This window comes from Enoplosus armatus, chromosome 13 (assembly GCF_043641665.1).
Source record: "Enoplosus armatus isolate fEnoArm2 chromosome 13, fEnoArm2.hap1, whole genome shotgun sequence".
Classification (NCBI taxonomy): Eukaryota; Metazoa; Chordata; class Actinopteri; order Centrarchiformes; family Enoplosidae; genus Enoplosus; species Enoplosus armatus.
Window position 1 is genome coordinate 4,114,832 of NC_092192.1, and position 144,179 is coordinate 4,259,010.

The 144,179-nt window shown below is 39.8% G+C and overlaps 6 protein-coding genes and 1 long non-coding RNA gene across 7 annotated transcripts in view; 4 read left to right on the forward strand and 3 right to left on the reverse strand.

Annotated features, from left to right (window-relative positions):
- Positions 1-519: 519 nt before the first annotated feature.
- rabep1 (rabaptin, RAB GTPase binding effector protein 1) lies at positions 520-25,241 on the reverse strand. The gene is made up of 19 exons (XM_070917707.1): positions 25,196-25,241; positions 22,330-22,458; positions 21,805-22,008; positions 20,659-20,819; positions 19,869-19,988; positions 17,756-17,891; positions 17,272-17,450; positions 16,137-16,247; positions 14,323-14,784; positions 13,377-13,481; positions 13,165-13,281; positions 10,267-10,365; positions 9,323-9,463; positions 7,281-7,470; positions 7,062-7,073; positions 5,445-5,500; positions 4,324-4,422; positions 3,658-3,774; positions 520-1,296 (listed from the first exon to the last, which is right to left on the reverse strand). Exons 1-19 carry the CDS (start codon positions 25,239-25,241, stop codon positions 1,195-1,197), a joined length of 2,586 nt encoding a protein of 861 aa, XP_070773808.1. The 3' UTR covers positions 520-1,194.
- Positions 25,242-27,056: 1,815 nt separating this feature from the next.
- On the forward strand, positions 27,057-31,387 carry LOC139294814 (uncharacterized). Its single transcript, XR_011598413.1, has 3 exons — positions 27,057-27,122; positions 30,538-30,586; positions 31,330-31,387. It is a non-coding gene; the product is annotated as an uncharacterized lncRNA (long non-coding RNA).
- Positions 31,388-39,708: 8,321 nt separating this feature from the next.
- Positions 39,709-66,449, forward strand: vps37d (VPS37D subunit of ESCRT-I). Its single transcript, XM_070917919.1, has 4 exons — positions 39,709-39,890; positions 46,778-46,949; positions 60,104-60,186; positions 65,273-66,449. Exons 1-4 carry the CDS (start codon positions 39,768-39,770, stop codon positions 65,810-65,812), a joined length of 918 nt encoding a protein of 305 aa, XP_070774020.1. The 5' UTR covers positions 39,709-39,767; the 3' UTR covers positions 65,813-66,449.
- A 13,068-nt stretch (positions 66,450-79,517) lies between these two features.
- On the reverse strand, positions 79,518-82,502 carry LOC139295118 (ATP-sensitive inward rectifier potassium channel 1-like). The gene is made up of 2 exons (XM_070917217.1): positions 82,350-82,502; positions 79,518-80,670 (listed from the first exon to the last, which is right to left on the reverse strand). Exons 1-2 carry the CDS (start codon positions 82,364-82,366, stop codon positions 79,518-79,520), a joined length of 1,170 nt encoding a protein of 389 aa, XP_070773318.1. The 5' UTR covers positions 82,367-82,502.
- A 4,385-nt stretch (positions 82,503-86,887) lies between these two features.
- Positions 86,888-94,471, reverse strand: foxred1 (FAD-dependent oxidoreductase domain containing 1). Its single transcript, XM_070917215.1, has 11 exons — positions 94,315-94,471; positions 93,678-93,898; positions 92,900-93,010; positions 91,608-91,726; positions 91,404-91,498; positions 90,584-90,685; positions 90,141-90,217; positions 88,992-89,143; positions 87,720-87,849; positions 87,519-87,623; positions 86,888-87,218 (listed from the first exon to the last, which is right to left on the reverse strand). The coding sequence occupies exons 1-11, from the start codon at positions 94,469-94,471 to the stop codon at positions 86,964-86,966; spliced, it is 1,524 nt and encodes a 507-aa protein (XP_070773316.1). The 3' UTR covers positions 86,888-86,963.
- Positions 94,472-98,678: 4,207 nt separating this feature from the next.
- On the forward strand, positions 98,679-126,278 carry LOC139295416 (F-BAR and double SH3 domains protein 2-like). Its single transcript, XM_070917610.1, is given in 20 exon segments — positions 98,679-98,701; positions 102,094-102,191; positions 107,751-107,796; positions 112,546-112,622; positions 114,176-114,320; positions 115,701-115,834; positions 116,030-116,084; positions 116,174-116,302; positions 116,394-116,516; positions 118,657-118,752; positions 121,286-121,402; positions 123,208-123,306; positions 123,859-124,059; positions 124,134-124,271; positions 124,768-124,851; positions 124,997-125,180; positions 125,264-125,487; positions 125,697-125,907; positions 126,019-126,083; positions 126,179-126,278. Coding segments are annotated over 20 exon segments (2,331 nt in total). The 5' UTR covers positions 98,679-98,680; the 3' UTR covers positions 126,263-126,278.
- A 4,837-nt stretch (positions 126,279-131,115) lies between these two features.
- Positions 131,116-144,179, forward strand: part of rsf1b.1 (remodeling and spacing factor 1b, tandem duplicate 1) — a 13,749-nt gene continuing 685 nt past the window's right edge. Inside the window, exons 1-16 of the mRNA XM_070917210.1 lie at positions 131,116-131,269; positions 134,442-134,533; positions 135,528-135,620; positions 136,084-136,289; positions 136,445-136,557; positions 136,678-136,805; positions 136,878-139,334; positions 139,726-140,007; positions 140,220-140,324; positions 140,414-140,493; positions 141,227-141,281; positions 141,371-141,483; positions 141,754-141,821; positions 142,313-142,526; positions 142,650-142,873; positions 143,046-143,225. Coding sequence (XP_070773311.1) covers positions 131,116-131,269; positions 134,442-134,533; positions 135,528-135,620; positions 136,084-136,289; positions 136,445-136,557; positions 136,678-136,805; positions 136,878-139,334; positions 139,726-140,007; positions 140,220-140,324; positions 140,414-140,493; positions 141,227-141,281; positions 141,371-141,483; positions 141,754-141,821; positions 142,313-142,526; positions 142,650-142,873; positions 143,046-143,225 — 4,564 coding nt within the window. The remainder of the gene's footprint in view (positions 131,270-134,441; positions 134,534-135,527; positions 135,621-136,083; positions 136,290-136,444; positions 136,558-136,677; positions 136,806-136,877; positions 139,335-139,725; positions 140,008-140,219; positions 140,325-140,413; positions 140,494-141,226; positions 141,282-141,370; positions 141,484-141,753; positions 141,822-142,312; positions 142,527-142,649; positions 142,874-143,045; positions 143,226-144,179) is intronic.

Genomic DNA, 144,179 nt, shown 5'->3' on the forward strand with positions numbered 1-144,179 from the left:
TTCACTGCTCGTAGAAACGCCACAGGTATGAAAAGTCAGCTGTCCTTTAGTTGGGATTTTAACCACTGAATTTCCCAGTCAAAAGGGGTCTTAGGGAGGAGCAGGGGGACTTGTTCGTTAGGAAGTGTCTAAATAAGACGCCCCCCTTACAGCTACTGCTGCACAGGAGAGAGACACCTTGTGCCAGCGCTGTGATAGTGTGCTTTTCCATTATAATTTAAAAGCCGCCCACTGTAATTTAAGAGCTTTAGAATTACATTAAGAAAGTCCAACCAAAGTCAATTCAAAAAAGCAATCAATAAAAGGAGCAAAGTGAGTATTAAAATCCATTTTCCACTTAAGGTGTCCTCTGTTCTCCTCACCTAAACATTTCTTTACCTGACGTGAACTCTGTTAACTAGTGTTTCAAAGGTTGACAATCAAGAAACAAGAATGAAAAATAAAACTTTGAACATGACTGAATGTTTCTTCACTGCAGCTTTAAAAAGAAAAAAAAAAAAGCTTCTGTCGGACGTTAAGAACAAGAACAAAGCAAGATACAGTAGACGATGTTTAAGAAATGGAGGGTATTGCTCAAATTGTGTTATGTTCCTTTTTTTGTATCCCAGTTAAGTTATGTGCAAGTATTTTCCATGAATTTCCTTCATCGTGCCTTTGTCATAGGTTGCACAGGGTGGAAATGACCAGGACGAGGTGGAAAATGTCACTGAAAAAAAAAAAAAAACGGAAAAAACCCGACACAAGCGAGTGGAACAAGGAAGCGATTATCAGCCGCTTTGAGAACAGAAGGAGAAAAGTTATGCATCCATTTGTTTTCTATTTACCTGGAAAGAGAAGTTGCAGATGAAAAGTGCTTTAGAAGACGACAAACCTTTTTGGTTGAGCTAATACAGACGGTCATATCTACAGTAGAAACAAGACACAGACAGACTTCCACTCCCTCCGTCCAGAGTCACACTTTTAGTTATTTACATTTCTTTTTTTAGTAGTGTTCTTCTTCTTCTTCATTATTCTATCCATGTTCCACGACTCTTAATGTACACAAAAGGCTCCTCGTGCCTTGTCTGTCCTTGTCCCTCCAAACTCTTCCTCTGTGGTTATGGGGGAGAAGGAAGGGTCAGATCAATAATGTTATTGGGCCAGTGATAAGAGAAAGAGGGGAATGAAACTGAAGGCAGTTTTCATTCAGTGGCATCATGTGTCTGGAAGCTGGTTGATGTCAGTCAAGTTGGTGTCATTGAGGATGACTTTGATTCGATCCAAGGAGTCTGCCTGTCGTATTCGCTCCAACTGTACCTGCAGACATGGACGAACAATTATTGATTAGTTTAAACAGCTTAATTCATTTTACATTTAAATAAATCGCATTTCTGTTTCTCCAACTTTTACAGTTCCAGTTTGATTTACTCTCTACAGTTTTATTACTGTACAGCCTCCTTAATTCTAGGTCGCTTTTTTATTATCATGTGCTCACAGCAGTGAGTGTCCTGAAGATTTATTTTTCCCTGGGTTTTGCCTCTCAGGCTACTGTTCTAGTGCAGCCTGAGAGGCGGGGGGCATTTAATCTTCATTTTTATTTACAGTTACGGTGGCCCTGAAAGGTCAACGCACTGCAACAACACATGCAAATAGACAAAACACAAGCAAATTAAGATAACATCTTCACCAAACTGACAACACAAGCGCAGCATTTAGAAAACACGCTGCTAAGTGAGAAAACACAACCAAGTACAGAAATACTGGGGGGGGGGTTTATTCCACGCATTTTTCTTCCTTGTCAAAACATGGCGCCTACATTACCCACAATGCAACCCAACCGCTGATAGTTCAGTCGGAGATTCAGGTCTGATAAGCTCATTTTTTTTCTAACTCCACACCCACAGATTGTTTTCATTTTCACGCTTTCAGTGTTGTAGTCTTCAGATCTAACTGACGCTGAGCCAAGTGATATTTATAGGCGATTTATCTGACTTGACACATGCAGTAGTACTCCCTGAGACACGTAAACAGACTTTGATTTGTTTAAAAATCTGTCAGGTTCCTCCTTAAATACTGGACAGAATGTGCACACAGCTACCTTTCTGCTGTATTTTTCTTCACCACGAAGAGTTTGAGATATATTAAATACAATAGCACGAGTTAATACTGTTGCCATAGTCACAAAAGAAACATATCCAAAGTCCACATGCTGTAACAAATTAACTGTGTGGATGTGGTGTGAGGAGACCTTCAGGGAACAACGTTCAGCCTGGACTCTCTGTGTCAAGAATAATCCTGCTTCCTGAAAGTTAAGTGTTTATTCCAGTTCAGTAACACTTCTTGACCTTCCGATGGTGCAGCTATTTGGACGTGCTGCTGTAACAACGTCAGCGAAGTCAAACAACAGCTTCTTTTTTCTCTAGTTGGCGACAGACCAGAGGAAATGAGCTGTCAGACGATATGTCATCTGCAGAGGGCACGAATATCATTTAACTTTACACAAAGTCTCATCGAGTTACTCTCATATTTGATGAAATATATCTTTAAAAAGGCCAAAAAGCTTCAAGTAAGGTCAAGTAAAAAGGTTTTTATTGGTCTAATTTTCAAATCAATGGAAATTAAACAAAATACATAATCCACAGCTATTTTGATAATCTATTAATCGTTTTAGACGTGTTTTAACATTCTCTGGTTCAAGGTACTCCAATGTGAGTATTTGCTGCTTTTCACTGTTTTATACCATCGAAAACTGAATGTATTTGATTTTTAAACTGTTGGTCAAACAAAATAAGACATCTGAAGACCATTTTTCACATTTGTTTGACATTTTATACACTAAACAATCTCTGTGATCGGAGAGATTAATCGGAGATCAATCAATAGTGAAAATAATCATTAGTTGCAGCTCTACAATGATACATGACAACATGGCTAGACTGAAAAATGTTTACACGTGTGCGTTTAACACTACTAAACTACATTTCACACTTAAATGTATCTTGACTGTTACTTTGCTTTAGTGGGAAAAATGGTCAAATATAAATCATTGACCCTGTTGTTTTACTCTAAAAGCTTTTATTCAGTATTGACTGAATATTAAAGTTATAACCAGGATAATCTTCTACAGATACACATTAAAGGATGAGGCCAGCAGTATTCTATATATATTCTTACTGTCAACAAATCACATGAAAAGACCAAAACCAACAATGAAGCCTATTTGCCTATATATCTTTAAAAAACAGGTAATGAATATATAGTTTCATTTTAAAAAAAGGCTCAGTCATTTAGTAAAACAGCTGTAGGTTTCATCAAACAAACAGGAGTAAATAGTGCATTTGTTGGGGACTATTTTCGGCTGTGGATTAATCCACATTTGGTGCTCCAGTGAGTTTTTCTGGCAGCAGGATGGTGTGTGTGGGACACAATAAACTAGTGTGTGTGTTCACGGTAATGAAGGAACACGTCACCCAGTGATGAACAGTGTGGCTCATTGATGTGTTTTTAATGGCACACGGGAACAAGATACATCAGGCAACAAAGACACAACTCGTTAGTTGGATCAATTCATTTTTTTTTTGTCTTTTTATGGGATTTGTTGACATTAAGAAAATGATCCTTTAACAATTTTGTCTTTTTAAATGTAACACTGTCCATACATGGTGAACTCCTGCTTACCTGAAGGGTCTGAGAAAGTTTGACAAAGTCCTTCTGAACCTGCTCGCTGACATCCAGCTCTGTTTGCAGCCGCTGAGCTTTGTCTCTCTCATCAAAGGCCTGACTCTCTAGTGCAATCTGTAGTGAACAAACACAGGATTCAATCAGAAAGGCTAAATGGAGCCAATAAATTGCAATAAGAAACCTTCAACGTTACAGAAGAAATGAAATAAATATTTAACACATGAAACACATTTAGTGAATAATTCAAAATGGTGTCGACTTCATTACTGGCTGAATGAACACTTCACAGCCGCTAACAAATGACTCTGGAATTTAAAATATTTAAATACAGATTCTCATCATGCTCAACTTCCTCTAACATACTACCTCTTTTATCTTTTATGAAAGGAAATATTTTATAATGCACTGCTTACAATATTCATTGAAGCATTCTTTATAAATTCTTGTTGTCATAGTTAATAAAGTGCAGTGGAGGATCTGCTGAAACATGAGCTGCTTGGTGGATTTGATGTTTATATTCCGTTAAATCCTCACTAGAAAAGAGTTCCGTCCTAAGATATATAACAGTATCTGTTACACTCTGATATTATTGGTCACATTAATCAGAGAAAGATTTTGAGTTTAGTTTGGGAGGTCTACAGCTAAATGTGTCTGGAGATGGACCTTTGCAGTGGTGAGCTCTTTGAGCTGCTGCTCCAGGCTGATCCTCAGGCCCTGGATGCTCTCCAGTGTCTCAGTCTTCTCTGCTAGACTGCTCTGCAACTACATAAACAACAGGGTTAATATATATCAGTAGTACACAAAGGCAGGTAATACATTCCACCAAATAGGGATTAACTAATCTGCAGGATCCGGAGAGATTAAGATACTTTTTAAAGTCTTTATGTGCAGGATTCGAAATAATGTCTGACTCTGCCGCCCCCCAGTGGTCGTACAAAAAAACACTGGCAGATTCTTAATATTAAGAGAGCATTAGTCGACTTGGGGGTAGCCAAACAAGCTGACAACAGAACATGTGACAATTTGTAAAATTGTTATGTTAAACGTGTTAGCTAACAGTTGCTTTAGCTGCTAACTGCTCCACTATGTTCACCAGCTAGTGGCTAATTTTGTTTAGCTGCTTTTTACTATATAGTGCACTAAATTAACTGTCCACCATTTTATTTAAGTGTCTGAATTCTGAATCTGAAAGTGTGAAATTTAAGATCTATCGCAAACATTTTTGTAATGCCACGACAAAATTAGCGTCGACAGCATGTAAACCTGTCTGCGAACAATCCCGCAATGAGTCACGTTTTAGAGGTGAAAATTACAGTTGTGATACTGTCAGCAATGACATAAAACAATGATTGACAAGTGTCTGAAATGTCAATTTACTACTTACTGTACAGTAAACTACTGAGTGTCTGTTACACAGGAAGTAGTGAATGAGTGAACGAGGGATTGATGTTTGATGTTGGGCGGATAGCAGGTAGCGTACAACAACCCTGATGAGAGCGCGGAGACCGAACCAAAACAGTGAAACGGTGGGCCATAAAACCAAAACAATAGGCTAAAAGAAGCTAAACTGCTTAGCAGAGCAGAGTCGGGCGATTCATCACTACGAGCAACTCCTTACACACTACATGTAATAATTTGGCCCATTGTTGATATAAAAATATTTAAAAATCACAAAAAATCTGAATTGGAAGCCAATAACTTGATCTCTTTGCCTTTTGACAAAATGAGAGGCATGTACATTAGAGAAAGTGTCCTCACTGAGGTGTAATACACAGAGTACGTACCTGTTCCTTCTCCGCTTTTATTCGCTCCAGCTCCGTCTTCAGGCTGGAGAAAGACGCTGTGGGAAGGAGATATCATTAGAGGATCATACTGTACATCTGAACCTCAAAGACCAGATACGCTCTCTGAAAGTATTACGTGGTTTCTAGAAAATAATTTGTCAACTCATGAATAATACAACAAAGCTGCACCTTTATCTAAAAGACCATCTGTGTGTGTTTGGCTCGTGTGAAACAGACAGGAAGAGATCTACACAACAAACCATAAAAGCTAATAGGCTGACTGAGCCAGCGTTGGACTAAAACACAAACACTAACAAACATGAAACACTCCCACATTTAATGGATATATTGATTTTTTGGGCGCTCGGCTCATTGGTTACTTGGTCACAGAGAAGAGAACTGATACCAAAGTCCTCTCTGAGTCTCCAGTAGATCTGTCAGGTGTGAATTAAATGTTTTAAGATCCAAAATGAAGATTAAATTTATAATAATCCACCCGTGGGACGTTTTTCATTGTTTGTAAATTAAAAACAAGCAAGAAAACATAAGTTCTGCAAAAGTTCCAATTTACTCTCAAAAAGAACTGTCTATTTTTTTTTTTGCATTAAACTAGAGCTGAAATAATTAGTCAATTAATAAATGAGTTGATCGACAAGATTCATTGCTAACAATTTTGATAAGAAATATATGTTACATAAAAATTGCAAATATTCTGCGGTCCCTGCTTCTAAAAGGTGAAAAGGTTCTGATTTCCCATATTTTACATTACCCTTAATTTAAATAATAATACTATTGAATATCTTTCAGTTTTGGACAAAGTTTCGAAGTTAAATTTATTATTTCTGAAGATCTCTTTAACACCACATAGAATGCAAATTAATACCTGTTTCGTGATCATACCAGCTTAAGTATGAAAGTATGACAGGAAAGCAGCAGTATATAACAATAATTCTTGATATTAAAATCAAATGAATGCCACCTGAACCCAGATCAGTGGCATAAAATTAATGGATGGATTAACCAATTAAAAATGACTAATTAAGTTAAGTTAGTTTGAGGCCTTCTTCAGAATACTTTTAACATCTGCAGAAACCTTGGACCTCGTCACCTCTCAGAACTTGTGATTTTTAATTTCTTTTTTTGACATTTCATGAGCTAAACGACTCATTGATTAAAATACCTGAATCAGCTTAATCGAAGTGTTAGCTGCAGCACTAGTTTAAACGTCATGTTAATGTAACACCATACAGAACCATTAACCAAAAACAGAGAGGACTTGGACACAGGCTCCTTCGAGATGACCAGAAAGCTAAAGCTCCAAACAAGTGCGCATAGTCCTTTCAGTAACAACACATTTATAAGGTTTAAGGCTGTGACTGCACACATAGTGTTTTACTAAGCTGCCCAACAGTCTTACTTATCGACTTATCGAATATCTGTGGGACAGGACAACATTCAGTATTTATTAAAGCACATTTTAGCCGTTCCAAGAAAAAGTGTGAGGGAAAGCGGGATGTTGTAGGCTTCACTATAGTTATTAGTCTGACAGCTACGCCATTAACACACACACACACACACAAGCAGTTAGAGTGAGCTCGTTCAAAGTGTTGGTCGTACCTTCCAAGATGTCTGAATGACAGTGATCAATTGAGAAGAAACAGAAGCAGAAACAGAAGAGAATGTAAAAAAAAAAAAAAAATGTCCAGAAAATGAAAAACATGTATGCTGGAAACATCCCCACAGAAGTTTAGAGTTTGTTTGCTGAAGTTTGGCTAAAAATGATCAGTTAGTTATCTACCGTACAGCTGATCAATGGCTAGTTTGATTGAGTCTCACCTATCTCCTCCTTACAGCCCTCGATCTCCAGCTGCAGAGTGTCCTCCAGGTTTTCCTTCAGACACTGCTCCGCCTGGATCTGCTCCTTCAGGAACAGAATCTCAGCCTTCAGCTTCTCCTCCATGTGATCGGCAGACGTCCGTAACGCCACCAGGTCCTCGCGCAGCAGCAACACCAGGCCATGTAGCTCCTGAAGAAGAACGAAACCACATTACAGGCACCAATATGTAGCACAACTTGGTGAAGATAAAGCACAAAGCAAAAGGACATTAATATAAGAGGAGACTTTCTTCCTTCAAATGTCTGGTGAGAATGAAGCAGGATATTGTGACATTGTATACTGATGATATACACCTCTATACCTCTAGGGTGAAAACATTCAAACTAAAATAAAGATCTATTACACTATAGTAAAGTATTCAACATCGCACCATAGAATATATCTGCATTTGTGCTGTATCTTATTGTCTATATTTAATCCAGTCAGTTGACATTAAATGGTAACATCAATATGTTGCTCATCAGGAGCAAACTTGTCTTAATTATAAACAGTTGAGACCAATGAGGATTAGAAACTGTTGTGTTTTGGCCTCTTATAAACCTTCAAACTCGTGGATCTGTTACTCAAACCGGCCGTCTCTTCAAAAACAACCCCTTGCGCTGTTTTCGGTTTAAACACCCACTTACACATCACGAAATCAAAATGGGTTGCACCACACTAAAACTTAGTGGTAACCTAATAACTGTCAGGTGTAACTGTTGTGTAGTTAATTGTAAACTGGGGACATTTTAAATTACATTTCACAAAAAACACATTAAATTACAAAATGTTATACCAATTCACACTTCACACTAAACGACCAAACAAGGGTGGTTAAGTTGTGCAATCAGATGTTGAATACTAATAATTCTAAATCACAAATGTCTCCATGTTTGCATGAATAAATTTATCACTTGGCCCCTTAAACCGTTTATATAGGTTATATTGCAGCTATAGTGACTTCCTGTTTACACTGTTGCCTGTTTTTACTAGCTAAGACGTTCCTTAAGTTTTAACCCTATTTAGTGAATCACTAGTTTGAAACAAATTAGTTGTAACTAATAAAACTGAAATGACTTTACACCCAAATGTAGTAATGGATAATAAGAATATCTGGTGCAACCCAATCCAGACCTTATTCAAATTCTAGTGGACATCTTTCTATACTAAGAAAAATTTAAATAGAAATAGAGAGATACTGTATCGGCTCTCCCTCGTATTTACATGGTTTTGTTATCTTGATGCAGTAAATACAGATTTATATGTTATGTGAGCAGCTTGTTTAACCACCAACCAGTTGAAAATGTCAGTGGATCGTTGGTGCTACTCCACCTCCACTAAAGCACAAGCCCACTCTGCAAGATAGAGAATAATTCAGCGAGAGGCTAAGAGTAACAGTGTGGGAAGAGATGAGTTGTGTGTTTGATGGAGGAGAACACACAGTTGTAAAAAAAGATTGAAGTATTCTCACCTTGTCAGAAAGCTCAAAATGAGCAGTGATGCCATTAATCACTGAAAATGAGCTTGTGGAGTCACAAAGGCGGCGCCACCACCGAAGCAATTAGCTTCTGACCGCTACACTGCAGGGATAATCTTTCTATAATTTGGTGTCAGTTCCTCCACTCTCTGTGTGGCATGCATGGGGACACCACTGCTCATGCTGTGACAGTTTTTAAATTGAGTGCAGACTCAGCAGGCTGTTTTGTGACCAATGAAGCGACGTCCCAGAAGCATCTCCTCATCTGAGCCCCAATTACACGAATGCAATTTGAGCGTGGAAGTCCATTCTTGACCTCTGGGATCAGTATGTGTGACTAAATAACCTCAACTCTAGACCTCTTAATGCTCCCTTTCAACATTGCTTGACAGCTTTCAGGTGTCCCATTCACTGAAGAAGACCATGAGATGCTGTAATAGTTACAAGTTACTTTGTATTTTTAAAACGAGCCCTGCGACTGACGCTGATGTTGAGTTTGAAAGATGTGATCTGGGCCTCACGTACTTGCACAGTATTGGGCATCTGGAAGTCCTCTTGCTGCTGTAGTTCTACGTGCAGCCTGTGTTTTCCCTGCAGGCTCTCGTTGTCTCTCTGCAGTCGGCTCAGTTCATCTGCCACCTGCTCCCTCGACTTCACCAGCACCGCCTGAAACAAACAGACAAAATAAATCACTCCATCTCATCGTGTGTCGGCTAGTCTGTCATATGGAAGCAGCACCACTTCAACACATGGTAAGGAGTGACTCACTGGCCAGCGTCTAACTTTTCGAGCCACGCTCCGTCTGATTCTCCCTGCAGAGCTATCATTTTTTCAACATTACGACTGAATTAATGACAGTATTAAGTCCCATATTTCTTTAGATCAAAGCCGCAGGCAGCAAAAGGAATGTCTCATTGCTCTGGCAGACAAGTTTGTTTGCAAAGACTTTAAAGACGTGTGTGCTATGACACAGCTTGCAGCTGCACATTCATTATTGAGAATGTTTCTGTGTCACGTACTTCTTCCTGGGTTTTTTTCCCCCTCACAATTTGGACGACAATCTGCTACAATCTGCTACAACAAGTAAGCACACTTACATAACTTAGTAATGCATATGGCAGTTTTTGCAGTTTCTGAACATTTCTGTTGTGGTGGACGAGCAACGTTTGCACATATTTATCTTCATTTTTAAGAGTGAGAAATCCTGTAGCCAAGAGCTCCATCGACTCAGCAAATATTTGTGGTAGAGATGTTACGTAACAGTTCCATTTTACTTATAGAAAAATGTCTAAAACTGACTATGAATTTACTTAGGCGATTAATGGATTAGTGGACTGAGACAGTGGACTTGTCGCTAAAGCCTGATGTCAAAACAAAAAACTGACATGCTTATTTGAAGGGCTATTTGAAGTCTTGCAGCAGCATTAGAAGGAACTAGAGATCCAAACACAGAAGAATATGCTGCTCACCATCTGTTCCTGTGTGTTCCTCTTAGCGTCACTGAAGGCCTGTTGTAGTGTGCTGAGCAGCGTTTCTGACTCCTGGACTCTTTGCAGGAGGGCGGACACCTACAACACAGAGACAACATCGCTAAGCCTTCAAAAGGTCTTTAAACATACAATACAATATACATGCTGAATATATATGCATAAAATAAAATAAAAATGTAGAGTTCATGCTTGTGCGTACACACTCATGTTACACCATACACCGTCATGTTCACAAAATGCTGCTTCAGCTTTTTTTGTGAAGAGACGTTAAGTCATTTAGTTTGTTTGGATGTTAGAAGAGGTTAAACAACAATCTCCTTATATTCGTTTTGTTGGAGTACATAAAAGTACAACCGACCAGCTGATTACCATCAAGTAGATATCATTACTACAGCTTAGGATCTACTCTGTAGCACTAATCAGCAGTTGCGGGGACAGCTGACCATCCTGGTTTCAAACGGCTTCAGACATTATACTGGACCACAGTGTTTGTACCAGTTGTGACCAGTGCCACAACTGTGACATCTGTCTAAAATGAAACTGGAGTTTGTGAACTGACAAAAGGAGTTCTCACACTTTTAAAAAGTCTGTGGTCAATGTGACAGGGCCTCTAATGCGTTGCCATTACTGTTATCAAATCATATATACACTTTCTTGAAGTGTTTCATTTTTAAATGATTATTAATGTACAACTGTGTTTTACTATATTGTCATTCATTATCTGTTTATACACCATCCTCCACCTATGGGTTCTCACAGGAGGAGTTATGGCTGTTGACAAATAAACACTTGTTTACAGCTACATTATAGTGTGTTATAATCTGTACATTATCTATAGATGCACTATTTATAGATGCTAAACAGGCGGGTTAATGAAAAGACTTGACATTTCTGCCTTGTCCATAAGCTGTCACACTGTGTAGGTTTTAGAAAACACCTTCCCACACTTGACTCTATTTTCACGATCAAAAGGTGTGAAAAGTGCATTCAAGCGAGCAGAGAGTATGGCCAGTTTTGAGAGATTTGCTTAGCTGAAGGCCTGTGGTGCAGACACTCCAGGTGTTAAAACGGCTGAAACCTGGAGGGACACTGGAGAAACGATCTGAGTCAACGCTCCTTGAATTTGTGAAGAGGGCTGTGTTCAAGCTCTTCAAGATAAATTCACAGTCCTGAACATATTAACAGTCCAGCAGCCACCATTTTCCCATGAATAATGCATGATGATCTACACAATAACCACACATGTCGTTATAAAACACTACAGTAGTACAACAAACAACGTGAAAGCAAAAACAATTTAACTGGTCTAGTGTTTGCAAATTTCTATTAATGACATTCTGCAAAAAACAAATTATCACGGTTACATTCAATTGTTGCTTGTGGTCACAGCAGTGTGAACTTTTTTATTCTGCTGTACCACATCCTGCTCATCATCGCACCCACAGGTCTCCTGAATAAAAACATGTGATGCTTCTAGTTTTGTCAGAACTTTTGGAAAGAGGATGAGTCATGCAGTTGTTGCCCTGGTAACCTGCTGTTGTTGGATAAGGAGAGAGGACTGATGAGTATGGCGGTATACAGGAGTCTATGACGTCGCATTAGGGCTTATTATTGTAGGTATATATAAAAAAACATTACAGAGGCGGGGGGGGGGGGGGGGGTATTCAGAGACGATGTCATCGTCCATCGCGATGCTTCAACTGTGGACATCGTCATATACCAATTCGGTCCAAACCAGTGCAGATGAGGAAACCTCACTGTCCTGGTTTGCTGGTGCAAAGACGCACCTGCATATAAGATAGTGCCTATTTTCTAGCACACTTGGAAACAGGAAGTCAACACCTTCACTGCTTTTAAAAACATTATAGATGTTCTCTCCCTTCCACCGACTCACTGCACTAGATCTCGGCACATCGCCTGCAAAAACGTATTCAGACGTAACAGACATGATGAACAACAGCCAAGCAGGAACCAGGTTTCATTACCAAGAAACTTTGTGTTTAACTAACACGCTAAACGTGAGGGACTGTAACAACATTAATACTTGATTATTTCTTTGATCACATACAGAAAATATGAGTGAGTTCTGTTTCTCAGAGGTTTTCAAACAGAACGGACCCCCTGGGGAGGTGTGGGAGAGTTGAGGGGGCGTGAGGGGAGACAAATAAGGTAAAGATACTGCATAAGGTGAAAAGGGAACAGCGGGAAGTTAATTTTTAATGTTTGGCCTGCTGATTTTGCCCACTTAGATTTAGTGTGACTTAAACTTTACATTATCTCCACTGTCTATCACAAATAAATGTCCATAAATCCGCTTGGACATAATAGAAAAAAAAAAAAAAGACACTTCTCATTACTCAGAAACTGCCTGAGAATCGTCACGTTTTTAAGATTTCTTTAGTATCATGGGCACAATGCAAATGGGAACTGCTAATAGCTAATTCAGCTTTTAATGGTGCCAATTTGACAAAATGTAAACAAATATAGGTTAAAAACATGGGGCTCAAGCTGTAGCCCACAGCCTAACTCAATGAATCTATGGAGACAACATTATACTTACTGTTTACATCCCCCAAAGCATTATGGGAACTTAAAACAGTCCCACAAAGTTCATGGGACATTTCACACACTGAGACAAGAATAAACACATACTGTAGAAATCAGTTCAAACAACAAACCAAACGGTCTCATTTTCCTCTAGCCATTATTCTATCAAATTTATAATTACTTTATAATGAAGTAACAAGACAGAAATGCCTTCATGAAAAGAGAGCAGGCTTTAAACCTTTCACTGTCAAATCAAGCCCTAAACCAAATATCTGAAGGCAACAGAGTCAACATAATCAATACACGTTAATAACTTTACTGAGTCCAAACCTTAGCAGCGGTTTCTTCGTTGCCTAATTTGACCGAATCTTCCAAATTCTGTTTCTCCGTCATCGTCCTCTCCAGCTGATCATTGGCCTGACGTAGCATCACCTGCAGCTTCTTCACCTAGAAGACAGCGTGACGGAGAATCCCTCCGATGAACATTGTTGACAAACATTCTTTTAGTAAAAAGGTGATAAAGTCACAGCGAAGACACAAACCTGATCTCGTGTCTCAGCCTCTTGTCCTTGGATGGCCTGCAGCTGCTTCTCGTAGTTGGAGCACATATCACAACGCCGGCCAAGCTTCCTGCCTGCATTTTTCACCTGATGACACAACAACAACAACAACAACAACACCATGAAACACTTAATAAAAACGATTTGATAACGTAATGCCTAACGCCTAATATAATGGAATATTTGAGTTTACAACACTTCTAAAAGAACTAAAAGAGCAGTTTTCTAACTGAAAACAACCTATGAAAAAGATTAACCATGAATGAAATGCAATGTCCGTAAATTGGAGCTTAAATCGTCGTTATTGCGGTTATCTTTTTAATCTAATTGTCATGCTAGAACAGCAGTTCACAGTTCAGTTGCGTGGCAAAATATGTTTTAGTTTCGGCGAATGAAGCGTACAAAATCTTAAATGTAGCACGTTGAGTGCAGAAGACCGTCCTAACTTTATGCTCCTGATCCTCAAACTACCGAAATAACACGCAGGAATGGCTGCATGTGATGGATGTTTCTTCCCGGCTACTGCACACAGCAATAACCTCAGATAAACCCTTTAAAGTGGCCGTACACTTCCATAGAGGATATGCTGAAAAACAGGATCCAATGATTCTGTATGGTTGGAATTTTTTTCTTCCACCTCAAAGATAGTCTTCTTTGTTGGTCTTAACAGACTGTAACAAATATGGAAAACAATAAATGACATTCAATGGTTAATTATCAGCAGTTCTGTTATAAAAATCAACCTTCGCTTCATCAAATCCTGGGAGTCTCAGGAAGAGCGTGATATATTCCTGAGAATAATTTAAAAATCAGCCATCAACTCTACCTGGTATTGTAAATTTAATGTCCTGTCATAACCACTAAATTGTTGGGACTATATTTAACTACAACACTGTGTTCAAAGTATTAAAACTTCTCTGTGAAGCACCTCTTGCTGCAGCAGGTTCCACTCGCTGTCGCTGACCAGCCTGTAGCCTGCAGGCGGTAAGTATGCGGTGTCGGGGGCGTGAGAGATGCTGGACAGCAGCGACGCCGTCTCCTCCTGCTCAGGTGTCATGGCTTTAATGGCCTTCTCCTGGTCTTTAGTCAGCAGGAAATGACTCGCTGTCAGCTTGATGGAGCTGATGGATGAAGTTTCACCAAAACTACTGTCTGTCACCCCGCAGTCGGCCCCCACCAAGGGCCCAAAGTCCGACTCGTCCAGGTGGCTGGCCGACTTGGCCTTGTGGTTGTGGCCGCCGAGGCCCTGCTGGACAGACAGCGAGGAGCCGAGGCTGTCTGTTGACTGAACTCTCCGCAGGTTGTCCTTGTAAGGGTCCATGGGGCCCCCGGCCACCACATCTGTATCTAAGGAGTGCATGGAGCCGTGGGCGCTGTGGTTTGCATGGGGCTAAAAGAAAAAGAGCAAATAAGTGTCCTGAGAAATTTGTAAATAAGGTGTCAGAAAAGTGGGATATTTTTCAGGCTGGGCATCTTGTATGTTCTGTTAACTAATACTACATGTTTTAATGGTACGTTGTGGAGTTTTGACCAGTAGGAGCAGTTGTTTCATGAGTGGATACGCATTTTGTTTGTCTCATGAACACGTACAAGGACGCCAATGTGCCAAGAAACACAGCAATACGGCAACAAAAGCAGGAAAGAAGAAGACGACGGCATGCAATCAACCATGGATGTCACAATACACGTTTTAAAATAAAATCGGCTTTGAAAATGTTATGATGAAGGAAATACAATCAACACACTTGCTAGACCTCCAGGATTCATATACCAAATAAAATAATGTCGGGGGCGACAAATTTATTTCTTCTTCTTTCCTGCTTTTGAGAAATTTGTAAATAAGGTGTCAGAAAAGTGGGATATTTTTCAGGCTGGGCATCTTGTATGTTCTGTTAACTAATACTACATGTTTTAATGGTACGTTGTGGAGTTTTGACCAGTAGGAGCAGTTGTTTCATGAGTGGATACGCATTTTGTTTGTCTCATGAACACGTACAAGGACGCCAATGTGCCAAGAAACACAGCAATACGGCAACAAAAGCAGGAAAGAAGAAGACGACGGCATGCAATCAACCATGGATGTCACAATACACGTTTTAAAATAAAATCGGCTTTGAAAATGTTATGATGAAGGAAATACAATCAACACACTTGCTAGACCTCCAGGATTCATATACCAAATAAAATAATGTCGGGGGCGACAAATTTATTTGGCTTAATCCATACATTGCCTATCTGAATGCAACTCAAAGCCACATAATGATGACATCTTTTACATGTAATAGTGATAATGTGTGAGGCCTTTCTGAGAAGTCCTGGTAAACATAGATTTTACAGATAACGAGATGATGATGAGATAGAATAATTTGTCGAAGATTTGTCAAATTAGACATTTTCTTCAAAAACTTGGAACCCAGCTTCAATTCCCATTGAGCTGTATATAATTCAACGGCAGCAAAAAACATATTTGTATGAAATCCCAGCTACAGTAAACTTTATAAGAATACAAAATAGCATAAGGATTAAATCTTTAAGTTAAAAGTCTCAAACATGTATATTTCAAATCATTTCAAGTTTGTAACACCACGCTGTTACAACTAGAAAAGCAACACACAGGACAAAAGTGACGGTGCCATGTTGCCTGAAGATCACGTTACTCAAAGGGAAAATAATATGACGTAAGACGATAATAGTCTGCTCTGTTCTCTCTGAGGGACGTATCGCATGACAGGATGCTCGTACCTCCTCAACGCTCAGCCCGAGGAACAAATCCTCCAAAGGCTCGGTGTTGTCTCCCGCATCCTCCTCGTGCAGCTCCTTCACTTGGCTCAGCCTCTCTTTCTCATCCTCCTCCTTGGAAGGACAGAAAAAAACAAAACGTTTTAATCATAATTTGTCACATAATTGTTCCATCTACTAAATTTACACCAAGTGGAGAAAAGGGTATAATCTAATTAATACCTTTACAAAGATAACAATGTTCAGTTTTGATGGCTGAGATATTAATTTAAATATATGTTTATTACTGAGGTTGTAGTTTGCAGAGCAGTCCGACTGGACTGCATTATATTGAGCTGTTTCAAATCATTTGCCCATCACATTTAGAAACATAATTCTGCATATTACTCCTTAAATATAAGCTTGTAATTTAAGATTCATTGGAAATACATAACATATTTTACTTGATCTGCAGCTCCAAATAAAGTGAATACAGAATAAGATCCTGCATCAGTCCACATCATCACCCACCCAAACTGTCCTTCAAGTCAGAGGTCATGGGGCCCGGGACCCCCACTAACATGGAATCTTATCCCGCCCCGCTAAAAATATATATATTTTCCACTCCAGGAAATATCAATCAAACTGGTGCTGGTTTATTCATTTTAAGAATGGCGTTTATCCGTTTTTGCAAATTAACTCTTCATATATTTTACATATTTTAACTGTAAATTTCAATTTTATATTTATGACTTTTACACTCCATGTTTTCTTTTCTTTTCCCTTGTTTATTTTGACCGTTATGCACCACAGCACCAAGGAAAATGTGAAAACCTACTTGGCAATAAACCCGCTTCTGATTCTCAACAAAATCCTCTTCCTCAGCATCCGTTTCTGCTCATCCATCCTTCCACCTCACTTCTGGGTGAACTTTCCTTGCTTCCAATCACACAGCAGCTCTTCATATTCATTTTATTATTGCTAAGAAGATTACATGTCTCAGTTGGAAAGACGGAACTAAATTATCTGACTCAATCTGCTGACTGAAAAAACACATTTCCATGAACTGTAAAAGTCTCCGTTTTTATAGTTTCTCCAGTGAAGATCTCTAATCACTCCAGTGTGTTAATAACAGCTCTGTGTGTCTGTGTGTGTGCACCTGGTCTTTCTTCTTCATCTCCTCCACCTGGCGGAGCTGTTCTGACGACAGCACGCTCTCTATCCTCTGCATGTCCCTCATGAGGAGGCGCTGGGACTCCAGGAACTGGTCGTTGGCTCTCTGCCATGTGTGTTTCAGCTGGTTGTGCTGCTGACGCTCCAACTCCAGCTTGTGACACACTGAGACACCAAACAGGGGAGGGGACGGAGAGAGGACAGGTGGAGGTTATGTGCCAGAAACAGTAACACAACACTGCATGTGAATGTGTCTACAGTTTATAAAGGGACCAACTTTCTCACACACACACACACACACACACACACAGTAAGTCTTATTTCACTGTGACTTATCTTTAATCTTTGTGATCTTTGTCACAATCTTTATCACAGCATGTGTCTACAGTATATGGAGCCGGTGTAGACAGCAGCATTAGTTAAAAGGGGAAGTGTTTCTGTCCTGAGTCACGTCTGTAATAACTAAGTACCATCGTGGAGCTCTTTCCGTAGTTTCTCCGCATCTTCCTGCAGGACAGACTTCTGAGTGTTCAACACGGCCACATACATCTCCAGGTCGGTACGACACGACTTCTCAGCCTCCAGAACGTGATTGAGCTCCTTGACCTGTAGAAGAAAATGAAAGACATGCAACTCTGGTTTATTTCCTTTCAAGCTTAAGTTTTCTTTTAGAAACTTCTGTATCAGGAGTGAACTGTTCCTCTGGGGTGAACAGAGGGACCAGAAGCAGTAATATTTGGTATATTGGTAGTAAGCACAACGTTGACATGTTTTCACCTCATAAAGTTGCAGTCTCCTAATTACACACAGAGCAGACACGGAGCAACATTAGCATCTATTTGGAGTCATGTTTTTGGTCACCTGGCAAATGTAAGTCCAATATTCACTCTCCTTTAAGCTCCATTTTTGGTCTCCACCAACTCTTGTGGGAAATATCTGGCTAGCTGCTAAATGCTCCACTTTCTTCACCTGCTAGTCGCTAACTGTGTCTGTCTGTTGTTAAGTGCTGTGTCAGGTAGCGTCAAATGTTTTTATCAGAGCTTTGTATCCGAAAAAAAAGCTTGATGAGAGATCTGAGACTGAGCCAAAACAGTTAAGTTCCGGGACATAAAACCAAAACAATGAGCTGAAATAAGCTGAAGTGAGAACTGGGAGTCTGGTGATAATTCACAAGTGAGCCCTTTCACATTACGCACAGTCATATGATCTAATGTTAAAACAAAAATATTGATTAATGCAGCTTTAAACTATCAGAGTGGATAGTAAAGTAAAACGATACTGCACCAAATCTGTCTTTTGAGTATCAAACAGTCCCCCCTGCAGGCTTGAGAGGTGGCTGTTAAGAATCTGTCTGTGATGACCTTTAATTCAGCTCAGTTATAATAACCCTAACCCAGTGGTGACATTAAAGTATCAAAACATCCATAAAATCTACTCCTCTGTCCATCTATAAGCTCATAGAATAGTAACAGTAATATGGCTAAATGCACTTCATTGTAAGTGACAAAGTCAAACCACAACCAACGCTATCTATGAAAATTGCAACTGGTAAGAGACACTTTTCATGCCTACAACTGGTGAGTGCTTATGACACCAAAACACATTTCACGTTCAGTATAACTTGAATAATTTTGTATTGAAATAACATGCAGACCTTTCATGAGAACACTATATGATAGTGATAGTGCTGCATTGTAATACTCCATAAAACTCCTACAAGCGATACAAAGATCTTTGTACTCAAAGACTTTCACAGGGTTTCTGCACGTTCACCGAGTTACATTTTAAAATACTTTTAAAGACCCCACTGAATTAAATCTAACGCCTGTTTCAAAATGATAACAGCCAAAGCATGAAAGGCATAAAAGAATACAAGTACATGAATTTATTTGACATTTATCACATTTTTGTCAGTACCTCTGAGTCATATATACAATAAATGTCCAATAATATAATTAATGAAATTATCGTATACCTTTTAATTATAAAAAATATATTATTAATTAAAAGTATGTATGTAAACTTTACACAAGGTCAGATCAATGCCAACATAAAGTCAATAAAAGCCTTAATGATTCAGTCATATTTTATAACTAAAACTTAAATACTGTACATGTTCAATATACTAATAACCTAATACATGTACAACGCCACTAAAGACTTTTAAAACCAATAATAACTACCTATAGCAGGCCAGAAGAAGTATTTAAGACTTAATTAATTAATTAATTAATTTCAGACTTCGAATAACTTCTTTTTGAGGATAAATATTTTAATGTTTCTGAAGAAGACTTTTTAAGACGTGCAGATTCCCTGTTTTCAGATCAAATGAAGCATAAAGGAAAAATAATGACTAACAGTGCCTCTTGGTTATACATGAGCTTGTGTATCTTTTGTAAAGGGTACTTTAAGCTCTGAATGTATAAGCAGTAGAAAGGCTTTCCACTTCTAATATAATGAAACATTTGCAAATTCAATTTACTTAGAGAGGGCAGCTGCCCTGCCGGGTCTATATCATGCCTGGTCAACATCATCTTAGCCGCTCATTTTCCCGGCTGCGTCATTGATTTAGTGCCGACTAACCTTAGAGGCCTCCAGCTCCTTCACCCGGTCCTCGGCCGTAGTCAGCTTGGCTTTCAGGGCTGCGATCTCCTGCTCCATGGGCATCACCACTGAACGCAGCTTCTCTGCATCCTCCTGGGCCTTTAAAAAGGGTTTTACACTGACCCATTAAAAATGTATACATGTGTACAGCTACACGTTCTTTTATATGCTATGTCTTTTTACAGCTACAAAAACATGATAAAACATTTACTCTGCAAACACAGAAACAACAAAACAAACAGAAAACAAAGAGAGTTATACTTTAAGTAAAAGTATTATTCAGTCTTTACATGAGAATAATCAGACTGATTCAAAGAGACTAAACTTAAACAGTAACACCCGGCTAAAAAGCAGTGTTTCACTTCCCCCTCTGTTTGAAATGACTGCACCCATCATCACTGATGATGAGTACGGCTGAGAAGTGTGCTTTGTTGCACCTTTAAACACACAACAGTGATGTCACAGTGTCCTGGAGTACACCTATACATCACTGCAGCAAGGTGAGAAGTCAAACCACTGCAGGTCAGTAAAAACAAGATTTTCAAGGGGTGTTAAGTTACTCCTTAAAGACACAGTAAAATAAATTATAATGTGTAATGCTGTGTCCCTGTCTATTAAAAACTCCTTTCTCTTCCTGTAAAACATTTCAAATGTTTTCATGAGTCATCCAGAACAATACATAAATGTAACTCTTCAGTTTCACATCAAAAAGCTCCAGCAGACAAAAGTAAAACTAAATTCCCACATTAGGACAGAAAATGAAGCCTACTTTTTTCATCTCGTCCTCCAGGTTCTCCTCCTCTTGGCCCTCGGTGAGGCGGCGTCTCAGCTCTCCCAGTTCCCTCTCCACTGCCTCCCGGTACTGGTTCCACTGGGCTCGCTCCTGCTCCAGACGCTGGTGGAACTGGACCTCATACTCGCACACTGTTTCTGCGGGATGAGAAAGAGGAAACAAAGGACAAAGATATAACAAATTCATTCAGTCAAGTATCAAATCTGTTTTGTTTTTTGTTAATGAAAAAATGAGGCACTCTCTGTGGTGTGAAATTCTCCTTTTCACTCTTGGGCGCCGTTTTTGTAAATTAATCTGCCCACAAACAACAGGAGAACAGACCTATAAAAGCTCATGATCACGTTGTATTCATCGGCTTGAAACAAGCACTTTACAACAAGTTTGTACAGTTACAAGAATTTGATGAATCCGACTTGAAACTTATACAAGCAAACCTCACAGAAGGAGTTTAGGATAAGAGTAAAAACGTTGGCTTCGTCTTGACACTCTTTTAATACGAGCACTGCTGTTCTGCCTGTTTTTGATGGTTCCTCTAATATTTCATAGCTGTGTCACTGCCACTTTCTTCCTACGCTCAGCCACTTATCTGCTCTCTCCGTGCCATGTCCAATAAAACGTCCGAGTTATCACAAACCTCTCTCTCCTTCTCCCTCCCCCTGTCTCAGTCTCTGCTTTCCTCACTCACCCAAATACAAACCAGCTCCCCCTGTCCACTTGGATTTAGCAGTGCTATGATAAACATGCATGTTAAACAGAGAAACACAACACTGCATATAAACACTTTCTTTTTCACACAAGTACAAATAGTATTCGCCAACTATCGATGGCAGTCAGTCAGTTCACACTTTTCATTGAAGACCAAATCCGCCTCGACTGGCTCTCCGTCTGACAGACTGTGGACCACTTCATTAACAACAGTATCACAGCCAGTGAGAGCACATCAAAATCTGGGTGTAATGAATGTAATTTACAAAAGGAAGTAGATTTTACAGTTCATTTTGAACCGTCTGATTTTGTCCACAACACAGTCACAATATTTGTTGTATTTAATGACATGTTCTTTGTTAATTGATTGATTATGATTAGGAATAGAGGGTTTTCACAAAGAGAAGCTCTGTTTACCTTTCATGATTGCCTGCAGCGAGGCCACCTCCTCCTGCCATTGGCTGCGGACCTGGTCGATGGCTTCCTGCTTGGTGTTTTCCGACACGGTGGCCACCGCTTTGATGGTCTCCATCTCGGACTGGGCCTGAGACAGCTGGGCGTGGACGGAGCTCAGCTCAACCTGGGCGCCCTCCAGCGTCACGGCCTGCCTCTTCAGCTCCTCTGGGGAGGGACAAAATGGATCAATGGTGATATGAATGATGGTAGGGGCAGGAAAGCATGCAAGAACAGAAAGGAGGGGATCCAGGAGAGGGGGGAGAGGAATGCATGGGAGCCAAAAACATGATGAGCGACAGATAAAGGAAGCTGCCTGATGCTAGTGCATCGTGTTATTGCATAGGTTTAGATGTGCATTCAGATAAGGACTTCCTCCCTCACTAAGACCTCATTACCTATCTGAGCTCTCCTGTTAATTATTTATTGAGCAAAGGAAGCTACAGTATGCACAATCTCAGTGAGCTTGCAACATTACGGGATACTTACCTTCCTTGGACAGGTACAGCTCTTTGAACTTGGCTCGCTTCTGGTTGAACTCGGCCTCCAGCTGCTGCTTGAGTTTGATGAACTCGGCCCTCTCCTGCTCCAGAGCGGCCACTCGCTGCTGGAGCACCTCTGGATGATGGAGAAAAAAGTAAAGAACACACAGGACAGTAATTAATTAACTGTTGATTACATATAGTTAAAAACAGAAGCTTCAAATTAAAAGACAATAGCCTGAAAATTGAACATTCATTCACTGTATACGCAATGTATTACCCAAAAAATCAAACAGGTTGGAAATAATAATAAACAAACAGTAAAATAAAATTCAGTGGAAGATAATGGAATGGAATTGGAAAAGCAGAGCACACATTTTAAGATCTAAGCTTGGGCTTACTATTCTGATATTTATAGACCAAACAATTAATGAAGAAAATAATCACCAGATTAATCGATAATGGAAATCATCTTTATTTGCAGCCCTTATGACGATATATCAATACTCTATTTCGGAATCTCATATCATAATATCAATACTGAGACATGAGGTTAGATATCGGTTTTATTTTTCATAATATTGTCATACAGATTAAATGTCGTACTTTGCTGTACTTAAAGGCTACTTTTAAGTAAAGTTATTTTCATGTCATTATCTGAACTTGATAATACACCACTGCTTCCCAAAAGTTTCCGCTTTTGACCCCTTAAAAGACAAAAGCAACTATTAGAGTTAAGTTTGCAGAAAACATAATTTTGTGGTGCAGACTGCTTTCCTCTGCTGTTAATCATCTCACAACCCCTGAGATCTAACTTGAACAGCATCAGACTGTAGTAGCCAAGTTAAATAAACTGCTAGGCCAACATGTCCTCTATTACTGATGGTTTTGTCACCTTGATCTCCCGTCAAACATAAAATACATACTTCTGTGACAAATCTTGACTTTCAGGACCAGTCAAGTGTACGGAAGGCCAGCTAGCAGTCACACAATATCAATTGTAATTATCAATGCATATCGGGTGACTTATTAGTCTTCCCAAAGAAATACTTCACTCTGCATAAAGCATGACTATTTATTCTATGGCAAACTTTTGTTTTTCTTCTATTAATCCAAAGCCTTAACGCCACAGTTTTCCTACATCCGGTGCTGCTTACATCTTATTTATTGCCATTCTTATTCAAAACCAGCAGACGAAGGAGAGAAGATGATATCCTCAAATGCAGAGAGACAAATGGAAACATTTACTAGCACAAGCAGCAGAGCGGTTCAGCACAACTACACCAAGATCATGTGACAGCTCAATAATCTCTAAAGCAGAAATTCCATCACCACATGCTTAACATATATTCACATGGGCTTCTTGGAGGCTTCTGGCATTCAGTATGTTAAGCCCTTACTTTAACTCAAAACGCAGGCATGCTTTACTTATGTGGTTTTAAAGTAATGGCTACCAAAACAAACTGTTGTTGACTTGTCACACTGTCTGTCTTGGTATGAAAAACTAATTCATTCAGTTTAGGAATCCACAAACATACAAGTCATCCACACACAGTCCAACCCATAGAAATCCTCATAGAAACTTGACAGTTATCTAAACAACAACAGTCATACATTTACATGTAGAGTTTAACTAAATCAATTTAGATATAGGGTTTAATAAAAATCAGCAGCTGTCTTAAAAGCAGCTCTTGCTTCCTCCTATAGAGCGTTGATAAACCATCTTCATAAGCTGTATTACACTGTGCCAAAACCATTACAACACACTGCATTTCCAAATATTTATTGAAAAAAAAATCTATAAAATTCTTCATTTCAGTTGTCTTTCTGTATTTAAGTACGAGGTGTCGAGATAAGGGATTGCAGAACATGTAGGGGGGTCAGGTGATTTAGGTTTATCAAGGTTTACGTGGATATATACGTAACATTGATACTATATTGGATGGAGCTCACTCAAATGATCAAATACAGGAATTGTACATGGCATGAATGTTTTGCAACCCAACACTAACAAACAGAGTGCGCTTTCTAATATTTGTAGCCGTCCTGAAAAAGCCACCAGTAAACCACAGACCTAACTTTAGTCCTAATGATGCATATGGAAAGATCTTAACTGCTGTAGCGTTGAACGTATGGCTGGATATTAGACTGCTAAGTGAAATAATAATCCTTATATATACTACAATTGTGCTTACTGCCACCAAAACTCCCATAGCTGCTTATATCAACTATATTTATGGGTACAAATTGTAGCAGTGGCTGATGACTAACCATAAAATGTTATTTGCTAACATCCTACAAGACTAAATGTGCACTCACTTAAAACTACAGCATAGATTCCTTGCAGGACCACAGGATGGTCCTCAGACCCCTGTTTGAGGACCTCCTGCAGGATCAACCTCCTGTATTATGGTCCAGCCCTCGAGTGTCCAGGCCATACACAGCAGATTGTGTTGCACTGATAAGATCCATATGATCCATGTTAAAGACTAACGAGGCTGGGCCAGGCCAGTGCCGACCTTTTGATCAAATTTGTCAGACTAGCTAACGCTGCTAACTAACTAAGCTAGGCTGTAGTACGAGTAGTAAAGAGAAAGCAACGTTAGCTTGGTTACATTAGAGCGCAATAACACATGGCTCCTATTCAGCAATATAAAGCTTTAGTAACTTCCCCCAAATTAGTTCAGGTCGATATACGTAAATGCACCAACTGCGTAGTGTTAAATGTCCAATATAAGCCAGTGACAGCCAGTGACACGTCGCCCTGATGATGCTAACTAGCTAATGTTGTCAAGGATGCAGAGGCCGCTGGCTTCGCTGCTCCCAGCCCTCAACACTCCCACCACAAAACTCCACAAACAGAAGAAATTTACCGTCATGTTGGGACGACAGAGGGGGTCCCGAGGCCTGCTCGGCCATGGTTTCCTGAGGGGGGCTTGAGGTAATTACCAGGGAAGTGGGATAAGCGCTAGGAGTGTCCAAGAAAACAGGCTAACATCACAACTAAGTGTTAAGCTAGCGAGGGTAAAGAGTGCGCTTTCCGGTTAAACTTTCAAAATAAAATCCATATCGTCACCACACGGTGACGCCTGTTTTAGCATAGACCAACGTGTGCCAATTTTAAAACAAACCGCATAACAAAGAACGAAATGTTAATGACCTTTTAGAGTCACTGCTAACTGCTGTATTGCCACGTCCTAATAATATTTCACAATTTACAATTTTGTGCTAATATTTTGAGGGCAAACTGCCTATTTCCTGTAACACTTGTACTAAATTTGGCTACCTTGGATGATTCCGGGGTCACCTTTCAAAATAAGAGCAATTTACACTGAATAGCTTTTTAGAGAAACAGAGAGTATCGAGTTCCACATTCAAATTTAGGCTCTCTATTTTTGACACAGAAACAAATTAATAGAACTAATTAATTGATAGAACTAACTAAAGAGGCAGCTGAACAAGAAAACTCCTTTTTTATCTCACCCCTAAAGACTATTATGGTGGTAGAACCACTAACATAATGTAAGAGGAACTGAAAATATAGAGACTCAACATGAATGTAATGTTCTGTTCCGGCTTTGACATGAACTGTCACAAGACATTGACATCATTGGTTATACAGTCGTTACTATTGGTTTTGACATTTGATGAGTCTCATCTCCCACGAAAGCATCATAGATTAAAAGAACACTGCAAGTCACACTGATGTATACATGTGGTATGCTTATTTAACTGTCCCACACACTCACACACTCACACACATACATGCTGTAGTCATTGGAGCATGGCAGAGAGTAGGGAGGGGATAGTGCAGTCTCAGCCCTCAAGTTTCTTTGGTTAACTAAGAAAATTAGAAACTGCCATGCAAATACAATACATGATGGCTCTTCTCATACCGCGCCATCCGCTTTTATCATCTGTTTACTGAGACCTCCACCCTACTTTAACCCAGCCGTGAAGCTATCAGCTGTTTTCTGAAAGAGGTAAAGTACATTCTGAGTATTTGGAAAGAAGAAGTTGATGTATGATAAAAACAGCATTTTGGAATCATATAGATCCAGGTCTAATTTGCTTATCATACTGTTATTCAAGATAAAATAGAAATTAGAACACTTTTATGTGCTAAAGAAAATCACAATATCCAGCTAGACTTAATTCTGAATCAGCAGTATTTTCGTTTTGCTGTCTTTTTGTTGGAAGTTGGCAGGAAGCTGTTGCAAAGAGAGGATATGGGGCAAACAGATAAACAGAAAGAAGAGCATTTATATCATTCTGTTCATATAGATAAGGGTACATAAGTATGTCTTTCTAGCTGTCATAAACAATTATTTTGAAAACTGTCTTCCCCTTTCAAGTACAGGCACAGGTACCTTAGCTGAGAGCAAAAGTTATCACATTTTTGTGATTGTCGCCGGCGCAGGAGGTGAACTTCTTCACAAAAAACAGTCCATTGAGATTGTCAAGAGGCTTGTTTGATTCTCAGAATGCTAACATGAATATAAAAATAACCTCAGGACTTAGTCAAGGCACAGAAAGGGGAAGTGGTGAATAGTCTTCTTTCCGATCCACAGTGCTGTATACTGAAAAGCAGCAGCTCAGATGTTTTCTGGTTGTGAAGTGTGAGTTTCTGACTTTAATGTGAGTTTTTTCCTCCTCTTTAATCTTCTGTGGTGTCAAGCAGATTTCCAATGGATTTGTTGCGCAAATTAATCTGGTTATGGGTGATAGTTGGGATGATTTTTGTGGGTTTGGTGATCAGCCTCATCTTCCTTCTCATCAATAAGTGCATTTCCAGAGGAGGTAAGTTGAATCCCTGCTCAACGCATTTATCAGAAGTTACTGAAACTGGCATCATTTGCATGTCGAAACAAAAAATGTTTACTTCTCTTTCCTGTTCTTTCGCACACTCCTTCTTTTCTGCTTATTATAATAGAAATGCTACTAATAAAACCCAATGATCTTAAAAGCCAAGTGTCAAAACGTCATGTAGTTATTGCTTAATACATACAGAGTTTGAGTGAGTGTGTGACAATTTATTCTCCTTTTTAGCTACTTGTACAGCCTGCGATTAGCACCTCACGAGACAGAATTATTCACAAATAATCCAAGCAGTGTGGGTATTTCTTTGAAACAGCATTTAGACCACCATATAGGGAAATACAATGTACAGAATATGTTAAAAAGTAAGAAACCCTGGTCTCACTCAGATCAGAAATGTTATGTGAATGAAGCCTGAACCAAACAGAAAGTATCTACAGCAGATTCAAGAATTTTTATACGTCACGTGTAGACAACAGGCTATCAAGTGAGATATAAAGTGAACACAAGATTGCACCAAAACAACAAAACCAATGTGCAATAAAGATAATAATAGACAATACTTTTTACAGGACACATCTTCCCCAACAAAAAAGAGGCTATGAGCTAAATTTGACTAAAACGATTTTAACTTAAATTTACTGACCTGACAAATGCTCTTAAATCCTGAAAATAGTGAGAAGTAGAACAGAAGAAGAAGTGTGCATTTGACCAAATGAGTCTTCTTGTGGGAAAATTACAGAAATGGGTTGATAAAATAAATGTTAAGGGATGCCTGGTGGCCGAAATCTCATCTAATAAATAATGGTTCAAAGGATTAGTTCACACATATTATCACATAAAATCATTTTCTCCTTTACTGCAGATAGAGTTTGGGGTTTATGCGCTGTAGTTTTCAGATATCCACAGTATAAAGATGTGCTGCCACCACCAATACAATAAGGGTTAACACTAAGCAGTAAAAACTGACTAATGCTGTTTCTGTGTACTCTGTAAGTGTGTCATTTGTTGCATATCTGTCTGTCCTGAAGGGGAATCCCTCCTGAGGTTTCTTCCTTTTGCTCAAACAGAGGGTCATGATATCGTTATGCTGTACAGATTATAAAGCAGGGTCACAGGATATGACCCCATTACTCTGAAAAATCCACAGACTTTGCCCTGAATTGATTTTATTGGAGCCATGTCTGTGGTAAAACAATGAAAACTCTGTCGTACGTGGTGTTAAGTCACACATCTTCAAAATTAAGCTACAACTTGACTTTGACTTTAATTTGCGACCTGACTTGAATTTGAGACTTTCTTGTAACTTGTACAAATGACTCCTCTGAAACTTTCTGTGATCAGCACGTACACAGTTTGTAGCGCACATACACTTCTTCATTATACTTATATTATAGAAGAACTACCACTGTTGATTCTTAGTCTTTTGTACCAGCATTATGAATAGATATTAACAGCAGTATAATACTGTTACCAACTAATAATATTAGTATCTATTATTGTTGCCGTTACTACAAATGATAATAACACTTAGAAATGGTGTGTCGGTTATTAGCGTTCATCACATTAGTTACAGCCAGTGGTATAATGTAACATTTACTCAAGTAAGAAATTTGAAGTACTTGTACTAGTATTTCCATTTTATGCCACTTTATACTTCAACTCCACTACAATTTGGTGGCAAATATTGTATTTTTTTTACTCCACCACATTGATTTGATAGCTTTAGTTACTTTGCAGATTTTGATTATTAATATAACATATAAATCAACTAATAAATTATTGTGTATTATTACAGATGAAACTACACAGCATGATGTAGAGTAATTAAAATCAGCTCCGACTTTACCAGCTGCAACATTAAAGTGATTTAAATATTAATGCGTCACTAATTATATTCTAATAGCATAATACACATTATTCTGAAATGGGCCATTCTGCATAATGAGTACTTTTACCTTTGATACTTTAAGTATATTTTGATGCTAATACTTTTGTACTTTTACTCAAGTAAGAGTTTGAATGCAGGACTTTTACTTGTAACAGAGTATTTTTACACCGTGGTACTTTTCCACTGGAAACAGCTACCTATTTTCCAGTATAATCATTATATGCAGGTGGACAGTGGTATCTGTCAGTAAAACATGGGTGACAAGTATTCAGATGCTTTACTTAAGTAAAGGTTGCAATACTGTAATACTAAAATACTAACCCCCTAACCCTAACCCTAACCCTATTATAAATCAAGGCCCTTCACTGAAAATCTCACTAGTAAAAAGTAAAAGTTCTAATAATGTAGAAAAATGCTCCCTGTGAGTGTTAGATTATTATATATTATGTCATATGATCAGCATTACTGATTCATAGTATTTTACTGTTGAAGTTGGTCGAAGTGGATCTTATTTTATTCTTTTTGGATTGTTTAATCTACAACAGTACACCATATTTTTTAAACTGATGTAAAATCTTAATCTGTAAAGTAACTAACTGTATGATATTTCCATCAGTAGAGTAGAGGTATAAAGTGGCATGAAATGGAAATACTTGAGTTAATGTACTACAGGTCAGTAGAACAGTGGTGGAATACCATCAGCCAATCTAATGTGCTTGTGTGTTCACGAGGAATTTCATGCAAAAGTTACATTTACAGTAACATGAAGCGAGCAGTTGACCTTAGTTTCATTTTCAATATCAAGAACTACCTGTTTTTAGGTAACTGAGAAAGTGATATACTGTATTACCACAAATAAAAAGCCAGAACAGGAAGGGAAACGAAACCATAACTGACTGTGAAAGAATTACTTGGAGGAATTCATCGCAAAGCAGAAGAAAAAAAAACTATTATAATTGTATGAATTACTATTATTAGGTGGACCCTCTGGATTTGATTAGCTTAGATGAAAATTTAATGATCCCTGTGGGGAAACTGGGCTGCAGCAGCAGAGAGAGGGGGCTCAGTGATGGTTTAGGGTAAACATAGAGCAAATAAAGGGAGCAAAATATAACACAGCTGATCATCGTGAGTGGAGATTAAAGAAGAGTGTACATATGAAAACATAAATACTGTATGTATATAAATTTAGATACAAATACGATTTAAAGTAACAGCCAATGTGCAAATGTGAGTGTTATTATTGTTAGGTTTTCTCACAAATATGTCCTACTTAACACTAAAAGTAAATAAAGAACCTTATTATATCGCCTTAAAAAAATTCTGTTGTATTTATTTACACAATCCTGCATCATACTCCTGCTGAGCTGTTAATAAACTAAATAATGGCCCTCTGGTCTTTCATAACGCTCAAAGATTTGACACCAAGTTTTGTAAATTTTATTAAAGAGTTTTCTTTTTCTCGTAGCTTAAACTGAACTATATGTTGATGTTTTTTTTCCACAGGCAAACACAGAATCTCAGAGCTTCACAAACGATCTGACTTCAATATCACGTAATATATATATATATGAATATTTACTGTACTGGATATTTCACACATTTGATATTGAATGCATTGATTTTCTCAGAATTGTTAAAAGTTACATGTTAGTGTACTCTATAAAAGTACAAATTGTTCCACTTTTAAGGAAAAATACTTGTTCACATTCTCACCAAGAGTTAGGTGAGAAGATTGATATCAAACTTATTTGTCTTGTAAATATGAAGCTGCAGCCATGGGACGGTTAGCTTAGCTTAGCATAAAGACTGGAAACGGGGAAACAGCTGGCTCTGTCCAAAGGCAAAGAATAAATAAATAAATCCTTCTACCAGCACCTCTAAAAGATATTAACATGTTATATATTTTGTTTATTTAACCCATCCAGAGCTGAAGTGTAAAAACATCAAGTTGCAGTTATACAGTGCAGTTTAGGACAGTTTAAACAAACAAGATATAGCGTCTTAATTAGTGAGCTTTAAAGTTGCTGGTAGGTAGATTTTGTTACCTTTGGACAGAGCCAAGCTAGCTGCTTCCCCCTGTTTTTAGTCTTTGTGCTAAGCTATGCTAAGCTAACTGGCTGCTGGCTGTAGCTTCATATTCAATGGACAAATATGCGAGTGGTATCGACTTCTCATTTAACTCTCGGCAAGAAAGCGAATAAGCTTATTTCCCAAAATGTGGATCGGTTCCTTTAGATCAGATTTTTCACACTGAACTTGACGACAAAACATTAATTTCTCTTCTCAACTTCTCAGGAGCAACAAATACCAGGAGAGAAACCTTAAAGCCAATAATCCACCTTTACCCCCTCGGACACAGTTTCTCACAGCAGGCAAGACTCTCTGAATTGACTATATGAAGTAATACTACCCATCAAAATCCCCCTTCCTCTTTTAAACCACACATCCTGAACTGAATACTAAACCTCATCCCAAAAATCTAAAGGGCAAGGTTTTTATTTGTGGCGTCGCATGAGCACACGTAACCACGGATGACAGTAATCAGTCAACTGAAAGGGAAGTGAAAAATCACACTGTAACTTTTTTTGGGGTGACTTTGTTTTTGCAAAGCCCCAGAAACTGGACTCAGATCCAAGAGAGAACCACATATTCTAATTCAATCAGAGGTTTCAGAACCAAAGTTCATCCAAGCATCACACTGAATGACAAGTGTAGATGATGTTCACAGAAAAGTGCCAGTAGTTTTACAAATCAGACCAAAATAAAGGATTTGTTTGGCACAGTGACGTGTCCGTGTAAAGCAAGCAACTGTAACTGTGCCACAAACTTTGGAGGGATACACAGTGGCTTTTAAAGGAGGAGTGCCCTGCTTTACAGTGAAAGCCTATTGGCTACAGATGTTGTTATTCACTTATAGGCTAAATCCCCACCAAGAAAAGATCAAGCTTTTTGGGGGTTTAAACTGGCTACAGTATAAGTCTGATGCTATAAGTCCAACTACTGTGTAAATATAGCTTTATCTTGAGTCTTTTACAATAACATTTGACACTAAAATTAACATTTTAACGTTAGTGAGGTGTGAACAACATAAAGAAGGGTCCAACTCAACTCAGGTAACGTGCAATAAAGATTAGCTTGTTGCTTGACGTAATATTGTGTTTGCCACCAAAGTTTTGCTACCGTTATTTTCTCTGAAGCAGAAAGGAAAAGAAAGGAAAAGACAACAGGAAAAGTAATCGTTTATGTCATATTTTCAGCCATGCAAGTGGCTTACTATTACTTGGCTGCCCAGTTGCCAGGCAACCAGTGGAGACTCCAGGAAGTCACTGTGGCTGGCCAAGAAAAAGTATGGCACATAACCCCCCTTAAAACGGTAAAATGTTGTTGTTGGTTTTTGTACAGTTTCAACAAACAAGATATGTGTTTATCACTTCAGAGGACGTCACATTGACTAAAACTCATTTCCTGGAGACTTACCCTAACGCTAACCACTACTTGCCTAAAACTAACCCTAACCTTAACCTAAGCCTAACCTTACCCTAACCTTAAAGCAAGTCTTCATCCTAAAATGTAATGGTTTACGTTATGGGGACTTTAATTTGAAAACCATACCACAGGTTGTGGATGGTGATGAGAGACTTCCAAGAAATTCTTGAAAAGTGAAAAATGAATTACACATTTATTAGTACACTGATTATGTTGGTGTAACTATTAAAATGACAATCACTATATAGTACTTATTAATAGTATGTAGTATGGAATTGAGACACACAGTTGTAAAGATGTCTAATGTCTGCAGACACCAGAAAAAAGTGTCCCCTAAAGGACTATCGTCTAGTCCAGGGTAAATAGCTAACATGTTTTTAAGAGTCTGATAAGAAATAGTTGAAGCCATATAAAAAGTATTTATGTATATTTTTATGGAATCAAATAAAATGTTCGAACATTGGGAATCAGTTCACGTGAATGGCTTCTTGTGGTCAACCAGTTATATTAGATCAACTCATACAATAAAATAATCAAACTGCCATCACACTGTCAATTATTGCCTCAGTCTATCACCAAACCACTACACTGGTATACTGTAACTCTAACATGAGATAATGAACTCTGACTGAACATGAAATTTGTTGTTTCAGAGACCCAAAGCTACGAGAACCTGGCTGAGGAACAGAACTACGAGCAGAGCGTGCCGGACTACGAGCAGGACACGGCCGACTACGAGCAGAGTATACCAGACTATGTGCAGGGCCTGGACGAGCAGCCTGATTATGTGAAGATGGACAAGGATCCAGATCCAGCAGAAGACAACACCTCCACAGAGGACTACGATGACATCGGAGGTGAAGGCGAAAACCAGGATGAAGAGGACTACGATGACGTGGGATAAGACCACGAGAGAGCAGGAAGGAGATTATTCTGAAAGACACTTTTGACTTTCTTATCTGGATCCTGCTGAGCAGAGATATCGGAAAGACTCACCTTACCTTACCACAGATTTATTTTTGACAGTATCTTTTAATATTATTCATGAAAAACAAGGTAACAGATGAAGTTGTGATCTGCAGGCGCAGAAAGCTTTGATCCTACACATATAACATTTAGCTAATTTATTCAAACTTCAAACTTGTTTTATAGTTATAGTTAGTATTATTTTACAGTAAGTGGTTGTACAGGACAGTTATTTGACACATGTACATAGTTTTAGTATTTGTTCGTTATTGACAACATGTGGTCTGTTAAAATCAAATTATGCTTTATGTTTTAGATTTAAAACTTTTTTTTAAATCTAGATATTTAAAAAGATTTTCTTAAAAATCCCATTTTAAGGAATAGCTTGATATTTTGCAAAATACGCTTGTTTGCTTTTGTGCCGAGAGTTAGATGAGATACCACAACTCAGTTGTGTTAAATATGAAGCCGATGAGCCGGGGGGGGGGGGGGGGGGTTAGCTTAGCTTAGCATAAAGACTGAAATCAGGGGGGAACAGCTCGTCTGGCTTCGTCCAACATGTTATATCTCAATGGGAATGTTAAAATTTGAAATTAGTTTTTCTTATTTTTAAAATTATTTTCAATTGTGTTTTTCTTATATATAACAAATCACATGAAAAGTTGAAAACCAGCAATAAATTGATCCTAATAACAATTATTGTCTGTGTATCCAAAGCCTGATATATCATAGAGCTCCACTGATGTTAAAAACACACAATGAGACACACTGTTATGCTGACTGTCATGTTCCTTCTTTACAATTAACATTAGTGCTGAGTCACATGCTGACAGAAATGCTCAGAGCACCAAATGTGTGTGAATCCGCAGCTGGAAATAGTCCCCAACAAATGCACTCTTTACTCCTATTTGAGTAACGTTTGCTAAAAGCTACAGTGCCCAGCTGTTTCAGGAGATTATTTAGCCTTATTTAGAAAGTAAAGTATTTTTTATAGCTATAAGAAATTACATTTCCAGTCAGAACACAGACGGGGAAGTCAGAAAGTACTGAATGAAGCGTTCTTGGTGATGTTTTCATGGGATTTGTAAGCACTAACAAAAATATAGCACATCACTAAGGCAAGTGATATTCTATGTTTATGTATTCTTTAAGCATACAGTGTTGCCATATTTGTTATTACAAACATGTGAGTGAGCATATAGGTTGCATTTGCATAGAACAAGCCTTTCTTTTGCATAATGAATGCCCCCTGAGAACTGGAGATGGAGTCCCCAGGCTGCCTCCCATGGTCCACTTTGGCTTTAAACCTGATGTCATTGAGCCTTACTTACATTTGGAGAATGGGCCATCTCCTCCTGTGGATTTGCTCCGTATGATTGAATCTGTGCCTCTTGCACAAGTACATCAGTTTCCTCCTGAGTGAAGCTTTTGTGGCAGATATCCTGTCTGTTCTTTCCAGCGCCATGACACTTGAAAGAGAAGGAATGGTTTTACTTTATCGGGTTATGATGACTTAGCTTTGCTTCATTCACTTAAAACTCTGTCTGACTTCACACATCATAAAACTCTGTCCATGGTTTTACATAAGTTTTTCTATTTCTTGTGAAATTGGGACATTTTAAATTCTCTCCTGGACATGATCCAATTCAAAAAGAGGCTCACTGTAGACCCTTTTCACAGCAGACATTTTGGCATGCCAAAGCAGGAAAAGCACAGGTGTAACAACATTAAAAATGACTGCATTAAATTTAGGTGAGCTCGTTCAAGGGATCCTTGTATTGTGCCTGCTGGCTCACTGAGTTGATGGGGCCGAGCCATCATTGTTTCACCTGTGCTTTTCCTGATACGACAAGTCAAAACATCTGCTGTAAGAAAAGGTCTATTGTTTTCTTGTAATCTTTCAAAGCTAGAACACTAATATGTCAGTGCTTTTTTAATATCCTCTTTATTTCATAATGAATAATATATGTTTTCTTCTTGGGAATAATTTGCTCCACATGATCTTTTTTGCTTTCTGGCTTTTTCTTCAGCCTCTTGTTCCCTTAGGTTTGTAAAAATGTCTCAGATTATTTTCATTTTCTTGGCAGTTCTCAAGTCCCTTTAAGCCTTGTGAGTTTGCTTATCAAAATTGTTTGTGTATTAAAGATATTAAAGCTGTTAAATTATGCAAAGGGGTTTTGCTATCTTGGGTTATTGCACATATCATAAGGGAAAAAACTGCCCCATCAAACTTGGCCTTGGACTGTACTTGAGATGAAGAATCTCAGAGCATGAAACTGGTCTTAATGCAACACAAAAAGTATCTGTGAGGTCGAGCTTGAGCTTGAGACTTGCCAAGAGAGAAGCGGTGCGATTGCAACAATCTTTCTCTTCATGTCTGACTATAACCAACACAATCCACAAAAAAGAACAAGCGCCTTGTCCATTCAAACCAGAGTTTATCATCTTACCACTGTTTGGCAACAACTACAACAACAGTCTGGGTTTCCTGCTGCCAACCGAACTGTAAGAAACCAAACCGGAGTTCATTTCCTGACTGCTAAAAAGTCAGAAGTGTTGTCAGAGGCATTTACAGTCAATGTGGGGACATCTAATAACAAAACAACAGTGGCGGAAGAAGTACTCAGATCCTAGTAAAATCAAAAAAAGTAAAAGTACTAATTTTGCAGTTTCTAACAAGCCATCAACAAAAGGTTCAGTCAACTGCAATTATAAATGTTAATCAATCACCAATGAAGGGTTCTTATAGTAAAGCATCAATCCTGCAGTTGTAAATGATAATAAGTTGTTTATGAATGGGTTTTCCTTTTCCAGAGGGTAATTGGAAGTGGAGTCCATTGGAGGGTCTTCCTGATGAATTAAAGAGCTAAAAAAAAGTAAGTGTGATACTGGAGGAGGATTCTTCCAAAACCTGGCAACCCAAAAGTCAATAAAGGATTCGTAAATGGTCTATTGATGAATTATTAATGAATGCCTATAAACCCCTTAATAAAGGATGACTTATCAGAAAGTGGCATGCAAAAATGTAATATTAATTTCTTTGACTTTTCTCTGACATTTTTGCTTTTTCTGTAAAAAATATTTGATAGTTTTACCTCTTTGGGCCTCAAACATTATTCAAATAAAACATCAGAGAAGTTTGGAGGGTAAATGTTTCTTTGGTGGAACTACTGACAACTCAAAGACATCTGAAATGTGAGTAGAGTAGAGACTACAATATTTGCATCTGAAATGTAGTGGAGAAGAAGAGGAAATGAGGTGGCATAAAATGGATATAGTGAAGTATAAGTACCTCAAAATTATACTAGATTGGCTTACAGACTAAATTAGATATAGCATTTGGGGCCCTGAGCAGAATCTGATCCCTCATGTTCAAAAATGGTTGGAGTAACTTTAATCTCCATCATCCATTCATTTCCATTTTCACAGTGGATGTCTTGGAGGCCTCCTGGTGGCAACAGGGCCCTTAGCAGCCTCTCAGTCAGTTTATACCCTATGTTTAACTGCCTCAGGCCGGCCATGCTGAGTCCAAATATTGAATTACAGATGGGGCAAAAATTCCCCAAAATCATTTGGACACCGTTAAAAAACGCCCTAAGCCAATAGTTTGGTGACCTACATACATCTAATAATCCCCCATACTGACCACATAATAATATCTTGTCAGTCATCACTGCTTCGTTTGGTCCTGAGACATTTAATGGATATAAGTGGGTTTGGATGTTGGGAGTCTGCCACAGTTTAGGGTTTAGTGAATTGATTACACAGGGGCTCTCCAAAGAGATGACCAAGGCCAAAGAAAAATGCACAAAAAGTTGGTGAAAGTTTGGACACAAAACAGCCGAAACACATAAAGGTCATTGAAGCAAAATGGTGATAAAATGTGACCACAGTTACAGATAATTTTCACCTCTTAGCCTATTATCCACAAAACTGCTTGGTGGTTTTAAGTGTTTATTAGTGTATAGTATTTGGCAACAATAACAACTTCTCATATGACAACATATTTTATATTATTACAGCTGTGTTATACGATATTGTCATTCATTGCATTATATTTCTCTGTGATTATACCTTACATGATTACATGTAACAAATAAACTCAACTGACTTGATTGATTATCTGTTTACAGCAGCTTCCACTTATGGGTGCCCACAGGAGGAGGACAAATATATTAATAAACACTAATATCTGCATACAACCACATTATAGTGTGTTATAAAACATTTATTCATCTTCTGTATACTGTTAATAAATGCTAACTGTGTAGCGACCAATAAATGTCTCTCAGCCCCTAAAATTATAGTGGTCTGTAATTTGTCATGAGGGCTTTTATGTTGAAAAATCTAAAACGGAAATAAAACTAGAGGTAAAGGTGGTAGCTTGAAACAGACAGAAAGTCACTTTTGGGAGAAAGAAACTCTTAAAAACATGTCCTTTGGCAGTATTAGATAATGTTAATACATATAAAGAGACATTACTGTTAGAGAAAAGAAACTAAAAATGAATATTGATACATAAAACATTTATTTTGTGTGGAGTGCTGTAGGGTTAAAACTCATTATTTACCATCATGGCACATTTGACATGAAGTAATGAGTCATTGAGGGCAATTTGTGCCACAGCTGGGTAAAAATATAAATAATTCAATGCCTCACAGAGCCTCTATTAACATTATTACAGCAACAAATAAAATGTGTGAGTCTTCAATCACCACCAAAACATAATGTTAGAGGTATACAACGCAATACACAAGCAAGAAATACAAACAAAATACTTAAAACAAAGCAAAGAATATTAAAACACGAAATATGATACAAAGGAGCAAGATTTGTGGCTCAGTCGTTTTATTAATTTAAATAAACGGAAATAAATTCAGATGTGCAGAGTCCCCGAAAACCCTCAGGTTCACTGTGTGGCAACTGGTTTGTGGTAATTTGTTTGTGAATATGCACCACTATAGCACAACATCAGCTGACATCTTGTCAGGCGTTCAGACCGAAAACAGTCCTGCATTAAAGGGGCTGGTTGATAATCAAAATTAATCAACTAATTGTTTCAGCTTTTATATCAGCAACCCTGGGGTCAAGTTTGAATTCTGTACACCAGTGGTGGAAGTATTGAAGTAAAAGTATAAATACCACAGTGTATAAATACTCTGCATTAAATTTTTCACTTAAGTAAAAGTATTAGCATCAAAACATACTTAAAGTACCAAAATAAAATGTACTCATTATGCAGAATGCCTCATTTCAGAATAATGTGTATTATAATATTGGACTATAATTATTGATGCATTAGTGTGCATGACTTTAATGTTGCAGACGGTAATGGTTGGGCTGATTTTAATTACTTTATATACTGCTAGCTTCTGAATTTCACCTCTTATCTTACCCTATAATAATGCATCATACTTTATTTGTTGTTTGTATATTTTGTATTGTTAATCTGCAAAGTATGGTAACTAAAGTTATAAAATAATATGTAATAATACTGCCCGCTGGACTCCATTGAGGAGGTGGGGGAGAGGAGGATGTTAGCTAAGCTGACATCCATCATGGACAACACCTCTCACCCCCTGCACGAGACTGTGGGGGCCCTGAGCAGCTCCTTCAGCAGCAGACTGCTACACCCACGGTGTAAGAAGGAGCGCTACCGCAGGTCGTTCATTCCTACGGCTATAAGACTGTTTAACTGCACATAAATCTGCACAATCTGTACATACTTTATATTTTCCGTGTATATATTTATTTTTGTCCCCCATATTTTTTATATCTGTATTTATTATTTGTATATTGTTTTTCTTTTTAAAAAAATACTTCTAATTCACTTCTAGACAGTGCTTGTCTGCTGTGTGTTTCTGTACCTTTCTGTCTTTGCTGCTGTGCCTTGTAAATTTCCCCGCTGTGGGATTAATAAAGTCTAAGTCTAAGTCTAATATGATTTAGTGGAGTAAAAAGTACAACATTTGCTTCTGAACTGTCGTGGAGTATAAGTAAAAAGTAGTTGTAGACAATAGAAATACTCAAGTGAAGTATAAATACCTCAAAGTTGAGTAAGTATTACTTTCCTCCACTGAGTCAAATACCCTTCAGAGCGTTGTGGGGGAGTGTGTTTTATTTTGAAGGTGGTAACAGGAAGTGTAACGGTTGACGGTTGGTGTGTGTGTGTTGACGCTGCATGCGGGCTGATCGCATCGCATTCCAATGTGCGCGAGATGTAACCGCTGTGCGGACTTCATGTTTCCAAACCGTCTTCAGCCGCAATTTGAAGGAATAAAATGTCCAACTTGAAGGAGTCCAACACTTGTCCTGACGGCTACAGGGCTTTAAGCACAAGTGAGCTGAGGGAGCTTTTACAAAACGACGACAAAATGGATCAAATCCTTCGACTCAATGAGAAGGTAGGTATCCTCTGTTCCCCAAAGAACCAAAGTGCCGTAAGGAATTTGCGCTGTATTAACGCTTTGTTAAATCTTTTCTTTTGTCTTTAACGACGTGGTTCCGTCTTTTTTCCGGCTCTACATTTTTTTCGTCGCTGAAAATGAGCGTTTAGGTGTTTTTGGTCATCACATTTGATGTGCAGTGTGTAACGCAAATCCGCTTTACATGGCTCATCGATTGTCTGCGTGGCGAGAGGTCGGATTTCCAATTCGTTTACCGAAACCCCGGTCTCCTAATATTTGCGGTGAATTATTAGTTACTGAAGCGAAGATAAAACACAAGGGGGTTTATTTCTGCGGTCTGTACAAGTGATTCTTTTATTCTTCAAGCGTTCTTATCGTGGAGGAAGCATCACATCGAGGTGTTGAAGACCCCATACGCGCCGTTATGAGTCCTTTTGTCGAACTCCCTTTTAAAAATGTGGCAATGTAGTGTTTCTTTCTCCATCAGTGGACCTGCACACGAGTAGAAGATGACTTGTGAAAATATTAGAGTTCTTACGCCATACTTTTGAATTCGGCATTACTTCAGTATATATAGCAATACTTATTTGAATACAATTTCAACTTTAACAACTGGTCGCCTTCAGTCCTCGTCCCTTTTAAGATACGTTGGCGAGCAGAGTTAATTCTAGATAAAAGTATACTTTTACTGCAGTATGTTGTGTCTTGTTGTACTCGATGAATGCCGATTTTAGCAGTGGTCTCTTGACAATCAGAAAACATCTTATATTGTGTTATTTTATGAGTGTAGCTTTGCGTATAAACACGGCAAATTAAATTTGCAATATTTTTAAAGGAATTCCACGTGCTTTACTCTCCATGTCAGAGAGGCACGTTTCGGGGCTACATGATGACCTTCCTGACTTAAAGCGAAACTACATCACTCTCTCTGTCACTCTCTCACACACACACACACACAAGGTGTACCAGTGGTTCCCAAACTTTTTCATGGGCCCCATTTTTGATTAGGTTTGCCTTGGGGGGTGCTCAAACAGAAAAGACTCTCTCAGTCAGGTCAGGATTCAGTAGACTATAGAATTCCATGGCTTTCACAGCTATGGGTGGAGTGATAACAACAGTGTGTGCAGTGAAACACAACCGGGGTGGGGAAGTCATCCTCATACTTGTTTTCACAGTGATTGTGTTAACACCCAAGGAGTTAAATTAATAAGAAATTAAACTATTAATATTGCTGGACTCCACTTTGAGATGCATTGCTGTCCTCAACTGCACTATTTTTGCGCAGAAACAAGGAAAGATGTTATATATTTGCCTGGTTCTTGGTGAAGGATGTGGCATTTTAAACCAGGCTCTGTGAATGAATTGGGATGATGGAGCCAGAGAGGTCATACAATTCTCCCCCGGGAGCAGAGCAGAGTGACTCAGAGCCACGATCCAGAGAGCTTGGGATGTCTTTTAGCAGCTATTCATCCAGGCTCCTATTTATCTGTCATTAACTAATAATACTTGTGTTTGCAGAGGACATTTATCCAATAAGACGCCTGGCTCCCAGTGATGTAGTCTACTTTAATCTAGATAGAATATATCAAAACATATATATTACTATATATGCTATATATTATCATGGCTGGCTGGTTTCAAAACCCATCTCTCATCTCCATATGAGCTCTGGGAGCAGAGTGCTCCATTAATCTCATGTTAATGATGAATGTTATGTAAACCACTGAGTTTAATCATTCATAATGAATTTTCACAGCCTGATTGGTGGAGTGTTCTTCACATTCTCATTAATAACTGGCTACACAACAAGCTACATGTCAGGTCATGATATGTCTAGTCCAATGATCTGAAACATCAAGTAACATCAGGTGTTGTCATCAGTGCTACAGGAGCTTCTTCCTAGAGTGACCCTTAACAGTCATGCAGATCAATATCTTCCCGAGAGGGGAAACTAGTTTCAAGGAACAAATATATAATAAAAGAAAAGAAAGGAGCATTGGACGTCGGCAGCCTCAAATGCACTGCAGCTACAGCACAGCAGAGGTCATTCTGAGAACCACAACAACAAACTGAGGTAAAACAAAGTCATATCAAAAGGATCATAAAACTGAGGGCTGAGTCTCAAACCTCAAAATGGTTTTAGTACACACCCAAATGTGTCTGCAATACTGAGTATTGAATAACCCCAAACGTTTGTCAGATTTATAGTTTTGTTTACTTATTCTTTGATCAAATAGTTCCAGATTGAAGCAAACATTTTGTATTTTAAGACTATTTTATGTATTCAATGTTCTTGTACAGCTGCTTGCGTTTAGACAACATTTAAAGAAGTAGTTCCACATTTTGGAAAATACGCTTATTCACTTTCTGGCGGAAAGTTGGATCTCATTTGTTCATTCTTTACAAAAGTTGAAAGGAAAAACGACAATTGAAATATGTAGACCACAAATACACAGCTGGAGGTTTGTATAGAAAATAACAGTTTATATCGCAATGGCTCAATTAGTCATGAAAATTGCAATAACACATTTTTCTCAAATCGTTCAGCCCTAGCACTATCAGCGAAATTCATATATTCATTTTATGAAAAAAATCCTTAATACCCATTAGCATTACAAATTAACGATGGTGGAATTTTCCTTTAAACCTCCAGCATTAGCATTTATCTGGAGCCATGTTTCTGGCCATCTGGTTATTCACTCTACTTTTAGCTCTGTTTTGGTTTCCACCAACTCTTGACTCTTTAGCTGCTAAATGCTGTCAGCTAGTTGCTAACTTTTAGTGTCTACCGTTTAATGGTGAGCAGGTAGTGTACAGTGAGTTTATCAGAGCTTTTTCACTGAAAAGAGCTGCCTGCTGAGGTCGGAAATTAAGCTATGCGAGACTGTAAAGTTGCAGGCTGGAAAACCAAAATAACGAGGTGAAACATGCTACAAAGCTCTGTAGGGGAGCTGAGGGGAACTGTGGATTCATCACTACAAGCAACACCTTTCACATTACAGTCCTTTGAGCCAATGTTTTTACAAACATATTGATCATAGCTGCTTTAAACTCATCCTAAGTGGTGCAGACAGACAGAGAGTTATCAAGCTGGCCTTCCAATAGAGAATAGCCCTTCATTTCTCTCAGTTGAATACAGGCCTGGTGTTACATGAAGAATTCTCTTTCATGGAAAAGACTTTTGCACCCCGTCCATTTCATTGCAGAGTGTTAAATTGGTGGCTCTGGACTGCAGACGCCTAATTAAGCTTGAGCCTCATTTAAGATGAAAGAGAAACACCTATTTACTGCATTTCATGCGGTCAGATGTGCTTGAACCACAGAAAAAAACAGTGCTGCTCCTCGTTTTCTCTCCGACTCTTAAGTGCTCCCCAAGTGTCATTTGTCAGGGACGGTAAACACTGTCAGCCCTGCTTTACAGACCATGCATCAAAATACAAAAAAACTCTCCCTCCCCAAAGACTGCAGCAGTTGTTGTTTGATAAACGAGGCGGACTAGCCAAAGCAGGAAATGGATTGTTCGTTTTGCCTCCTGTTAAAGGAAAAATGGGGCAGATGATTGGGCTGTTAGTCTGAAACGGACTGCTATCTTTATTCTCGCAGGATTTTTTTTTAGAATGAACAGCAGATCTGTAGTATCTCTTTCTGCACTCAGACAGACCTTCTTTTGACTACAGGGCACATTCTGCAAATTCCTCTGAACTTGGGACTCATACATCCTTTTGATGACCCGTAAAATGTGAGACAGATGCGCCGTCCAACACTGGACTGAATGAAATGGCCCTCAGGCTCTAAGTGACTGACTGTTGAAAGAAAGCAATTGAGCAAGAAAAGTATCCGGCTGGGCAGAATCACAGGAATGCTGAAACTGATGATATAGTCAAAGAGGATTCAGATTTTTTGCAGCGTGACACTCACAGAGTGGTATTGTGTCGGTGTTTGAGACACCGACTGTTTCTTAACAGCAGTGCTGTGACAGTATTGTTTGGCAAGACGTAAAGGGCGTGGCATTCATTTTAATAATTTATGGTTTTCTTATGGTCTAGTGACAGTGATTACCCGACCCCCTTTTCTCAATCCCCCAAAAGCATGACGACTACATTCAACAGCATGTTGAAGCCATAAAAGATCCAGAATTTTGAACTTTGACCCATAAATGACTTTTACTTATTTAGGCTCAAGTTTCCACTAGCATTTCAGCATCGCCTGAAATAAAGAGCGCCACCAAAGTCAGAAGAAGTAGTTATGAAATCTCTATGAAATAATATTAGGCTTATTAAGCGTCCGGGAAAATCAGCAGTGGGGCTACATCACGCAGAAAATACCAGCATTTCAATGGTGGAAGAAGTACTCAGATCCTTTTATTTAAGAAAAAGTACAACAATGTTAACATACTCCATTGCAAGGAAAAAGTAATTGGATCATTTTACCTCTTTGGGCATTGAACATTATTTAAATGAAACCATGTGAGAGGTTTAGAGGGGAAAGTCTCTTTGGTGGAACTGATAACAAGACATCTTAAAACAAGACAGGGGGCCCCCACGAGACAGTTTTTTTGGAAGGGCTCACAAACCAAAAGGGTTGGAAACCACTGGTTTAATCTTTAAAATGTATTGCATTTAATGAGCTTATCATATGTTTTCTGAAAAGCAACCAATAACCCCAGCACATTGCAATGTCGGGAAAAAGGCTTTCTGAGTTTTTACTAGTTGGGAGAAGTAGAGACAAACAGGAGCTGATGTGGGACTATATGGTAATTAAAAGCTCTGTTTTAAACCCAACACTTGCTGTGACTCATCTTTCTGATTTAATTACCATGAAAAGGAAAGTCATTCGACTGGTCTGTGCACATGTTTCTCTGTGTAATAATAGTAGTAGTAGTAGTAGTAGTAGTAGTAGTACTATTCTCCCTGTCAGGATCCTGCAAGACTAATGATTTAATTTTTCCAGGAACTTGATTGTTTTGTAGGCAGGCTGTTGAGGGTGTAATAGGTACTAGTAGGTGTCAAATCATTGAGTTTAATTAGGCATACATAGCGTGATTATTACAACCAATAATCCACCCCAAAGACTCAAGGATTGGTTGCCTTGGTGTCAGAATGTCTGGCTTTCAGAACTCACTTTGAAGAAGCATCATTCTCAAGCTGAAAAACGCAAATGCTCAAAGGGTTTTATTCCAAAAATGCTTTGATTTTGAAAAAAATGATATGTGTAAGACATAAATAATTCTGCTTTCAAAAATGACCTACTTTAAAATCATAAAATGACATGCAGCAGTTGATATGGGAGATGGGGTGTCAGTTGTTCCTGATTTATATCATATTTGAAAGTGAAATGACTGTGTTTGTGTCAGTAACAGGCTACTATAATAATATAAAGGAGACATGTGGGTTGGGGAGCTAGTGCCAGAGACTTGTGCAGTTGTCTCAGTTTCTATTTCCCTTGCCAGCCTATTGTCTGTTTGGGGTCTGCTGAAGTCAAAGCATGGATGGTGATGGTTGTTTGGGAAGCCGGCCTGTGACTGGAAGAACACCCATCAATCAAGTTTATTTGTCACATGTAATCATATAAGGTTGTGAGATAAGTTTTAGACAGTGACTTCATTTAGGATCCTTATGGCCTGAGGGTAGAAGCTCTTCCTGAGCCTCTCAGTGCTGGCTTGCTGTATCTGGTACCTTCTTTCCGACCGCAGCAGGGAGAAGGCCATTATCTGGGTGGTTGGGATCCTTAATGATTCTCCTAGCCTTATTCTTGCAGCGCCTGGTGGAAATATCCGTTAGGTAGGGTAGAGCACCGCCTATTTTACGTTCAGCTGAATGAACCACTCTTTGCAGGACCTTGCGGTCATGTACGGTGCTGTTTCTGTATCAGACAGTGATGTTCCCCATCTGGACACTCTCGAAGATGCAGGAATAGAAATTCCTCCGTTTTGAGGGGATACCCGGAATTTCCTCAAATGTCTGAGGTGAAACAGTCTCTGCCTTGCTGCTCTCTCCACTGAGTCAGTATGCAGCACCCAGGTCAGTCCACTATCAGCTCCTAAGTCTTGCTGACGTTCAGGAGTAGGTTGTTGTCCTGACACCAGCGGATCAGATCTCCTTCAGGTAGGCCTTGTCATTGTTATCAGCTGTGTTGTCAGCATGTCACCAGTGTGATTCCCAGGACTGGCTTAGGTGGGATGCGGGTTGCTGTTGAGGTGCCCCTGAGCAGGACACTTCACCTTCAGGTGATTCAGGCTCCTGTGCGGCCTCCATTTGCCGGCAGCAGAAGATAAAGTCTCTAGAACAGTGATCATATCAGGCAGCTCCCAGTGGCTTTCATTTACGCAGAAAACGTTCTCAGCACAGCCGTTCCCTCCCAACTCTGAGGTCATTCAGGGTGTACAAACTCATGCAGCTGTAGTGGGTCTTACTCTGCAGTGTATTGTATAGGAAACACGAACCACTGGGACTTTCTTTCAGACATTTATTGCAAGGCACCAACATAACTTTCCTACAATTGTAGAGAAACAAAGAATCCACAGAGTCTCTCTTGTTTAAATGCTCTCTGTTACTCTATATAGTATCATATATAGCAAAAATACGGAAAGTAAACAGAGCGAAGAAAATGCCCCCATCCTGGGGAAAAGTCCAGAACAAAAAGAGGAAGTAGAACTAACGCAAGTACACATACAGTTCTTAGAATATAAACCGATACTATATTTGTTAGCTTTTGAAGGAAAGGTATGAATTATATTAACACTTGAGAAAGTGTAAGAAAGTTAATGTATACCCTTCAAAATAAAAGTCTGCTTAATCCAACAACATACACACAATAAACAGCTGTATCATGATGCATGCATGATAGACTAATGAGACATTTGTTGACTTTGTGTTTCTGTTCAGTTTCAGGATCTTCAAGTGGACAGGGAGATGCTGCTGACCTCCAATCGGAGCTTGGCCGAGGAGAGCCTCGCCCGACGACCCCGCCTTTGTAACGGCAAACTCCAACTGGCGGAGAAATACCGGGAACTGTCCAACCTGGCAACCATATGCTGGGAAAAACAGAGTCAGCTTGGTGAGTTTACCCCGGCACTGAAGAGACAAAGAGAAGCGGGGTGGGGGCTGTTTCTGGTTTCATATAGGATGCCAGTAGACGATCGTTGTCGAGACATAAGTCAAGAGGAGTTGGTGGTTGCGATGACAAGGTCACTGGTTCAGATTCCAGGACTGGACGGGTAAATATGGCTTGCTAAGTGAAGGTGAAGCATTGCTGCAGCTTCCCAATAGGACAGCTTTCTATATGACCTTAAACAGCTGACTATTGTTGTAATCCTCATTTACTCAAATGGCCACAGAGCTTTCAAAGGGTTTCATGTAGACTTCAGTGAAAACAAACCAGAAAGAAAGAAATCGCAGAAAGAAAAGGTTGCGTCCTAACCACTTAAGGTTAAAACTAATTATACGTGATGTCCCACAGTGGCTCCTCTGTGTCTCACCTTGTAATTGCAGCAAGACATACAGCCTTTACTGCACGCTTCGAGACATAGAAAGCAAAATTGAACTTGAATCATTTTTGACTCACTGTGACACACTCGCTGGTTCAGAGAATGAGGGAAGTTTCACATGAGAGTACAGAAAAGCCTCAGAGTGTCAGTGAGACGAGCCTTCAACCACTCAGCGAAAGCCTCACCATGCCTGGAGTTTGGTCATGGGAACGAAGCGGAGCATATCAAATGCCAGCAGGAAGCTTGCAGCAGTTGTCAAGGAATTTGCGGGGTGAAAGGGGCCTTGTCTTTGTTTAGGCAAGTCATGCTTTTGACGGGGCAGCTATAGGGCAGCACCAGAGGATGTCTTTCTAAGCCTCAGCCCTAAATTTTAAGCCTCATGGGCAAGCTTTAGAAATTCCTCAGAGTGTAAGAGCTATGCCAAGAGCAGGTGATAAAATAAATCCTGCTGCATTAATTTCCAGAGGTAATGTCAACTGCTGCTTATTTATAACTCTGAGTGTAAGCCTTAATGGAGACGGCCCAGTGCTTAGTTTACCCTAATGAAATGGCATTGCCAGATTTGTGCAACAGCCTCAGCTGCCGAACAGTGATGGAAGTTGGTAAGAATGTTAAACTTCCTGTCAATGTGTGCGCATTACACAGATGCTATCCCACCTCCCCAGCAAAGCAGGATGGGTGGGGGTCCGTCCTTCCTCTGAAAAACATCTGATTCTCATTTGCTGCAGCAAGGGAGGGGAGGAAAAAAAAAAAGATGAATGAGGAGGGTTTTCTTGAGGCGAGTAATTGTAACAGAGACAAACGGTGGAGTGGATTGAGGCAGACAGCTGTATTGTTTAATACATCCTGCTGTTAGGTGGATGGGGATCCATGACCAGAGAAAGCTGGCAGAGTGTGTTGTGTTTGTGGTCTCCAGGTGGAGTTGAAACCTTGAGTTATTGTCAACATCTACTCCAGACAGTTTCTCACAGCTATTATTGGCATCCATTTCCCTCTGCTTCTTTCTGCCACTAGCATAGGTGCTAATCACCAGCCCTGACTTTTAAAATTTAAAGATAAAAGATAATCCCCTTCACACACATGCCCACATAGGTGACTGTGTTCTTTTAAAGCAACACTGTCTCTTAGAAATTACATCCATATACTACTAATTTGTTTTGCCAAATACATTTAGAAGGAAATGAAATTGCTGCCAGGATTATTTTCAGTGACATTATTTTCAGTGTCTGTGAGTCTCAGGTGTGGTTATATGGTGAGGTTTAGGCAACAAAAGCACTTTGGTTTTAATGGAAAGATTGTGTTTTTGGTTAAATGTTAATAAAGTTAATGAAGTTTTAAAGTTAACACGTCTTGTGCTTCAAGTCACTGTTGAATATTTCAATATCAAACCAAAACCATAATATTTCCCTTACCTTAACAAAAGGCTTTAAGTGCCTTCCTAAATGTAAGTAAAAGACTAAACACCCCCTGAAAGTCTTGTTTTTGTGACCTCCAGTGGTTTAATTTCTCACCTTGCTTCAGTGATGTACAGGTGTACTCCTGTACCCAATGACATCACAGTTGGGTGTGTTTACTGGCGCAACAAAGCACACACATCAGTGTTGCTAAAGGAAAGTTCATTCTGAGACAGTAAGTGATAAAAAGCAGTATTGGGTATGTATTTATTTTGACTTGAGGCCTATTTAACGGGTCAAATGCTGACAGCATCAGATGACTGAGATATTTTCGGCACAGCCACAGCGCTATTTAAAACATCAACATACAGTGTCAAATATGGTGTCACTTTCTATGAATCAAAGAGCAAGAGCTTCTTTCTAGATTTTGCACTCCCATGTTATCTATGTTAAAACAGTTAACAGTACCAGTGTTTCAAGTGACAGCAGCTTCAGTTGACCAGAAGGCACTGCAACCACAAAAATAACTAGTTGTTTTGAGTTAGAGAGATGTCAACAGACATGGGCACACGTCAGTGTTCACATAACAAGTGGCTAGTTTGCTATTTATATGCCCGTGTGGCCACTTCTGATTCCTCAGTGGGTGTTGAAAAGCATTCTGGGACACTTCAGTGAAATCACTACTGAAGCAGAGGTAGGCGAGATGAGGCAGGCTGAGCTAAACTGACCATTTGCTAAACCCCTCTCCTGATCAGCAGTTGACCAATCATAGCGTAGCATCCGAAACTAGGCACGACAGGAATGCCCAACTTTGGATTCCCTGCATGTTTAAGTGGTGTGTTTGGGGCTGTTGTAAGAGCGACACGCCATATATAAAAAGTTTTGTGTTCATGTTTTTTTACCCTCAAACAAAAAACAAAAACACAAGCATGTTCATCTGCTCCAACGTAAGCAGCAAACATTAGCATGTCTGGCATTACGTTAGCTTAATTGGCTAGTTAGCTACTGTCATTTCAGCCGGCAAAGTAGACGGTTGCAGGCTGGAAATAAGAAGCTGCTTTTGTCTACGTCTGTCTGAAATCAAGGACCCATTGTTTGTAAAATACTAAGAATTTTGATTGTAAATCTGCTGCTGTTTTCAATGTAAACTGCAGGAAGTCAGGCTAATACATTAGCACAAAATAGCTCTTGGAAAGTGTTTAACATCGCGGGTGGATGATATTTTTAACGAATTCAATATCAGGTTGAATTCCAAAGAGATATTAATACTTTTACCGTAACTTTAACAACTTTGATTGTCAGCTTTGTAAGCAGAGCAGCCTCATGTTTGTCTCCTGGCATCAGTTTAGTCAAACCATTGTAGGTAGACTGGCAAATCATTTGATGCCATTGAATGCTTTCAGCTGTTTAACTGCTGCAGCAATCGGCTAGACTGTGCCTTTCTGTCTGTTACAAATCTTCTTTTATCTCCTGTAATCCATGTGCCAATCCATGTTTTACATTAATAGAGCATGAAAGTGCAGAAATGATGTTCTTGTGAAAAAAAATTATAGAAATATAATATCAAATTGAAACTTAACTCACTTACCGCACAGTAAATTCTCCACACGCCCACTAGTTGAGAACAAGTAGAGGTCAGCCTGCTGCAGGACTGTACTTGCTATGTCTCAGACTTGTATTTGTGATGTTGGGTGTGGTCATCAAAATGGGATTATGGGCTTGTTTGTTGCCATCATACCAGATCTAAGTGAATGTGAACTGTGAGACAAAGCTTTTGTATTCACTTCCTCTGGGATCCCAGCTGGCTGTTTGTAGGCGGGGAAACAAAGTACAAATGGTGTCGAGTAACCTTTTATGCTTTTTGTTTGGGACTTTCCTTATTCAGATTTGAATTTGCGTTATACTCTCTGACTGAAAGTCAACAAATAACTTGTGGGTTTTAAGGATGTTTCTCCGTGTGTGATACCAACTTTGCATTGTAGATGTGAGGTGTTTTACTGTCTGTGAGTTAACTCAGTGTCTGATAAATATTTTAGGGATTCAGGGTGAAAGAAGTGGCGTCAGACTATACACAAAGATGCAGAGGGTGTTACTCACAGTTGCTAGCAGTTAGGTAAACGTGTCAGACAAAGCACAGGGGCAAAGTTCCTGTATACCACCTCAAAAACCCGGGGGTTTGGTTTCCGGTGGAGGCACTTGCGACTTACCTCCCAACATAATTGGCTGTGTTTGTGAGGGGTAAGCCAACGAGGGCTCTCCCTTATTGGGATTTTTATGACCAATATTGAGATTGAGGTTTCAATTGTGATTATTTTCTGCATCTTTATCTTGTTTCTACATTATTGGAATCAGCTAAAATAATGCAATTGCTTGTTGTTGAAGTTCTCCCTGGGTTTTTCCAGAGAAAAAAAGATCAATTTAGCTCACATTTCTTAAGATATCACATTAGTAGTATATTTAACATTACTCATTCAAAAGGGCCATTATATTTATTAGTCAGTTACAACAGCTTCATAGTGTCTAACTTCTGGTAATAATAATAAACTGCTCGTAAGTCACGTCTGTCAGTTTTTTTTTTATATCTGAGGGGGATGAATCCAGGAGGATCCAGATTCACAGCTTTTAATGATGTGATCAGCTTAAAATGATGATATGATGTGTGTAAAAGATTAACAGGGGACTCTGTCTGCCAGCTGTCTTGTCATTTACATGACAGTCAACAAGCTACCTGCTGGCTAACCTGTCTGAAGTTGCCAGGAGGCGATCTCCTATCTTGTTTATTAAAAAAAATACTTTTAACTCTGTTGGTTTATAAATGACACAGCCCATTGTGTCAAACAAATCAAACATCAAAATATACTGACAGGTGTTTCCTCTTTGACAAAACCATCTTTGGCCAAGTGTAAACAGTTCAGACACCGGCACACAGAGAGCATATCAACCAGACAACAGCCAAGAGTTTCTTTGTTGTTGTTGTTTTTTTTTTGTTGCCACCTCTCATAATTATGAGATTATGAGTAAATATGCCAGCCACAGTTGTCTTTATTGTGAGATGTAAGAGGCCGCTGGTAAATATTGACAAGTTGACAGTGTGTTTTCAGACTTTGATTCAAGCCATGTGATATGCGGCAGGACAGAATACACCCAAGTTATGTCTACAGACTCGGGTTTGGTTACAGAATGAGACAATTATAACCGGTGAAATTGCCGGCTTAAATTGTCACTGGCTACAGTTTGCTAAGACCCTATTAATCATGTAAATGTTATTAAAATCCTGGCTCTTGCAATTTGAACATTTCACTGTGTCAGATCACAATTTCAATATAACAACAATGAATCATTCAGCCGTAGCTGCTGCACTGGAGCTATTCCTACTGGCTGTCAGGGCACCTGCACAGTGGGGCTTTGATTAGAGGGATAGCACGAAACTCCCACCCAGCCCCCCCCCCCAGCCAGCAATAGGGTTAGCAGTGACATGGATGAAAGTGCATAGGGCATTCCCAATGGGAAGAAAACAGGGAAAAGTCCTTGAAATAGATTTAATATAGAGCTGTCAGAGGACAGAAACATTGGTTCTGGCATTAGACAGCTGTTTTAAAGCCAGCATTAATCCCATGAGCTGCATTGACCATGACTGAACAGGCCGAGAAAAGATCATCAACCCACAGAAACTCAAGCAACAGAAGGAAAAACAATGTCATGGTGCTGATCACACTATTTGATTGACAGGACACACCACAGTGGTGAGCGCTTAAAAGGAACAGATGGTGGAAAAAAATGGACAGGCTGATATTGTCTATCATTTTGATTACAAGTGATATTTCTCTCAGTAGAGCGTGGCAACAGTCAGTTGAGTTATCTGAGTAACCTTAAAAATAGCAACGTGTTACTCTGTTTGAAGCGCGACACAAGAAGCTGTGAAACTGTTATCACACTTGTGTTGGATGTGACAGAAAGCCTCTCAGGTTGCCACGCTTTGACGCTGTGTTAGACAGGACAAACATGAGGCTGTAATTCTCTGCTGATTCGCTGGCTAATTTTCAAGCCTCGGATACATTCATGCCCTGCAAGGCCCCATCTGTAATACCATGACCTATTTGTGTATAATCAGCAGCAGAGCGCTTGCCCGGCATGTAAACTGCACTTCTTCACTTGATTTCCCCGAACCATTCAGCACAGTAGGGTTAGTAGCTTTTGGAGGGGAAAGAATTGTAGTCTTTATAATCAACCAATGGCATCTCCATGTTTGTGTTGTTTCCAGCTGGCGCTCCATCAGTCACTTGCATTGATATCCAGCAGCCTTTGACCAGAGACGATGTAACCAGCAGGTCAGGCATGAAACATGGAAATCTGTTGTGCTTAAAGGCAAGAATGAACACTGAAAGAAAAGCCAGGCCCCACTGATATTTTCCTGACATTTCTGTGTAAATCAGTCCACTTCCTGATGTGCATTTTACCAGACCATTTTATACAGACTTGCAAGTCATGATAAATGAGCAGCATTTAAAGCTTCACTTCCTTATGATTGATTTGCACGCTGTACGAAATATGTCATTGGACTAAATGCACGACAATAATGAAATAATGCCTAAAATGTAAAGTAACTATTTTAGTTAGGCACCCCAAACAGTGGTTGCATTTGAATCAGCATCAGAAAGTAAAGTTTAAATCCCTGCAGCCGTCTGAATATGTTGTTAAATCTGCAGCCTCTGACTTGGGAAGTGCCGCATCATAACGCACGGCTGTTGACTGTGTTTACCTTAAATAAATCACGTGGAAATGACACTAAGGTGCTACAAAATAGCCATACACACCTCTTCACAGAGGTCTGTTATAACACCGGAGCTTGTTAATCCTGTGCGTCACAGCCTCTTTTCCAACCAGCAAAAGTGGCTTCTTCATGTTTTATTCTTGAAATGCATTACGGTGCAGAAATGCTGTCGTATCATATCAGTTACGTAATGGCGTTATGACGCAACCATTTGCGACATGAAATACATTAGAATTATTTCCATCGTCATCGTACTAATTAGCTGTTTAAAAACCCACACCATCTCCCTCTGGCTGCAGATTTGTGGTGCTGTGGGTTCACATCTTGACTTCACTCTGCACCATCCAGACAACAACATGATGAATTGTACAAATGTGGATCACAGCGCACACTTTCAGTCTCTCCTCGGAGGCATTCATAGTGTTGCCCTCTGTTATACACATGAAAAGTGACAGAAGTAGTTAAAGAATGAAAAAGAGAGAGAGAGAGACAAGTTCAAACACCTGCCAATCTCTACGTGAAGTGGGAGAGACTGTTGGATTGCCTGCTTCAGACAGTTAAAATAAATAGGTTCACTGAGGCCTTAAGTCTACCTCAGCATCCTATCATGAAACTGACCTTTACCTTTGATAGTATTTATCAGAAGCAGTATCAACAATACTGTGTCATGGTTGCATTTTCTTACAGAATGCTTTCGGGACTAGATCTCAAGTGATAAGAAGTAGCAGAGGCTCTATCTGTAGTCTGAGACAGGTGAATTTCTCCTGCACTCTACCTCAATGTTTACTGGAGGGCCTGGTAGCCTCAGCATGGTCCACTAACATGTTGACATCAGCTGTTTGCTGAGAGGTTGCTTCTCAGCCCACGCGGTGACAGTAACTGTCACATCGATCAGTGTTTCCCTCTGTACGAGTCCTCCAAGAAGACGATGTAGGTTTTGACTCAGATCACTGCAGAGGATTTTAATGCTGACTCTAAACCTGACCGGACTGGACATCTTGACAGTCCGGGGTTGAGGGGCATTGGTGCCTGATGGTCGATCCGATTATTTTGTTGTGGAAACAGGCTCTTCAACTTTTAATGACTCATGGCCTGTCGCAGTCCAACAACGTGATTTTTGAAACATGTTTGAGTTGGTTGGTCCAGTCTGGAGACGGGTCTGTGACACAGTCCTGGACTGAAATATGAGGTCATTGCTCACAACAGCCAACGGAGGTTTAGCTCAAAGTGGAAAAGAAAGAATGAATCAGAAATTCAACTCCAGCAACTCCAATGTATAAAGATATTTTACATTAGAAGAAATCTTTAACTCCTTTTTTTCACCATGGTAAGTTAATAATTTTATTCAAAGGAATACATTTCTATTAAAACTGTTTAATTCCAACATATATGGATCAATCCACATACATAAATACTAGCGCTGCTGATGATTCTTTTCATTATCCATTAATCCTTCATCTATGTTGTAAATAAATATTTGATTTAAAACTGAGAAATAGCAAATCTTCACATTTGCTGTGGAACCAGAGAATATTTGGTATTTTTGCTCTATAAGTGACCAAAGTAATTAATCTAGGCCTGCAACCAATGATTATTTTCATTATCGATTATTCTGACAATTATTTTTTAGATTCATTGATAAATCTTTTAGATATAAAATGTATAAAATAATAATAGTGAAAAGTTCCAAACACAAGCAGGAGTCCAAGAGTCCGACCAACAGTCCAACAGCAAAAGACATTCAGTTACAGAAGATTAAGAAATTAAATAATAAATATTCACATTTGAGAAGCTGCAACCAGTGGGTTTTTAGCACTTTTGCTTAAATAAATGATCTGCATTATGCAATTACAATGTGAGATAGTTTGTCTTTTTATTAAGTATGTTATCTACCAAATTATAGTCTTGGTTTTATTTGTCCAGGTTCCGAGATATTTGTCTCCAGCACAATGGAGATTAATTGGATTTCGTTTGTGATGCTCACAGCACTTAAAATTTAGATTGAAAAATTCAACAGCAACATCTCTTTCCAGGAACAGTGTCGTCATTATAATCGCTGATAATCCTCAGAACACACTGTCAGCTGATTTTATAGGGACTTCTTCTTCCGTACAAAGTACTTCCAATGCAAACTGTGTACAGGCAGAAATCTCAGAGGTAGATAATCTGAAAACCTGGACAAATAAAACCAAAAGTGGGAGAATATGTTTCTGTCCATAATTCGAACTTTGTGAACTGACCCTTTAACAGCCGGACCAAAGAGAGGCGATGTCCGTTGGTCCATCTGTCTGTTCATCCATCTGTTCCCAGAGAATAGTTTTGGTAACCCCCTGAAATATCTAATATCTAGTGCTTCCATCAAGTCAGAAGTTTCCCCTGACGAGCACTCTGGTCCTTGGCAAGGTATCTCAATTTTTGCATGAAATTTGCTGTGGATATCATCGTCCGCAGTGGAAACATCTGTCAGTATGTTGTTTGTTCCATCCAAGAGTTTTCTTTTGTGGCATGTAATAACCACTGAGGCTTCAAGGGGCCACTGGAGGAGCTTAACACTTTAAGCCTTGTTGAACAATACAATTTGGTAGTATGTGCTCTCTCAACTTCACATTTAGGGCTGCAACTAACAGATATTTTCTTGATCAATCAATTATTATTTTGGTCCCTAAAATGTCAATACATTGTGAAAAATGCCAGTTACAATATCACAGAGCCCAAGGAGACGCCATCAGACTGCTCGTTTTGTCCAAAACCCAAATAATTAAAACAGAAAAGCAGCAAATAATCATCTTGGAGAAGCAAGAAGTATGTACTTGTTTGCATTTTTATTTAAAAAATGAGCAATTAATTGATAGATGTCTGTGATAACAGCATTGTTCTTGCCAAGTTAATTGCTAAAAAGAAGTCCAATGGGGCAACACAAGCAGTTTACAGATAAACGTATTTAGGAGAGAAAACGAAGACGAACAGTAAAAGCATTACCTACATTGTCCATTTTAAACATCCATCACAGTTTACAGACTGACTCTCTGCTTCAACTTTTACCTTCCGGACTCATGCCTTGTTTATGTCATATGGGAATTACTGTAATTAGCAGTTTCCAACTTGTGCGCACATTCACGTCAACATCCAAGTCATAATTAGGAGTGGGAAACAATTTTCTGAAAGTTTTGATATATTCAGCTTGGTGCTTTATACTACAGAAGTGCCTAAAAAAGCAAGCAAACATAGATGCATCCAGTGAGCCAAAATAATTTAACCCACATTTACAGTGCTGCTATATCATCAATGTACAGTATTTTGTAACTGTCATACAACCAGCTAATGTCAGATGATGTGAACATCTGCAAAGTTGCAAACATAATCGCTTCGCTTAAAGCATTTAAGCACGGCCAGATTCTTAGCCAGTTAGGACTTTTAGTGGAAACTTAGTCTGCAGCCCTCACAGTGCTTGAGCAGTGTTTCCTGTCTGTGGCAGCAGCAGTGTGACTGCCTCGGCTCCTCATCATCTCATGCCTGCTCTCAGGCAAAACGTGTTACTCCATCACCGTTCACTTGTAAGTGCAGCCCTACGCTGTGCTGGCCTCCAGGTCCACCCCCCACCCCTCCATCACTCTCCACCTCCTCAAATGTAGGTCACATACAGCTGCTGCAGGAGCATTTGTTTGCCTGGCTGTCACCTCTCATTACACCCCATCACCCAACATCTGCAGTGTGGGGTCACGAACAAGGCCATTCCTTAATGCATGCTTGCTTTTTACTACAACAGAGTCAACAATGGCTAGAACGCTAAAATGTAACATGGAGCGATAGATTATTAATGCCGCAGTGACGGCGTTATGGAAAGCAGAACATACTGTGCAGCATCAAAGAAGAGGTTTGCTGAATGTTTTCTGCTCAGAGACCTTCCTCTTTTTAAAGGGAATTTATCACCTGTGAAGATCTGGGCGAGTTGTTTGACTGCCAAACTGCACTACCGTACATCAGTGACGAGCAGGGAACATTTAAAGAGAACATCTTGACTGGTAATGTGCACATTGTCTAGATGGGGGGTAGAGATTTCCCTTGGGGGCTCAGAGTTATTAGAGTCATTACTGTGACCTTTCTTTGCCCCTCAGTCTCCACTGAACCCAGTCTGACTTGTGGGGGTTAGCGTGGCTGTCACAGCATCTCTTGGAGGGACAAGACACACTTTGCAGTCAGTCGGGTCAAGCCTGTTCATAATGTCGACGGGCCGCGATCCCCAGGAGGTGAACACATGCTGTGTTTGTGTGAGACGACTGCACTTATACATATTTATCAGGCAGGCTGTGCCCATTTCTGCCTGGATTTGTTGGTCATCACTTACACATGGCATTAGTGTCACTTCCTGTTTCTAAACAAGTGTAATTTTGTTTTAGTCAAATCTCAAGCTGGGCTACAAATTGAGCCTTGTATTTTTTTAGCCTTTATTTGTTTCAATTTTATCAGTTACTGTGATGATTCTCAGGCAAAAGCATCTTTTTTCTATGATTTTTCTATGAACGTTTAACCGTGATGGACAACAAGATAATGATATCCTCAGGAAGTAAAAATCCCACTGAATCTTAAATATGTGTATCATGTCTGTATGTTCAGATTTGATCTAGTTGTGACTCTGTGTGTGATTTTTGGGGCAAATTGCGGCAACTGGGCGCTGAGGGCCTTTAAGTACCATAACTGCCTGCCTAAATGAGCTGTTTGTCACAACCTCTGCTGCAGCTCATAGACTGTTTACCGTGTTGATAAGCTGCCAAATCAGCACGCCAAACTACAATAACTAACTTCCTGTTGCTGTTAGAGCACCGATACCTTTCACCTCACACAGTATCTTGCCTCAGGTCTCCTCGACGCTCCCTCGCAATCTGTAAGCCTCTGCTTTATTAGCAGTAGAGAGATGACAGGAAATGAGGGGAGAGAGAGAGATTGAGAACAACATGAACAAATGTTGCAGCTCATGTTTGGCACTTTAACCCCTGAGCCGCCAGGGCTCCCCATTCTTAGATCTTTTAAGATTTCCATTATCAACAAGAGGTTGTTCTAATTTAAGTGAAGTCATGTCCTTAGGACATATTATTAAATAAGAAACACGTGTTGATGTATTTCAAAGCTCTGAGGATTTTCTTAAAAGGTCCTTTTTTTTATATATAATTTGGGTCACATTTTTATAGTCCTATTGGTAATAACAACATTGTACTGGCCATTGTAACTGCAGGGATCTGGCAACGTAGACATCGCTAAAAAGTCCAAAGAGGCAAGAAACACAAGTAGTCAAATGATCAGACAGGTTTTAAATAAACTCCCAGGTTAGACAAACTAATATGGAACAGAAATTCAAAGGTGAAGAGTGAAAGTTGTTACTCCAACTGTCGGTGGCAAGCATCCATCCAAGTTTACAGACAGATTGTCTGGTTCAACTTTAACCTTCTGTATTTGACCTATGTGCTTTTAACCGATATTTCAGGTGTGCTCACCTTAATTTTTACCTTCATATAATGTGGTATATATAAACTAAACTGACTAAACTGTTGTTTATAACCTGTCTGATCATTTGACTGCTTGTGTTTCTTGCCCTGTTGGACTTAGTCGTAGTGATCTCCCCAGATCTCAGAAATTACACTGGTGGGTACAGTGTTGTTATTATTGGATACACTAATAAGACCCAAGTGTAAACAAACCAGAATTATTTTTGAAAGAAGAATTGGGAGGAAAGCTCGGAGCCATGAAATGCACAACTGATAAAAATGACAAAGATGAGACACAAGTTGGAATAAACTGGTATAATCCTTTCAAGAAAAATTGGGAGCATTCAGTATCCATCAGTGTCTCCTGACAGTTTGCTGACTTAATGCATCACAATGACAAAACAATATCTTTTAAGGCATCATGTCACTGCTTTCTCGTTCTTGATGTAATGTTGATATGATCAGGTTTGAATGTTCGGTGGCAGATTATATTTGATGCAGTTTTATGAACCGGTGCCTCCATCTTTTTTGTCAAGGCTCCCTGCATTTTTCATCTTATTGACACAGACATCAATCATTCAAACGTGGTGTGTGTGTGTGTGTGTGTGTGTGTGTGTGTGTGTGTGTGTGTGTGTGTGTGTGCGCGCACATGAGCACTGAGGTACGTGTCAGAGAGCTTGGAAGAAATGATTCAAACATTTATCCAAAATAATTTGTTTGTTGAGGTTTTATAGATTTATTGGCTGCATACAGGAGAAATCATGAAATCTAAATGATGTATCTGAGAAAGTAAAATGAGACTTCAGTTTCGTGGTCAAACCAAACTAAGACCAGCTTCCCGAAATAGCTCAAAGTTGAATATTTACAGCCCCCGTTTTCCCTTTTTTCTAGCCAACTACTGTCCACTCCATCACCACCATCTCCTCGTCAGCACATACCCTGAAGGCTCTTTGTGATTTGGAAAATAATTTTCTATGCTGCGGCTTCTTGGTTACTGGATTTTTTCTTCCAACTCCAATGAAGTCATACCTCATCTTCCTCCCTTCGCATGCATCAATGATGTTTCTTTGTCGTTGCAGAGGCTCATGTCCAGAAGCACAGTCTGCAGACGACGCAGAACCTCCTGCAGGAAGAGGTGGCACGTGCTGAGGAGCATTCAGAGGTAAATGGAGCCCGTCCTCTTGTTCTTGCAGTGAATCAAACAGTCTTTCATCACTTTGGCAACACAGTTGCAGATGATTCTTGAAAAGCCTGCAGACTCTCTGACAGCCCACCCACTTCTGTGCAATCTGATCTCTACAGACATGAGGCATGTACAGTACATACAGTGAGCGGGCCACCAATATCTGAGAGCAACTAAACCCACTTGCTCCATGGCAGCCTCTGCAGAAACCCCTCCACATGCTATACATGTGTTCTGCCAATCCTGCATTCAGATTTTACAGTTTTAAGGATTTTGGAGCAGAGACATTTTCTCCCAGCTACCTAGCTACCATTCTCTGCATCTTGCTGCTAAATGTTAATTTTCCCAGTGATTCCTCGGGGATGAAGCAGCATTCGTTCAGCAAATGTCCCAGTGCCACTAAAAATTGAAGAAGGGGATTAGATGTTTTTGTCTGAATGAGAGTCAGTTTTTCGGATTTATATAGAAAATTGGGGGAAGAGACTGTAGAGGTTTGACCTCTGCCTCTATTACAGTAGACAAGAGGTACATTGTGTTTTGAAAAATTACATTTGCTCACGATAATCCCCAAACCTCACAGTCAACAGTTTTTTACTTTTGGTAGGAAATAGCACCCAATCAAAATGATTAAAAACAATTTAGTCGTGATATAAGCAGGATAAAAAATGACTATCCCAGTATAAAATAAATTACCTTGTGACCTTGATGCATTCAGAGTTGTCTGATAGACTAAGCTGTGAAAGGATGATCTTCATTGTAGCTTTACTTCAATACAGACAGCTCGGCGCAAAAGCTGCTCATATCCTCATGTTTACCTCCATGACCTCACTGACTCTCCCCTGTAGGCTTGTATTGTATAACTCCCATCACAAAACTACACTGTTTCTCTAACATGCATGTACTGACATGACAAGTGTGTGCACACGACACAGGCAGCACACACAGCTGTACTTAGAAACCTATTTCTCATGATTCTGTGGAATTCATGGTGAATAGAAGTTAGTGAACTGTATTCTGTGTGTGCTGTAGAGACTTTTAGATAACAACATCTCATAATACTGTCTTCCTCAAATAATCTAAATAGATATTGTATTTTTGACTTTTTGTTTATCTCGCCTGCTCAGTCAGCTCATGGTGGATTATAGGTGGATTTTTCACAAGCTGTGTTTGTTAACAGGATATCATTGTTCTCCTGAGATTAAACTGCAAAGCACATCTGTATGCTTTAACAAAAAAAATGTGCAGATTGCTTAAAAACATTCAGTATCTCAAAGGGCTGAATCATGTGGCATCTGTTCATTAACCAGTTGTTTATCTGTCTACGAGGACAGAGAAATCCATTACATACAGCCAGTGAAAACATTTTGCATAAAGCAGTAATGTCACCGTTATATCTCAAGCTGACAGAGGCTTTGAACCACAACACACACAAACTTTCTACCTGATGTCCCATCCTTGTCTAAAAGCATGACACATGTTTTTTGTTGCACCTCGGCTTGTTGAACGAGCTAACAAACATCCACCAGAGAAACCTGCACTGTTGCTGTCAGTTTGAAGGTTAGATGGCTAACCAGCTTGTCAGCTGCAGTATATTTATTTTCCACACTTCGTCCCGTATGTGCACTCGTTGTAAATCCCTTGTGCTCGTACACACCCGTTGAATCCAGTGCGGTAATGGCGGACTCCACCACTGACAATGTAAACCATCATATAAAGAGGTGACTAATGAGTGGAAATACATTTAAAGGTTATAACAGAATAAATGCCAGCCATAAATGTTTGTGGTTCCAGTTAGACTTCAAAGATCAAATCATATGTTAGCTGATGTATATTCTGTCAGTGTTTGGCATATTCCTGGTCTACACTGTGTCAATGTAAAACATAAAAGTAGACTTGCACTTGGAATAAATCAGTGTCTGTTGTCTTTGGACAGTCTGCATCATTTATCTTTGTCCTCATGGTTTGTATTACACACAAAAAGCTTCAGCTGCAGGCTTACAAGCATTAATAACTTTCACTCCCTGTTTAAATCCTGCGTATTCTTTTGGCCTCAATCAGGACAGCGAGGGAGTCTTATTCACAGATGAAACCCACACTGCTGCTCCAGGCTCGGATTGATCCGCTCAAAACACCTCCCCCACCTCACATGGTTCCAATCAATACCTCCATGTCTCAGTCATTAGAGCAGCTGCCCACTGATTGATTAAGCAGCACCCAGCGAACAGCCTCGCTGAATTAATGCTGAGAAAACACCTCAGCATATTTGTTTATGAGACATCATCAGTACATGTTTGGTACACGTCTGTTATTTTATACCTTTTTTAAAACCGATAAATTAACTCATAAAAATAACAGACTTTCCAATTATTGCGTGTTGAAGATTGACACATTCATTAATTCGTGTTGCCACATTTTTTAATCTTATGATGAAAGAATCCTTAAAATTGCACTTGTCTGCGTGTAGGTGTGTGCTACATAACTGCGTTTTTAGTAGAGCTGAATCAACTCAAACACATCTCTCCAAGGTCTCTTGTTCTCGGACTATCTCCTCTGATCTCAGTCCTTTGAGATTAAGCCCTCAGAGGGTCACTGCTCCAGTGAAAAACCAGCCTTTAATTTCGTGGTGGTTCCACAACAACAAATGCTGCCGTTTCCAAAACATCTTCTTTCAGATTTCTGATGTATTCAGAGCGCTGTGACCATGAAAATGTGTTTTTCTTTGGCCTCGGTGTCAGACAGAGATCCCTGCCTTTGAAGACTTCTTTTTCTGTTGCCTAAAGTCAAACAAGCTTCCTTATTAGACAGATTCTTTGTCAGGTACCAACACGAAAACAGATATCTGATCAAGGAAACAAAACTGAACTTTGTTGTTGTCCTCAGTGTATAAATCACTCACCAGAGGGTTGCTGTGGTTTAAATGACCCTTCAGCCTCTAAACTGAGTTGGTTTTACTTTATGAGCTGAACTGAGGGCACACCTAACAGACTGGTTTGGGTTCACAGCTTCAGTTTCTCAGTGGCCTGCTCATTATGTGTAAAAGCTGTTGGACTGATATTGTCTGCACTGCTGCCAAAGTGATGTTTTCCCTTGTCATGGTCCTTGTCATGCGCACACACACATTTATAAAAACTATATATATGGCTTAATGATTAATGATTCTCCAGCAGAAATCTTGCTAAAAGGAAACCAGGTTTTTTATTTCTATTATGTGTCAAAGATCAAGTTACTGTGAATAAAGAGGAAGGTGAAATATAAACAAATAATAATGGGTCGTTAATAAGGAAACATTTTATTGACATAAACTGATGAAAACCTCCCTGCCGTAACCAAAAGAATTTGTGATGCAGAAAGGTCAATATATTCAGGTCATTACACAGAAAAGCAGAAAATCCTCTCATTTGAGAAGCTGGAACCTTCAAATGTTTGCCGTAAATGTCTTAAATGATAAATCGATTACTGAAATTGTATAGTTTAATTTTTTTTCGTAATTTACTAAAACAGCTGGTCACTGTAGTTTTTTCAAAAGATATTAAAACAGTAGTATTGCATTTGTTGGGGACTTTGTAGCTGCGGAGGGTGTACAGTATGTGGCATTGACTCAAAATAAACTACATGTAATGAAGGAAACGTGTCTGGTCAGTGGAGCTCTATGACACAGAGGAATAAGATATATCAGGCTTTGGATACACAGACAAACTTGTTATTAGAATCAAGTCATTGTTGTTTCATTTCATTTGTTGACAATAACAAAAACACAGAAAACCACCAGACCTATCCTTAAAGAAAAGTAAGTCTTGAAGGCTAAATCAGAGACTAAGTGTTAGTTCTCACAGTCGTTTGTCACTGGTCAACATGTCATGTGATTGGTGGAGTTTCTGCTTTATTACATCTCCCACCGTGTCCGGACGCCATTAAATAACATCAGGTCGCGGTGAATGTACCGCCAATATACAACAGCTGTTACCTGCAAAGCTCATTTAATTTGATCTGCAGTGTACAAACAATAATCTGCGTTGAAGTGTAATGTTCATACTTTACAATGCAGCACAAAAAATCTGTTTTTAGTTGAAATAAAGCAGTTTAATGGTGCAAAGATGCTAAATAAACTAGCATCTTTAAACAGTATAAACAGTCCAAGAAGTAGCTTAGGATGATTTTGCACTTTGTATTCTCTTTTTTGTTTTGTTTTGACAGTCAGACGAGTGTACAGTGTTTCCTCAGTATAAATGTGTCGTGATTTTAGTAGTAGGCTCAGAAATAGATCGATCAGAAATACAATGACGCAGAGCTGAGTGTAGCGATCTTTCCTTTCATCCCACCCCACTGATCTCACAGCGATTACTTTCCCTGTCCAAAGTCTTTGTCATGCTCATGTTTTCTTGTAAAAACCCTGTTAGAAACCTTTTTATGTGTCTACACGACCATGAAATCCGGTTCCACCAGCTGAAGTGTAGCTGTGTTAACCGTCTTTCTCTAATCCCTTACCCCGATTATGGAAACCTCATTTACATGACGTCCAAGAAATCAGGTTTCTGCAGACAGCCAACAGTATCCCGGTTACCTAAGTGCATGTAAATACACATGAAACACTGTTTTGGCTACAGCCGTCCCCCTCTTTCCCTGTGTAGACACGCAGAATGTAATTAACTGACCAAAATGTGAATAATCTCTTGCTTTTTTTTGTCCCAGGGCTGCAAAACTAACCCAGAATGTGGTTAATGCAGTGATTACTTCACAAAAATAACTTCTGTTCTCGATGTTCAGCTCAACCAGACGAGGCTTCTCACATCCTGGGAACACATACAGAGACAGATCACACGGCTTTCAAGCTTTGCCAAATGTAACAGTTGCAGCACATGGACCATTGTTAGCTGTGTAAAATGTACTTATAGTGAAATATTGTAGCTGACAAACTATGCCAAAGTTCATGGGTAAACATCCCCGAGCTGATTAAATCCTCTTTATACTTAGAGGAGTTTGTTTGATCGACTCCCCGCGGTTGGACCTCCCTTTGTGTGTTGTCCTGTCTGCTGATGCCGGTTTATTTGTCTGCTCTGCTTCACAGGAGCTGCTGGAGAAGTTCATGGAGGGGAACGTAAGCCTGGATGAGTTCCTGGACTCCTTCCAAAGTTCCAGGAAGACGTATCATATCCGCCGGGCTCAAGCGGAGAAGATGCAGGAGGTCGCCCAGTCCAAGCGGCAGCTGGGCAAAACCAAGAGAGCGGAGGAGGGCAAAGTCCCGGAGGTGAAGAAGGACTCGGAGCAGCCTCAGGAGCCTCAGAGGCCCAACGGCTTCGTAGCACAGGGACCTCTTAGAGTGTTCCAGGTACGCTACGGCCTCACACCAGCCATCCTCCTCCCTCATTACCCCGTTTCTCCCCCTGCCTCAGCTCCGTGCTATCCAAGTAGTACCCCACCACCTGAAACCCAACCGGGACAGACCCACATCCTCAGCCCCAGTACCCCGCTTCCAGGACACGGCCAGCCGGTCGGCCTCAGGGTCATCGGACAGTTACCTGGTGGCTGGCCGGCTAACGGGCGGCCGGTGAGAGTGCAGCAGCTTTACAGGCCGAACCCTCAACAGCCTGAACCGCCGTACCGATAAGCTCGAGGAGGAGGAGGGGGAGGATGAAAAGCCGGTTTGAGAGGTCTCCGAGACATGGAACCAAACAGTGGCTGTCAAAATCATGTAAGCAAAGACTGATCCAGAGACAGGCAGCACTGCAGACGTCCGTTTCTGTTCTCCATCCATGACACACAAATGTAACCAGAGCAGAGATAGTGAGGCAGCAGATGACAGAGACAGGGAGGACCAGGGATGGGCTCCGATAGTCGGGTTTGTTAAGCTCCAACACTAACGAATCTCTTATCAAACCTTTCATCTCTCCTCGTTCTTTTTCGTTAGTAACGACCAAAACGAATCCGGCAGCTGATTTATCTGTCGGGCTTTCACGCCGCCGTTACTGCAGCGGCAGAGTGGAACTGAACACATTTACGGCAACAGTGGAAGCAGAGATGTTTCACGGGTTTATCACGGTCAGCAGACACGGTTTCTTGCAATTTAATCAAATGCATCATTTAACAAAAATCTGAAACACATGATACTGTAAAAGTGGAATTTCGATACGTAGCTAGCAGGAGATATGCAGGGTGGTTAGCGGCCCACTGCCGGCCCTGTGTAGCCAAGGTGCTCGTTTCTTTAGCGGCTTGTGCTCGGTCCTTTGTCGGCATGCTGCTCAGAATGTGATTGAAACAAGAGGATTTATTATTATTATTATTATTAATAATAATAATAATAATAATAATAAGATTTAGGAAAGTAAAATTGATTTCCAATGTCTCAGCTGTAGCTAATAAACGTTCAGTCTGTAACGGCTAAAAGTTTTTTACATTTCATATATTATGCTGCTCAAATTAGGCTGCCTTTAAAAACTGTAGTGTTTTTGCCTTCTCAGCCAACAAAAATAATAAGAGATTCAAGAGGATTCAGATTCGATAAGTGGAGTCAACTCTTCATTTGAATGTGATAACATGCTATCGAACCCCATCCCTAGGGAGGACATGAACGTTTTTATTGTTGTTTTTAATTTTATTATGTTTTTTTATACTTTACACGGACGGATGTGAAGCACAGGGTTGTGAAGCACACATCTTCAACACCGGGGGAAAAAAGATGTCATTGTTCATTCATACAACTTAGGACAGAGAGAGGCTGTGTGAGATGCCAAGAGTCATCGAGGTGAATGATGGCATCAATAAAGTGGTGTTTAATATAAACTCTCATTGTTTTTCATCCATCAAATAAGACATTCATACTTGGAAACATCCCCAAGTTCATGAATGCTGATATTAGATCACTTCAGAGCAAAGAGTAAACAAGCGATCTGAAGAGCAGAGCAGGTGGTATTTATTATTAATTCCCAGACAATAACCTGTCAATATCAATATGACTTGCGGTGTCATGTGTGTTGGCATCACAGGCGATTACCCGAAGCCGTCTGCCTTCTTGTGCGATTTCATGAACAGCGTTGGAGCTCACCAGATTTATTTATTCATGTAAATCCTATTTTAAATGGCTGACTTCAAAGCTTCTTGTTTACCGTGCTAAATGAAGAGCTGCTTCTCCTTTCAAGGCAGCCACTGTTTTTATTTCTTCCCACCCCCCCCGAACCGAGATGCCGAGTGAGGGGAATTTAATCTCTATGAGAAAGCCAGCGCTCTGCAAGCCCACAGTTGAATATAAGGAGGTTTAGGAGGTTTCCTTCTCATTTCGCTCTCCTTTCTCTCATTGTCCATCCCTGAGCATTTTACAGGGAAACGCTTTGGATTGTAGTTTTTGATGGTTCTGCTCTTGAACAAACATTTTGCTCATTAATAACTCATAAGTGCATGCTTATTACAGCTTGACAAAGTACATGAAAATGCCTTTTGCAAGCCAGTGCCCAGTTGCATAAAACATCTTAAGAAAATATTCTGACATTTGAGATTTACATTGTATAGAAAGATTTCTGCTTTAACTTGTCATTTGCTTAAGAAATATTCTTTAAAAAGTGAGATTTGTAAATGCATTTCAAGGCTCTGAGGATTTCTTTCAATCGTGGTTCTGTTTTGTTTTTTTTGTTTGTTTTTACAATTTGTGTCACTTTTATGGACTTTGGCCTTCGTTTCTGTCTAATATCCCTCCACAAACGAACTGCTGAGATCTGTGAACGTGGCTGTGTCGCTAAAAAGAAGTGGAAGAGATGCAAAGTATCTGAGTAAAAATAATACAGATTGTTGTTGAAGCACCAACTGCTAATAAACAGTATTATAAATACAGATATTCAAAGAAATATATAGACGTGTCACGCATTACCTGGAAACTTAAGATACCAACAAATACGGTACTGTCTGATACAGAAATGTAGCTTTTGTATGACAGTATGATGAATTAATGAGCTTCTATACATGTTTATTTAATTTTATTATTTTTATTTTTCAATTCTTTGCATTTTTTCTGTGGTTTCTTTGTTTGTATCTGTTTTGCTTTTTGTGTTTCTATTTATTATGGGGGGGGGACTGAAAACCAATGAATATATTCCACAACAAAAAAGACGTGAGACGGGACAAAGAAACAAACCTCCAGATGAATCAAACTTACTTGGAGGAGAAAATGACGGCGAACAGTAAAATTGGTGTCTTTTTACTGTCGGCTTGTTTCTGTTCATCTGAATGCTCGTGTTTCTTTCCCTGTTGAACTTCTTTTTAGCGACGTTGCCACATTCACAGATCTTCCTTCGATGAGTACAACGTTGTTATTATCGTTAACTTCATGATGGCTAAAAAACTCAGTAGATCCTTCTAAGTCTGTTTTCTGCTGCACAAAATCCTTAATAATGAAACTTGTTTTTATTAGTGAATGAAATTGAAATGTCTCTCCAGACTGGATGATACTTTTTGGATACTTTTGCAATATTTTTCCTTTTTCTTCTCTTTAGTCCAGTTTAGTAGATTAGATGTTTTTATTTCTATTTTTTTGTTTCATTGTTTTGACCACAGGTTTTTGTTTACAGTCTCTTACTAAATAAAGGAAGGATACTTCGCCTTTTTAATTTGCACACAACAGCAGAAAAGAGTTTGACTTGTAATCAAGATTTGAGAAATCTGTGAATATTTTAATTTTATTATTTGAGATGTTTCTTGCAACTCCCTTAAAGGAACAATTCAACATTGTGGGAAATTCACTTATTTGCTTTCTTGCCGAGAGTTAGATGAGAAGATTGATATCACTCTCGGGTCTGTACGGTAAATTTGAAGCTACACCCAGGAGATAGTTAGCTTAGCTTAGCATAAAGACTGGAAACGGGGAAACAGCTAGCTTGGCTCTGTCCAAAGGAAAGCTCACCACTTAACATATTATATCTTGTCAACCTCTCAGTGACGACAAGACTCCAGAAAGTTACCACACATTGTCATTTTTACACGGATTAAACAAACGAGATATAACACGGTAAGTAGCGACTTTTCGAGGCGCTGATCGGGGGATTTTGTTACCTTTGGCTAGCTGTTTCCCCGTTTCCGGTCTATGCCAAGATAAACTAACCGGCTCCAACTTAATATTTACCGTACAGCCATGAGAGTGATCTTCTCATCATATCTCAGCAAGAAAGCGAACAAGTGTATTTCCCAAAATGTCGAAGTGTTCCTTCAACCACAACACTGAGTTTAAGGGAAATTAACAACTCAAGAAACGTCTTAAGGACACAAACGTTTGATGTAACTGGGCACCGGCTCCAACCAAACATGCAGTTCTGTGTCCACTCAGGGTCTTAGAGGAAAAACATACAGTGCTGCTTCTTAAGCTGTAGCACAGATGGACCCAGGGGGACGGTGAATCCACACCCATGGATCTCATGTTGCCCTCCCCCTTTTACAGGTGCATGCCAGAGAGACCTGAACCATAACCACAATGACGCCAAATCACCTCCGACATTCCTCTGTTGCGGTGAGATTTGACGGACTGAAGGTTGAATAGTTATTGCTCGAGTCCTGAGAGTGACGTTTTTGTGACAGTGCTGTCTGTTGTGGCCAAAACAACCAAGAATCCACCCTCAAGAAAATTCATTTTATTCAGGCCAGATGATTCATGTAAGATTGGATGCTTATGTGTTTGAAATATTCTCAAAATGTAAAGTGCTTGTTTGTGCGACTGTGTTTTTGTTTGTTCGGTCTATTATGTTGTGTGTCTCTTTTCTGAGGATGTATCCCAGCAGCCTTCTTTTCAAGGGGGGGGACTCTTGAAATAGATAAATGAACGTTGCTTTAGAATTTAAATGTAAATAAAGTGCGGCCACTCGCGGAGCCAAACATCCTCAAACATTTCAGATGATATGCATCACAGCATCTCAGATGAAGGAGCCGTGGCTGCAGGCGTTCGTACCAGATGATTATGAGCCGATGTCAAAGTCGATCAGCGCTGCGCTGAGTGAGGATGAGCTAATAATATCCATGTCAACTGGTTTGCGTCCCTCCGTCTGTACGGAGCTACATCAGCTCATGTGTTTAGCAGCTGCAGTACAGTATGATGCACGAGGCTGTCAAAACCCCTCGGAATAAAAACACAGAAATGTCAACCTGTGATAAGTTCTGATATTTGACCTGATTAGACAGGGAGGAGAAAAAAAAAACATCCAGCCAAGCACTAAATAACAACATGCTTTAACATGCCCCGACCTTTGAATGCATCGCTGACTGTAAGAAGTGGCTGGTATTCACTGTTTAACAGCCTTTTCAAACTGAAACCAAACTGCAGGCACCTCGTATATAAACTGTTTATGGATTTACAGCAAAAAAAAAAAAAAAAAGGACAAACAAAACGGTTGAATTCCTCACAAGAATTGATTTGCATGAGAAAGAGCCTGTCAGCTCCCACAATAAGTCACGGTTTGTGATTCAAACGCTTGTTATGCATACAGTAACTATCATTAATTCATGTTAAAGCGCAAAAGCAAAAACACAAAAGACCTCTGAGTCTTTGGGAAAATGTATCAGGATGTCTAGGAACAGAAAATGTCTTATTATGTCTTGCTGTGTACAGTTTGTATTTTTAAGTGTGCAGAAAAGCTGATGATCGTGGACACATTTTGTCACTTGAGTCTGTTCTAGTATCATAAAATCTCCAGAGGAGGCTTTGTGCTGCAAAACACATGCCCATAATATGCTGTGACGGCTACTTTCCAAGCCAAAATAATTGTACTAAATGATCTAAAGACACGGCTGTTATATTTTCCAGACTCTTAAACCAAAAGGCCACAATGAAGCTTTGGAGTCACAGCGCCTCGTTGCAGTTGCTTCAGTCCACTGATACACATGAAGTTTATCAACATTATACAACATAGAAGCTTCTGTGTGGACACAATCTGTCATTGACATCCAAATTCAAACAATCTGATATATTAAAGTGCTGGAAGTAAATCCGTTTTTTATATGTTTTAGCGCTGTTCTGCTGTGAGTTAGAAGAAGCTTCACAATAAGTTAAGTAGGTTACAAATACACAGGAGGAGTCAAATATATCTCTGAACAGAGGAAGAAACATGCAAAAGAGAAATAAAATACACAAAGAAGCAATTATTCAATGAAACAACTGCGAAATGGGATAGGAACAGTGGTTGTCAATTGGTGGGTCGGGACCCCATGTGGGGTCACTGGATGTATTGGGGGTCCAGAGATAATTAACACAAGAATCAGAATCAGGTTTATTCCCAAGTAGGAATTTTATTTTGGTGCATAATAATAAACAAATGTACAATAAAACATGAAAAATGTATTTAAAAAAGGAAAAGAGCTGTACAGTGTGTACGACAAAGAGGGAGGTTTCTTAAAAATAAGCAAAGAATTGTATTAAAGCAACATTATGCAACTATTTTACCTTAAAATAACAGCTTCGATATCATTTAGATAGTGCACTGACTTGTAATAGGGAGAACGGCGTCTCTGAACGCCTCTTCCTGCACTGTGTAACTTGACGCTTTACGGCACCACGTCGTACGACGAGTCTAGCTCGGTGTTCTCACTACGGACATCGAGGCTAAGAGACCGAACAGGACGTCGACGGAGGAAACTAAGAAGAGAAAAACAGAGAGCGACTGAGCAAGAGTAAATCTCGCGCTGGCTTTTAGTTGTTGCCGATAGCTTTGCAAAATAAAAGGCTGCCGGACAGACGCTGAGCTGGCTTGCTGTGTCGTTTGTTGCTGCACTCGCTTGATGTTAGCAAAGTTGTCCCTAGTTTTTGATCATGAGCCAAGTCAGCCCACCAAATCCTTCAGCTTGTCAACTAATGCACATGTACAGCTGTCCATAACAGCATAATATGTCAGTGTTGTGTTCACAGCTTGTTTCTGCTGCCCCCAAGTGGCCAAAAAGAATCTGTTATTTCCGGTTGAAATGACTGGATAATTGTACTTCTTGAACTGGTAACAACTAGTCGACATGTGCAACCTGTGATGAGGTGTTGCATGTGGACATTGCTTTATTTTAAGGGGTCACGAGCCAAAACAGTTGGGACTTACTGGTACTGAAGACTAATCGCTGATAGAGAGGAAGAAATCAAATGCACTTCTAGTAAATCTGCCCTTAAATTCCTTTTTAGTGAAGGCAAACTATAAACGTAAAGCTTGAGACTCGATGTCGCTTTAGTTCAGATTTACAGGGGCAATAAGTGTTTGATGAGGAAAAGAATAAAAGCACTTATCTTAATGCCAGCAGGTGTGCGACTGGAAGGTCACTGGTTTATATCACTGGTCCAGCTGGGAGAGAAAACCATGACCATTAACGAGTCCCTCCATTAACTGTCTGTGAGGTGACCTTCAACATGGTAACCTCATCTGTCTTTTAAAGGGGGCGAAAACCAATGAAAGTGCTTCATACAGAACAATTTGTGTCAATAATTCAGGTGGTTATGACTGAATATATTTATTAAGTAGATTACATACAGCCGTGGCCGTTTCTATGGGACAATTTGAAACTCTGTGAAGCAGCTGAGGAAGGATCATGTTTAAATATTTATATAAAGTACATTAGGCCATACTCAGCTTCTCTCTGTGTGGTTGAGAAGCTACTAAACCGTAAATGTGACGAACATTTTCTCTGGCAGACGACCAGCTGGGCGACTGAGGCGCTGTCTCAACATCTGATTTACCGAAACATAACGAGCAGCAACAACTGTGTGTTTGTATGAATCTGAATCTGTTCAGTGGAGACATAATGTCAAGAACAATAGTTTAAAAGGGTTGTGCAACATTTTCTTCACTCTTGTCATAATAACGCTTTCACAGAAATCAAAATGTCACAATGCCTTCACCACAGTTGTCTGGGATCTAGCGCAGAAACCACTAAAGCTGAAACAGCTGCTTCACTCACTTGAATCTTCGCCTTTAAAGCTCCAGGAATCAAAATTTAACAGCAACTGTTGGATGGATTGCCATGGCATTCATGATTCCCACAGGATTAGTAATCATCCCCACTTGGTTGATATTTTTGTTTTCTGTAACACGTCTACTTTCGTCTAAAAACAATATCCTCTGACTTTTCCTCTAGCGCCACCATGAGGTTGATATTTGTGATTTTGAGTGATTTGTTTAAACACATGTTGGATGGATTGGCATTAAATTTGGTTCAGTTATTCATGTTCCCCCTCAAAATGAATTATAACAGCTTTGGTGATCCCATAATGCTTCATGTAGCGCCATCATCTTTTTAATTTGTCCTCCAAAATAATGACATTCCCATCAGCCTCAGCTGTACTTAGTGTTTAGTGCGAGCTAGCATATGTCAGCTTGCTAACGTGCTAACCTAAGATGGAGAGCACGATTAATGTAACTACCATACATCAACATGTTACCATTGTCATTGTGAGCATGTTAGCATGCTGACGTTAGCAGTTAGCTTACAGTAGTGCTGTGCCCAAGTGCAGTCTCACGGAGCAGCTAGCATGGCCGTAGACTCTTAGTCTTGTTAATATTAACATTAAATGATATGACAATATGTATTTATGACTCAAATCTGCAGGTTTACAGAACTTTGTAGCCTTTGTTAGCTTTACATACAGCAGTTTTACAAATGTACTGCGTTGTTACTGCTCTCCTTACCCTTGATTCAGCACTTAGCCTCAGTTAGCGGCAGTTAGCGGCTAGCTGGTGAAGAAAGTCAAACATCTCGCAGCTAAAGAGTCAGATGTTTTTCTCAGGAGTTTCACACCAAACCAGAGCTAAATGGAGAGTGAATATTGGACTTAATGAATGCTAATGTTTCTTAATGAGTAAATAAGCAGCTACTTACAAACATGTTAGCCATAACTTTAAAGGGCATTAGCATACCGTACATTACGTTTACGTTAGGATACTGCATATTACGTTGACTGATATGTCGCGTCAGAGGGGTAGAACTGAAAAAACTGTAAAGCCACATACTTTGTAAGCTTTAATAACATGCTGTCAAGTCTGGCAGTTTTAAATAGGAGATTTATAAAAATGCACATAAGCAGAATCATAAATGCTGTTTTGAACAGAGTTTTATTGGGAACTGAAGGAGTGTGTGTGTGTGTGTGTGTGTGTGTGTGGAGAGAGAAAATGAGCGCAGCAGCAATTACACACCAGAAATTAGGTCCTAAATGAAAGGTAGCTCCATTAGCTACACTACTTAATTAATCATTTAATAGTTAATTAAAAGGCAGCACAGTTGCTCAGCGGTTAGCACTGCTACCTCGCAGCAAGCAGGACGCAGCAGTGTGAGTTCTCCACCAATCAGGTGATTTAGAGATTATAAAATGCCAGTAGGTGTAAATGTAAATCAAAAGATGGGATTTCTTTCATATTTCATAATGGTATAATATGACGCAAATGAATATCACTTATACATTTTGTTGACAGCATGACATGCTTTTAAATGAATTAACATACCAAAGAAGTAACATGAATTGTTTGAACTTCAATGGATCCACAAGCTAAATAATAAAAATAAAAACTAAGGCTGCAACTAACCATTACTTTTAGCTGTTGAGTTGCTTTTTTTTAATTGATCAGTTATTCTACAAAATGTCCAAAATTGTGAAAAATGCGCCTATCACCGTTTTCTAGAGCTGTAACTGATGTTTTCAAAATGCTTATGTTGTCTGACCAACACTCAAAGAACAAAGAAAAGCAGCAATCAGGTCTGTTTAGCTAGTTTCATCTAGCGCCACCATCAGGTCAAAGTTTAATTTGACATTCCCGTCAGCCCAGTATTTTTGTGCTAACTTGCAAACGTTTGCGTGCTAACACGCTAAACTAAGATAGTGAACATGCAACCATTGCACCTGCTTGACATCCGCATGTTAACATAGTCACGTTAGCATTTAGCTCATAGCACCAGTCTCACAGAGCTGCTAGCGTGGCTGTAGACGTTTTGTCTTGTTGCTTGAACTTTCTGTTGAATGTTTAACATTTGATAACCAGAAGTTCAGTCTTCTTACTTTGGATAATGCTAGTAGCATGGCTGCTATCATCCCTTATCAGGTGTCGTCCAATGGGACATTACTCCCATAGCGTGGTGTGTTCCTTTAATAATCTCGGTCATGAATGAGCTTTAAGCAGTTTCTTTTATCTAGAGTGTCCTGAATCATCTGCAAAGTGGGATATTCATACTTCAGGGCATAAACACTGTTTATCTATGAGGCCTCTGATGTGTTGAACATGATTGATTGATGTGATGGAAATGTTCTTAACTGTAAGAAGAACGGTTTTTGCAGTCAATGCATTTTCTCTGAACCTAATTAAACATTTCATGCGTTTTAAGTGAAGGCTGCTGGGAAAGTTCTTATGCATGCTCTGCTTTACATAAGCAATCTACTTAAAGGATCATGGTGACATATTATTGAAGAAGAGTCAGTGGGATAACGTCTGTTATGTTTCCTGTCAACACTCAGACATCCAAGTGACCTTAAACAACATGTTTACATGTGAAATGATTTCCATTTGCTTCCCGTATGGATCCAGGAATTAATAAAATACATTTACCACTCTGACTTGTGTCCCCGAGTTTGTCGTGAGCTTAAGCTTCCTAGCGTAGTTTCACAGAACACACAGTCACAAAAAACATTAAATATTTAAGTAGTATGTTATAATAAAGGCCAAGTCAGAACTATGATGGAATATTATGTGAACAAAATCGGAAATTATAAGAATAAAGTTATAATATTTTAATAGAATTTGTCTAAATTTGAATAAAAGTGATTATATTCCAGTTTTATGTATTAAAAGAAATGGAGGGAGATTACATGTTTAAGTCTTTCCAGATTGTGCAGATTTTTCTGTACAATTACTATTTTTCCTCTTGTGTTGAGACTGAAATGTCATTTTCCTTCGACCAGTATTCAGTCTACAGTATACTTTACTACACTATACTACATGCATACTATACTACATCTTATTTATATAATTATGGCTTTTTTAAATTATGACTTTTTTATCAAAATATTTCGACTTAATTCTCAAAATCAGTCAAACAGTTGCCATATAACTCAAAATATTCCCATTCCCTCAAAGCAAAATGTCACCAAATGCCTTTTATTTCATACAAATGGGGAAAAAACATGATTGTAAATGTAGCAGGAAAAGTATTTAAAGTGGGACTAGTATAATTATATAATTATATTAGTCCCACCTTTACCAGCTTCAACATTAAAGTGATCCACTAATAAAATAAACATTATTCTGAAATGTATTCTGCATAATGCATACTTTAACTTCAGCTGCTTTAAGAATAGTTTGATGCCAATACTTTTACGTGTAACAGAGTATTTGTACATTGTCGTATTGCTGTTTTGCTGAAGTACAACATGTGAGTACTTCCTCCACCTGCTGTATTTTTGCCCTCCGTCACATGTGTGATGAAGTGTGGCTGTTATCAGTGAACCTGCCCTCGGCTCTATCAGACTAACATGCACTTCTGTATCTTCCACTCAGCCCTCTCATCTCCGTCTGGCTTTTTCTTTTTTTCTTTCTTCTTCTCAGCTGTTCCAGACTCACTGTTCCTCTCCGCGGTTTCATTTTCATTGTTATGCAGATGAAGCCCAGTTAACTCGCCTCTGTAAATCCAAATGGGATGAAAGCCATTTCAGAAGATTCTGCCTGGTGTCGGAGCCGGTCTTAAACGAAACAAGCTGCCTCCCTGAGTTGCAGACACTGCTGCCATGACAAGGTCCATCGCTCCGACATGAAGCTGCAGGTATCAGGTGTTGTGTTGTTGACTGCAGGGCGTCTGGGGGGGAAAGTTTGTAGTTTGTCACTGAAGCTTTTCAAACATCACTGAGCATGTGAGAGAGAGTCTGCTGGCAGAACTGGGACAGTTAGGTGGGGAAAAACACACTTCTATTGCAGCATTAATTGTTTATAGTAATATTTCTATGCTAATCAGAGCAGCTCTCTGATGCTCTCTAGTGGTCAGGTCAGCTGTCACAGTTTTCTGTTTTTGTATACTGCATTTATGTAATAGTGGAGAGAGACACAGAGTATCGATAAAGAGACCAAAGGAGTCCTGACTGCATCTTTTACAACTTTTATTCTCTTTAATACTGAAAGTAATAACCAGCTGTGGAGACAGAAGTACTCAGATCTTTTACTGAGAACTTTTAAAGGTAGAAATACCACAGTGTAAAATCCTGCATTTAAACCCCTACTCAAGTAAAAGTACAGAAGTATTAACATCAAAATATACAAAAAGTAAAAGTACTCATTATGCAGAAGAGAAAAATACATGTTATATTACTGGATTTAAATTATTATTATTGGTGCATTAATGTGTAAATCACTTTAATGTTGCAGCTGATGAAGGTGGAGCTAATTTTAATTTTATATTTATATTATATTAATAATCTGAATCTAAAAAGTAGCTAATGTTATTAAATTAATCAATGTCAAGTAAAAAGTACCATATTGGCCTCTGAAGTGTAGAGTAGAAGCATAAAGGAGCAGAAAATGGATATACTCAAGTAAAGTACAAGTACCTCAGAATTGTACCTAAGTACAGTACTTAAGTAAATGTATTTAGTTACTTTCCGCCACTGAAAAGTAAAAATACAACAGTGTAAAAATACTGTCCTGTATTCAAACGTAAAAGATTATAAGTACTGATGCATGTGACCTGTAATGTAACACGTAACAAGAATTTTAATGTTGTTGTTGCTAATTTTAACTACTTAATATTATGGCTACAGCTAATATTAATTTTCATTGTTGATTAATCTGACGATTACTTTCTGAGAATGTGTAGAAATTTAAAAGAAGTGTGTTTAGTGTTTAGAGTTTCTGTGTTTAGCTACTAACAATGTACGCAGTGTCTTAATGCTTGTTTAACCTTTGTCCCTCTCAGTTCATCTCTGGCTTAAAAGTGAGAACAACAAAGTCTCTGTTGGAGCCACAAAACACAAACGTCAACATGCTTCAATGTTGCACTGCACCAGCCTACAGAAGTACTCAATATGCTGATGTTTCTGGATTAATATTACTGCTAATTTTACTTGTTTAGTTTAATCTACAGCAATGCATCATAAAAATACAATTTTGCTCACAGGGATTACTTTTACATTTGTTTACTTCATTATTTGAAAACTAAAACTTTGAACATCCGACGTTGTAATTTTATATATATGACAGAAAATAAGGAAGAGCATGATAGGTCCCCTTTAAAGTGAGGTTTTGATAATCTTATTTTATCTTATTTTATCCTGTTTTGGAAAAGGAGGTTGCACTTGAACAGCAGGATTCTCAGTGGAGTGTTTGACCCAAAATCCAAAAAACAAAAAAGTGTATGAAAATCTCACATTTCACTTGTTTGGCACACATCACACAGCACAGAGCCTTCATCAGAGCTTATTTTATCTTATTCAGTATGATATATTACTCTGTAAAGTAACAAATATATGTACTGAAAGAGAAAGTTTAATATTTCCCTCTGAAATGTGGTGGAGTAGCAATATAAAGTAGCATAAAATGGAAATACACTACTTAAGTAAAGTAGCAGTACCTCAAATTTGTAAGTACAGCACTTGAGTAAATGTGATATAATCATAGTATTGAATGTGGAGAAACCAGACAGACATAAAGTGGAAACAAAAAAAGGTTTATTCCAACTAAAGATGTTAACTTTCCCTGAGAACAAGTTTCAGTGTTACACAGTACGATCTACACTAAGTGTAGACTGGTCACAGTTAAAATCATCCCGTCAAGAAGCTACGTTCACATTTTCCTAATTATCAAGGCAAACAAGATGTGTCAACGTGACAAAAACAAAGTTAGTGGTTTAGTAGGAATAATGAGAAAACTCAAAAGGCCTGTCCTACTTCCCCCAGCCTTTATAGAAGCACACAGTTTTTCATTATAACAGGCTCAGGCCCTAATCTCCTCAAGAAGTACCCACTGTGCCATCCAGTATTTTACCCCTTTCATTTTCCATGCGTCAAAACTTCAATCCCTCTTTCTCCTCCTTCTCCCTCGTCCACACATCACCTCCACAAAGTCACAAGTCCCAAAGGTGCTTTGATTGTAATGAGCTGCTGAGCAAGAGCTTAACTCCCGCTCATGTCTGAATTTCTATCCACGCTTTGAATGTTTCTGTTGTTCGAGGCAAAAGAGTCGGCGATTAATTCAAACGTTGAGTGGAGGAAGCAGCGTGGCCGACAGATTCAGATTCACTCCTCTTCAGTCTGACTAACAGTGAAACTTTGCTTAAAAGGAAGTGATACACACTTTATTTCCCGCATCACTTTCAATCTGAGAAGAAGTTCCTTTCCGAGTCGCTCACATTTTAGTGACCACAGAGTCGTGAATGTCGATCACCTGGAACGCCAGGTTGTCGATCCCCAACTTCTGCCCGTTGTTGTGCTTTTCTTGGTTGTGACCGTTGTGGTTTCTCTGGTCTGTGTCCGTCTCGAAGCAGTGGACGCAGTGCGGCGTGGTGACCTTGACGCTTTTGGAAAAGTTTGAGAAATCCACACGGTACTTTCCCATCTTGGTGCGGGAGATGATGGGCAGGAAGCTGTACCCCCACTGAATCTCCTGGGGGATGTAGGAGGTTCGGACCTGACAGGAGGAGCTGGTGGACTCGGCCGTGCCGTCCAAAAAGACCACCAGCTCAAAGTCCTGCTGGGCGAGAGAGTCAGCCGACATCTCGTAGAGTGGGCTCGATCTGTTAATCACGTGGTAGAGGGTCAGAGGGCAAACAAAAAACAAGTTGTCCTTGCCTGCGTCAACCATAAAGTCAATGTCCACCTGGTCCAGGATGATGGTCTCTCCATCTGCTGTGGTTGTCGTCCTAAGCAGCTTGCCGTAGATCTGGCTCCCGATTAGCAAGGTCTTTCGGAGGTTTGCCACTCTGATCAAGAGACACAGACTTCCTTTCTTCAAGCAGACGACAGCTGTGTCGCTGAAGGTGACCGTCTTCGCCCTTTTTTTGGGTAAGGAGATCTTGGCCAAGACGACGCCACACATGAAGCAATTGATGAAGACGCCGATTAGAGACTGGACTATAATTAGAGCCACAGTGCCTGCACAATGCCCGGTCAGGGCCCTGCCCCCGTACCCAATGGTGGTCTGGGTCTCCAGGGAGTAGAGGAACGCCGTTGTGAGGCCGTTGACATTGTCTATGCACTGGACATGTCCGTCTGTGCGGTTCTGTCCCGTCAGATCCCCGTTGCTCTTTGCGATCCAGTACCAGAGCAGGCTGAAAACGAACCAGCTGCCCGTGAACGAAGCCACAAACAGGAGGAGGACGAAGCGCCAGCGGATCTCCACGAAGGTGGTCCAGAAGTCCACCAGGTACGCAAAGTGGTTTCCGTATTCAATGTTGCCGAACTCAATGTTGCAGCGTCCGTCTTTGGTGACCAGGCGGGTTTTGCGGCTTCGCTGTCCAGCTGGCTGGATGTGACTCTGGAGCAGCTGGAACATCCTGGAGCTGGAGAGGGTTAAACACAAGATTAGTGCTGGAGACTTACCTCATACCTGTCAAGTTAATTATCCCCAAAATCACACATTTACATCAAAGGGCTTCACAACCTGTACAGCACCCGACACCCACTGTCCTTAAACTTAAGTTAGACAAACTCTTTAATAAGGACAACCCCTTTAACAAGAGGAAACAAAACTAGTTCAGCCTTAGACAGGCTATTTAAATATCACATATTTGATTAATGACCACTCAGCTGAACGGGCGTTTCCACTTCCTCTAGAGGATAAATCCACGGTATCACTGTCAAAAAATCCCACGAAAAGATCAAAACCAAAAGTATTTACTGTGAATCCATCATTACCAGGAACACACACACACACACACACAGTGTCAGCCGAGCACCAAATGTGTATTCATCTGCGGCAGAAAATAGTTCCTAACAAATGCACAATTTGCTTCTTTTAATAACTTTGGCTGAAAACTACAGTGCCCACTGTTTCAGTCAGTAAATCAAACTATATATTTATGACCTGCAGAACTTACATATTATTGCTTTTGGTCTTTTTTATGGGATTTGTTGACAATAAACTTACCTGTGCTCATGCCTAACCACTACCTGACCTCAGTCTTAACCCCAGCCAGCCTCAGAGGTCAGTGCTGTAGGACGCACCGTTCGAAAGGGGATGTAAGACAAGAAACCAGTACAGTATGGTGAAACTGCAATTTCTGAGTACTTACTTGATTACTTGATATTTGTTTCAGGCAAATAGATGTTCAAGTGATTAATGAGTGGCAAACCTTCAATAGCAGCCATTTCAAAAATAAGAATACGGTCATACATGTCAGTCAGAGCATGCAAATAAACAGTGACATCCATATTTCTTATATTTCTAATCTAATGATGAATAACATTAGATTAGAAATATAAATCCTTTATAGTCACAAACAATGCATTTTGCATTTATATGAGAATATATGAGTTATTTTGCACGGTGCAGTATCACCACGTGGTCCACTCTGAGCCTTACATAACAGATTAGACTCAAGATTGAGATTCAAGAAACTTGTTTGTTTTGGGGGGAAAAAAAGGTACTAAAACATATTTTAGTAAAAGAACAAAAAAAGGTTATCACACATTAAGATAAAGAACCTATTTTATATCTTTGTTAGAAACTCTGTGTCAACTGTCTGATCACACAACAGTAATATTATTATTATTAACTTGCTAATGAGCCTCACTACGTACATATTTTATCATTTTTACATAATTTTGGTGTTGGAAGAACTAGGAAAACCGCTTGTGCTTCTGCTGTTCTTTTCCCAGTTATTAAGCCTTAATAAGGGTTTAAATAAGTACTGTTATGGGGTTCCTTTAGTTCTTCGCATTTCTTTGTACTGTTACATAATTGGCAAAGCCACTGTTGTATATTCTGCCAGAGACCACAGTGGGAAAACTAGAGATAGTAACATCTTTGCAATTAAAAAATGTTGAAGCAACTTTTCTCTGAGCAGTAAAAACAACACTGTATGTGTTAAAGATATTAGACTTATCTGCACCGTTAGAGAGATGAACAGCACTTGAAAGATGTCTCAAAACTTAATTCAAGCACCAAAACACACTAATAAGTGTCTGATGTCTGTCTCATTGATCTGTTCTGTGGAAAGAAAGTTGTGTTTCGACATACCTGCTAAGTGAGACCATGGGCCCAGAGCGCTCACTGGATCTCCGCTGGAACCTCAGACTCCTTTCTTTTCGCGAGTGGCCATTGGAAAGATTTTAATCCACAGTGAAATTTCCTAATCCCAGCCACATGCCACCATGTACACTGGCTTCATGCAGACAGAGGAGCCAGCCAGAGAGCTCCCAGTGGGCGTCACAGTTCCCTTTGACTGGCAGGGCGACTCCCTTCATCACTGCTCAGTGTAAATTCTGACCAACATGAGGGGGGGGGGTGTCCTGCAGAAGCCCTCAGTGCTTTTGTGTGGCAGAAGGTGCATCTATTGAAGGGGCCAACGTGGCCGGTGCTGCACCCATGCTGTTTTTGTTTTCAGCCCTGAGAACATTTGGGATTTGCATCGGGCCCCACAAAGAAATCCCTCAATTGCATTTCCCGTAGTCCCCCTCCCCCCCTCTTTCCAACCTGCAAGGCTGCCTCACATTTGCATCAAAATGAAGGGCCGCGGGGACAAAGTGTCTTTGCCATGCTGACATTCTGGCTGTTGAAGGACCATTTTCATATTTGTGTTTGAGCGTATTTCCATGATCTGTTACGATATAAGAGAGGTCTTGACTTGATAAGAGGCCCCTCAGCGATGGAGGCAGATGCCATTAGCTGCACGGAAATGGAGACGGTTGAAGATGCAGACTGTTCCTGCTGTACTGATTCAACTGCAGAGACCCTGCAGGACTCTTACAGGCTGCCGTCGTAACTTTCTGTCAGTTTAGTCATGTGTGCATGTGCATCTATAAACACATAAACATGCTGCAGACTCGGGCGCCCCAGCAGCTCACCTTGTACCACGTGTGCTCGGTTTTGAGTCCGGCCTGGACCCTTTGTTGCATGTTATCCCCTCTCTCTCTCTGCCCCCCTTTATACTTCTACTCCGCTACATTTTGAGGGTTAATATTGTACTTTTTACTTCACTGCTTTTATTTGGCAGCTCAATTTATTGTTATGATCCATTGTTTGAGAAAAAAAAGCCCTAATTTCACTGGTTTCCTTTCGTCTGCCGTGATTGTAAACCGAATATCTTTGAGTTTTGGACTGTTGTTGCTTTTTTAGATAAAACAGTTTTATCAATTAATGGAGAAACTAATCGACACATCAATCGACAATGAAAATTATTGTTAGTTGCAGACCTGATATAGAGAAAATGAAAATGAGCTCAACCTTGACCAACATTAAAAGTCTTTTTTACATGACATATATAGGTGTGTGTGTGTGTGTGTGTGTGTGTGTGTGTGTGTGTATAATAACAGTGACAGCCTTTCATAACTAGTTGTAGTAGTAGTAGTAGTACTTTATGCTACTTTATACTTTTTACTCCACTACATTTATTTGACAGCTGTAGTTACTGGTTACTTTAAAGATTTCATATTTAAAAACATAAGTTCATTAAATACAACACATTGTCAAAGATTAATGGTTTCAACAAAACAGTGTCTCATTGGGGTCGCTTGTCAAGTTTCAGATGTCTGAGTTATTGTTTAAATAATGTTCGAGAATAAGTTAAAAGTTAAAATATTAGAGAAAAAAAAAATGAACACAAATCCACCCCTCAGATGTATCTTTATCAACCCTAAACTACTGTATACTAAACTGTGTATAAAGTAGTTAAAAGTTTTCTCAAAGTGGAAATATTTTCTAATATGCAGTATTCTCCTCTTACACATTTCATATAGAAAGCCCTAAATATGGAAAGACGTGACTATCTGCTTTAATGAACTAATTAGCTCTTGATGTTGATCCTGAGTGCTGCACAGGAGACAAATAAACATGCGAGGAGTTGAAGTATTAAACAAGACAGCTTCATTAGCGGAGCTCGTCAAAGCTAATTTTGGGCAAACGTAAAAAAAAAACAACCTCACAGCTAAGACCAACAGACACCATCATTTGATATGCATGCACCTCATTAATCCTGCACTTTAAGAGGCATTAATATTAATATGAGGGTATCAGGGTCTTGAATTAGGCGCTTTTATTTCTCATGTTCTACAAGAACCACATTTTCCGTCCTCTTGGCTTCGAGTCTTACTCATGATCTCGACAGATACCGCAGCTCTTTTCAATGCTGAGAGAGATTTTCATATTTCAAGTTAAACGTTTTAAATAGATTTACAATAAACAAATTCACTCTTGATACATTCTTGAATTCAAGCTCCGATCTGTTCTCTCTTCTTGTCGTCACCGTCTTCTAGCTTTGACTTCCAAATTACATTTTGCTTTTACAGTTAAACGTGTTAAGTGGGGCGATGCTCCATGATGGTGACTTGATATAAGAATCACCCGCAGAAACGGCTCCATCTGGTGCACAAATCCTATAAAACACCTTAAAGGCCCAAAATACCTGAAATATAATCACTACTGAATACTTAATGTTGAAATTTAAATACCACTGAATTTATTTTACTTTGAAAACCATCTTTGTTGCTGTATGTGTCTAGAATAAACAAGTAAACTATGACAAACTCTTATTTTGACATGGGGTAACATCACAGGAAGGACCCGCCACACGGAGGAAAATCAAATACTCGATTTATATTTTCGTTTTCTGACTTTAAATCATATTGAGGGAACAGCCGCACGTTACAATCAAATAATCCTGTTTTATTTTGGTGGTGTAAATATAAAGTGATAAAAGGAGAATTTAAGTCCATTTCTGGTTTCTGTGTTTTATGGTTAAAACGCTCGCAGATTTTCACAAATTTACAAAAGTCAGATAGAAAATCAAAGAAAACTCAACTTGCTCAAATTCAATTTTAAGAAATAAGAAAATAAGAAAAAAAAAATCAGGTTGTTTAAATTAGAACTTGAAAATGATAATCAATCAGATATCTGTCTGATTAGTTCATATGATCCAAGAAAGTGCAATAAATTGTGATTTTTAAATTTGTTTAAACTGTTAAAGGTTCAGATGTACGCTGCAGTGTTTTTGTTGCATTAGTACTGAGAAATTACAACAAACTGAATCTGATCTCTGATCATTAATAACCGACACAACTCAAGTCCACCTTTCTAAAAAAAAAAGAAAATGTTGATTATTAATGCAACTTTTATTGCATTGATCAATATGAAACGGTGACGATCAGTCTATATTGATTCAAGAGTAAAAGATACAATAATGAAAACATAATTAACTATAAAAAAGTACCAGAATGTAACAAGAACAAAATAAAATGTAAAAGGATCCAATGTGATTTTACAACATTATATTGCATAAGTAATATGTTGGACTGCAGTTTCTCTCACACACACACACACACATTATGTACATTACATACAAACACTCATCTGGAGACAAAGTTGCTGCTCATGTTTCAGTTTGATTTATATTATAATTACTGTGTTGCATAACGTCACCAGTCGCCCGCCTTCAAGAAGTCTGGATTTTGGCATTATTACAGTTTGTACTGTATCAGCGGTGCTTCAACACATCCATGTGTCACCTTCTGTCCCATCGGGACACGGACGCAGTTTCTTCTCAAAGCTTCCTCCTAATGATTTCTTCATAAAAGCGTCTTCCTCATCTTCAAGACCTGAGAGAGATGTTCTTCAAGCTCCTTACGTCATTACGGTTTATTACAACTTGGGTCTTGTTTTTGCAGTTTTGACCATCACTTCGATCCGGTATGATAACATTATACTCACTGAAGTAATCTGGGAACATGGTAGCATCACTAAAAAAAAAAAAAAGAGGTCAGAAGGGGGCAAGAAATGAGCCACCAGTTCAGCCAGATTATCTGAGCCACTTTATCTGGAGGTAAAACTGGAAGTCTGCATCACCAACATGTGAGTGATAACTCAGCGTAACTACGGAGAAGACAGTTGGTCGAAGTCTGTAAAGTGTGATGGACATTTACAACAGTTTGAGTAATACATTTATTGTTTGCTTTAGTTTTCTCTTCCAAATAAGTTTGTCTAACCTGTTTTTTGTACTTTTAAAACAAGTTAAAAAAAAGTCCAAAATGGCACCAATAACCATTTTCTGACCCCACTCCGGTTAAGGTTTGGCTACATTTAGGAAGAGGTCATTGTTTGGGTTAAAATAACTACTTAGTTAAAGTTAGGGGACCTTTGTCGTCATGGTTACAATAATAAACACGCAGTTAAAGTCAGGGAGCGATCGGGGTCACGGTTAAAAGAAACGTTGACTGTCAGCAGTGTTGGAAAGTGATTAAATACATTTACTCAAGCACCTGCGACGACATTACTGATGCTTACAAATTAATCGGTCAATAATTACAGTCTAATAATATAATATGTATTATTCTGAAATGGGTCATTCTGCGTAAAGAGTTATTTTACTTTTAGTACTTACATTTTTGTACTTTCACATGTAAGATTTTGAATGCAGGACTTTTACTTGTAGTATTTCCACACTGTAGTGTTGCTACTTTTACTTTAGTAAAACATCTGAGTACTTCTTCCACCACATATTGTCATAGTGTCTTCGCCCCGTTGGACTTCATTGCAGCGATGATACCATGTTTCCAGAATAAAACTTGTTCACAGCTATGAAGATAAGACCACAGGTGTAACTCTTTGGCAGTGCGTGGACGAGTCCAGGTCCCAGCTCCTCTACACGATGTTCCTCTCCAGCATCGGCTCCTGGGCCAGAATGCGCCTGAAGCCGAGGCCGCTCATGTCCAATGTTTTGAAGGTCCCGTCCAGGATCAGTTCTGCCACAGCGCGACCCACCGCGGGGGAGTGCTGCAGGCCGTGGCCGCTGAACCCGGTCGCAAAGTACATGTTGTTGATCTGCGGGTGCATGCCGATGATGCCGTTCTGGTCGAAGGTGTTGTAGTCGTAGAAACCCGCCCAGGCGCTGGTCACCTGAGGGAAGGGACAAGAGAACCAGGGGCTCAGACTACATCCACATTAATCCGTCTGATTAAAAAAACATGAAAACCTTTTCTTCTTTGTCCTCTTTTCATTTGAGAAATAAGAAAACTGAGGACAGATACGGCCGAACCAAATCCACATAAATACGAGTCAACAGCTGAGTGAGGTTATATCATAAAATAACACTGTAATTCTGTGAGTGATTAAATGAAGTGGACTAGCAGACTTGTAGGACTATTACAGGGCAAAGAAACAAATAAAATCGCCAATCAAATGGCAACATATCCCAACCTTAAGTTTCTCAAAGGCAGGAACACGACGGGCCAAACTGGGCCAAACCTTGTCCTCAAAAAACTGGTGGTCCACGTCCAGGTTACTGATATCTGGCTCCTCCGCCTGAAGACAAACAAAAGGGGAAAAGAACATCTTCTATTAAACTGTTTATTCTTATTCATAGAAATAGTCAGGAAACAGCTTTAAACTACAACAAACCTCCTCTGGTGACGCCCCAGCGATGTAGTTCCCCCCTAACCCCTCTCTCCTGAAGTAAACTCCAGAGTAATCAATCAGGAAGGGGGTGTCTAGACCTGGACCATCAGGACAGTGGACCACATACACATACCTGAAAAAGGGAGGAATCAGCATGTACAACAGCCAATAACATCTTCACCTTCTTACAGACGGTACGTTCTTACAGTCCTGTGTGAATCCTCTAGTTAAAGCACTCATAATTTCACATTTCATGCTGACTCAGAGGAGTTTTAGGCGTGAAAGTGGTCAGAGTTTAAGTGCCTTCCTCGGGGTTTTACTCTTGTGTGGGTGGAAAATGTTACAACAGACTTTGGATCATCCCGAGGCATCATCAAGGCAGCGTGAGACAAAGGACACCTGTGTATACATATTTATATCTGCCTGGGATGTGTTCAAAAGGATTTACTGATCGACCGCTCGATTGTTGTCCCAAAAATATCTTTACATTTCAATTAATTCTAAAAAAGTTGTTCTCACTCCATCATTCAGAGAAGCTATAAACCACCAAGCACCAACCTCCGGGTCTGACGAGTGAAACCAGCAGGGGGCGACTCCACTGGTTACAAAAAGAAGTCTGATTGTATAGAAGTCTATGAGAAAATGACCCTAATTCTCACTTGATTTATTACCTCAGTAAACATTTTCCTAACGAGTTTATGGTCTCAATCGCTAGTTTCAAGTCTTCTTCAATACAGCATGATGTTCATTCAGTAAATTATGGTCCCATTTAGAGTAAAATAGACGATAAAGCTTTAGGGTGCGGCTACCTTGTGACAACAAGGTGACGGCCAAAATGCCAAACTCGAGGCTTCAAAATGGTAGTCCACAAACCAGTGGGTGACGTCACGGTGGCTACGGCCACTTCTTTTATACAGTCTACGCTATAAACACTTCTGATTGATTCTTGTTCTTTTCTTGTATAACGCGGCTTTAAGTGTGTGTTTGAGGGTGTTTACATGCACACAGGGTGAGCAGTGACAGGCTCATTTTACTCTTAGTGGGTAAGTTTAAAAAGCCTTTTACAGAGTTCATTGGATTTGGAAGTAAACACCCTGAAATTACAGCTGGGAGTCAGAAATATAAAGTCAGTCAGTTTTCCAATTTACTGGAATCCAAATAAAACAGTCTGAATACTACTTACTGCACCGACAGGCCCTTTCATCGAAAACTAGACATTCTGACAACAATTGTTTTGTTAAAAGGGAAATCACTCCCCTCGAGTCAATGACCAACCTTTTCCGAGGCTCAACAGGCAGTGGGATTCCAGCACTGGTGTCTTTGCCAACTCCCAGCATCTCTGTCAGTTTACCAGAAAAGGCTCCCGCTGCATTCACCACAATGGCACATTCCACCGGCTGGTACTCCAGGCTGTTCGGCATCTGCACCTGTTCAACACAAGACATTATCCCATCATGCACCACGCTATGCTGTAAAGGAGTTACAACAACAATCACATTAACCAGTTCAAAGAGATGTTGCGTTTTCAAAGTCAAAAAGATGTCAGTCGCAGTTCAAGAAATGAGTCTTTCAAATCCAGAAAGCCACATTTTAGGTTTATAAAGACCTTTTTTAAATCCTTCTTTTGTTTCTTTTATTTTGACCAAAACACAGAAATAAGGTTGACCACGTGCCGTTTTTCAAAGATGGACAAGATATAAAAAGGATTTGACCCTATAAATCCCATGTTTGTTTAATGGGAAACATTAGCTCAGTTTACATCCAAAAGGTAATGCAAATTTTAACATAATTTTCAGAAAATCTGCAAATGAAAATGGGAATTTATGCACATTTCCATCCATCCCCCGCTGATCTGTGAATACTGGGAGTTGGTATATCGAGATAAGCAGCTGGTGGCGCTAATTCTCCAATCAGGTGCCATTAAACTTGCAGAAGAAGAGGACACAACGAGATGATGTCATTACACAAGTTTGTTTCATGTACGTCATAATTTATTCACTAAGACTTTTTCCACTGCACTTTGTTGTATCTTTACTTTTCCACTGCAGCCAGGTGTAAAAACATTTATGTGATATTTGGACTTTCTTTTGCCACTTTAAACTCAAGTTTATTTAAACTCAGGTGGATGAAAACACACCAATTGGTCGAATGGAGGAGCTCTATTAACTAACATTACTGATTGACAAAAGACTACTAACTTTAATGTGTAGCATTAGTCCAAGTACTGAGTAGACCTGTCAATCAGGTTTTGATATAGTGGGACACTTGTTTATTTCTTGGCTCAGACAACTAGACGGTACTTGTATAAAACAACCTGTAAAACAAATTCGGTGTGTTGCTCTACTTTAACATATTAATCTGAGAAGGCAGAGAGAAGAAAAGCGTCCCGACTCACAGCTACATAACACTCACAGTCCCACTTACTTTGACAGATCTTATTCTCCTGAGATCCAGATGTTCACCCTCAGAGTTCCTCACCACCTTTGTTGTATATTTAAAATCTGCAGAGGAAATAGACATTAACAGCAGCCAGCAGACTGTCAGCTCTTCAAAATAGATCAATAAGTACATACTGCATTCACACACAGTGAGAAAGGAAAAACTGTGTGTGTCCAGGGGAGTGACACACTACATATGTCAATGTTTGCACATTTCTATCAATCTTCTGCCAAAAAATAAAACATTTTCACTTTTAAACTGCCAAAAGTAGAATTTTAAGTGAGAAGAAACTTTTACTTTTACTCCTATTTATCACATTTCTTATGACTTAAAAGCTCTTAAATTTAGACTGGAATGCTGGCCCTGTGTGTGTATTAGATAACAGCGACAGGATCGGGATGTCTTTGTGTCAGGAGGCCACAACAAACCTGTAACTTCTCCGTAGCACTGGATGACTCCCATAGAGATGGCTTTCCTTTTGAAGGCGTTCAGCAGAGTCCAGGGGTCGAACCAGCCCTCGTTCTCCAGACCTGGAAGGCCGGACGAGCGTGAATAAAAGTTAAAAAAGGTTTCATACACACACACACACACACACACACACACACACACACATATATATATCAGGCTTATGTAAAAGAGCAACTATATAATGGGGCATACATTTAAGATTAATGCTGATCATAAGATTTGAATGAGATGAATTTTACACAGGAATACGCCCTCTGGTACATATAGCTACTATTCATCTTGTATAGTTTCTATTTTTACTTCTATTCTAATTTCAGTTTTAAATCCCTCCTGTTGTTTATTTTTTACTTCCTCTGTTCATCTGTGCTCATTTCTGTGCTTTTGCTGCGGCAACAACTGAAATTCCCCGCTTGGGGATCAATAAAGGCTCGTCTTATCTCATCTTATAGTAATGAGAAAACAATATACTAACTAGCTGTGATTAGGGGAAACCACCGTCTTATCAGAGGCAGACAGCGCTGAGGGCCAGATTAACGAAGGCTTTTGAGCCAGTTTTTCAGATTTGACGCTATCTAACCCCAAACACATCACACCAGGCTGTGTGTCAATCAACTAATGAAAATAGAGAGCTGTAACTAAATCTGATTGTTAGAAAGAAAAATAGAGCAAATATTAACAATTAACATACTGATAAACACATGTACATGTAAAGTACACACACTTTGTACTGTCAGAACCACGGAGTGATTAAACATCAACCTGTGAAGCATCTGCACTCACCATATGAAGCGAGCGCCACACCGTCTGTGTTGATCCATGGAAATCTCTCCTTCAGTTGTGTCGGAGAGAGAAGAGAGACTTTGGCTCCAGCGTACCTGGAAGTCACAAAACAAGATACATGATTGACAGATCATTTCTCCAGGAGTGGGTGATCTCTACCTTTCTGATATCACACAGTTGTAGTGAATGAAACAGGGCCGACACCTCTGGGTGCTGTAGTTCTCCTCCATGATGTGGGCCACCTCCTCACTGGCCAGGAAGAGGTATCCCGACTGGTTGAACTGCAGGTCCACCGGGTCTTCGTTCAACAGACCGAGGTGTTCCTGAGAGGACACGGAGGTCAGACGGCCACTTAACACTTAACACTCATTAACACACAGAGAGAATCATTTCTATACTAACAGCATGGAAAAGGTTTCAAAACGTACAAACAACAGAGCGACATTCCGCATCATAAATACTGTATGAACTCCTTTAATACACATATACAGTATATGGATAACACGTTTGTCCTCAGGGTGGCGCTAGAGGAAAGACGATAGAGTCATTAAAGGAATCAGTTCAACATTTGATGAGAAGATTGATACCACTCTCATATCTGTTTGTTAAATATGAAGCTACACACAACTCAGATAAACAAAAGCTAGTTTTCATCTTTTTAGTGGACGTTTAAGTCGCATGCTTCACGTCATGTCATGATTAAATAGCTAAGCCTGTTTCCATGGCACTTTGTTTTTATTGACGTAACTTTACGCAACAGCAAAACAAATCTGACTGTAAAACTCATTAGGGTGACTAAACAGTTATAAATTGAACTTAATATCTTGTTTTCTCAAGTTCAGTGAACCACATTACAATAACTCATTGAATAAACAAATTATCCAAGTATATTCATTTAACTCACATTTTGTGGGGCAGCAGGGGAACTTATGTTTTACAGTCTTCACATCAGTAAACTGCTGCCAAGTTCAGGGAAAATCAATGATTTGTTTGTAGTAAAATCTAAATCTCAGGTGTGAAATCCAACTCCAATGAGTCAGTAAGTAAAACAGAAAACACTGCATATTAGATAGAGGTTTGGCAGAGATGAGACAGTTGCAGAACTGTGTCATGGGCACCCTTAGAACTTAAATAACAGTCGCTTAATCAATCTTTTCTGGGCCTGTGACACTGTGGAAATTTGTCGCGTAGTATCTCTAATATAGTGTAAATCAGTCTTCATCTTTAAAGCTAAACTCAAAGGGAATTTCTAATTAAATGCTGGCTTTAAAGACACCAAATATGGGCACAAAATATCAACCAGCTGCAGTTTAAATCCAACAATATTAGTACAGATATTGGTCAAACTCGCATATTAATACAACATACACTCTGAGCGCGGTGGGTAACTGTCGCATTTAATGATGTAAAGGCTCGTCATTCATTGCCTTGTGCAGTGAGCTGAGAGAGGCTCCACACAAACAAGCAACAACATGAGCGACTTCAACGTGACCTACATTGATGTTTCTCATGAAGTCTGCGGAGGCCAGGGAGAGGTGGATGTTCTCAGGCAGGGAGAACTGCTGTCGGATCCCCCCTGCAGACAGCACGGTGGAGGCCTGGGAGTACTGGGGGGAAAAAACACACGCAGGAGGAGGCAGTTAATAAGGAATTATGTAGAAGCAGAGGACTGCTGTACTGTATATTATGCTGCTTATCACTGTGCTACTGGCAACACTAAGGAAACAGAAAATAATTCAGTTGATGCGACCCTCTCTTCTCTTGCCACATTAGCGGAGAATCTCTTAGTCCACCTTAATATATGGAACATTTTCTTCTTTGTATGATTGTTGTATTAAAACATTTATTTAGTCATGACATGTTTTCATCTTTCCCAAAACTTTCATACCATTTTTTCCAGGTACTTGCAGTTTTGTCCAGAATGTTCACCCTAATTTCTCTCATCTTCAAGCAGCTGCAAGTATTGATTAAGAAGAGAGTCATTTCTGGTTTTTAATAGCCTCATCCACTCATTAAATCCTACCTCATTGCACACTAACTATAGGAGTCCCCTCGCACCAATAATACCAAACTATATGAGACAATAGGTTTTAGCTTGACAACTGACTCTTGTTGATAGATGTGCAGAAGTTAAGTTAAACTTTGATCATGTCAAAAGTGTTTTTAACCCACTATTCCTGTTTGGCCCCTGTGAGTTGACACATCGGGCTTTGATTCGACACAATGCTGTCTGGAATAAATACGACTGATGACAGATCAATACTGGGCCCTCACCGTTGGATCCTTCTCCACCACAATAACTTTCACCCCTTCTCGCCCCGTGTCCTTCTGTTTCAGCCAAAAGGCGATGGACCAGCCCACTACACCGCCTCCTACGATCACAATGTCGGCCCTCTCCGGGGGAAGTTTCGGGTTGAGCTCCAGGGGACTCCAGCTGCTCCCTGGCAGCGCGTCCGCCGCCTTCTTCCTCATTGCTGCCAGCTGAGCCTCCAGGTCTGAGGCACAAAGGCAGAAACTTTATCCTACTTGATCATCATTTTGCAGTGGTTGACTCACACTTTACAACTCAAGATACTTTCTGAAACTTCAGCTACCACTCTACTCGGCATATAAAATATATTAATATAACTTCCCATGTCAATTGGTTAGCCTAAAATCTTCCGCCAAATCACATTGTTTAAAGTTTACATTTAGAAGAAATTAGTGTTTTTTGGAGGATTATATGCATGCCGAATTGTAGAGAGGCATCTAACAGTTCATCAGAGAGTTTCAGTGGTGACAAACAAGTTGCATACATTTCTAGATAAACACATCATTAAATAATTCGGGGATTTCTTATTGTGAAGTTAGCTAGCTTGTTGACATGTTCTTGCATGAGGGTGTAAACAGCACTTCCTTCGACGTTTCCCACCTTTGAAGAAGTCATTCCGGAGAGGTCTGCCTGTACTCAGGCTTTGACATAACGTTGAATGTCCATACAGCCATGTGTGCCGTTGTGTCACCCGTCTGCAGGCAAGTAATCCGTGAGCCGTCCGCGCCTTCACATGCAGCCTGCTCCACGTTGACATTGCTGCAAGCTAACTAGCTAGTAAGTAAACAGTAGGCTTCACCGTGAAAACGACAACAACAGCAATGTGAACAAACATGCGAAACTTCTCTTAATGTGTGCAGCCAAATCTGTAATCTGACAGTGAGGTCAAATAAAATCCGAGTCAAAACAGTGAAATCAGGCAGAATAAGACCGGTAGTACGGTGTTTTCCTTCAAAATAAAAGCACACATTTAGGTCATCGCCTCAAGGAACAGGTTAACCTCCAGTTTGTATCAGTCTGTGCTGGTACAAACTGTATTGTGTTTTTAATGAAAGAGGATTCTGTCTGCTATATGTATTTTTAGGTCTGCAACTAACTATTGTTTTTCTCATCCATTTATCTGCTGGTTTGTCTTGCTTAATAGATTAATCGGTTAGTCCATTGAATGTCAAAATATAGTGAAAAAAGGTGACACCTTCAAATGTCTTGTTTTGTCTAACCAACAGTCCAAAACCGAAAGATATTAAGTTTACAATGATATAAAACAGGAAAAGCAGCACATTCTCACGCTTACTTGAACCAGTAATTTGGCAAAGTTGTCTACAAATTACCTTTCTGAAAAAAAAAAAATTGTTTATTAATATTATTCAGCTTTACAGTTCAGCTTAGTTTTTATTCTCTAGTATATTTTTATGTCAGACATAAAGATATCTGTCTCCATCTTGATGACGGTTGGTGGACTGTGTAAATACCAGGGACAACAATGGAAATAAATACAGCATTTTAGCTTTTTATCCGTGACAAAGTCTGATATGTTGTGTTTTTTATACATTTATCAGAATACCAAACCATCCAACCTTATATAATGTATGTGGCTATTTCTATATGCCAATATCTGGCTAGGAAATACAGGTGACAGGAGTAAGTTGAACCTGAACAGGAGATGAGTCAAATTAACTGCTGAGTATAGTTTTTCTTTTTCATGTTGTCATTTTACTGTTCTGAGCAATTCATTGTCTGTATGACACGATTAGAAGTTATTGGGGTATTAAGTACATTAAATCAGTGTTATTCCAAAAACATTGTCATTCTTAGTCTTAAATCAATGTATAATTACTCATGACAGTTTTATGGAAGCAGTGTTTATCATATGAGTTTATTTGAACAACAAACTGTTAAGGCTATTAAATGTATGACCCTGTTATGAGAACTACTAAAGCTGCTAAATATGGGCTCTGTGAAAAAATATTTTATTTTGAAAACTGTTCAGGGAATTTTATTATATTCCTGCAAACTTGACATGGGTCATAAAATAGGCAGTGGCTTACCATGTGAGTGCAAAGGGCCAATCAGAGGAGGGACATATCAGCTGGGGTGCAAATATAAAAGCCAGAGAGAAAAAAAGATTATTAGAAAAGTCAAGCATGTATGAGCACATTCTTACATTTTGCTTTACCTGCACTTCAGTTTGTCAGGTATTCACATGTGTTGGTTGGGTAATAACATCGAAATAAACCCTGTAACAAATGCTTTTATCCTGTGATAAATATAGTCAGTCACATACAAAAACATACTAACCACATACAATCTTTGTTTATCACTGCAATCCCAGTTGTGTTTACCATTTGTTCAGTTAATCATATGTCCTCTGCTAGTATTTAAACAACACTTCCTTCTTTCTCATGATTTCTGTTGCATTTTAATGTTATCCATACACACGCACACACAAATACACACTTTGCTGTCAAACAAGTTGTACAAGTTGGCATCTAGAATGTGTTTTTGTTAGATCTTTGATGTTACACTCATAAAGTATGTGAAAGGCATGTGTTGCATTAGGGGAAACTATCATTGCATACTTCTTAACTCCTATCTACAAATGATGTGTTAATTCCTCTTGAAGGCTGGAGATGAGCATTACAGACAGTCTGTCTGATGGAATATGATGATTACAATGAAATACAAACATAATATTGCAAGACTGCTCGAATATGTGAAGAGCAGTGATTCCCAACGAGGGATGTTTGAACCACAAGGGGGTACCTCTGCAATTGCCAGTATGTGGAAAGATTAGGGAGTGGCTCAATTCATTTGAAAAAATAGAGATTAGATTTTTTTCTTAAGTCCACTTATTGAATCAATGGTAACATCTGAACACCAGGTGCTAATATTGAGAATGTGTAAAAACCATAGACTACAGTCTATGGTAGAAACTAGTTAGCATGTGAGCTGACAGAATAACGATAGAAATAGTTAGCTAACGTTAAAAGTCATGGATAAACATTTGAAACAGTTAGCTAAAAGTAATGAATAAACAGCTGAAATAGTTAGCTGACATTAAAAGTAATGGATAAATGGACAGTAAGGTGGTAATGCATCAGTAAGAGTTGTATTTAGTTTATTACTACTGTAGGACTGGTAGTTTAACTGTACTGGACTCTTGTTAATCTCTGATCTGTCTTTGAGAGTGAATCAGTCCAGGATGCCAACACAATAACAGACAGGATGGGAGGAAGTTGGGCATAATTAGAGGAACACATACAATGAAATGTGGTACACTTATAAGCCGGAACTTAAAGCAGGTTTTACATATTGTTTAAAAGGGCAACAGGGGAAAACTGGCTCCTTTGTGATTTGGTTTGAAGCAGTTGAGTGAGATGAGGAGGTGGGGCTCAAGTCAGACAGGAGGAGACCAGGTTTAAATGTGACTTACGACATACACAAGGGAATCACATAAATATAAATAAAAACACATCATGCTACATTCACAGATATGTGCTAAAACAGGGGCATGTGTCGCTTTATCACAGTTGACCCAGGTTTGTCGAGAGGACATGGCCACTAGAGGGCTCACTGTCAAAGATGGTTTATGGTGAGAAGATTGTCACTCAGAATATTTAAAGTTTCACATTCCAGTATGTTAAATGAGCATACCACAAACACAAATGAATATATCTTTTGTAGTTTATTTTTCTTATTTATTATTTCATTCAATTTAACAAACAATACAATTAAATACTTACACTACATTGTCTCTATATATAGAGACAATGCCATATACTCAGCTCCACCTGGCACAGTTTAAACTTTCCACCTCCTATTTTCACTTTCTGTACTAATTTACATTTGTTGTGGGCATATTTCTAATTTCCCCTTTTTTACGAGGCACAGTATGATAGGAGCTCATTCCACCATTGCTGTTCTGTAGGGAGTGAGACAGACTTTCACTGTAGTAAAATAAGATAAAATAAGATAAGATAAAATAAAATAATCCTTTATTAATCCCTCAGCGGGGAAATTTGCATTGTTCCAGCAGCATACAGGATAGTGCAATAGAGACATAAGTAGAAAAACAAGATAAAAGCAATAAAGACTTTTATAAAAAGCTACTAAAACTAAAAAACAACTGTAATTTACAAATTTACAAATTCACAGAAAGAAAGAAATGGAGGTAAAGGGATTATACTGTATTGCACATAGAGCTGTGGGTATTGCACCATTGTCTCATTCAGAAATATGTGAATTGTCCATTCCGGTGTGTGTGTGGTCTACTGGGAGCACAAAAATACATTTTATTATCATGGAACAATCTGCAAATGCTTAAAATACCTTAAAATAAAAACACTTATACTTCTCTGTATAACTTTAAGACCATTCTCAATATTCTGTACCTTGGTTGCTACTTATCATTGTATGATTTATTGCCCTGTATGAATAAATGTTACAATATTATTATGATTGATTATTATTATTATTATTAAGTAGTAGTGGTATGATTTTGTCTAGTAAAATTACAATTACAATTTAAATTGCAGTAAAAATTAAAATTAAAATTAAATTAAGTAAAATTGCAATTTAAATTGCAGTAATTACATTACATGCATTATCTAAATGTTACTTTTGCGACTTTTGTTTGTTATGCATCAAAATTGTAGGCTGTAAGATTTTCGACGTTTATTTTGAAGATTCCCTACGGAAGTTGTATTTTATATTCAGACAGTTTGGGGGGTTTATTTTGAAAATGTGGCAGGAAGTGTCCTGTTTTATTGAGGTGAGTTTGACGCTTATGTTTTCTGTTCCCTGGGGCCACAGTGTTTTCAACGGGACTCAACTTACTACTTACTGGAATCGCTATGGCCGCTTGACCCAAATATCCTCCTCCAGTTATCATTTGTTCGAAACATTTGCACAAACTTTTCCAGATAAACTTTCGTCTTTTGTGTAGTTTTTATGTCAAGAAATAAGGATGCAACCCCCACCGAGAAAGGTGAGTTTTCCCGTTGTAGCCGTTGAAGCTAACGTTACTTGTCTGAAAACGTTCTCGACGAAGTGGTGCATATTTAATGGTTGAAAATGTACGCTTTGTTGCTGGTCGGCTGGCTTAAACGACAAACTTACCTTTTTACTCTGCAAATGTCTACTAGTTTGTTGTCTTACAAGTTTAGTTTGCTTCTGCTGTTTCTTTAAATAGACGCGAATGAAGAAAACTTGTTTTAAAAAAAGTCCCATGTGCCACAATTTTTAGGGAGAATAGCCCCGTTAACGTGCCCCGTTCCCTCTCGAATGCAGAGAGACGGTCCTGCCAAACACATTCAACGTATGACAATATATAGAGAAATAAATCCTTTTCTATATCGACAAAGCGCTTACAACTCCACATATTTTAAGACATAACGCTACTGAGGTGTTGAGTTACATCGGCGCTCAAGTGATTTACCAAGCGACTCTTAAGTTCAAGTAAATATCAGTTTGGTTCCCAGTGGTCCCACTGCCATCCGCGGTCTAACTAGTTGAGCGGAGCAAGATTATGGCAATCGCAGGTAAAACAAAAGTTAGGATTTTATCCAAATGAAATACAGTTTGAGCTTTTTGTCTATACCGATTTTGAGAGTGGATCCATATTCATTAAAAAGATCTCAAGTTAAGTCATGCTGTGCCATTTAAGTGTGTTTGGAGCTATGGAACTGTGAATTGACAGATTTTTGTAGGTAGTTTGGTGCATGTGTTTTCTCGCACAAGGGAAAAGAAGAAAAACAATTGTTGCTGTCACGTATTTATGCCTTAAGTTTAAACAGATCTACTAAGCTTAAGAGTAAACCAGGGTGTTAAGCGTTTTAGTTAGATAAATAAACGTTAAAACTCAAATCTTAGCAAAGTCTGGTTCTGTGCGAAAAAATGTTCCTGTGGGATCATATTTCAAAAACATGGCTCAGGAACTCAGAAAATTGACCATTTCTACCCCAGTACGTTTTAACTGGTAACTGCAGTCCAATAAACGGGGTTTGCTTATTGGTTTGTTTAATGTCAAAGATATGCGTAATGTTTGAAGATTTTTATGGCTCATAATTGGGTGTCTTTAGACATTTGGATTGCTTACCATAAAAGGTGAAGTAATAATTAAAATCTATGTTTGTTGTGATTTTGGCTTGATTAACAAGTAGGTGTTTTTGCTTGTGCCATTGCATTAAAATTTAAAAATCTAAATGCTGGAGAGAGCCCAGTATAACATAACATCCACATCATTAAATTTGCAATTATTGAGGTTGAATCTGGCTCATAATTGAAATAAGGAAGGATAAAAAACAGTGTTCCTGTTGACAATCAGGAATGCAACCTGGTCACTGCACTTCATAATTAATCTCATGGCCAGTTAGAAGCCCAGGGAGACTGACTCTCACCTTGATGAGAAATTAAGAGAAAGTTTAGCATTGGTCAAATGTACTGTATACTGTATGTAAAATATTCCAGAAAAAAGTTCTAAATTAACCAAACTTTTAACATGAGAGGATGTGTGAAGCTCCAAAATGAAATATGTATATTTCATTAAGTTTTGTGGAATTAAATTTTGTGTTCAGGAAAAAAAAAAACATTTAGATAGGAGCTTTAGCCTCATGTGAAAGTTGTAGTTCAGCACTTGCACTACATTTTAGGACCACTAACAATTGTTTTCATTATCTATTAGTTTGCTGTTCATTTTTGGATTAATTGTCTGGTCAATGAAATGTCAGAAAACAGTGAAAAATGTACATCAACATACTCCAGAGTGCTTGTTTTGAAATGTGAACTCAGTTACTTAAGTAGGGCTGCAACTAACGATTATTGTTAATCATCATTAATCTGATGGTTCTTTTGTCTATTAATCGATTAGTTCAGTAGTTTGTATTGTAATGCATCAGAATGCAGGGATGTCATCAAATTGCAGCAGCAGATCCTCACATTTAAGGAGCATAACAAGTGAATATTTGTCAGTTTTACTTGAAATATGACTAAAATAATTAATATATCTGATGGATTATCATAAACATAATATAAATATTTCCCTCCGACTAATAAGTAGAAAGACTCATTGAGTACTCAGTGATTTTAAATCATCTGCAGCCGTCCAAGTTTGATATCCACCAGCTACAGTAACTTGTTCTGTGACTTGAAGGATTGAAGATCGCGTAATTTGACATGAAATGGTGATGTCAGCAGTTAGAAAGTGTTGAAGAAGTACATTAATTATAGTCTATTCTAATGATTTAATAGCTAGGTAGCATGCTAATTAGGTAGGATTAATAACGAATAAAGAAAACAATAACTTCAGAGTTTACGGTGTGACCCAACCCTCTCGGGCTGTCGACATGAAGACCAATTACATCATTTGTGAAATAAGGAAGTATAGTCAGTCAGTGGTGACAGTACGTTGTTGATTGTGAAGTAGCCTCTTATGTGACACTGTCTGTTATCTCAACAGTGCTTCTAGTTTATCAGGAGATACAATAGAATAAGTCCGGAGGTATTCTATATTTTTCTTATTGTCATAAAATTCCATGAAAAAACCTTGATCCTAACATGTACAATCTAAAGCAGCCTGATGTATCTAATTCCTGTAGCTCCAAAAACTATTAAAAACAAATCAATAAGCCACACTGTTGCACTGGGTGACATGTTCCTTCATTACCATGAACACACTCACTGTGATTTATTTAAAGTCAATACCACGCACACCGTCCTGCTGCCCCAAATATTCACCAGAGCACCAAACAGGGATTAATCCACGTTTGAAAATAGTCCCCAACCAATGCACTATTTACTCCTGTTTGAGGAACGTTTGCTAAAAACTACAGTGACCAGCTGTTTTAGGAAATTAAACTACATGTTTGTGACCCGTTTTTAAAGATTTACATCTTCAGGAACCAAGGGTTCAGACTTTCATTTGTTGAATAAGAATAACACCAGCCTTTTAAGCTTGATGAGCGATTCTAACAAAGCGATTATCAGTTGATTTTGCTGATTATGTTCTGAGTTAATTGATTGTTTTATTTATAAAATGTCTCATAATTGAAGTGTTGACAACCCTCCCTGTTACCAGTGATGAGACCTGGTCACTGCGCTTCATGATTTATCTAACAGCCAATTAGAAACCCAGAGAGACTGACTCTCACCTGGCCAGAGCTACTGGGTGATAATGAGTGCAGCTCATTTCCACTAATACCAATTGTGAGCTCAGCTGAATCAACACTGGCCTCTTGAGTCATTGGTATACACATGGGAAATATTCTGTCAAACACCTCCCAAAATCTCTCTTTGTCTTTCTGTATGAGCTGAAGAAAAATGGTTTTAACTCTTGTGATTCTTCCTGATAAATAAGCCGTCTTGTGTTTCCCCCCCTGTCAGGTCCGGGTCACCCAGGAGCTGAAACACACTCATGCAGAGCAGATGAGCAGATTACACATCAAACACCAGACCGAGTGTGACCTCCTGGAAGACCTGAGGTGAACAATCAGAGGTCTAACTGTAGACGAGGTGGATTGCAGAGTACCGGATTTGTTCAAATATAACAACACCTGTTTCTGGAAAAAGACTTTCTGTAGAAACACTTTCAGTTTCCCAGAGATACTAACAAAGCGTCCTCATCCTTGAAGTGTTTTCTCTTGTAAAAGTGATGTGACGGTACTCCCATTAAAGCAGAACGTACATTTATGTAGCTTGTCACATACTCGCACTCTCCTGTCAGGCTCTTGAAGTGTTCAGAGTCATTTTCTCTGGCAGTTAACATTTTTCAGAGTGTCTTTTTGAGCCCCTCATCTTGACATTTAGTAATGCTGCTACTTCTTGGTCCGTTTCTGCAGGAGAGATGTAAATCAGGGCTTTGAATTGTAGAAGTTTTGGTTGATTTGAATGTTTTGTTTGTTCACGATGTGTAAAATCGAGTTATTACAACGTGCACAAATAAGTTATTTTTAGTCACGTAGGTTATGGCTACGTTGGCTGCTCTGAGTCCTGTGAACTCTGATGTGAGTAGTTGCACTATATGTTAACCTGCCACAATTTACAGGACTGTCGTGACTCCAGAGGACTATGGGACTCTGGCTATATTGTAGTGAATCTTTCGGTCGCATCTGAGTGAACCAGACTGAAAAAAGGCTCCTGGCACTGATCTGAGTTCTCAGTTTGTGTTTGTGGTTGAGGCATATTACATATTCACTCTCCCTTTAGCTCTGTTTTTGGTCTCCACCAACTCCTGAGGGAAATATCTGGCTCTTTAGCTGCTAAATGATCCACTATGTTCACCAGCTAGTCGCTAACTTTGTATGTCTGCCATTTATAGTGTTGAGCAGCTCGCGTGCAGAGGATATTTAGAGGCTTTTCTCGGAAAACGGCTTCCTGCTGAGGCCGAAATTGATGGTATGAGAGCGGTGTGAGTAAACGGAAACAGTAATGTTGTGGGCCACACAGCTAAACAATGAGCTGAATCTCACTGTAAAGCTAAGGGGAGCTTCAGGTGATAATTCTGATAATTTTTATTATAAAAATATAGATTATAGCCGCTTTAAAATGGATGTTGAAGCATCTGATACTGACAGTCCATAGCTGTATGGGATCACCTGTAATTTTTGAATATGCATAACGATCCTAAAGAACATGATGTTTCAATCATGTATTAGTCTTTCTGCATCTTGCAGGTAAAACAATCTTGACTGGTCCAAAAGCTTAAAAAAAGTCTATATTTTATGATTTTGGCCGTATCGCCCAGCCCAGACTTTCCACAGGAACATTTTCTAGCAAAATTACATTTCAATTCAATTCAATTTTATTTATATAGCGCCAAATCACAACAAAAGTCATCTCAGACAGACAGAGATGTATAGCAGCACCAGCAGTCGCCATAGCAACTATAATTATAATAACAATGGAATGGAAATATGACTGATAATAGTAGTTACAGCTGTAATAATAACTGGGATATGATTAATAATAGCAATAACAGCTCTAATAGTAACAGAACTATGACTAAAAATAATAACTTTAGTGATGGGAGTCAAGGGGGCCCATGGCAGCAGCAGCCGGGCATACCAGGACCACGATCCACAGGAACCTGCGAGACGAGAAAGCACAAAGAAACTCCAGGGAAGATATAAAGTTAGTAACATGCATTGGAGGGACATGAATGTGTAAAGATGGAGAGGGAGAGGAGGAAAGCTCAGTGCATCATGGGAAGTCCACCAGCAGTCTAGGCCTATAGCAGCATAACTAGGGGCTGGCCCAGGCAGTCCTGAGCCAGCCCTAACTATAAGCGTTATCAAAAAGCAAAGTTTTAAGCCTACTCTTAAAAGTAGAGAGTGTGTCTGCCTCCCGGACCCAAACTGGGAGCCAATTCCACGGGAGAGGAGCTTGATAGCTGAAGGCTCTGGCCCCTGTTCTGCAACCCTGCATTCTGGGAGCGCAGTGCTCTAGTGGGGTAATAGGGTACTATGAGCTCTTTAAGATATGATGGTGCCTGACCAGTAAGAGCTTTGTAGGTGAGGACAAGGATTTTAAACTCTATTCTGGATTTTACAGGGAGCCAGTGCAGAGAAGCTAATACTGGAGAAATATGATCTTTTTTCCTGGTTCCAGTCAGGACACGTGCCACAGCATTCTGGATCAACTGGAGAGTCTTCAGGGACGTATTGGGACAGCCTGATAATAGGGAATTGCAATAATCCAGCCTAGACGTAAACATGCGCTAACGAAACACGCTAAAAGACATGAAGAAACTCGCTAGCCAAACAACACTAAGGCTGCTAACAACCCATAATGCAACACTTTGTGTCGGAGCTGGTGTTACACTGCTATTCTCTCCATTCAAAGAGAACATCTGCTTTTGTGAACATGTAAATGTCTAGACCTCAAATATAATATGACCCCCACTTATTTAAGTGGAATTTCCAGAAATATTGTCTCAAGCCGGTATGTTAATTTTGGCCTGTATGTTGAAACATCCTGTGACGGTTAATTAAAGGGTTAGATCTGTTTATCCTTACGTCTAATTAAATGCAAGACAGATAATGTTATCCACCTACAATATGATGCAGTTTGTTGTCTTACACAGCTACAGAATCGATTAACTCCTCACTATCTGTCTGTGGTACTCTGATTTCTTGCAAATATTAGTAAATATTTCTTCTTGGTCTGGTTCCAGTGTGCTGGGATCGTTTGGGGGTTGTTTAACAGGGTTGTTCACTTGAAGAGCAGCTATCTGCAACTTAAACCCAAAAATGTACGTGTAATAGTGTTTAAATTCTAGGATCAGGCCGAGTAAACACTGGACACACGGACAGCTTTAGCTCTGTGTCCAGATGCGAAGGCATTTTAAAGGTTGAAAAGCCAAAGGTTGTGGTTGTGTTTTCAGCCTTAGTGTTGGGTTGAGTTGACAGCCTACTGGCTCCCCACTTCCTGTTTGTGGTTGGTGGCAGAGCTCTGAATCTTCAAACAGCTGGAAGTTAAGGTCATAGAGAGCTGCCAGATGTTCTGACTGGCCTGAATCGTTCACTGTGGGAGGCTCAGTACTGTTAGTCTGCCAGAAACAATGTGAAATTTGACTGGTATAGAATTCGCAAGGGTCACTCCCTGATCACGGACAAGAAATGATTCAGCAAACTGGAAATTGCATCTGCTTGTCAGCAAACGCTCTGTTTGGGGAAAATGACAGGAAGTGAGTGTGGGGGGCAGTGGAAGAGAGGGAGCCTTGGAAATGCAGTGAAGAGGAAGGGAGCAGGCTAGAGGAAGAGAGGGAAGCTCCCAGGAAGTGAGCCAGATTGTTTAGAGCCGGGGTGGAGCATATGGCAGTCAAGTCTCGACATGTTTAATGACTTAATGATGATTTTGCTGCAGTCAAGTTTTTCCCAGGGTGCTGACCTCTCTTCTTTTCTTAGACTTTTGTATAAATTTAACATGAGTTGTCGTTATCTTTGTTTATTGTAAATCAACCCTGAAACAGTCAAACACCAGTATAAAAACATATTTACTGACATACCTTGGATTTCTCAGCACATTTTATGATTTGTATATGTATTTATGAAACCAGTCGAACATTTTAAAACACCACCATCATAGAAGAGCCAATAAAAGCAAGTGGCTGTGCCTTAGCTACAGTAGCATCAGTAAATCTGACTACATACTACAGAACTACTACAGAATACTAAATTGTTCCACAAAATAAAACCTTCAATGTATCTAACGACTGACAGAAGTCCTCACTGAACTGAATGACTGTTATCAGTATGAATATCCGTGTTAAGCACCACAGGAAGAAGAAGGCAACAGAGGAGAAGATGGGGAAATGGATGGATTTTTTTATAGAGTGATTTTAATTTGAAAAATAAAGTACTTGTTTTGCAGTTTAATAATACTAATAATACTCAGTTACATCTTTGTCAGCTCTTTGTGACACCAGAAAATAGAAATATTCACTTTAGAAACATTCACGTCCTGCATGACCTGCTGACAGTCAGGGGAATTTGATTTCCCCACATGGGTCCTGATGATGCGATGATGACGCAGGATGACATCACCAAAACTGTCCAATCAATGAGTTACCGTCAGTCTGTACAACTTCACTGGAGTTTCCCTTGTTGTACCAAAAGAACTGAACTACACTTGAAGCACATTTTTAATAGGCTTCTGTTAAGCAATTTGAGTGTTTATGCTTCGGAGTATCAGAGGCTTTTTAAGAGAAATGGTATTTATAAAGTGCCTCAGTTGCACAACTGGACATACTTTCTGTTGGAGCTGGATGTGGGGTGGCGCAGACCACCTGACAGTGTTAGACTCTAACAAACATCAGGCACCGCAACCATGTTGTGTTTGGCAAAGGAAGCTGTGTTTAGGGGGCAGAAAACACACCACTGTACCATGTTGGCTCTCTGTTACATGATGCATGAGGAGTGTTTAAAAGCACCCACAAATCTGCAATGTACTGGATACTACAAATACTGCATTTACGTAATAGTAATATCTTATGGGGTGAAAAAGTCATCTTTAATTTGTGATTACAAATGAAAATATACTAGTACAATTATCTTGGCCAGAAATGAAATAGAGACGTATTGCTGCCTTTTAAAACATTTTCAACAGATTCTTTCTGTCTTTGTGGCTCTGCACTTCAGTTTGTAGTCCGGACCAAACCCTCTCTGACAAGAGAGAAACTTCTGGTCCCTCCAAAACATTGCTTTCTCAGATTGTTTGGCTAAGTGGGAAGATTTGGAATTAATTTGCTTTGATTTACCAGCAGAGTTTACAATGGGTCGTCACCTACAGAGGCATTATTATATAGATAGACAAACCAATGGAGAAGGCTTTTAGGTGATCAGAAAGGGTGGTGTACGGTGCAGAGTTTAAACCCCCTGATCTTGATGAGCATGTCAGGGATTGGGTACAGAGAAGTAGAAGGACGGTTTAGTGTCACTTCTGATAATGTTGGTGAGTCGTTTAAACACCTCTGAACACACATAACCTTGAAAACAAAGATTTCTTCAGGTATCTCCAGGTCAGGGACAACTTTGATAAAGAAATTAAACAAGTTGAGGATAGTAAACCAAATTTGGTCAACATGTATAGAAAATAAAAGACAATTATACAATAGAATGCAAAACCCCAAGTATTCCCTGACAGTCCAGATCGTATTGGCATGAGATCGCTAAAGACATAATGACAATATTTGGAGTAGAAGGTGCTCTTTTGTCACATAAACCCAGATTAATTTGTGGCACGGGATGAATATTGATATCTCTTTAAAATACGTTTGGCTGCTAGCAAGAAAAACCACCTCAACCAAAGACGGCTGGACTGAAATTATCAAAGAAATTTGTTTTATGAAGAAACTAACCTTAACTTTAACACTATGATTATGAACAGTATGTGAAATACTGGAAACATTTGACCAATACTGTATATTATGTTGTTTTTTTACTGTAATGGCTGTTTCAATATTTCTTTTGTTTTTGTGTCATCCTTAGTTGCAATTTTAAGATTACATCATTCATTACACAATTTCTTTTTCTTCTCTTCAGGACTTTTAGCCAAAAGAGGGCAGCTGTAGAGAGGGACTACGCCCAGGTAAGTAAATCTAAACTCTTTGTCGTCTTTCTCGCGGGCGCTACTGATGCTTGTTGACATCATCACCGCGCTGCCTTGTCATTTGTGTTGCTAAAAATACAGTCAGTTCTTACGATACTGTCCTCCAAAGACGGCATTTGACAGTGGGGTTGAGGATGTGGCCCTAAGAAAGCTCTTTGTTCTCATGTGGCCAGATAGCTCATGAATGGTAACCAGCCACAGAAAAAAACACCACAACTGAGAGAGAAACAACATCCACGAGTGATCCACTGGCTCGTTTCCTCCTCGCTGTGTTGTTTTTGCCCGCAGCTTCCTGGAGACGTCAATCGACTGTCTGAAAGTCCCTTCTTGCCTCCTTGGCTGTATTGAGGTTTTGCAGCCCCGTGAGGAATGTCCACCACCACTGTGAAGAGAGGGGGCCTGTCTGTAGCTATCCAACTAGCAACCTTACATGTCTGTTTCATCTATATGTGCATCTGGTCCTGAGGGGTGTTTCATGTTGGCTCAAGCTGGCTCAGAGAAGCAGATCTTATTGTAAAAAGCCTGTCTTAAATGAGGGAGGCAAACAAACTGAACCAGGATCTGTTTCATAAAGCCAGCGTGGAGCTAATGTGATCAGATTGAGTCAGGTCTGGTTTATTTCATGACTTTGAGGTAGACCTGAGACATCAAGCACTGATCACATCAATCCACAGTGAAGAAAACTGACATAATATATGTATAATGTGGAGAATATAATAATATACAAAGCAAAGGATACATTTTGGACATGCCATGTACCATTAAGCAACTTTGAATTATCAAATAGGACCGCAGACAGGTAATTTATTCAAGAGCGAGAAAATAAGATAATTAGCATTTCTAAGAGACTAAAGTTGGAGGATATTTCTTGGTTTGTACAAGCAACATATCACCTCCTGTATGGTAAAAATACCTTCACATTATCCGTGTTCCCCTCTTATATTTTAAGTAAATGAATTTCTCTCAGACATTGTACAGTTTAAGACAGATGTTGGCCTCCAATTGGTCACTAAACAGAAAGTAGTAGTAGTTCTCCTTCACGTTGTGGCCATTCACTTGATCCGTACAGTTTGAGCTTAAAAGTCGCAGAGTCACTGGAGATGCAGAAAGGCAGATTAAATCGTGTAGTGTGAGTTGTTTCATTCTGGCAGTTTGATTGTAACGCTGGTGAAGTTTGAGCTGAGCTAAGCCTGAAAACTTATCAGGTTAGTCTGGTGGGGAAGTTTCCATGGTAACTGAGGTCAAACTTATTTTAAAAACTGCTGTTATGAAACTGTATTTCCTGAAAATAAACCTCTATGGAACACCTGGGTCTTTATCTAAAATGGACTCATTGTGTTATAAACACAGTTGGGGTTGAACATAAACCTTAAAATGGATCACAGCCAGTCAAACTCTGAATGTACGTAGATTACAAAGCACTTGATCTCTGGTGAGGAGAAGCTAAAAGGGGAAACGGTGTGTTTCTGACTCCTGCGGTAGAAAATCTCCAACACCTGTTTGTACATTATTTATAATGCTTGGCTGGGTCCGTGTTATTGTGTCACCTCACATAAAATATTTACATTGTCTCAGAACAAGGAACGAGAAGTAGGAGTACTGTAAAGACTGCTATTTCAGTGATCCAGCAAAATAACCTATCTGTAATTATTACCATCAGTTGAACCAGAGCAGCAACAGGAGCAAAAAAGTGAGTCTTTACTGTGGTACACACCCTCCTGGACTACCTCCTGATTGGCTACATAGTCGATTTAAAATTGTGAGCATGTGTCTGGCAGCTGAATCATCAGTGTAGATATCAGCTGGTCTACGAGCCAACGAGGAAGAGAAACAATGGAATAATCAAACGAAGGCATGTGGGTGTCCAGTGGAGGGTCAAGATCAGCCTGCAGGCTAGAGTTTGCACCCCTGTGCATGTGTGTTTTATTGGATATGCATGCCCACGTTATACCACTGTTTTAAAAGTCAGATTTGAGTACTGTGTCAGAAATGTCTTACCATGTTCAATCAGCGTGTTGTGAGTTGGATGGAAGTTGGATGAGAGGATGACTGGTGATCTTTGTGTGTATTTCAGAGTATTTCACCATAGTTTCATCAGACCCAATTTCATCAAATCTCAAACGTCTTAGACCATGTGGCCTGAGGCCGATTTAATCAATGATTTTGCTAATCGTTTAATCACTTGAGTCAGTTTTCTCTGGTTTTGGACTGTTGGTCGGACAAAGGCAAGACGAGAAATTTGAAGATGTCAACTTGGGCTTTGGGAAATTTGAAACAGGCTTTTCTGACATTTCATGGAGAATAATCGAGAAATTATTTTAAAGATGAATCTATAATGAAAATAATTGTTAAATGGAGACCTAATGCCTAAAGTTAGTAGGGGAATATGATGTGGACTCAATGCTGTTATGTTAGTCATTAGGAGCGGGCAATATGATGATGTATACTGTTAGAGCTAAAACAATTAGTCGATTGATAGATAATTAAGCACCAGATATTTTAGTCGTTCATTGTTTGAGTCACTTTTCAAGCCAAAATACCAAAACATTTGCAGGCAACAGCTTCTTAAATGTGTTTATTTTATGCTTTGTTGATTTGACAAAACGAGCAGTCTGAAGATGACAACATCTTCTTTTTATGGGCATTTTTCCGACTTTTCTTACATTTTATAGACAAAACAAAAAAGTGAATGGGTTAATGGAGAAACTAATTAATCAGATTAATCGATTAATTCCAGCTCTTGACTGAAGAAAATGTCTTCGTTGTGTGCCTCAGTTTGAAAGGTGTTCTGTGTGTCTGGGTTGTGCTGCCTGTTAGTTATGTGATCAATTAGACACCCGCTGCCAATGGTTGAATCAAAGTGGGTCAGAGTGTCTCTGGAACACTTCGTTCCCTTTGGTTACACCCCCCACTTTTCCTTTTTTTTTTTCAAACCTCTTCTCTTTACGCGCCTTTTTCTGGGTCTCTTACACCTGCAAGCTGCTTTAGCCATTAGCCGATTGCTATTCAAATCACACAGTGTGATAAAATGTCCTCCTCTGTGTGGCTCTTCCTCTGCCGTCCTCGCATCCCTCCTCCTCCTCCTCCCCTTCCCTTGTTCCCATCACACTATTCAGGCGTGTCCGCTAGGCTAGCTCAGTTGGCGATTCTCTCTCAATCTGAATCCCACAATGGCGGCTTTGAAGCTTTGGCACCAAGATCACCAAGACCATCGAGTTCAGAACCGTGGCCTAGCCTGCCTCAGGACCGCATAACAGGGCTCGTCTTTTCACAGTGGACAGAGGACGGATAGATGGGCTCATTTCCTTGATTGGCACTTGTTGGGGCCTAAAGCACAACTCTCTCGAGTAAGCAAAAACAAAGCCACAAAAGCATAAAAAGTGGTGTCTCTTTTTCAAAAAATGGATAACATGTAGTGGACACCCAGCTTCTATTAGTAATAATAATATAATATAAATCCTTTTTCCCCATGGATTTCATTTGTCTGTCCACCAGGATCAATACTTCAGTCTTTGTCTTCAGTTTTGTTTGTTACCCAAAGAGCCATTTTAGGTCCTGTGATTCTCAGCTTTAGAATAATTGAATAGTTGTATTACGTGCAAAACTTGCATAATAACTTTTGCGTTTTTTGATTTTTCTTATTGATATTCTGTGGATGTAAGTCAGTTTCCTTTTGCCTTTTCTTGACACACTGTTTGACACAAGTTGGTATATAAACTAAATATTAGGGTTATTTCAGCAGTGTTGTAGTTTATTCTGAGCCCATGTTTTTTTGTAAACACCATTTTAAAACTGTAGTAACAGCTGAGATACCCTGACTTTTAGTCACTAGCACAGGTCAAGCTCCGAAGATGCGACCTCCTACAACTCCCATAATGCAACACAATGGCATCTTTTCATCCTCCTCCCTCCCTGCCTGGTGAAAGTCCACATCTTTCCACGCTCCCAGTTTGACACCCAGGCTTTCTGTCTTTACTCGTGTTAGTAGGTTTATTGTTTTCTTCATTGTGGTTTAAATCAAATAGTTATGGTGACGATTTCTTTGTTTAGAAGGTGACTAAACCCAAATAAATAAATATTTTATACCAACTACAAAACAAAATAGCTCAATTAAGCCAATTAGCTTTTAGGAGTCTTGCTAGCTAGCAGCATATAGCAATCAGTTTATTCTGGTTACAGCAGAAGTACATTTGTCTGACATACCAAACATACACTCAACACCAGAGATATCCTCCTTACTCTGTTTACTCTGTCCTCTGCTATTTTGGCTCTTCAAAGGTTAACCTCACTGTTGGCAGAGGTGGAGGAACCTAATATATCTCCAGAGGTGAATGTGGTCTAAATAAATTACATTTTTCTTCCAAAAATGAGCCTACGTCAGCATAAAAACCAGCAAGTGAGCCGACCTCTAAACTCTGGTTAACAGGTGAACGAGTACATGCAGTGTTGAATCTTTCTACACAGTGACTGACTGTAACCAGAAAGTACTTTTTAATGAGTGTGGATTTTAAATTAGTGCGGTGTGTTGAAGAAAAGTCTGTATTTTTATCGACGCTTTCTATGCTTCTGTCTTCATGCTCTGGCTGTAGAGGTGGTTTATAGGACAAGGTCAGGGGGGGGCACGGTCTTCCGAGCATGTCCTATGTGAAGATGAGACACAGGAAATGTGTGTTGGTGTCAAAGGTGAAAGGTCATCCCTGCTTTTGTCTCTCACCTCTTCTCTCCCAGGCCCTCCAGAAGTTGGCAAATCAGTATCTAAAGAGGGAATGGCCAGAGAGTCTGACAGAAGAACAAGCAGACCACAGGTAACGGCTTCATCGTCTTTTTCCACTGCGGGTACATGATGTTGATCAGGCGTGTCATCTTAAATGTCCTCTGTCAAATCAAAAGCGTATTGTGTTACATGCTTCATAGCTCTAAACAGGGCTGCACAATTGAAAACAGAGAATCTAATTTCTTTCCCTGCAGAAATGAGATCATGACTTTCTCCCACAATTCACAAATGCATTTGCAGTCCATATCGTCTTCATGCAGACAATATAAACAATATTATCTACATGTTTTCCTAAAAATAAATTGTAACCATCACACAGTTCACCTGTAGCCAGATGTTACCTGTGCCTCCAAAACACAAGACGCCTTGTCCAGTTATTAACAGAGGCTGCGTTCACAATGTTCAATCCATTTATATGCCAACCATTTTTCCACCTTCAAACTGCAGCAGGTAAGATCGTCGCAGTCTGTAGGCTCAGACTGTTGATGATGAAGTCAGTCCCGGGCCAGAAACTACATTTTTGCACAACTTATTTACATTTATCCGCCTCTCAAACTCTCATTAGCTTCAGATATGGATGTGTTGCACATTTTCTTTTTCAGACTATTTGAAAATGATGAAAACTTTTATATGAATAGGCCTAGTTGCATTCAAGATTTGCGATGGATTATTTATACATGTAGATTTTAGGTTTGCCTAGAAAGAAATTCTACAAAATACATTTCATCAGATTTCTGAGGTTGTAAAATATGACGTCTCATCACGGAGCGGTAACACAACTATTCATTGACATCTGTGACTGTGAGTTCACAACAGCCTCATAATCAATAAATAAAACGAGCGAGTAAAACAACAAAGATTCACTCAAAGTAACTTTTACTCCGGTTTTACTCAAATCAAACCTTGTCGCTGACCTTTCGGACTTCAAAGGGGTCGAGGGTCAACTCCTAGAAGGTGAATAGTTCACTAAAGCATCATAACAATAAATAACCGGCAAGTCTTCAGTGAAGCCTTTATGGCCTCATCGACAGTGAGACATCGGTTTGTTTGTAAGCCTCACTTGGTTTCTGCAACGCTGACACGTTTTTAAAGCAAAAATCTCTCTTTTTAAAGCCGTTTTCAGCTTCTTAAATGTGAGGATTTCATGTTTTTCTTTGTCATACATGAATATCTTTTGGGTTTTGGACAGTTGGTCAGACAAAAACGAGACAACTGAGGACCTCAACTTGGGCTGTGAGAAATTATAACAGGCTTTTTTTTACTATTTTCTGACATTTTCTAGACAAAATCAGTTAATCGAGAAAATAATTCGCAGATTAATCAATAATGAATCCTTCCTGTGCACATTTTGTCATGTGTAGTAATGTATGCTTGTCATTTGTTGATGTACCATAGGAAGAAATCAGAAGCGTTTGTTTTGATGCAGTGGATCTCCCTGCTAATGAAAACAGGGCAGAATTATAAAAATGAGATCGCACAGAGGCCTGAATGGAGATCTTGATCTTATTTCTATTGATCGTGATAGTTTGGTTACAAGAAACGAAATTACAGCCAAAAAGTGATTCTTTCGTTTGTTTGGTTTAGGAACATGTATTGTGTATGGAGGGCCTATTTGGAGGGCACAGTCCAGATCACCCAGTCCAGAATCAGCGCCTGTGAAAACTACAAAGTCCAGGTTGCCGATCCAGCCAAGACGGTCAGACTGCAGAAGGAACAGCAGCTGAGGAAGGTAATACGGGTCAATCTTACCACTCTGCTCAGGTTTCAGGCACTTGTGTCACTTTTTATTCACACAAGCGTTTGCACAGCTCCACTCTGCTGCTCTGATCCTTCCAAAGGGCAGCGACGGTGGCCTGAATGTGATGGAAGGTCAAATAAAATGGGTTTTGGAAGATGATACTGACATTGTTTGTGGGCTAGAGCTGCATATAGATAACATTTTAGATGAGTTCAGACATTTTTAGTGGTATGTGCACAAAATTACCAGACTGAAGTTTCCCCAGATTTGTATTAACAGTACGTCCACTAAAAGTGCTTGTTTTTGCCAATGACAGGCTCAGATCTTTATTATAAGAGTCTGACAGCATTATGGAAAGGATCCCTACAGAGAGAGACCTCTTTGTTAAAGAGTGAGATGACTTACTGACTCACATTTCCACCATCATCTGACCTCTCACAAGATTTCGGGGCAACAATAGGTCATCTTCATAAATGATAGTCCCTGACCCTTACTGGGCAGGTCTATCAGTGTTTGCAAAAATTATTATTCATACATTTTACCTGCCTGATGTTGAGGTATGCTACTCTACATACACTGTTCAGATAAGAAAAAGTATGTGATAGTACAGTAATTCAAACAAGTACAGCCACAAAGCATCTGTTACACATTTGGATGAACTGAAAACGCATGTTTATGCTTGTACAACATGAAAAATGTCAGCAAAACAACTTAGAATTCAAAACTATATCTGAAATGTTTCCTGTTGATATTGGAGCTGCAACAGAGCCGAAACTCAGCTGTTAATACTCTCCACTGAAAGCCATAATGATAATGATTAAGAGTAGCAGCAGCAGAAGAAGAAGCAGCCATATTCACATGGTCTTCCTCCTCTGGTCAGTGTCACTTCAGAATCATTTCCAGTGGGAGCTTCACGTAAACAGCCTGTGTACTTCTGATAAACAGTGCAATAAACAATCTGCCGATCGAGGACAGAAGTCACAGCAGTTGCTCTCATCATTAATGACTGCTGTCAGCCCAGCATCTGTCTCAGTCTGATTTGGAGCACTGTACTGGTCTCGAGGTTAAGCCTGTTTCCTGATCACGAGGTCTGAGTCCACCTCGACTCTGTACTGAAATGTAACTAGCGCTGCTCTCTGGTTTCTGCTGGCCATGTTCCTGCAGCCTACAATGCTGCTCTTGTTTGCACTCACCTTTTTAGGAGAAGCCATTATAGCTCCTGCATCCCACATTACCCACCACATGTGTTCTGTAGATATGGCTGAGAGGAATTTGCTTATTTTTCCGGTGGTGCATTGCAGGAATATTAATTTGCGTAAATGTAAAGTTATCTCGTTTTTTCTTTGTGTGTCTCCAACTTACCATTCTCAGTGTATTGATCAGCTGACGGTGGTTCAAGCCGAGCTGCAGGAGTCGGTGAAGGAGCTGACGAAGAGCAGGAAGAAGTACCAGGAGGCTGAGACGATGGCTCAGGCTGTCCGAGAGAAGGCAGAGCTGGACGCCAAGTATGAACCAAATGACTCTCTTTGATTGGTTACAGTGATGGTATTCATGGGTTTACAAGCAATTGAACATGTGTTGTATCTGCTGCCTGTTAAATGCCACATTTTGATCAAAATTTTTTTTTAGAGATATGCTGTTTGTATACCATACCTTATACCAGAAATAATACCACGTCTCTTGTCTTTACTTGTGTTCAGGTCTAAGTTAAGTCTCTTCCAGTCCAGATCCAGTCTTCAGAGGGCAAGCGTAAAGGTATGAGATCGTCACATCCAAAATAACTGCTCTACAGTTTGTGACATTTTGGTGCCGCAGTCAGCAGCATGAACTGTTTTACATTTCAGCTCAAAGCCAAGAGGAGCGAGTGTAACTCCAAAGCCACCCACGCCAGAAACGACTACCTTCTCACGCTAACAGCCGCTAACGCTCACCAGCAGCGCTACTATGACACAGACCTCATGGACTGCATCAAGGTGAGGACGTTCATTCTGAATGGGTGGCTGGATGACGGGAGCAGGAGACAGACACGTACTGTAAACTTGTACTGTTTGTCTGGTTCTGCAGGTCTTAGATGGCAGAATCTATGAGCAGGTAAAAGACTACCTGGTCTCACTGTGTCAGACTGAGCTGGAGAGTTACCAGGCTGTCCACAACACCTTCAACCACCTCTTGAACAGCTCAAATGGGGTAAGTCTTCAAACCTCACTTTTGCATCCATCATAAGGATGTCCTGATGGCTCCAATCCCTGTTGGAGTCCTTTTAATAATGAGTATTATCTAAATGACACAGCTGCCCCGTGCACGCTCAAACCATGACCGGAAAGTAAGATAAGAACTTACTTCATCTTAAAAGAAATGTTTGTGCCAAAGATAGCAAACATAAATATATAGATAGCAGCAGAAGATATGCAGTGTGGATTTGTATTTAGCCTACTAAATTTGGCTCACCTTATTTTTCACGAGCTACAGGTTCCAAATCCTGAAGGTCCTGATTCAAAAACACTAATGATGATCAGCTTAAACTATTACGATATGATTTAACGTTTAACTGAGAGAATGCAGCTTTGACGTTACGCTATAAGTTAAAGAGAAGACGTTTAATCACCGTCATGGAGTTGTTGGAACGACAAAAACACCCGCGATTGTACAGCAATGTTACACCGGCTGCAAGCAGTGCTTTAACTGGACATCAGACAAGTTTAATTTTGTTACTTGCAGAGTTTACGTTAACCAGCGAATGCGACAGTCAGCACTGGCTAAAAATGAGAAGCTGCTAAATGAAAGTTTTTTTTTTATACACTTCAGTTTGCTAATAAGAAAGAGAGGAGAGATAAAAGATAACAGATTTGTCAGCGTCAAAGTTTGGTTAATCCTTGTATTTTGTCAGTACTACACCACTGGCGTACCCCAATAGTTTTTACTCTCATTGGCAGTGAAATGCTGCAATATAGAGCCGGCTGTTCTAAAGCAGAGCGGTTTGCTGCAACACTCGCAGGCTGAAGTAGACAAAACACAGTTAAAGAGTAAAGAAAGGATCGGCATGTGATCGGGTTTATTTTAGCCCAGATACCGATCCTTAGGATGGGTTCGGGGCATCTCTAGTCCTTCAGTATCACTCAGTGAACTCCGCTGCCTCGCCGGCTGCTAATTAATTGGAAGGTTTGAGTTACCTCGGCGCTCCTCGGTTACATGCTCTTGAGCCGTTGTCGGCCTCTTTCAGTCTGCTTTGTTCAGGTCATCTTGCCTCTCTGGAGCTGGAGCGGCATTTTTAGCAGTGGTTACAGTAGTTCTCAACAGAACTCACATTTCAGCTCACGTGTGGAACAGATCTGATGTGTTGTTTGTGTAACGGGACTTTTTGATTTGACTAGACGACATGCTAATGAATGTTTGATTCTTTATTATGTTGGGTTTCGTGGTAGTTTCAGGATCTATTTCCCTGAGCAGCATATAGAAATCTGGGAAAACTAAATACATGTTCCACCTCTGGCTCTACTGGTCTACTGGGAGCAACATAATTGCTCTCAGATGCCCTAATATGCTTTCAAAGCAGTGAATAATATTGTTTTGATGATAATGATACCGGTTTGCTTTAATTGGATTGCTTTAGGATTATCAGGGATTATCACTTTTCAGAATCAGAATCAGAATCAGAAATACTTTATTGATCCCCGGGGGGAAATTGTACAATTTTTTTATTTGGTAAGATGTTTGCATTGGCCTCTCGTTGGCCTCACTGCAGTAAACTGGCAGTAACGGCCAATAACGCACTGGTCCACACTGCCGAGTTGGCTGTGTTACGAATATTTCAGATTTGACTACTGCAGTAACACCTGTGGCAGACAAATGATGGTCAGGAGAGCCTCGGGATATGACCCATATACTGACGGTCCCTGTGATATCATACTGATATCTTATGAGGAGAATATCATGAACTAACTGCAGAGTGGCTACAACAGAACGTATGTTCCTATATAACAAGATAAATGTTGATAAAGTCTCTAAATACAGACCTGATAACAGAGAAGTTACTTCAGGAAAATTAGTGTTAGAAGTTCTGACATGAAATATTTTACAGGACTTTGAATGATGAAGTAAATAAACTGCTCCCATATTTTATTTTATTTGTTTCAGGATGGTTGGGTGTGTTTATGACTTGTCCGCCTACTTTCCCCATTTGTCTGGAGAGCGTCTAGACACACAGTCCCCACAATATTATACTGATACTGATATAAGAGAAAAATATGATGAGCAGCTACGACAGAAAGTATGATAACTTAAATATATATTTCATCTTTTCCCTTAAAACACACGCGTGTGTTTGTAGGTACTTCAAGAGTTTCACCAGCAGCTGTTTGTACAGAAGAACCTCATGTTTCAGAAAGCTCAGGACTTCTTGTTCCAGCCCATCGATGCAGACACGGTAAGACCTGTTATATTATAAGTTATATTGCTAAATTCATAACATGTCAGATGTGAACAGTACAACACAGTGGTGGGGTACAGTATCTGCAAAGACATTCTTGTTTCCCAGAAGAAGAATCCTATTGACTTTGATGATCCCCTGACCCTTAATCTAGCGCCACCATCAGGTAGAAATTTACATTTGTTCAGTGCTTTGGTTTATGACCAAATGCCTAAGAAAATAATGACATTCCCATCAGCATCAGCTGTGTATAGTGCTCATTAGCAAAAACTAAGATCGTGAACATGGTAAACATCAACATTTTCATTGTGTGACTGGTAGCATGCTGATGTTAGCATTTAGCTCAAAGCACTGCTGTGTAGTCTATAGGTAAATTTATTTATTTATTCAGATATAGATATTTGTCAGACCTCTGCATTGTTTGTGTTTTAAACATTTTCTTAACATAGAGACCATTTAATAATACATATACAGGCAAACCATGTAAGAGACGCATACAAAGAGTTACACCAGGTCGTCTGGTAAACAGGTTGAACTCAGCTCAACTTCATCCGACAAAGTGCTGCAGTGGCCAATTAAACACATGCAGTTGCACATTAACATGATCAACTTCTGTTTATCTCGAGAATGTTGTAACAAAGTTTAAAACGAAGCCGCCTTGATAACTTTCAGGAGTTGTAAAATCCTTCGTCATTGTTTTATGCTTTAAACAGCCCTTGAGTGTTTTGGCATCCGCTAAACCTTAAAATTTATGGATCTGTTATTTAAACTGGACTTTCTGGATTGTATTTCATTGTTTCCCACCTGTACCTGGAGCAACATGGCCTCACCAGCGCAGCCCATTGGGGCCCCGTTTTTTTTTTTTAACGCAGTGCTGCTTTTCTGAATCTCCTGCTGTGGTTTAATCAAAACCTGCTCTCCCAGCTGCCTTGCCCAAACACTTGGGGCTCTAAAAATGTTTTGTTTGAAAAATTTGCATCTTATAACAGCAAATCCAACCTGAGTCATAGGCGCTAATTCAAGTGCATTCTGTTCTGCATTGCACCTTTGCACACCTGTTCATGAAGACCGTAGTGTCTCGTGGACTTGAATCTATTTCAGACGGTTTTCCATCCAAACTGGTCATTTATAGCATTTCTGCCTAAATCATAAATGTCACCTTCAGTCCCAAAATATTTTATTATCAGCCTTTAAGACAACCCTGGTGTGCAAATCTGCCAGTGGTTTATTGGTGGCTGCCGTGCATGAATGTAATGTATTGCCGTCTATGTCACACATACTTCTCTTGTAGCCAAACTAGTCCGTCGCCCAACTCCGCCGGTCCTCCTTTGCACTCTTCCTCTGCTCCGCTGGACAACACTGGACAATTTGTTCAAACTGCAAACGCTGGCGTTGTTTTCATTGGAAGTCAAACAAGCAGCAGCCTGTTCCTAAAGAAAACATTAGTGGTGGAGAGGCTTCCCTCCCTGCCCTCCCTCCCTTCCCTCCCTCCCCATACCACTTGCACCAGACGGAGGGATCCGGTAAGGAATAGAGCTGAACTGGGAGGGAGGGGCAGGAGGTAGGCCGGGCCCTGTGAACGGCCCAGCTGTGAAAAGGAGGCATTGTGAGTGGGCCTCATCAGAGTGCGCTGACCCTCCCCACCCCGGCCTTTTCCCTGCATACACACACTAATGCACTCACACTGCTGTTGTCATGTGTAAACCTCTTAACTCACATTTTAGGGATTTGTTTCAATATTAATATAGAAAGAAAAGTTCAATCTGAAACACTAGAATTAAATTAAAGAGATGTGAGGTTTTGATTTGACCCCCCGACATGGCCTTCATGAAGAGTTAAGTGAAGTTCTTCAATATTTCTCAGTATAAACAGATTTTTCTGCCTCCCTCTTACATAATTGAGAGTCAGCTATATGTAAGATGAATATGTTTGATGTACTACCTCAATGCAGCCGGCAGAATTGACCTGAATGAACGGTGAGACGAATGCTCTGTTCCAGCTCCTCTACTGTGTGTGTGTCTTTCCTACAAAGCACTTTTTAAACTGGGCACATGTAATATGTAAAGAGGAAGTTGCCACATTGACGTAACAGAAATGGTAAACATTACTTACACTGGTGGTTCTCTTACTGGCATTTGGGAAACCACAAGGCCCTCTTAAAAGTGTTCTAGTGGGTCATTAAAGGTGCATTAAGCAAGATTTTATTTATAACTTTCTTTTCACAAAGAATTAATTGTTTCTATGTGAGGTAATTTACAGTAAGGGGGTGATTTATTTGATCAAACAACCTCTGTGTGCAGAGAAACCTCATTGATGAAACTTTTTACTTTAGTTTGGATTGCTCAAATGATATATATAGACATTAGACAATGTCTTCCATGAACGACATTGAAGTTGTTGTGTGGGTTTGTTTACAACAACTTCAGTAACTGACTGGAACAAATCTGATTTCCAGTCAAATACAATAATTGATTAAATATTGGTATATGGTATATGGTCTCCATCACCTGCTCTCTGTGTGTGTTCGTAGGTGATGCAGCTGCAGAAAGAGAGTGGGACGGCGGAGGAGCACGGCCTCGATAAAGAGGCGAGGAAATGGGCGAGCCGCGTGGCCCGAGAGTACAAGAGCATCATCCACACTCAGAGGGTGAGGACCAGATCAAACTGATGAAGACATAGTGTTGTAGGCACAGCACAGAAACATAGGATTACTCCATTTAGTCAAATCCAAAGAAAAACACATCCAAATGACAAGAGAGACGTTGATGTTTGAGACTTGAGCATTGTAATACTGCTCTCTACTCTCTACTGCTCTAAAACTTGAGCTTCGAACCTTTTAGCAGTGATGTTCAGGTTCTTGTTGTAACGTTAAGAAGCCGACCTCTGTCCACTCAGGCTCCCTTTATGATTCAGTGTGTTTACATGCGCTTCAGTAACCAGATTACAGTCGGCCTTCTCCAGCAAACTGACTTCTTAAGCGTCATGTAAATGAGAAGCCTGGTTTCTGTAACCGGGGTAGAGCATTAGTTTTTGTGTTACTCATAAAATGTGATGCCTGGTCACCTCAGTTTCACACTTCGAGGCAACATCACATTTGTCCATCTTTGAGTGTTCAAACAGTGAATTGTTAAAAAAACCTGTCACGGTATCAAAGCAGTAAAGAACGCAAAGTAACCTGCCAAGTTGATTCTACAAGGAGGTTGTCAGGCCATAAATCAGTTAATCAATCACTTAACACATCAGCATTTTCCGTTATAATTTCCTCATACACACCAGGAACATTCACTGTGATGGTAGAAACAATACTGTGTTTTAATGTGTTACATCAATTGACAGTGACTACCAAAATGAACATTTACTGAAGTTTAACCTTTTATTAACTAAAACATCGGCAGCCTGAAGAGAGATGGCACCGTTTCCATAGCAATGATTTGAAGAGGCACCAGTTTCTGGAAGAGGGAGCAGGATACATGACAGCTGGTCCAGTGTGGACTTTAGGAACTGGTAGTAAACATTAGCTCTGGGGAATATTGTTGACTTTTCTTGTCTGTCCATGATATTCCTAGCCCTTTGTGATTTATGGGGTCTGGGATTATTGTGGATAGATTTTCAACACAAATATCAGTCTATGAATGGATAGAGGAGAGTGTTTGAGGAATATAAGAACCGTGTTGGTGGTACAGTCTGAGCTTTACCACAGTCAAAAAAACATGTTTATATGAATGGATTTTGTCTTTCCTGTTATTATTCTTTGTCTTCTATTTAGGGATTAATCATGCTCTGTTTTGGCGCTACTGTTCCCATAATGTGGGGTTTTTGGGAGATGTAAACAGGAAGTATAATGTTGTCATGGAGTCAGTTAGTTAGCAACTAACTGAGCCCTGTTTTTTTTTTTTTGCCAATATTTGTTTAGATTTTGGCAAATAGGCACCATTAAAAGTATGCTTTATTAGCTGTTTGCAGTGTCCTCACTTTGATACTAAAGAAAACTCAAAAACGTGATGATTCTCAGGCAAGTTCTGGAGTTACAAGGAGTCTTGTTTAATAAGTGGATATAATGATAGGCAGGCGTAAGTCACACTGAATCTAAACATGTGTATCATGTCTTTGTGAGTTGAGCTACCTGTTAATGACCAACAAATATATCTGTCCACTACACTTTGGCCTTTACTGTAAAGGTTGATAATAATAAACCTGAAGATCATAAAATCAGGATCATGTGTGAAGGAAAATATGATGAAGCAATACAACACAGGATGAGAGTTCATCAGTGACGTTTCTTCCAGTACATCAGGATCAAACAGGAAATTAGTCACTCTTTCTCAATCGAATGTCCTCAATTAAGGACTTTATTGTTCAACGGTTTCCGTCCTGTGTTGCTTTTGTTTTTGTAAAATACTTTTTGGGTGAAAGTATTAAGTGTCAGTTTTTCCTCTTGTGATCTGTTTTCAGGCCCTGGAGGAATATGGGACTCAGGAATCATCAGAGCAAAACAACAGTGAGCTGGAGACCAAGATGGAGGTCGCCAGGCAGAGTCTGCGGAGGGCAGAGGTAACCTGTGTGTCTCTGTGTGTGTCTCTGTGTGTGTCTCTGTGTGTGTCTCTGTGTGTGTCTCTGTGTATGTGTGTGTGTGTGTGTGTTCCTCTGTTTTCTCAATCAGTGTCCTATTACTTAAAGTGGCCCCAGTGCTCCACCTGCTGGTTAGAAAGATGAAATGACACAGATTAGGGTCTAACGCTGCTGTACTACAGGTCAAAGTTGTATTCACACAGTGTAGAGCTGCAAGGATTAGTCGATTTTATTGAGAAAATAATCATCAAATTAGTTGTAATGAAGATGATCGGTATTTAAAGTGCATATAATACAGTATATGATGAGTAATGTTGTTATCATTGTGGGCTACATTTAGTTTCAGAGGCTGTTTCACTCAAGAATACATATTCAGTTCAAACAACTATTAGTTGATTTTATATCATTATAAATCTTTTTTCACTTAGTCCGGACCAAATGAACCAATCTACAGGCATGAGCCAATTCAGTCATCATCTCAGCAAAACACATCGTGTGTTGACATGTTTATTTATTTGATTGTGTATTTTCCAGACGGTGAAGGTGAAAGCGGAGGCCCGTCTGAACTTGCTGAGGCAGGCGGGGGTCGCTGTTGAAACGTGGCTGAAGAGCGCCATGAACCAGGTGATGGAAGAGCTGGAGAACGAGCGCTGGAACAACCTCAGTACCCATGATCCTTCACTCTCTGTAAGACCCCCCAAAGTAGACTAATGCATAAATGCTCATTTAAACATTGTATTTTTTACATTATTCAGATTATCTAGTGCCTCCAGAATCATTATAATTAAACGCCTGTCATGTTTCTGTAGGGAACAGCAGATCTGGAGCGAGAGGATGAGGAGATGGAGATGGAGGACAGTGGTGAAGTGTTGGACGACAGCAGCTCCAGCCCCTCCAGCACCTTGAAAAACTATCCCCTCACCTGCAAAGTACTCTACTCCTACAAGGTACCGGCAGAATCCTTCCTGTGTGTATCTTTGGTCTTTGTTGTCATTACAGCACATACTTGTACATAATGTATGTATATATGTATGTAACTATGTATATTAACTATTTTATCAGTTTAAAGCAAAGTCAACAAAGTGTAATCAAACATGTTGCTGTATGAAGTATAAGCCACTCAGTTGCCAGTTTATTAGGTACACTTAGCTAAAACTGATGCAGTCTAACACATGCTTCATACATACTGCATCATTTTGAGCTGGATGGAACTAATAATAAACTGGCAGCTGAGTGTAAACCTAATTTAAATCCACACATCATGCGTCTCTGTTTCTACACCTTGTTTACATCAAGTGTAATCGAAAGCAGAAGTGATGAAAGCTGATTTGGTGAACGTGGACACTGACGTTCAGGAGACGACTGTGTTACTTTGCTTGTTTTCTTCTCTCACTTTATGTTCATGAAAACAACTTGCAAACTGATCTGTGTCCTTGTTTCCAGGCGTCTCAGCCAGACGAGCTGACCATTGAGGAGCAGGAAATCTTGGAGGTCATAGATGATGGAGACATGGAGGACTGGGTCAAGGTATTTATCCACACATCTGATCTATATTGTGGATTTGATTTCAGCGTTTTCATCTTGACTCATTTGTAATTTTGGATGACGTTTGTTGTCTAATTCCAAATTGTCCCTAGTCGTTATCATGAGTATATATTTTCTGCATTTCCAGGCCAGAAACCGCAGTGGACAGGTGGGCTACGTCCCAGAGAAATACTTGCAGCTGCCTTCCTCCAACAGCCTGCTGAGTATGCTGCAGGCTCTGGCTGCGCTGGACGCCCGATCCCATTCCTCCAGTAACTCCACTGAACCTGAAAGTGAACTACCAACCGGCTCTGTCAACGGAGACTCCAGCAGTGAGGGACACCTCTACAAACAGCCAATATTTTATTCTGTCAAATGCGTCTACGTCCTGCTATATCGTCCTTCTCTGTTGCAGTGTCTTTTGCGAAGGCCCTGTACGACTACGCGGGACAAACGGAGGATGAGCTGTCATTTCCAGAAGGCGCCATCATCCGCATCCTGAGCCGAGAGACCCACGAGGACGATGGTTTCTGGGAGGGAGAGTTTAACGGCGTCGTCGGCGTCTTCCCTGCGGTGCTGGTGGAGGATCTCACCGGTGCCAGCGAGAACGGGGACGGACAGAGAGATGGCAGTGCACAGGCATGTTGACGCTCATATACTTAAGAATGAGAAAGAAACTTGAGGTGTGTGACTGTTGTGAGGGATATGGCTATATCTTGATGTCACCAGTTAAATACGGCTTAATAAACGCGCCCTGGTTAGCAAAACAAGGCCAGTGTACGCTAACAGTTTGTACTATCACACGTCGTCACTGTGTAAATTTATATTTTTTTCCTGCTGTTTTCAAGGCGTCCCCCTCCCCTTTGGCCCAGTGCGACCGATCCCCTCGTAGTCCCTTCCAGCCGGGGCCTCTCCATAGCAGCCCCCTCCAGACGCCCACCATGTCCTCTCCTCAGTCGAGTCCCTGCAGCGCCACAGCCTCTCCCATTGGCCGACCACCCTCCTATCACAATGGACATCACAGGCCGCTGCCAGCGCCGCACAAAAGCCCCTTTCAGAGTACGAGTTACTGGTTTGTCTGTATTAAAGTAGTCCGTATGATGTCTGAAGGGTAGTAACCGCGTTGTTTTGGACTAACTGTTCGTGATGGAAAATCTGTATCCACTTCAGGTCCAGTCCAAGGCTCCCCTCAACCTCCCAAATACCCAGAGAGTAGCTCCGGCACCATTCGACCTGTGAGTAAACACACTGTGTTTGTTGTTCAGTTTTAGTCATATTAATAATCAGTTATTTGAGAGCGCTGTGTGTTTATGCTGCTTTATGTTTCCAGGTCCGTGCTGCTCCTCCGCCCCCGAAGCAGCATCCTCGTGGGCAGGTGAAGCGGAGGGAGGAGGTGGAGATCACGCTGGTGTGAAGGCTGCACCCTGGTGGTGGCGGCGACGACGGCTCTGTTCAAACCAGCTGGGACTTGGCGGCTCTGTGCCTCTAAACACACTCCCAAAGGAAACCCGAGGAAACTTCAACCCCCTGAAGACGCCTGGAGGCCCAAAACTTTGTCCTCTTGTCTCTTCACGCAACACCTCAGAGGATTCGTGTGCTGTGGAGGAATATTGTGCCTTTCTCTTAACTTTACTCCTTTAATTTCTCCTCATGTTCAGGGCCGATAATGTAACTTTTATTTAAAGTTGTACATCTTCTGGTCCATATTGTCCACCATCATTTTCAGTCCTGACAAACTATATTCATAACTGATATTAATATCTTCAAATATCAGTCCTGGTATTTGTTTTCAAGAACGCACACAGTTAGAATCCTGTTTCTGTTCTTTGCTATGGCTCATAGTGATTTTATATAGTGATAATGTGACGTGTCATAGTGTAATACGTTAATGTAAGAAAGTGATGGAAATGGTAGCGTCGTTACAAACATAACACTTCATTTCCAACATGGAGGAAGCTATCAGAGCATATCAGCTTAGTTGCACCATCAACTTCTATTGAACCTCCTCTGTCGGAGTAAAAACTGCTGAGAGTGATAATAAGATAAACATGAGAGTGATATTAATCTTCTCATCAAACTCTTGCAAGAAAATTAAAAAGCGTGTCTCCGAAAATGTCAAACTATTACGTTAAATGAACCGAGAGGTCGACACCTCGTAATCATAGTCAAGTCGTAATTATGAGGAAACTTCTTTCCTTTGCTCCGTACACATGTATATCGGTATTGGAAAATATCATTATTAATATATTATTAATAATGATTTCAACCATATCGCTCAGTCATCCACCCGTTATGTCTCCCTGTATCCCTTCCTGTGTGGCTCTTTGTCTCTTATTGATCCATCTGAGATTTCACAATTGGATTTCTTCTATGCAACAAAGTCACACTTGGCGGGACATCACAGCATGTTGTGAACGTGCGTCTTCAAACACAAACCAAAAGTCTGGTTGTCTCCACGCTTGATCAAAAACGCCAGCATGGACGAGGCTGGTCCTCTCCTCGAACACTCGTAACTGCACGCGGTTACATAAATAAGGGAAAAGTGGCAATTTTAGTTGAGTGATTGTTATGTCAGTAGGGAGAATCTCCTAGAAAAGTTGTCTGATCAAAAAAATAATGGATCCTTTTACCTTTTTATTGATTGAATTTTTAAAACCTTATGTTAGTTTTCTTTGCACCAAACGCTGAGAAATTCCTAAAGCGAGAAACGTAGTGCGTACATACTTATAGTCTAACTACATACTTTTCTAACTTTTTTTCTCTCTCTCTCTCTTGTGTTTGTAAAATAAAGATCTAAAAATGTTATTATGACACTAAAGTAGCCGGTGAAGGTTGCTGATGAGGAGCGGTGGGTTGTTGAGGAGAAGGTTGCAGTTGGTGACAGTTTACACTGAGGTAATGTGCAGTTTAAACATGCCTTTATTTTTTAAGGAGGAAACCATCCTGAGCTGCTAGCTGTCCAATTATTTCAAAAAAAAAAAAAAATCTATACTGTCATAGTGAAGCACTTTTTGATGTCTTCTTATTCCTTTTCAGTATTGTGGATGCTATGTTTGTTGAATATTTCTTGTTTGACGTTTTGTTTACCAGCTATATTGGTATGAATACTTTTCTTTTATCTGCTCTTGCGTTATTTAGCCTTAAATAGCCATTGTAGTGTCTTTGATTGAGATTGAGATATGAACTTTTGATCATATTGTTTTTGAAATATCAATAGTTTACAGAGAGCTTGGAGATGGATATCTGTACAAATAATAGCACAGCTTTTTTTTTTCGTTTTATGTTTGTTTTTGTTTTTTTTTAGAATTAGGATTAAAAAAAAAACCTATTAAACCTTAGTTCAATTCGATCAGAGGAAAAGAGATATCTGTCAGCCATGTTGCTGTGTTCTCGTTGATCTCCTTGAGATCTGAATGACATCAAACTTATTTTTGAAGTTTGCATTTACCCTGTTATATTGAAAAAATAAAAGATAGTCGTCAGACTGAAGTCTCTTTTCCCAATAGAGAAGTTGTTGTTAACTTGCTACTGGTCCTCAGTCCACGTCAAGTCTGAACCAGAAATTCAGTGACAAACTGCCCACATTTTACAATGTAAGCGCCGCAGAGGCTGCTGAGCGTCATATTTACACACCAGTGGATGTTTAACTGTATTTATTGTGTACAAATAAATGTGAAATAAAGATAGCTTAAATGAAACAAACAGAACTCTATTTTTATGATGTTTTCCTTTCCATTCTCTTATATTTTGCCTTTGCTGTGTTAATGTCTGTGTGAGTGAGTGACATCAGAGCGCCCTCTCATTGTCCATATTAATATTGCATTCAGATGTGGTCCATCCCGCATCTCTAACCCGTTGACTGATGTGGAGTTTGGGTCGATAAGAACTTCAGTATTTCTGTTAAAGCTATTTGCGGCAGGTCGTTCATGCACTCTTCGGTCTGTGAACAAACACTAAACCTCACAAACATTAAAAAGCTGCTTTGAGTAGACATGTTAGCTGTGGATCATTTAAATTAAATAGCTGCAGACAAAGTAAGAGACTATTTTAATTTCCAAAAGTCTCACCTGAAGCAAAGAAGCAGTTTTATATTTAATATAATAAATGGAATAAAATGGCGTCTGCTGGCTGCGTGAATGATGAGTGCGGCCGTATGAAGATCAATGAATGTGATAACTAAAATACACCTATAAATGATCATCCTGATGACCCTGAACGCATCGCAGTGAGCAGAAATTAAAACTGATGATCACTGACTCGTTTGTTTACATTGACTTTTTAACCGCAAAGTGTTGTCAATGTCCAAATAATAAAAAGCACCACTTCCTGTTAGACCTTTTAAAATAAATCACACGTTGATCAATTTAAAGTCCTTGAATAAAACTAAATCCGTGTTTTTGGTGCGTATTTCCTGTAGTGTTAAAGAAAAGATTTTATTTATGTGGGTGTTACAACAAACACAAAGGCAGCATAATATATTGTACATGTTAGGTCTAGTCTGTCATCATCAAAACGTGTAGTTTGGTCCCCCACTGCCAGCCTTTTGTCCCAAAATGACACCTTTTGCTGTTTTAATTTTAGGCTAAAATCGCCGTACATCCGGTTTCACTGTAGCTAACTCCGGGTAGCCGCGGTGCATTGTGGGTCGTCATCTGGTCGCCTGCTACTTTTTCTCTCCGAGAAGTTGCGTCAAGTTAAACAGAATAAGCAAGAAAAACACCAGATATCAATGTTACCGTGAAGAAAACCATATTCTTCATCACATGACATTTCTCGTGTATTCCAGAAGATGTACTTTTCGTGATTTTTTTATCTGGAAAGACGAACCTTTGAACCTTTTTCTGTGATTGATCTCATTTTGGCTCTCGCTAGCTTAAATGCTACATGTATAAATCGAAATTTAACAGAAACAAACCTTTATGTCAAAAACGATGTAGCTAATATGTGTTTCGTGTTTGTACAAAAAGGCTGTTAAAAGAGTATTTACCAGTATACAAGCATTTGTATACAATATACTCGTATTTGTACTTTTATTTATGTTTATTTTTTCCTTCTGACAACTTGATTTAACCTAAAATAATCTGTCCAATATCTAATAATTATGATTAAAAATGAATGGCAAACTGCCTAGAAACACAATGCGGGAATAAAGTTATAAATATAGACATTTAATTAATTTTAATATTTGCAAATAAGATTACAGTTATCTAAATACAGAAACTATTACCTGAACCAGGTCGACAGAAATTAGTTAAATAGAATTAGTGGTGTGATTTAAAGATACAATTGCATGAAAACTGTATAAATTGATAAATAATTAATTAGATAACAACTGGAAATGAATTAAAAGAAACTGACGGTGGGCTGAAGGTTTGGAAGACATATGAAGACACTACATAAATCCGTTAACAATAAAATAATCCGTTGTAAATGAATTCACGCCTGTTAAAATGTATAAAATGGGTACTCTCAACACTGACCCCTGCTGGCATTGCAAGCAGGACGAAAGGTACTTCTTTCCACGTGGTTTGAGGACAAAGATAAAAGTTTTCCTGGAAAAATGTGACAAAGTCCCTGAACAACAATATAGCTCAGATATGCTTGAGATACATTTATGTGTCTTTTAAAGTATAAGGCACTGGGTCAAACCCTCATTATTGTCGTGTTTTTTTAATAACAATTTATTTAGTTTTCTTAAACAATTACAACAAAACAAGGTGAATATATGCATTGATAACTAAATATGTTAATAAATACACAAGAGGAATAGAGAGGAATTATATAATGTATTCTTCCATTATCAGACTTTTTTAAATCAAAAAGGACTGAGGAGAGACAAAAAACACATTTGTATAATGGTGCACTGATAATACAATTGATAGTAATATAACTGTGGTGGAGGAATTATTCAGATCCTTTACTTAAGTACCTCACATTTGTATTTGTACAACCACTGTATAATAATATACTGTATAACATAAGAAGTATACTTAATATATATATATAATCTAGTAGATAATATACAAAAGGCATATTATCACAATGAATATGTAATTTGATCTCAGTGAGCTTTATCTCTCTGAGCTTACGTATTACTTAACACAAACGAACCACAGCTAAAACGTGAATAAATAAATAAATAAAATACATGTTCAGTCCTGTGACTTCAATTCGTGGATTAAAAACTGATTTCGTTCCACGCTTTATTTTGTTAACACCGGAAGTACTATGTTTTATTCCGGCTGGCTTGACACTGGTGTGGAAAAGATGGCTGCTTCGGCGGCAACGGCGAGTTCGTCCCCCGGTTTGTGTCCAAATTACGCCGTGATTTGCTCCTTCCTGGAGCGGTACGGAGCGTTGTTGGACTTACCGGAGCTCACCTTCCCTCAGCTGGAGAGATATCTGCAGGACACATCCTCAGGTAGGGCAGAAAAACACACAGCTGCTAACGGGAGGAGGAGAGACTTCACCATTGCTTTAATGATAATGGTACCGTGCTAGCAGGCTAGCAGCTACGTTAGCTAGTCGTGTGTTATTGTGTGGTTTTCTAACCTTCTTGTTTACTTAAATATTAGTTAACTGCGTCCCAGAGCTGCCGTTCGAAGTGGAAAATGTGTGTATACTTAATTTAATGACAATAAAGGTGTGACCCCGCCGAATTACTCGAGGTTTTCTCTCACTTTTTAGCTTTTGAATAGGGCTTAATTTTTTCCAAGCAGCCTTTATCTGCCGCTGTAACGTTACTCGTAACACAACACAGGCAAATATGTGTGGTGATAATAGTGTTTGTGAGGCAGTAAAGATGGTGATAATTCATGCAACACGTCGTGGATCTTGATAATATATCGGTGAAGATGTCATTGTCTGTGACGGGCACGCGATTGTGCACTTTATTTACAGTTAAAATATTTTGTCATGTAGTGTTTCGCACAGCTTCTGTCACAGCACCCGTATCCGCGACAACTTCCGGTGGAAGCTTTCAAAATAAAACCTTTTTGGCGCTCAAAACATGATCCTGCTGGTGATAAATTTACAGTGATGTCTCGCGGTGCACCGAGTAACTAATAAATGCATAGTTATATCATGTCCATACATGTATTGGCATGTATATCACAGCGATCTTATTGTAGGTGTTTACTAAAGTTGTTGTACTTCCGTTTGTGTTGCTTGTTATGGCTGACTTGACTATTTTTTTAATTGCGTTGGGTTGCTTTGCGCAAGCGCAGCCCCGTCTGAAGTCTTCCTTATTGAGTGTCATATATTTCGCCTCACATTGACATCTGCTCCGTTCAAATGAACTCACCCTTAATGTGTTTTAAACACCAGTCTGTTAACATTATTGATTTTAAATTAATCGTATAGGTCGACCTTCCAACGACATTATTTTCAGTGGCCATCTTGGAGAAATACTAGACTTTTTCCAGGGACTGCTATAACGTTAGATTTGATGCACGTATTTTACAATAAGCCATCATGGGGCACAATGTTAGAGCTCATTAGAATAGTTAGCATTTATATTAATACATTCTTAAGTAGTACCTTTAACTGCAGAGGGCACCAGGCTTGTATCTTTAATTCGGCTTATATGAGACTTAATTTCTAATTCCCTCTGTTTAATAAATATATTTGATTATATTGTACTATGAAGCCTCTCAGTTTTCTCATCTTTTCCCGTTTGCACTGTTAAATTTTTGTTACTGCATCACGCTGTTAATACAAACTCAAGACTTCCTGTATCTGTTTCAAATTAAAAGCCCCCAATCGTTTATTCGGACAGGTTCCCTTAATTTCCTGACAAGGTTTTTATTGTGAAACATTTGCAGGGCATGCAGTTTAAATAACAGCAGCTGGATGGGATTAAATGACTACAAAGCAGAGCAGAGAAAACAAAGTGTATTACAGTTGATTAAAGAAGCCTCATGCAAGCCGTCACAATTTAAAGAGTTGGCTAATAGTAGCAGTAAGTCAACTCTAAAAGTGTGTTTTTGCAAGTTATCATCAGTGCCATATAACATCCATTTAATTTGTGCAAAGTGTGACCAGGTAAATACAACCAGGTGTCACAAAATACAAACAAAACAAACGTCGGGTACGATTTACAACACAGTCTAATATTTAATGACGATCATCAGATTCTGCTGTGAAAGCTAAAATTAACATTGTCACAACTTACCTTGATAAATGAAACACTCCAATTACATGTGGTCACAACCCTCCTCCCCCTCCTCATAATCATCATCCTCTTCATATACCAAACACAACAAACACTTTTGCTGCTACAAGTGCATTAACTGTGCTTTATGCTGCATCTGTTCTTGCACATCTGCTCCACTTGAATTTCCCTGCGTGGGATGACTAAAGTTAATCTTATCTTAAAAGAGTGTCCTTGTGGGACTCCATATGTATAAAGAAAGCAGCACTTTTCTGATCTTTACAGGTTTAACTTTTTCCAAAATTGAATCTGACGTTAGTGCTGTGAATCTTTCTTTTATCAAATATTTAAGATCTCACACAGTGACAGATATAGGTTAAATTGGACTGATGTGGTAAAGAGAAGCTCAAATGTCCATTTACAAATCATACATAACTGAATGGATCTTGCTCAGGTATCATCATCATCACACGACCTTAAATGTGAACTTTTGGTCACACGATGAAAGGTGGTCATCAGGCGACTTTGATCCGTATACGACCAGTTGTAATCACGTGACCTAAAAAGTTCATATTTACACACCTGAGCCAGATCCCATCCATTGAATGAAGGCAGTGAAAGGCGACTGAAAGCCTTGAATCATTAGTAAGTGGAGCTTTTGGAGTATCCTGTTTGCATGTGTCACAATATAGCTATTATATCCTGGTTTAAGAAATTGGACATTATTCTGTACGGGAATGTATTTTCTACCTGTCGTCCAGCGGCGGGTTCAAAGGTATTTTTACAATCTGTTTTCTCACTGGAATGATAATAAGTTTGCCCGGCCCAAACATTTAAATCCAATATTTCACAGTGCCTGCAGCATTTGCACTTTGTTCTGCTGCTCTTCTTCTTGTTGTTGTTGTTCTTCTTCTTCTTCTTCTTCTTCTTCTTCTTCTTCTTCTTCGTTGAAACGCACAACAAGTCTGTGAATGTTAGATTTAAAGTATTTTATCTGTCTGAGAACTCAGTATAGAAATCTGTCGGATCATGAAAATACCTCTTGAAGATGCAACCTGCTGTCAAAGTGGGTTTTTTTTTAAGCGTTTTGACTTTTCTGATGAGGTCTGAAAGGCAACTGTGACTGAATCATGGATTAACATTCGGACTATATCTATATTTCTGATCACTGCACAGGCACCTCTGTGACTTTAGCGATGAAAGAATTAATCGGAAAAACAAAACCACTTAATATGTTTTGGTAGAAGTGGTCAAATTGTATGCGAATATGACCAAAGATAGGTAGGATAGAGTCCTCATCATCCTCATGATTCTGATACCCGTCATGGTTATTTACTGTATGAATCATATAAAGTCTGTGTGACTGATGCTGAGTTATGTCTAAAATGAGACACTCTGTGAGCGATGGAGTGACCGCATCGTCTTTCTAATCTTTCCTCAGTTCCAAAGCTGCTGGTTGATCTTCACGTCAAGTTGCTGAGGAAGATCGGCAAGTCGGTGTCAGCAGACCGATGGGAGAAGTATCTAGTAAAAGTAAGTTGTCAACTTTTGTAGTTTTTAGATTATTTTTTTTACTCAATGCATGTGTAATAAAACAATATTGTTTTTTGGAAATTGGACACTGTGTTATGTTTGGTAGCATTTGGTACAAAGATGAATGAAAACAACATAAACCTGCAGCTGCAGTAATTGACAGACTTGTCTGTTTATACATCCAGCAGACAGAGAACAACATTAGCATTCATTTACAGTCATTTTTTGTGGCCATCTGATGAATTTACTTCCAACAATTACTCTTTTCCTGAGAAAAAATATCTGCCTTTTTGCTACTAAATGCTCCACAATGTTCACCAGCCGGTCGCTAACTTTATCTGTCTGCTGCTCTGTGGTGGGCAGGTTGCAGTTGCCTGCTGCTGCTTGAAAAGGGGTTGAGTTGAGGTAAAACCAAAGAACAATTAGCTAAAAGCGGCTGAAACGCTCTGCAGAGTTTGAGGATGATTCTGAGTGTCTGTCTCTACGAGCGACTTTTTTCACATTTATCATCTGATCCATCGTTAATGTGAAAAATATTGATTTGTGCTGCTTTTCAAAAGTGGAAAAGTATCTGAAATCACATTTAGACTACCACGAGGCACTCAGACTGTCCATTAAACCCTGCTGATAATTACGGTAACACCATTTATGAAATTATTATAATTTTGGAGACGACATCAGAAGCCAGTGAAAGCTGTAATGTTCAGTTTTAGCTGCGGCTGTCAGAAAGGTGTTGGTGGTGGCTCGTGGTATTTCCCATAAGTTTCCACACATTGTTGGTGAGAAATAAAAGCTCTTTGAACTACAACAAAGATGGCAGAGCATTAAGAGTCCACTTTTTGACATCATCTCACCTTGTTGTTGTGTGTAAATCTCCATCTACAACCAGGTTTGAACAGACTTTATTGGTATTGTAGTCCATATGATGGAGTCTAACAACACTCCATCGTTTAAAACATTCATTTGTGGATAAAACTTCTAATTTTCCTTGCAGGTATGCCAAGAGTTCAACACCACCTGGGCATGGGAACTCGAACAAAAAGGATACAAGGAGTTGCCGGTGGACTGCAAGACGGGAATACTTAAAGTAAGCACACTGATGTTGTTCTTGCTTTTTAGAGCGGCAGTCTGGTTTCCGCACACATTTCAGGGAGCACATGGGAGGCTGCTTTACTGTTCCAGGGCTGAAGTTGTAGCTAACCTCGGAGATTACCCCCCCACCCCCACCCCCCCATCGCTACTCTCACTCAGCTACTGGTAAACAAAACTCTGCAACTTAGCTAAATTGTGTACATATCAATGGTTTCCTAATTGGCTACACTTTTTCCCTTTAAGCTTTAATTGAATGTGCTTGACAGTAACATGAACACCACACGTTCAACCAACTTTTGACGAACCCTTTCCACGTTATCAGCAACAGTAATTCTTTTTTCACTCACAGAACTGAATTATCATAGTATCAAGTGAAACGTAACAGTCTTGTGAACAGTACATCTTGTGCTGGATGTTATTGTATCTTGAAACGTTCTGCGCCTTTCTTCTTTCTCCAGTATTTGTGTGAGTGTCAGTTTGACGAAAATGTCAAGTTCAAAACTGCCATCAATGAGGAGGACCCAGATAAAATGCGCCTGCAGCCGATCGGCCGGGACAAAGACGGTCAGATGTATTGGTTTCAACTGGATCAGGACGACAACGTGCGCGTTTATGTGGAGGAACAGGACGACTTGGACGGGTCGTCGTGGAAGTGCATCGTCAAGTAAGCTGACAAAAGTGATTTCAATGGGACAAATATGCTGCAGGCACTGTGAAAGCAAATTAGCAAATGCTAATTCTCTCTATAAAAGCGGGCACTGTGTGTTATTTACTCTGAAAAGGGAACGGTTTTATTCACCCACTCTTCTCTCCCCGTAGAGATAGAAACGACTTGGCTGAGGTTGTGGCTCTGCTGAAGACACAAATCGACCCGTCGCTGTTAAAAAAGGAGCAAGAACAGGAAACCAAACCCGACGGTGAAGATGGTAAATGTGAATCTGTTTTTGTTTTTCACAGTTATGTGATACCAGCAACTGAAATATTCCCACCCCTCGTCTTCTGTATTGTTTACAAGCAGTCGGTTAATCTTTCATTTCATATTTACTTTACAGGTGAAGTTAAAAAGATTCAGGATTCATCAGATGAAGACAGCAAAGACTCCAACAAGGCTGTGTGTCCAGTCTCACCAAAGACCGAGAATAACGAAAAAGTAACAGAGAAAGACGACTTGGAAGCAGAAGTTTCTGAGGCTAAATCATCACTGAATGGCATCATTGAAGGCAAAACTGAAGCAGAACTCTGTTCAGAAAAGCCTGCTGTGGATCTCAGTATCAGTACAAAAGCCCAGAACATCAAAGAAGAGCCGATGGAGGTGTCGGACGCTAAAACAAGCACAGCAACAAGTGAACCCTCCTCTGAGACGACTTGTATATCAGTAAAGGCCGAAAGGGTAGAGGACGCCAAGAAGACCAGCGCAGAGGAGATTCAACAAGCTCTGAAGAATGACCAACAGGCCAAAATCCCTTTGAAAAAAAGAGGAATGAAGTTTAGTGAAGACTTTGAAAAGAATAGTGGCATTATAGTGCAAAACCCGTCTGTTCCTCAAGTCAAGGAAGCTCCTAAAGCTGACTCGACTCCCGAACAGACAAAGAAAGCGCAGAGTGTAAACGATCATGTTAACGGCGAAGTTCAGCCTACATCAGAGAAAGGAGTCCAGAGTCATTCGTCCGAGTCACTAAAAGACGCTGCCGCCGACAAAAAGCAGACGACTGAAGCAGCTGCAGGTGAATCTGCAGAAGCCAGAGCAAATGACTCGCCGTCCACAGACAAGGAAGATGTGAACGATAAAAAGGATGAAGCTGGCAGTGCAGAGAAGGTCGCAGAGGGAGTCGCATCACACCAAGCAGACAAGAAACATCTAGATGTGCAGGTAGAAAAGGAAAGAAGCACTGCATCAAAAGAAAAGACAGAAACGCACGAGTCTCCCCCGCCTCCAACAGAGCCGCCACCTTTACCTAAAGACTTAAATAATGCACCTGAGAAGTCGTCTAATCATGAAAAAATAAAAGAATCCAAACCAGCAGATACAAAAGAGTCCTGTACAGCAGACAAGGAAAGTGATAAATCATTAACAAGTGGTGAGTCAGAGAAAGTCAAATCCAAAGAGGTTGAATCAAAAGATTCTGAGAAAAAAACAGCCTGTGTAGACGTGGACACATCAGAGTCACGTCAGACTGAAGAAGCCAAGACGTCAGAAAATGTAACAGACACGACTGAAGCTAAAGAAAAGGCAACATGTGAGACTAATGTAGAGAAATCAGATAACTCGGCCCTCAAAGAGAAGCCAGGAGTCGTCGAAACAACAGAGACAAAGTGTGAAGACAAAGATCCTGCAAAGACGTCTGTTGACTCTGAAAACGTTGTATCATCGCCTGTCGTCATTTCTGTGACAGAAATGCTAAAAGATGGCGATAAAGAGACCCAAGAGGCCAGGCAAAGTTCCCAGGTCATCAAAAAGGCAGAGAAACCTTTAATCAGTGACAAATCAGAAGAAACATCCAACACTAAAGAGGGTTTGGAGTCTTCTGGTGTTGAAAAGACGGACGAATCAGAATCATGTAAACCTGACGAGAAGCACGACTGCATCAAAGACGCAGAGGTGACACAAGAGAAAGCCAGCGCAGCCTCCGAGACTAACGCTGGAAAGACCGGAAAGCCTGAAGATGTAAAGAAAACTGTCAACTGTGAAGACAAAACGATTCATGATGTTGGCAAGATAAGCGAATCTACGCCCGGGCCTACGGAGGTAGAAGCAGTGGCCGTTAAACGCGATCTGACAAAGCCGCAAGAGGATGACAAAACTGAGATAAACTCGGTCGCGCAGAAGACGACAGAGGAAGCATCTGAAGGGAAAGATAAACCATCCGGCCCTGTTGAGAAGACAAACGCCTCTGAAGACACGGATAAAAAATCTGAAAGGCCAGACACAGAACAGGAAAAGGTTTCTGAAGAACAGCCTAAAAAGGTCATGTCAGAGCGTCCGTTATCAGAAAGTAAAAAGGACGCCGACAAGGAAAATGTGAAGGACACAGACGAGGAAAAACTTACAAATGACAGTGAGAAACACCCGCAAGACAAGAAAAGTAAAGAGGATTCAACAACAGATAAACTCTCAAAAACTGATGAAACAAAGGAGAAACATAAAGGCAAAGAGAGCGAAACCTCAACCAAAATGGAGGAATCTGGTCACCAGAATGTGAGCAAAGAAGCAGACGTCAAATCCTCAACTGAAACGGAGAAAACGGGCGACCCGAGCAAAGAAACTGACACCGAAAAGCCCACCGAAGAGGAAAGTAAAAGCAAAAGTGAAGAGGAAGAAGAGTCTGCCACAAAAAAAGAGGTGGCGAATGGCAATGAAGCTCCGCCAGATGCTCTGGTTGTGGGTCCCCGGCGGAAAGTCAAGCGTCTGGCCCACCGAAGGAAAGCTGAACTTCAGAGGGAGGAGAGACACGGGGATTCAGAGTCTGATACAAACACGGGGAGGTCTCTCCGAAGGTCGCCGAGAATCTCCAGACCAACACCGAAGGCCGTAGAGATCCATGACAGGAAGCTGGAGAAATCGCAGGCTGAGAAGCGCGAGGACAACAAGGGTGAGAAAGAAAAAGGCGAGGATGAGGAGGACAAAGAGGAGGAGGAGGAGGAGGTGAAAGCTGTCCAGAAGAAACCAAGAGAGAAAAAGGCTGATCAGGAGGGTCAGACCAAACCGAAGGTAAGATTACTCAGTAGGTTCACACGTCTTTCAAAGCATCTTTTGTGAAAGGAGGCAGTAGATGTTTAACAGTAGAAGGACCACGCCATGTTTAAGTTTGAATTATTCTAAACTAACATGTAATTAATTCAAACTCAACCCATACAGCTAGTGCCCTCCATTTTTATTTATTTGCTTAGTTATCCCATGTTCCCATGAAAGTTCGTATTTTGAATAAAAATTGCAGCCATATTTTAGCAGTTTGAACTGAATCCATTCGGCCCGTCAGGTAAAAAAACAAGCATCTAAAACTTTGACGGCCACTTGCATGCATTGGGAAATCGTCAGTAGTTGAAGTTGTAAGCGCACATGATTAACTGAGCCGTCCTTAAACCAATGTCCTCTGTTTCAGGGGAGAAAGAGACGGAAGAATCGGTGGTCCAACACGCGGACGCGCCGTAAAAAGAAAGGCTCCGAAGATGAGGAGGACAATAGTGAGGAGGAGTCCAGCGAGGACGAGGAGACCGAGGAAGAGGACGACAGCGATGAGGACTACAAGGTTGAGCGAAGCAGAAAGAGGCGGAATCGTAACCGAGAAAGACGAAGCTCGGACTCCTCAACATCCTCAGACGACGACCTACCTCCGAATGACGACCCCTGCAAACATTGTGGTCTTCCAAATCACCCTGAGCTGGTGGGTACCAACGTCGCATAACTGCACCAACCTGCAGTTCACTCAAGCAAGAGTTACCAAGTGATTCACAGAAGACGACATATATCGCGAAGAGAAATAACTGTATAACCGTTATATAAAGTAAAAGTTTCAAACAGGGAAAAGCAACAAACTCACATATTGGTGAAGATGGAACCACGGAGAGTTAACATCTGTCAACATCTCCTTTGCAGATCTTACTGTGTGACTCGTGTGACAGCGGGTACCACACGGCCTGTCTGAGGCCTCCCCTCATGATCATCCCCGACGGAGAGTGGTTCTGTCCCCCCTGTCAACATGTACGTACCAGTCAGACCACCGAATGTTGAAGAAGAAATAAATGACACGTGATAATAGCTTTAATGTTTTTTTTAATCCCCCTCTGTAGAAGCTTCTCTGCGACAAATTAGAAGAGCAGCTCCAAAATCTCGACGCAGCTTTGAAAAAGAGGGAACGGGCCGAGAGAAGGTGAGACATTTTCTGCCTCAGCAGTTCATTAAAAATGATCCTTTAAATTAAGCTGTCTGAAAAATAAATATTCCTTTTGTCCATAACCTGTGATAAGAGGTCACAAGTAGACTTATACAGACAGATTATAAGACGGCTTCCTGAACATGCTAAAATCGCATTCCTGCTATCAAAAAAAAATCCTGCGGTCGGTCTGTTTGCTTTCACGCCACAAACAAACCGACTCTTCCCATTTCAAGCTGTTTGGTCCGCAGCCAGAGTTCGATTGACAGCTGTTACACCAGCACGAACGAACCTCAGTAGCACCAGAGTTTGTTTTAAACTGAACCGAAGAGGTCCAGTGTGAAAGCACCCTTGAGTAAATGAACCAGTGTTTTAGGCCATGGCTGGTGGTGGTGTTGTACCGTATTTCTTTATATTGTCATGCTGTGATAATTCTGTCCACTCCCTGTAGATTTACATGAACTCTTATCACAGCTTTTACTGTGAAATTTCAGCTCCTCCACAGTAAAAGCTTTGCAGTGCTGCCAACATGGCAGACTGAAGACACACATGCTAATTATTTTAACAACAAATAGTGAAGAGTATATTGGGTTGTGTTGGTATGATTTATCTTATACTTGAGCACCTAATTGAGGTTAAAATGAAGCGTTTGTTCCTGTATTCAGAGATGTGTCGTTCTGCTTTGAGTTATGTGATGTTGGACTTTCTGAATGTGTGTTATCTCATCCAGGAAAGAGCGTCTCATTTATGTTGGAATCAGTGTTGAAAACATCATCACGCCCTCCGTGAGTACAGAGTTTTGATTTGTACATTTCTTTTGCCAGATAAATATTCACCTGTTGATGTTTGTAACGTGAACTCTCGCTCCTTACAGGTGGAGGTCACAGAGGAAAAGCCAGAGATCATAATCAAAGAGAAGAAAGAACCAAAGCGAAGTAAGAGCAGTGGTCGAAGGTCTACGAGGGCGAAGAAATCCATCAGCTACAGGTCTGAGACTTAATATAATACTTAATATTTCATAAATAAATTGTTCTTTTCACATTTAATGGTTCTTATTTAGATGATTTGTAGCAAGTGCATGACTGCAAAAAACATTCAGAAAGGACTTTATTGATCCCCGGGGGGGAAGTTACTGATGGCAGAGCTGCATATGGTATTTTTTTGTAGCCAGCTGCAGGAAAAAAAAAGCTGCTGTACTGATGAAGTACGATGTGATATACCACCCTTAAAATTTTCTTGTCGATGTTAATTTCACAGATTTGATGAATTCGATGAGGCGATCGAGGAGGCAATTGAGGAAGACATCAAAGAAGCAGAGGGCGGAGGTAGGACGACAGGAGTTCTTAGTTTTAAAATTAATTGAAATTATTTAAAGCAATAGCACTGTTTTGGAAAATGTACCTTCTGACCGAAAAATAAATGAAAGGGTCGATACCAAAAGTGTAAAAGACAAGAAATATTCACTCACTGTAAAACCACGACACAGACGTTTCTTTACTTTGATTTTTGTACGAATTAAACAAGTGAGATGTAACTTGTTAATTAGTGAGCTTTTGAGGTGCTGGCAGGCGGACATTTTTACCTTTGGGACAGAGTCAGGCCAGCTGTTTACCTCTATCTCCAGTCTTTATGCTAAGCTAAGCTAATCAGCTGCTGGCTCTAGCCTTACATGTACAGTACAGACATGGGAGTGGTATCGATCTTCTCATCTAACTATTGGCAAAAAAGCGCTAAGCGTGTTTCACCTTCAGACTTTTAAGATCAGAGAATATGTTCACTCACGTTTAAGGTTAATGATGAGCGGTGTTTTTCACAGGAGCTGGTCGGGGGAAAGATATGGCCAACATCACAGGCCACAGAGGAAAGGACATATCCGCCATCCTCCAAGGAGAGGAGGGCAAGGAGAACGGCCGCCCGCCGCGACCCACCGCCGGTCAGCGCAGGAAAAAGCGCAGACGACTCAATGACCTGGACAGCGACAGCACTGTGGACGAGGAGGAAAGTGAGGAGGAGTTTCGCCTCACTGAAAGGTAGGAATAACACACTGACTGACAGCAGAGATACTCCTCGACTAATACACCTGCTATTGAAAAGAGTTTAGTTTGCTCATGGCTGAATGCTGAATTTGTTCCTTCTTCCGTGGCTGGATGCAGCTCAGAAGAAGAGTTTGTTGTGTCAGAAAATGAGACGGAGGTTGAATCGGAGGCGGACTCCAACAACAGCGACTTTGGCAGCAACAGCAGTGGTAAACGTCACGCTTCTTCGCGGACCAAGAAGCCACAGAAGCGACGACGAAGCTCCAGAAAGCGGCGGAGACCGAGAGGGTACTCGGATGATGAGGAGGAGGAGACTGATGAGGAAGATGAAGATGAAATAGGTATATAGAATATATTAGTCAGTATCTTGTCCAGGCTTGTACAGTCAGCTGTAGTCTTCAGTCCAAGAATATTTATATTGTTTTCGAACCACCTCGATGTCGGCTTGGCAGACTATCCTCACATTTGTAACCCACCTCACATTATTGTTGTTATTATTTTGTGTGTGTCCAGTGACTGAAGGCTCCAGTGAGTTCAGCGACAGCGATCTGGATATGAGTCGACGGCGGTCTCGGCGGAGTCAGAAGAAGCAGGTGAACTACTGTGAGACGTCCGAGTCCGAAGGCTCTCAGGCAGAAACCAACCGGGCCAAAATGAAACCCAGACGTCGCCAGGACAGCTCCGACAGCGAGGGTCAGTCGGAAACACACAGTACAGTTTAGGATCTGGCTATGGTCCAGGATTTTGACCTTTTTTGTTTTGATACCACAATGTACAATTGTCATCCAGTTATTGTCCTGTGTCCTGTTGGGGAAAGTCTCCCCGAGATATTATTAGCCTTTCCTCTCATAAAAAGGGAACTAATATAGCTGTTTGCTTAAAAATCGTGAAAATCTTCACGAGCCTTTTCAGCACCATGGACAGTGACACTAACTCTGAACTGAATGAACGGCAGAGTCACTACATGTCTTATATTAGGCTACTCGGAAATTTTATAATTTGGCACGTGAGTGATGCCGTACAATTCCTTGTGTCAACGCAATTTGAAATTTTGAATTTAACTTGATTAGTTAATTAATTTGTTTATTTTTGCCTGTATCCAGCACATATCAAATATCTGTATGCGTGTTCCAGGGATATAACAAGGTAAAGGTAAAGTTATTATGAGCTCATGGTGCAGGACAGACGGGACAACATGCAACATACTAATAAAACCATCATTTAAATAAAAACATAATATGTAAATCGAAAAGCTTCAAGGAAAGTGCTTCTTCTGAACTGGTCAGATTTAGTGTAACTTTTCCTCAAAGCGATGAGCTGCTGTGTGAGAATAATTTGTTACGATGTTCAGAGCCTTTTGATGAAGCCCATCTTTATAAATTTAACAGAGAGGGGAGAGTTGCCGGTAGATGTTAGACTGAGTCTTGTTTCAGCAGTAGTCAGTTATTGATAGTGTTTATTCCCTAACTTGGACATAAGATAAAAACTAGATACAAACGTAGTTACACATTATACTGTATATCTTTCCAGTGTTATCATAGTAAATTAATTATTGATATGAATCGGGAACAACAAAATGTTATCTGCTCTAACCGCCGCATGTAGGGAGGAGTCACAGACGTGTTTACAGTGTGAAACGACTCGACA

Excerpts from the sequence above, each read along its gene's own strand:
- rabep1 (XM_070917707.1), bottom strand. The coding sequence starts at position 25,241 with ATGGCCGAGCAGGCCTCGGGACCCCCTCTGTCGTCCCAACATGACG. Across the intron at positions 19,989-20,658 it reads TGGAGGACGAGATGAAAAAA|GCCCAGGAGGATGCAGAGAA; the intron begins GTAGGCTTCATT and ends CCCTTTTTAAAG. Across the intron at positions 9,464-10,266 it reads GGAACACACAGGAACAGATG|GCGGTGCTGGTGAAGTCGAG; the intron begins GTGAGCAGCATA and ends TGTTTGTTTCAG.
- vps37d (XM_070917919.1), top strand. The coding sequence starts at position 39,768 with ATGTCCAACTTGAAGGAGTCCAACACTTGTCCTGACGGCTACAGGGCT. Across the intron at positions 46,950-60,103 it reads GGAAAAACAGAGTCAGCTTG|AGGCTCATGTCCAGAAGCAC; the intron begins GTGAGTTTACCC and ends TTGTCGTTGCAG. Across the intron at positions 60,187-65,272 it reads GTGCTGAGGAGCATTCAGAG|GAGCTGCTGGAGAAGTTCAT; the intron begins GTAAATGGAGCC and ends TCTGCTTCACAG.
- foxred1 (XM_070917215.1), bottom strand. The coding sequence starts at position 94,471 with ATGTCAACGTGGAGCAGGCTGCATGTGAAGGCGCGGACGGCTCACGGA. Across the intron at positions 90,218-90,583 it reads GTGCTACGGAGAAGTTACAG|ATTTTAAATATACAACAAAG; the intron begins GTTTGTTGTGGC and ends TTTCCTCTGCAG. Across the intron at positions 87,624-87,719 it reads CTGGGGCGTCACCAGAGGAG|GCGGAGGAGCCAGATATCAG; the intron begins GTTTGTTGTAGT and ends GTTTGTCTTCAG.